This window comes from Crassostrea angulata, chromosome 7 (assembly GCF_025612915.1).
Source record: "Crassostrea angulata isolate pt1a10 chromosome 7, ASM2561291v2, whole genome shotgun sequence".
NCBI lineage: Eukaryota > Metazoa > Mollusca > Bivalvia > Ostreida > Ostreidae > Magallana > Magallana angulata.
The window spans coordinates 47746773-47860871 of record NC_069117.1 but is presented as its reverse complement, the minus strand read 5'-3'; the positions used below and the strand labels follow the sequence as shown (position 1 = coordinate 47860871).

At 33.1% G+C, this 114099-nt stretch overlaps 10 protein-coding genes across 12 annotated transcripts; 6 read left to right on the top strand and 4 right to left on the bottom strand.

Moving 5' to 3' along the window:
- The first annotated feature begins 6088 nt into the window (after positions 1–6088).
- On the top strand, positions 6089–7788 carry LOC128156728 (uncharacterized). The gene is made up of 3 exons (XM_052818992.1): positions 6089–6146; positions 6710–6739; positions 7361–7788. Exons 1-3 carry the CDS (start codon positions 6089–6091, stop codon positions 7618–7620), a joined length of 348 nt encoding a protein of 115 aa, XP_052674952.1. The 3' UTR covers positions 7621–7788.
- Positions 7789–10004: 2216 nt separating this feature from the next.
- Positions 10005–11786, top strand: LOC128157122 (uncharacterized). Its single transcript, XM_052819507.1, has 4 exons — positions 10005–10175; positions 10547–10601; positions 10711–10728; positions 11380–11786. Exons 1-4 carry the CDS (start codon positions 10005–10007, stop codon positions 11637–11639), a joined length of 504 nt encoding a protein of 167 aa, XP_052675467.1. The 3' UTR covers positions 11640–11786.
- Positions 11787–14333: 2547 nt separating this feature from the next.
- On the bottom strand, positions 14334–21841 carry LOC128156832 (caspase-8-like). Of its 2 annotated transcripts, XM_052819139.1 has the most exons (13): positions 21728–21796; positions 21581–21641; positions 20566–21063; positions 19367–19611; positions 18609–18746; positions 17810–18115; positions 17219–17431; positions 16851–16931; positions 16627–16725; positions 16329–16427; positions 15561–15860; positions 15048–15234; positions 14334–14636 (listed from the first exon to the last, which is right to left on the bottom strand). In XM_052819139.1, the coding sequence occupies exons 3-13, from the start codon at positions 20967–20969 to the stop codon at positions 14504–14506; spliced, it is 2205 nt and encodes a 734-aa protein (XP_052675099.1). In that variant the 5' UTR covers positions 20970–21063; positions 21581–21641; positions 21728–21796; the 3' UTR covers positions 14334–14503. The 2 variants fall into 2 exon arrangements, with proteins under 2 accessions (XP_052675099.1, XP_052675100.1); XM_052819140.1 differs by lacking the exon at positions 21581–21641 and having other exon boundaries at positions 21728–21841.
- A 4879-nt stretch (positions 21842–26720) lies between these two features.
- Positions 26721–44082, top strand: LOC128155869 (neuropeptide S receptor-like). The gene is made up of 9 exons (XM_052817744.1): positions 26721–27068; positions 37758–37896; positions 38889–38992; positions 39522–39615; positions 39714–39874; positions 40228–40390; positions 40655–40759; positions 42523–42706; positions 43048–44082. The coding sequence occupies exons 1-9, from the start codon at positions 26982–26984 to the stop codon at positions 43475–43477; spliced, it is 1467 nt and encodes a 488-aa protein (XP_052673704.1). The 5' UTR covers positions 26721–26981; the 3' UTR covers positions 43478–44082.
- A 617-nt stretch (positions 44083–44699) lies between these two features.
- On the top strand, positions 44700–46372 carry LOC128155162 (uncharacterized). Its single transcript, XM_052816742.1, has 4 exons — positions 44700–44848; positions 45042–45122; positions 45231–45318; positions 46149–46372. Exons 1-4 carry the CDS (start codon positions 44810–44812, stop codon positions 46310–46312), a joined length of 372 nt encoding a protein of 123 aa, XP_052672702.1. The 5' UTR covers positions 44700–44809; the 3' UTR covers positions 46313–46372.
- Positions 46373–46381: 9 nt separating this feature from the next.
- LOC128155161 (putative ankyrin repeat protein RF_0381) lies at positions 46382–48146 on the bottom strand. 2 transcript variants are annotated; one of them, XM_052816740.1, is made up of 2 exons: positions 48024–48146; positions 46382–47826 (listed from the first exon to the last, which is right to left on the bottom strand). In XM_052816740.1, exons 1-2 carry the CDS (start codon positions 48102–48104, stop codon positions 46384–46386), a joined length of 1524 nt encoding a protein of 507 aa, XP_052672700.1. In that variant the 5' UTR covers positions 48105–48146; the 3' UTR covers positions 46382–46383. The 2 variants fall into 2 exon arrangements, with proteins under 2 accessions (XP_052672700.1, XP_052672701.1); XM_052816741.1 differs by having other exon boundaries at positions 46382–47859; positions 48024–48069.
- Positions 48147–59653: 11507 nt separating this feature from the next.
- On the top strand, positions 59654–66855 carry LOC128157476 (alpha-1,3-mannosyl-glycoprotein 4-beta-N-acetylglucosaminyltransferase C-like). The gene is made up of 7 exons (XM_052820036.1): positions 59654–60373; positions 61788–61954; positions 62165–62193; positions 62323–62356; positions 63077–64572; positions 64674–64757; positions 66328–66855. The coding sequence occupies exons 2-5, from the start codon at positions 61828–61830 to the stop codon at positions 64231–64233; spliced, it is 1347 nt and encodes a 448-aa protein (XP_052675996.1). The 5' UTR covers positions 59654–60373; positions 61788–61827; the 3' UTR covers positions 64234–64572; positions 64674–64757; positions 66328–66855.
- Positions 66856–69130: 2275 nt separating this feature from the next.
- On the top strand, positions 69131–75268 carry LOC128157060 (kelch domain-containing protein 1-like). The gene is made up of 10 exons (XM_052819417.1): positions 69131–69304; positions 70545–70621; positions 71153–71380; positions 71486–71585; positions 72170–72238; positions 72893–73032; positions 73139–73251; positions 73552–73721; positions 74600–74652; positions 74765–75268. The coding sequence occupies exons 1-10, from the start codon at positions 69131–69133 to the stop codon at positions 74970–74972; spliced, it is 1332 nt and encodes a 443-aa protein (XP_052675377.1). The 3' UTR covers positions 74973–75268.
- A 6054-nt stretch (positions 75269–81322) lies between these two features.
- LOC128156114 (uncharacterized) lies at positions 81323–84326 on the bottom strand. The gene is made up of 4 exons (XM_052818129.1): positions 84206–84326; positions 83038–83084; positions 82664–82819; positions 81323–82530 (listed from the first exon to the last, which is right to left on the bottom strand). Exons 1-4 carry the CDS (start codon positions 84301–84303, stop codon positions 82076–82078), a joined length of 756 nt encoding a protein of 251 aa, XP_052674089.1. The 5' UTR covers positions 84304–84326; the 3' UTR covers positions 81323–82075.
- A 24952-nt stretch (positions 84327–109278) lies between these two features.
- Positions 109279–112083, bottom strand: LOC128156631 (uncharacterized). The gene is made up of 4 exons (XM_052818850.1): positions 111968–112083; positions 110804–110850; positions 110430–110585; positions 109279–110260 (listed from the first exon to the last, which is right to left on the bottom strand). Exons 1-4 carry the CDS (start codon positions 112063–112065, stop codon positions 109842–109844), a joined length of 720 nt encoding a protein of 239 aa, XP_052674810.1. The 5' UTR covers positions 112066–112083; the 3' UTR covers positions 109279–109841.
- Between the last annotated feature and the right edge of the window lie 2016 nt (positions 112084–114099).

The following is a 114099-nucleotide window of genomic DNA, read 5'->3' as shown; positions in this document are numbered from 1 at the left end:
TGCTGCTGCATCCCTAATTAGGCGGAAATTAAGAAGGTGTAAACTATAAGAAAAATCAATAAATGAAAGGCCTGGGAGTGACCTTGCGCCTAAAAGAAACAAATAGAGGTCGTTATTACTAAGTCCACATAGGTCAGCAGATAAGTTAATGTCGAAATTTTCTATAACAGTTTGCCACCAGGCTTCTCTAAATAAATAGGTTCCATCACAAGAAGTAGTAACATGTTCAAAAATATTTGTGAACAATTTTTGACATAAACTGCAGATGTGCGGGGGAAGGTCTTGGAGAGTCCAAAGCTTACCAATAAATTTACAAAGAGTAACTTCCTGAACGTCGTTAGGAAGTTTCCATATCCAGTCTGGTCTGCTGTTTCCAGTTATATGTCTGAATTGAGTAAAGTCGTTGTCTCGGAGCATGCGGTTTGATCTAAAAGTTGTAAAGTGGTAGAACACAGCTGAGTTTACAGTCTTTTTCCATTCAAGTTTATTTAGAAACAATCCATTTTGTAGATACGAGTTCAGATGTTCTAACAGATTATATTTATCCAGAAGGTGAATTATGTCGGGAATAAAGCCGTAGTGTTTGCAGTTTGGAGAATCGAGGTATGAAAATAGGCGATGAAGAAAGATCTTTTTCGTGAGGCATTTTGTGTCCATTAAACAGAGACGGCCAAACAACTGTAATTTACGTTTGTCAATTTCGGAGGCTATTGGTAAAAGTCCAAAGATTGACTCACACATATCTGATCTTGTATGTTTTGGAAGATTCATGGCGTGTTTACATATGGAGTGCTGAAATACATCCAAAGCGCGGTTGTCCTTCTGTTTAAGGTCACACCATAGCTCACTACCGTACAGAACACTAGGAAGAACAATCCGTTTATAAAGCTTGGAAAGAGTTGCGGGATTGAGGTGTTCACTTATTTTGAGAGCAAAATACGTTTGTTGACCTTTTCTACATGCTTTTGCTGTTCTTTCTGTTGGGTCAAGCTTAGCATCTAGAAGAATACCAAGATGGTTATATGATTTTGAAATTTTAATGGTGTCGTGGCCAAGTTTCCAGGAAAGAGAATTGTTGTTGATGCCTGTTGGAGAGAAATATAGAACATTAGATTTGCTTGCGTTAAATTTGAATCGCCATCGAATAGAGAAGTCGTAAGCTGTGTTGAGAAGGGTTTGAAGACCTCGTGGTGATAAGGCTATACAAGAAATATCATCTGCAAGTGCTGGATTTGAAGATCTAATGCTGTGGATTCCAGTATTTGGGTTTTGGTTTTGTAGTTCTTGTAGGAGATCGTTTATAAAGACTAAGTAGAGGAATGTTGAAAGGACTCCTCCTTGCCTTACTCCTTGGGATATAGGAAACCAGTTGGAGTTTTTCTGATTCACGGCAACGGAACAAGATGTGTCTGTATGACAATCGTCGATAAGGGTCCAAAGCGATCCTTTCACACCGAGTTGATGTAATTTACACATCAGACCATGTCTCCACACAGTATCGAAGGCCTTCTGTGTGTCGAGAAAAGCAACATATACTGGACTACCTTGCTCAAGGTTATGAAAGACGGTTTCTTGTAAGTTGAATGAAGCTGTTATGCATCCAAGTTTTGGCTGGAATCCTTGCTGCTGTGGATTTGGAAAGGAAACGGAAGGGAGAACATGGTCACGAATCCTAAGCGTAAGAATTTTTTCGAAAAGTTTCATTAAACAAGGAAGAAGAGCTATCGGTCTATAGCTGTCAGGTGAGCTCTTTGTTTTGTTGTTGCCTTTATAAATAGGAATAATGAGATCTGTTTTCCAGATAGATGGGATTCTGCCTATGTTGATAACTGCATTAAAGAGGTGTGAGATGCAGGCGAAGAGTCGGGGTCCTCCAAATATGAGATGTTCGTTCTGGATACAGTCGAGCCCAGGTGCTTTTCTGCGTTTAAGATCTTTGATAGCCTTGGATATTTCGGTAGCGGTAACTTCACCCCCCGGTAATTTCGAAAGTGTTTGAAGTCGTGAGTTTTCCTGAATAAACAAATATGAGTTTTCTATGGTTTTGTAAAATTCTGAATCAAACATTTTGCTTTTTGTTGGGTTATAAATTTGTTCAAAATACTCAGCAAAACAGCTTGCAATTTCATCCGGGTTGTCAACAAGTCTGCCATCGATTTCGATTTCCTGATAGAATCTTGTGTTCCTGGGTCGCTGACGTTTAACAAGTTTCCAAAAGAGCCGCACATCACACTCGGAAGCTTGATCAATATCGTGGAATACCGATGTCATGTATCTGTCGTGTTCAGCATTAAGTTTATTACGGAATTCGCGTTTAGCTTTTTTATAGTTCTTGTAGGAGTCGTGTACCATGCCTCTGGGACGACCCTCGATTAACCAGATATTTCGCATTTGGCGCTCTCGGTCGTGAAGGTGTTTGACTTCAGGTGTCCACTCGGGTCTTAAGTGAGGTTTAAATTTTGCTACAGGAATAAAAAGGGATGCAGCAGTGTATAAAATATGGTACAGTTGTTTGCAGAAATTATCAAGATCTACAACAGAACTCAACCTTTGTTCAAGTAAAACGTCTAAAGCATTGTTAATATACAGTTCATAATGTTGCAGTTGGTTTACATCTGCCTTATGCCAAGCTGGTAATGAGCTGCTATTCTTACAAGAATAATTGTATTTTACATGTAAATCAATGGACATTAAAACTGGAAGATGGTCAGATGTAGAACTGAACGTGCCTTCTTCCAGAATACGGTATTTATTTACGTAGTTGAAAAATGACCTATTGCACAGGATAAAATCTAATGTTGTCTTAGTTTGCAGAAAAGTGTAACTAGACCCTAAAACAGGAAAGTCATTCGAAGGAATACATATGTTATTGCGATGGGTAAAATCTTTAAGAGCTTTAGCTTTATATTGGTTTACATTAGGTAATTCTTTGTCATATAAACTGGCATTGAGATCCCCTCCGATTATTACATCCCCAAGAGTGCAAAGGTGATTAAACAATGCATCTAGTAGATTTAACTCTGATTGATATGTTTGAATGTTGCTGTCTGATGGAAGATATGCGCCTAAAACATACAATGAGCGTTGGTGTTTACGTTTAACTTCAATTCTTATAATACGAGAAGAAGTTATATCGGGTATTTCTGACACTGTGTGTAGCAGATCCTTCCTATACATAATCCCTACCCCTCCCTTTCCCACAAAGGGAGAATAAGGTTTATCTGTATTGTTACAGCTCTGTTCTGAATCTATATGTGCGAAGCTTGAGTATTTTGAGTTGATAGTGTCTAGGTAATTAACGCTTGTTGGTTTGAGTTTATGTTCACAAATTATTGCTATGTCACAACTGACAGTGTCTAAAACATTTGATAAACTGAGAGATGATGACATTACACCACGCACATTCCATGCTAAAATATTGAAACATGTAGACATAGTAACAAACAGGTGAGCAAATAAGGTCACTAGCAAAAACAAGCTAAACATAAGATTAGTCAGCATTGTAATTGTCAAGTTCGTCATGGTCGTTGTTTTCCGAGGACCCGTCGTCCTCCGGTTGATCCTGCGCGATTTTTGCCTCCCACTGTCTATTGCTCAGCCATGGACGGCACGATATACCATAGGGCCAAAATGACGGGCTCTCGATAGTTTGTGCATCTCGTAACGCTACGTTAATTTTTGCATTGCGACGCGATCCTGGGCGTTTTTGCTTAAAGAATACACAGTGCGAAACAGTGACACCTCTGTTTCTGAGGAAATTCATCAACCCATTCTGTGAGGAACGAGGTCCGATTCCAGCTATGTAGTATCTGGCATTCCGTTTGTAAGTAACGCCCTCGAATATGTCGTCATCACTGTCTGTGGTCCCGCGATCTTTGGATGTGTTCGACGCTTGACGGGTGTCCTTCGACTTATGATCGCTTGACATTTGATTGTCGTGGCGTTCGCGAACAGAGTCCGCGTGTTTAACTGTTACACTGGATGAAGTAAAGGATAACTTGGAGCGTGTTTTGTGTTCACTAGTGTGATTTGTTTTTCCCGATGAGTAAGGGGAACTCGTTGCACTTTCCCGTGTTGGAATATGGTTTGTAATGCCCTGGACGTCAATGGCAGCGATTTGAGTAGAAACATCCTGATCGGAGCCAATTCTATTGTTACCGGGATGGTCGTGGAATGCCTCAGTGCCGTTAGCTTTACAGGTAGAATTCTTGTGTGTTTGGTTGTCCATGTGTGACGCCTCTCTGCGCTCTTGAGAGGATACCGACGGGGAAGCTATTATGGCTTGCGTAATTTTCTCCAACTCAGATTGATTGGGGGAATTGGAGTTATTTTTATTGACAGCTTTGTCTTGTTGCTTTAAATGAGACGTTACAGTAACTGACTTTGTGTTATGGTCATGTTTTTCAGATGAGTTACGCGATTTTGTTTCGATTGCTGGGCCATCGCTTGTGACTATCGCGTACGATTTAGCAGGGCTAAGTGTATTCGATTGAATCTGCTTCTGTATGTTTTGTGTAACTTTGGAGAGTCTTTTTGTTTCATCGTTTACTTTTTGATTTTGACAACGGGTTTGATGAATGTCTGTTTCAACTTGCTTAAATTTGTCACCGATGAGTTTGTGTGACGAGTCGTATCTGGAGAACCTAGAGGTGGCCTCAGCATTGAGACGATTGTAGTCTGTTTTTAACTTGTTGTGCTCTACATGAAGGGATTTCAATTCCTTATTACATTCGGTTAAGGAATGTTCTAATTTTGAGACACGTTCGAGCGTTATCAACACACATAGCAACGGGTAACACTATATAAATAGTGCCGGTTTGGGAGGGTAACAGTTGAAATTGACACCCCGAGGAAACCATTGTCAACCGACGCGAAGCGGAGGTTGAAATGGTTTTCGAGGGGTGTCAATTTTAACTGTTATCCTCCCAAACAGGCACTATTCATTTTATTATACTGAATGTCTTAATTTTTAAGAAAATTTTACTGCTTTTATATAGGAATAACGTGAATTCTACTGCGAACCTTACGCGCATAATTTTCGCGCATGTAACAATTTTAAATGTTACCCGTTGCTAAGAGCGTTGCTAACGCTGAGGGTTATGAACTGATTATGAACTGCGTCTTAACCAATCAGATTTCAGTATTTAACATGAAAGTATAATAAAACGAATTGTTACATGCGCGTAAATTATGCGCGCACGGTTCGCCGTGGAATTCACGTTATTTCTATATAAAAGCAGTTAAAAATCTCTAAAATTGAGACATTCAGTATAATAAGATAAATAGTGCCTGTTTGGGAGGATAACGTTGACAGTTGAAATTGACACCCCTCGAAAACCATTGTCAACCTCCACTTCGCGTCGGTTGACAGTAGTTTCCCCGGGGTGTCAATTTCAACTGTTACTCTCCCAAACAGGCGCTATTTATATAATGTTAACTCCCATTAACTTGGATCCGCCAAATTAAAGCATTTCCACCACCATTAATTACTTATCAATTGTTTTTTCTAATTCAGTCTTTTATCTGAAATTCTCATTTGGGGCAGTGATAAAAATTATAGTAAATTTTGACCTAAAGAACAAAATCTAGAGAAATGACGTCCTAAATACCCACTCACTGGTTAAAAAAGATCATTGTTATCATTTTCCACCCAGCTGCAACAAAAAAGAATTAAAGTCATGTCCATGTATGCATGCATATCAACCAATTCAGTGTAGATTTTTAATCCCTCAGCTAAATATCCAGCTACTCCGCTTGTTACTTTTTTATTTCAATGTTAAAGAATAGATTAAGAAATCAATGCAGAAAAAAACACAGTATATACGAAAATGGAATAAATAAGATTCAACATTTTAGAATTGTGTTATCAATGTGTAAAGTGTTAATCCCCGCGCTTGCGCGGGATATTATCAAGTTCTATTTAAAAAAACCCCAAAAAAAATTCACCAAAATTCTTAGAATTTTTATAACTATCTTTATGAAATGAATGAGCAATAAATGGGTAAAAAAAATCAACCTAAATGTTAAGATACTGATATACAAATTAATACACGTAATATCAGTAATGTTTACAATTCTTTGTTTAGAAATGGCGAAAGCACGGATTCACGCAAGCCTTCTTTGTACTGTCCTGGTTCTTTCCATACGTAAGTCTAAAATTTAACTTTTAACGCAACATTTATTAATTTTATAAATCTCTTTGTCTTTTTTCAAGTTATTTTAATTCTAAGTGAAATGCGTGGTTAAAAAAACTCAGTTTCTGTCTCATTTATATCGCATCTTTAGTTCTGAGAGTATTCAAACTTCAAAAGTGAAAATCATATCCATTTACATGTAGCAACGTTAACAGAAAAAAAGAACACACAACCAGTATTCATATTTCATTACATAGATAAAGGAACTTGGTGGTCAACGAATTACAAATTTGAAATTTCTCTATACATAACTCTTTCTTCTCAAAGAGAAAAAAAAAGTCTAAAAATGATCACGACCATTCAAACCTCCGGATACCTTATATTGGGTGTAAATCTTATCTTTATTGCCAAACGCCAATTAACGCCTTAATTCTTTTCACGGTATCAAACTTGTCGTAATGGTAAGGTGTAGAAAGTTAATTGGGTTAAGAGATTATGTTAGAATCCAAACCAAATAATTTAACTACAGTATATTAGAATTGCAAAGTATAAGTTAGTTACTGTCTTTATTTCAGTTCATCTCCCTGGACCCGCAACAGCAAGATGTGAGTAGTGTTAAATTTCCATTACACATACTAGTAAATAGACCCGTTTAACAAACATGATATATATCGCGCGGTTATTACAAGCAGAGATCATGTGAATTCATAGAGAGAGATTACTAATATACCGGGGTATTCTTTGGGGTTCCCTTTAATGTGTATATTTAGCAGTTCTGAGTTAAATGTTTGTCTATAAATCAGCTCTAGACATAAATAACAGAGATTGGCAACTGATCGAAATCTCGCGATATCTCGCGGTCCCTATTGTAAAGTATTCCCAGTTTAAATCAGTATATCTCTTTAATAACAAATTATATCGAAATATAAACAGTTAAACTCTATTACCAAAAGATTTAGAATATTATATTTTCATGAGTTTCGCGGATGTTTTATAGCTGGCCTATATATTTTCATTATATTAATCTTGTTTCAAAAACGCCTAAATCCTATGCACATTTTTCATAAAAACAATATACTTTTGGTTTAAGATCAATATATCAATTTACCAATATGTAAATGTAGTTCTCAAAGTAAGGTTGATACCATAACATTTTTCAACAACAAAACACGCTAATGGCGGAGTTGCCAATATGTCTGTTATTTATGTCTCTGCTATAAATGTAGGCGAGTCTGGCGACGAAGATGAGCAGGGTTTCCCCGTTTCTCCATTCCCCATTACCAGGACGATACAGTTCCAAACGCCGTTCGTCGCGAAGCCTTCCATCGTGTACGGAATCACGATGCTGGATATCAACTACGCGGAGAACAACAGAGCTAAGATACAACTCCTGGGGGTGGAGAAGAGCAACTTCACGGTGTGGATGGGGACCATGTATGACACGAAGATGTACGGTCTGGGCATTAGATGGATGGCCTGTGATTAGAGTCGAACATGCGACCTTCATTGTTCCAATATGGCCAGATTTCATTGTGGTCTCCGAGAGATTTTAAGACATAAAAATTTTGTGTACACACACTATGTGCATTGCAAAGAATATTTTTTTCTTTTTTCAAAGAATTTACTCTCTTTTTTTTTTTACGATAAACGCTTAATTCAGTCGGCTTTTTATTTTTTTTTTAATTTGTAAAGGATAGCTCAATCGGTTTATAAATTGGAGATACAGTTTGGTAAAAAAAAATTATGTGCATTGTACCAACTCTCAGCCCAGTTCATTTGGGACAAGGTCAATTTCGACCACATACGTTTGATATACCCAAACTAGTCAGCTAGTAAAATTTAATAATATGAAGAAAAGTTTTGATAAATTTATCTATTAATTAATTGATTTTTTACTTATTCTAAAAAAAAAATAAGTAAGCATTATTACGCATGCAACTGAACAAATTAAAGGCTTTCTTTGAAAACATACCAAGTGACACTTTTAAGGAAAAAAAACGTAGTTTATTCATAACATATCTATAAATATATAATAAATAGATATAAATATACATGAATAATGTTTTAAAGCGTAAATACTAATTACGAAATTAATCAAGAATAATATACAATGACGAAAAAAAAGCATCGTTAAAGTAATGCTAGTCATTGCATGGTTATTAATCGTGTACAAAATGAAATATTCTTGGATAGAATTGAGTACTAGTATTTTAAAAAAATATGAAAAAATGAGCAGAATTGTATGTGGTATACGAAATTAATGCCAAAAAGGTATGACGCGTGATGCCCTAATGTCAAATTTCACATTCAGAAGAAGAGAACGATTTCTTGGATGTAACAGCTAAAGTTGAGCTACTGTGCTATAGAAAGAATTAACAGAGTGGAGATCGTTTGCTGCACAGTGGTCAGTCAAGGTAATCGAATTTACGCTTACATTAAAATTAATAAAATATACTTCAGAAAGAAACCTCGAACAAGAATCCCAATTAAGACAATAAAACAAGTGTTTTTTTTTCATCTTGACCAAGTATTATTTGTCTGAAATATGAATATTATACAAAACAAAAACAATTCATATCGGTTAATGATTAATCAGTTGCACTGCATTTTCATTTTTATTGAAAAATTAATTATGCATACATGCATATTTTTTCCGCTAAAATGTACAGATTTTATCACCAAATATACTGATTTTACTCAATACTGGAGTCAATTTAAGGGCTCAAAAATTCTTAAAACTTTCATGATATGGGAGCTCAATTACAGAAGCTTCGTCTCCGTGACCGCTTCAGTCTGTGGGGTTCAAGGTGACTCCCAGACTGCGTGTCCCTGAAGAAATTTTTTCGCCTCCCTTATGATAGGATCAATCCTTGTTAGAAGTTTGTAAAATCGGAATAAATCTTGTCTTCTGCACTGCATATGCCAAGTTAAATTGAAGAAATGATTAATTAAAAAGAATGACACATTTTTTCATGCACTTCAAGTTGATACGAAATATGAGAGGTCGTGAAAGTGGGTGTTGTGTCATGTTGTAAATTATTTTTTTTTACTGGGTGAGTGTAAATACAAAATTTACAACAAGATTTTTTGTTGTATTAACACCAGCCTAGTATTTTAAAAATGTACAACATGACATTTGGATAAAAATATCCTTACGCTAACGGTGAGGGGGAGGGAAAGAGTATCCCATGCGGTCACCGGGAGTGATATTTATTGACAGACTTTAGGGTGTACCGAGATGATAAATTTCAATTGATCTGGCTTTTTTTAAAAACATATTTATGACGGAAAACGGGAAACAGTAAATAAATTGGTGGAAATTAGCCGCCCAAAGTCAATTTTGAATAATTCACAATTTTTAAAAAATTTCAGGAGACACAAACATATATTATACTTACTCGGTATTTCACAGTATTCTTATATTAAAATATTAATTAACTTTGGTTATCTTCTTGAATAGATTTACACTTATGATTGATCTTTGCTTCATTATTATGAAAATTTTTGCTTAACACGTACAAATAAGCATAATGTGTATGTTTAATATAATTGGAACATTTTTCAACGACAATGCACGATGATTTGTTCTCTATACACATTCATATAATTTTCGAAATGAAAATAAACACATAGACAGTTAGAGTTTACAATGGTCTTAATAAAATAATTTACACATTTGTACTTTAGTAGACAGTTATGCATGAATAAATCATAAAAATAAAATTTAAATGGTTGAAAAAACTAAACGCACGAAGCTACACTGAATAGTCACCAAACAGGTTGTGTGACATCGGAGTTTTGTAAACAAACTGGCTGACACGTGGTCAAGGATGCACCGCCAAAAAAGGGAGACTACACAGTACAATGTAAATGAGTGCAAGGGTTGTTGCTAAACTAGTTTTGAAATTAATCTTATGTCAGAGGCGCCTAACTCAGCCAATAAAAGTGGAAGATTCGTACATTAAAAAAATAAAAGTCACCTGTCTTCAAAATCCATTTAGAAAAAATTCTTGCAGTTTGGAAAACCTTTCTCTGCTCAAGGTAATGGTCATGCGAACATGTCGTTTTATAGAGTTCAATTACTTCAGATCTTTTTTTTTATTCCAATACATATTTTGTTCTTATTCTGTTAAAATCGAACGAACAAACTTTTGAAATAAATTTCTTCCTAATAAACGTTTTAACATTTTTTATTTACTTAAAATATTTGAGGGAATGCCTTATATGTCTTTAGTCCGAGGCTGAAGTTTTTAGCTTACAAAAAGATTAATTGCCAAGGCAGTTAAAATACGAATTAAAATGGTTGAAACCATATGCCATTTTAATTAAAAGAAGGACAAGAACACATTGTCTCTATATTGTACGGATTTATCTGATTGTAACTTTATATATATAACTTTCCTTTTCTGCAGATGGATGTGTTTTATATGGATCTAAAATTTCTTGTTGTCCTATTTACCTGCATCGGTAAATATCTTTTTTTATACATTTTTTCCGTGAATCATAAAATGCTTCGTTTAAAAACAGAAGTTCGCTTTATAAAACCTTAATCACTTATTCCCTTAATTTTTTTCAGGTCTTGTTTCCTGCCGCTGTAAGTTTCTAACATATTTCATAATTAATCGGTTGCACGTAACTTTTAATTGAAGGTTATTTTAGCTGTCAGACACGTTATTTTGTTGTTTTTGTTTGTTTTTCTTTCTTTGTTTCCATCGTCTGAAGCTTATTAAGAGGACTTTTATTCATCTACATACCAAATCATTCCCATAGTATTTGTAACTTTCTAATGGATATTTGCGGTACGATACTTGCATGAACAAAAAGTTACTGTAGTAACGTAATTAAGGTGGTTTGGGACATATGTCGACATTAATGTTGATTAAGGTATATTATGATTAAAATACTTTCACCGGTTTAGAATTCTTAAATTTTACCATATTTAACATAAGAATCGTTTTAAAAAATTTTGGAACAGTAAAAATTTGAAAATTCCAATTGGGACTCGAACTCGTGATTTATAAATTCGTAGTGAATCCTCCAACCCAGTACACAGAATCTATTTATAAAATTAAACTTGGTTTATTGTTTATTTCTAAATATAATTGTACGTCACAATATGGAGGTGTCGATCCCATACCACCTTAAGAAGAAGTAAGACTTATCTTTCTTATCAGACGGATCTTGCCTATTTAATATTTCTTTAAGTAATTGTTGTTTTTTTCTTTCCTGAATAATGGTATTTAAGGTGAGTCGGGAGAAGTGACAGTTTCCAGATACCCCAAGCCACCATTTCCCAAACGGGAGATCATCAAATTCAAACAGCCCTTTATGGATCGACCCGCGGTGATGTACGGGATAAAGATGATCGACTCGGCCTACAACAAGAACACCAGGGCCGATGTTAAACTGTTGTGGGTGCGGCCGGAGGCGTTCTCCATCCTCATGAGGTCTGCCTACGATTCACACCTATATGGCCTGGGGGTCTCTTGGATGGCCTGTCTATAATTTGAATTCATGAACTGTGCACCTCATACGTTTTGATTTTTATTGATGCATCATGCATATTGTATAATGCATTATACTAAGATGAGTACTTTGTCATTTTTAACGCCCTCATATTCTGTATAGTGTATAATAAAAATTATTTTAACCAGAAAATTAATTTTGTCGATTCATATTATTAATACCGGTTTTGACATAATTACGGAGTGTTTCCACTGTCCGATGCAGAATAACTTACTTTGGTACATGTATAGTCATTTGAAATCGAGCCTGATAATATTCAAATGTAACATTGAACATTAATTAAGGTCTAGTTCTAAGTCTCCTGATGTATGAAATAGACCTAAACAAGACCTAGAACTTAAAACATCATGGAGGTAAAGTCAACAGTGTTTACACTGGCATTTACATGTTTTCGTAGGAGTTGTTGATAATGTTGTAATTGACACAATTTTTTCAACTTCCGGGCTAGCGCCTTCTATATGACGCATTCCAATCGCAAGTTAATATCATAAAGTTTGATAAACCTCAATTCTGGTATTCTGCATCAATGGAGGAAGGAATTGGTCGAGATTTTCCCAATGAAAACCTTCGCTCCCAGACAATTTTGGAGCTATTAACAGCTACTTATACTATTTGTCCACGTCGCATTTGCTAAATTAACTCGTGTGTATTTAAAAAGTTCGTACAGGAATTTGAACTAAGTTCGACATGTTAAACTCCCCTTATGTTAAAGATGGTGGAATTGGATTGCACTAATGCCTATTGGTTTAATCGTAAAAAACAATTTCAATTTTTCTCCATTTAAATCTGTTTAATAATTTTATAACAAAAGTTTGAAAAAGCACAATTTCTAACTAAGTTTTGAATATTTTAACAAACGATACGAAAAAAAATACTGCTTCAAATGGTGGTATCGAACCCACAACGTAAAAAGCCTATATCTCTAAGTTCATAAAAGTTTGACATTTCCATAGCAATTAGATATTTTTAGCTTTCCTCCTCTTTCAACTGACAAAACTACGTTTGAACGCTTTGATTTGAGAGGAGCGTGCAGATGATCATGACTTAGGACTCGCACCGACTTAAATCTAAAAAAATGGTCAAATGCATGTATACCAACTCCTCGTTCAATTAGTGTGCCTTAAAACTTGCTGCAATTGTGAGATAGGAAAATCATTCTATTACACAGATACTTTAAGGGGACAAGGTACCTCTCCCCAAACTACCTTTATTTAGATGAAAGTAAACTCTCCCGAGGATCCAAAAAGCAGGGAGGGAGAGATGGTGTTCTGTTCCTAAGCATTAATGTACTATTAAAGTATTTAAGCCTTTGTCGGAAACACATAAAGAATTCCGATATTTCAAACTGAATGTTTCTAACATGTTTATCTCAAACATATACATTCCTCCTCTGTTATCAGATGTCATCCAAAATAACGTGTTAGGTGTGGCAACCTCTGAAACATTTAATCTTTTTCACACAAAACGGTTGAAATTAAATAACAGAATAAAAAATCTGCGTGATTTATTAAGAAAATCACGCGTTGAAAATCGGGTTTTCTTATGGGAGGTCCTGCTATTTTCTCCAAGAAGGCCATTTTTCACTTATTTTTATAAAATATATTGTTTTATACTGCTCGCCCCACAAGGACAGCATTATGAAACAAATAGTTTAATTTTTACACAACATTTCAAGTCATGACAAAACAAGACTCTTGATGAAAATGGAATTTTGAGCAAACGTTCCAATAAGTATTTATGATACGCAAATGGTGTTCATGATTAAAGAGGTTTGTTCCTCTGTTTTTGGTTAGCCATTTGGGTCACTTCCAGTCTGAAAATTCTACATTATATATAAATTGTACTCGTATACACGTACTTATAATATTTCATGATGCCAAATAAACTATATTGAATAAATTACATGTTTACATAGTTTAGTAATAAAGGAACTATATTTTGTGGCGGGGTTTTTCAAGAAGAAAATGAACATTTTTCATATTTTCAATAATTTTACAGTACTGCAACTTAAACTTCTTAATTTTCAGTGCAGACTAGACTTCCAGATAGTTTGTGTATTGGAATATCTTCATTTTGTTCCGAAAAACATATTTGAATAATTTTTTGATATTTCTATCGACATACATGTATATTGACATTTTTAGCGTATAAATCATATAAGTAAAAAAAAAATGACTCAAATTTTGCCTGAAATTAGCTTATTTCATGCCATATCTAAAATTTTACATTATTGACCCATACTTTTGGTTTCATTTCTTAAATATATAAAGATTTTTCTGACAAGTCTCAAGACCAATATGTGTATAAGAAAGGCTGTTGATATAGCACACGACTTCCTTCTTCGGGGTGATGTACACCTTATGGTTACATTAAACACATTCCTGTGGTTTGTCAACACTTGTGTCACCAAAAGGTAATAAAAATCGTGAATAAAAAATTAACCCACTGCGGAATTAGGTCGCCAGAGACACATCAATAACCTCAATTGGCGAAATGTGACTATGGTGGAACAAAAACAGCGTAAATTTCTTGAGCTGCGACACGGAATAAACGTATTTTTTTAAGCAAAAATTGCAATGCATATGATTTATATAAACACATTTTCAAGTTCTTTTTTTTTAAACAACGCCACTTCTCTATCTTTATTGATCAATAAAATACTGAACAAGTTACGAAAGTTATTTCAATTATTTATTGCAAAATCAACAAATAGTTTTTACATACTTTTAATAAATGATCATGTTCTATGCAAAAATAACAATGATTAATGTGAAAGTCAGTTTTTCTTTAAATTTCATTTACATTGATTTCATTTAACAATTCCTTCCAACACAGAGGTCCTCTCACCGAAAGAACAGTTTTTTCCTAAGGGTGACGAGAGGGGCGGGGATTTGTTTGAAGACCCCTCCCTCCAGCCGGGCGTTAGCTCGACCAACTTCCTCGTTGACCTTGACCAGGATACTCAAGAGGTCATACCTGTAAAAGGTGAACAATCAGTCAGCCCACAAAATAATTTCGATCAATATATTTTGGTTCTATTCTTTACTGTAGCATGATTCATGCTTATTTTTTCTATATTAAAAGTGCATGGATCATTGTTGTATCATTACTCCAGTCTCTGCAGCTTCCAAAATAACATCTGCATATTTGTATTACTACAGATTATATAAATGTCATGTATTTTGTATACATTTTCGCAAAAAAATTATGCCCTCTAAATTAGTTAAAGGTGTTACCACAAAGAATTATACTGTAGATGGATATCATAGTGTTATCGCTGCCACTGTCTGCATTGTGGCTACCGGTAATTTCTTCTATACCAATAAGAAGGCTTATTTATGCAGAAAAAAAAATTCCCGTTAATTGTACGTCTAACTATCTACCTACCTGTAGGCAAATTTATCCAGCATTTCGACCAGTTTATTGACGAACCAGCTTCCCTGTGACCTACTTCTGTAGGACACGTACCCGGGGACAGTGGCACACCCAAGCACAAAGTCGGCCTCGTCCGGGATCATCTCAGAGTTCCTGCCATTATCCGCCTCAATGTCACTGTCCATTTCGATGTCAATTCCTGTCAAAATGGTATCAAATGTTCATTAAAGTTAGGGTTCACAGATGCATTCATTTTATAAAGGAAAATCGCTGCATTTTTTCGTTGTGGGTATTGGTTAAGTGATAAATTATAAAACTATGATTTATCATTAATATTTTTTGTTTAACACTAATTTTGTTGATCTTGTTGGTAATAAGATATACAAAATCAATTATTAAACAAAGTAAACTTTTAACAAGTAATGATATGATCATAAGTCCAAAAATTCATGTATTCTTTAATTGATTAATGAAATTTACTAGATTACAAAAATCAATGCTCTAAAAAATGTCTTGTAAAATTACCCATTTGCTTTTCTCTTCCTTGACAAGCTTGAATGAAGAACAATTTTGGTTTTCCCGCCAGTCCTGTACATTTCCTTGATCGGAATATTCCTGTTAATTCTGAAATTCTGACAAGTCTGCCATTGGTGCCATAGATGTTCTGGAGCACACCATGTGACAAAATGCAGCACACGAAACAGTCATAATTACTGTGGTCTTCCAGAGAAACATCGACCAATCGCCTGTACATGGCAACATCCTCTAAGTTATCATATCTTCTCACAAGGAAACCTAGCTTCTGGAATATGTATGTTAATTTATCTGAAAAAAAAACCAAAATAAAAACAAAATTGCAGATAATCAAAAAAGTATGTATTTTGACATGTGTCATATTTCTCTTGTTCAAAAAAAAATCCATACTTTCTAGAAATTCAGTAAAAACAAAAAATGAGTTTGTTTGGTTTCAATATTTCTATCTTTTCTATAATTTGATAAATGAACATGTACTGAATATTTCAGATTATGAAATTTTAGGATAAATGCTGCAAATGCTCCACTAAAACTAACATATCAAATGTTGGCTTTATATTTTGTTCAACTTCACACAGAAATACAGAATAAGTATTAACTGACTCAAACAAAGACCTTTCAACCGCCTAGGAACTAGGATAAGTTATTTTGAATTGAACTCCTCTTTGCACATCATTATTTATCAATCTTGATTCTAAGTACATGTACATGTAAATTCATTCAGATAAAAGCACCAATGTGAATGCGACAATGACTAACCAGCGTCGAGGTCTGTGCCTGTGCGATCTGGCATCTCTTTGCTTTCATGGTCATTAGCAACTTTGAAAAATTTCATGTTGTTGATTATCACAGCTATGCCTAAAAACAAAGATATAAAAATTTTCAATATTGGAAATACTAACACCTTTTATATACTGTTAAAATAAGGACTTTGACCCAAGAGATTTTTTTTGGATTGTCCTAAGCATATTTAGTTGTATTGATTTTTTTGGTCAACATTTTCTATAGTTAAAATACATTAATAAAGAGAGTAAGACTATTGAGTATCCTGACTAACCTCTTGGCTTCCTGTCCATTCTGTATGATGGCAGGTCCATCTCATCATCTAGGTGCGTTCTCCTCATGGCTACGGCCAAGGTCTCATCCACTCTATCATCTATAATACACAATGTCCTCAATTAAAAAGTCCAACCATTATGTTAAAATTCACAGAATACCTATGAAATGTCACAGGATTTATATCTCAATCCGGAACAATGTGGTGATGTTAACTCTTCTCACCTCTCGTGCTTCTCTCAGACTGGACATAGTTATTTTCTGAGGGTTGGGGTTCTCTTTCCACTGGCTGAACTCGGGCTTCAGCTGATGTTTATTGAAAATTTGAAAGAACATGACAATTATATCAAAATTAATAAACATTTATTGAATAAAGAATTAAAGTACATCTTCTTAAGCTTTTGTTTCATACACTGTGCATTATCTTCTTTGATTGTTTCACAGTTTTTTATGTTACAATGTATGTATAGTAAAACAAAAGGAATATTTATGGCCAAAGATGTGAGAGCAGAGTGTTGATCAAATTTATATATGATATACCGGTAAGTTGGTTAATGATTATGGTTAAGTACTGGCTGGTCAAAATTACTCACTGTTAGATACAGAGAGGTTCTCCTCATTCTCATCTCTGACTGGCTGACTGCTGTTGGGAAGAATCATCATGGAGGTTTGTGTTTCTATCTCTGATGTGGATGTGATTGGCCTCAGGGACTGGATGGCAGGGAGAGGCTCTGGGGCGGGGTGTCTTATTGGCTCAGGAATGTCTCCAACAGGGGGCCGATACATGGATTGCAGGTTGGTTGGTGCTGTAAATAAATGTCAAACTTTGTTACAAGCTCATACCTGGTACATGTAGTAAAAATGTTATTGTAGAGGCTTTGTACATGTACCTTACATTTTTTTAAAAAAAAAATTCAAGATTATGTTGAACATCTTGTAACATTTCCGCAATTTTTCAAACATTTTATTGCGCAAGGTCCCAAATTAATTATTTTGTAAGTGTCTTAACCATAATAAGAATATATTTAAACGTTTAAACAAACGCCAAGAAAAATTATTTACTACCATCGTTTCAAAGAACTGAATTCTTAACCAAATTATTGACTGTAGGCTAAAAATGATATCTATTTCAGGGAAAAAATTGAATTCGTAAAGAACGATACAATTATAAATACAAAACTAACTGGGATCAGGAATATGATCATCTTCTTCAACAGTCTCTCCCAGTATCTGAAGCCCCTCAGTAATTCTAAACTTTTGGAGGACCCCAATCATGGTCACTCTGCAAGTCTCATCATTCTGCATAACGTTCATTTGCCAATACTCTAGCATTTTCAATATTCTCAGAGAAACAATGAGATGATCATCATTGATAATAGCTGTAATTGAGCTGTCCTCCAAACCAAGGAACGGCGAAATATCCTTCCAATTTGGACACTTTGCTATCACATCAGCTAACCTTATAAGAATGCCCTGTGGCAATGGGGCATCTGCAAAGGAAAACAATGTTATGAGTTCTAACCATTATTACCATTTCTATTGCCATGTATTTATTTTTTTAAATGTAAAAGTATTTTGTTTACCCATGTATTCACAATGCATTAAAATGCAACATATCTCTCTACATTCAAATGAAATTTACTTCTTCTATGATATACTTTTAAAAGAAATTGAATAAAAGGCGTAAGTATTTAAAGCATACAACATTGTTTAAGCATAATAGATGTAAGTTGGGCAACACCCTCCCACCCCCAATGCAAAAAGAGATCATTTGGAAAATGTTCTTAAAATCAGTACTAACTGATTGATGATGCACTTGCATTCAAATAAGATATACAAGAATAAGAATGCATTTTAGAAAATAAATAGTACAAAAAACAAACATACAGAGTTATTATCTTGACCAAAATTCTCAGTAAGATCAAGTTCTCTCTTTTGTGATATAAAACATCTTTAAAAATAAAGTCAAATACAAAATCTTACGGGATGTTGGTCTGATGCCCCCTCCTGCCCCCAAAGCTTGAGGAGGAGGGTGGTTCTGTGCTCCTGTTGGGGGTACTTGGGGTGGCTCCACCTCCATTAGAGTTGGTTGAGAATTCTGAGAGTAGTTATTCTCTTTGGCTAGCAAAAGGGTTAAAGGAAAGCAACTTATACATGTTAAGTAAATCTTTTAACTGGATATCATATAAAATAAATTTCTGGAAATTGTTTTTCTCTTAATAAATACAATTTCAGTGCCAACTGGTATGAATGATTAATATGTGCACATCATTTTCATCATGATTTAAATAGTAGATGTAAAACATTATCAAGTTAAAGAAAAGAAAGACAAGATATTTACAGTAATATTATTCTAGATTCTGGATTTGAACACTATACACCAAATATGATGTCATTTATCGAGTTAAGGTAGTATGGGACACTTCCATGTTGTGATGTATAGTTTATCGAAATAAACAATAAAACCAAGAGTAGTTTTTCCCCATTTTTATCACCTAACAGCGTAGCACAGTGGGTTAAAGGGTTTACTACAAACCTGTACATCATGTGTTTGAATCCCGCTAGGAGTTTTACAATTTTTACCTCTCCAAATATATTTAAGAGCTATCTTTTTGTTAAATTTTGTGAATGTAGAATATAAAATCACACAATTATACTTTAATCCACATAAATATCGACAGATGTCCTATACCACCTTAACCTGTTACAATATAATTTCCATGATAATAGCCGAATCGTACCTTGCAGGGAAATATATTTGTTGACCTTTGGAATAAGGTCAGCTCTGTCAATGACCTTCAACACTTTCAGTAACACATCAACTTTTGTATGAGACATCTCATCTTTCTTCTCCAAGAACAAAAACAGATCAAAGATGGACTTCATTTTGGAGAGTTGTCCTTTAGGCACCACAGACGTCAGAGTAAACATGACGGACTTGAACTCTTCGTCATCAATGTCCTCACCAATCTCAAATAGTAACACCCTGAAATAAACGACTTTCCATCATTCCGTCATCTTTAAAGGTCTAACCAGAAAACTATATAGTGGACGTACACAGGCATTTGACATTAAAAATATCTTGTATTGTAAAATAAACAAAAAGTACCAAAAATTAATTATCTTACTGTAAAAAATAATACTTTTAACATCAGATGCCTAGTTATTGGTATAGCCATGCACTGGTAATAACATTTATTAAATGTGAGCTCAGAAATTAGTGTTTAAATTTTAAACACTAATTTCTGAGCTCACTGTCTTGAAACTCCCAAAACAACATGTTTTATGAAAACAAAAGTTTAAAATGTACATGTATGAATAACATACTGATAAAAAATATAAGGAAATGAAAAACTAAAAGAACTATTTGCAATAAGGTCTAATTTCTGCCCCATGTTTTATAAATTTTGAAAAAACATCATACCATAAAGGTACTTTGATAAAACAAAAACTGAATATGCTAGTTACAGAAATCTTAAAGTTTTTCAACATCGATCATTCTTCGTGCTCTTATGACATCACATAAATGGACCATTTCCCGCATTTTCTCAAAAACATAAAAATATAATTAGTTTTTCTTCATATTCAAGAGTAGGGAGTATAGAGCGCAATATTGCTCCAAAACCATTTTTACATATATTATTGTTCATTTTATTTTGCATATCATGTTAAAAAATGGTGTTAGAGCAAGCATGGCCCAATGTTTTTTTTTCAATAAATTAATAGGAAATCCCTCATTTTTGGCTAAAATACATACTTTTAGTGAAATTTGCTAATTATTAACATCAAATTTCTATAACGATTTCAATAAGGCAATTTATCTTTATAAACCTGAACTAGATATACCTATCTTATAGCAAATTTTTAAAGCTCTATTCATAATTTAATTTTGGGGCATAAAAACACTTTATCACGCACATAGTTCTTTTTAAAAGTCTACCTGAAGGGTGACAAAAACTTGGCTGAATTCATGTATGAGATCTTCTTTTTCTGTAAATCTGCCTGCAGCCTTTTTAATCTCTGTTCCACAAGATTAGTGTCCCTAGCCATCTTCTTTAACAAGTCTTTCCTGTGAATTCTGTACAGGCATTCTTCGAGAAGTTCTAAGTCTGCATTATCAATATCAATGACTCCTGTGTTCTGAAGCTCATTGAACAGATCCAGACCTCTCTCTGCCCTCTGTATCTTGGAATCTGGTAAAAATCCACGTAAGAGAAACTTCAGGTTGTCCACATCACTAGTGTCCAACCCACTGTCAACACTCACTAGAAATTCTCCATAATCGTACCCTTTTTCTGAAACTGCATCTGTCCAAATGGTATTGTCTGTCTCTATATCATTCATTGTATAGTGCTAGATTGTGCAGCTGAATCTCATACAAAGCTCAAATATCAGATCTTTTCCTTTCTTGAATGAATATCCTGTACCTAAATTAAAGCTGAATAAAGATAGATACTGTCATTTAATTAAATGATAAAAATAGTTCCTGGTGGAGATATATATCTGTTTTATCAGTTATTCTTGATTAATTCAATTTTCATAGCATTAGGAATGTTTATATTAAGTATATACATCCCTGATATCAAGAAGCATGAAAAAGTAAAAATTGGAAATTGAAAGTAGTCATATGCTGTTTTAACTAAATTTACATTGACAAATTTAGTGAATCTAAATGAGGGTATTGTTTTTTTAAATCTCCAATCTGGCAGTTTCATATCACTTGTAGATAAAGTGTTTATGCCTGTATGTAAGAATTATATTTTTCACATGACAGCAATTCTTTTTTTGTGTATAAAAATATGATGACATTTTCTCTTTCAATAATATCATATACAGTCACATGAAGGGATCGAGTCTCTCTCTCTCTCTCTCTCTCTCTCTCTCTCTGATATTGTGCGTTAATATTACTTTAGTTAAATACATGTATAGTCAAGAAAAAATAATGATATACATACTGTTGATCGACGGTTCTTTCGTAAGGAAATAAAATATGTAGAACGTACGTACGTAGGAAGACTGAAGAGCAACATTGTCTGTCCAATAAATGACTTTTCATTTATTCATTTCAACGTAAAAGATTATCATAATTTACAATTACATACCTTCAACTTCAAGTTTTCTGTCATAAATATTCAGATCTATTTTTACGTAAAATTTTCAGTGACACGGGCATGGGGATTCCCAGTTAAAGATTATTTATAGCAACGACATTTTATAGACAGATCGTTCACTTATTGCAACGTACAATCAGCTCGACCAACAATAATTCGATTAACTTTTACCTTTTACTTTTTAAGACATTTTTTGAAAGAATTGTTAGCAGTATCTGTCACTCATATCACAATATTATGCGTTGAATAAAATTTCTGTCGTTCGAGACCAAATTCAATGTTAAAAGCAATTTATGAAGATATAATTCAGTGTATTAATGGATGTTCCCTTCCATGTTTTGATGCTTGTGTAGCACCGCCTTTGGCGAGAGAATGCTTCACTTTGCTGATTCAAAACTGTATAGAAAGATCTATCACTTAGGTACTCTTGTGTATGTTTGAAAAAACAGAACTTCTAAGGGGATTTAACTAAAATAAACAGCGTAGTTAAATGAAAACGAGACATTCTCTGTTTGAATTCATGCTAATAAAATCCGTTTGCAATAACTTTTTGCGATTGCTATACTGTTTTGGCCTCTCCGTTACAAAATAAACAAAATGAATGAAGTTTTATCTATTTTTAATGAAATTACTCGTATGATGATTACAACATAAATAACTTAAATTATCTGTGTATTGATAATCAATAGCGAGGCGTTCATTTATTGAAAAAAAAATAATTAAAAACCGTGTGTTGTGAAGTGTAGATTTGATTTCAGGACCTATCATTGTTGGTTTTCACGGGATGCTTAATTTGTGTTTGTTATGGTAATGTGCTTCATATGGGTATATATAAGCTTGTGCGATATTTCAGTTATATGTAATTTTAAACAATATAAAAGGAATGTGTTCAACTGTATCCATTGCATGCAGCAATTCTACCAAGTAATTCAGCATCACAATGTATCACTCTTTATACTATCATAATTATTGTAATTAAGGACATTTTTTTCATTTAAAATTAACATCCAGTATCATGTGTCACTATTTATGTTAAAAAGAATCACGAATCTTATATTATCATTGTAAACATTTTGATTGCAATTGTTATCAGAATTTCATATATACATACATGTATTTTGGCTTGTCGAACCCCCCCCCCCCCTTTCCCCCGCCCCCAACTCTAAAAACAAAACCAGCGAGACACAATCACAAAGTTTCTGTTATCGACGTCTGTTTATCGTTTGGAGTAGGTAATTAAGTAATCTATTTATTTATAGTTACAGTGTATACAATTGTATACAATTTCATATGGAATATCAACAATAATAAGTATAAATCTATCACCCGACCCGTCGGGCCTCTATGCCACTTAAAACACATTATAAATGAAGAAAGGACAATTTTACAGCGCCAAGAGGTAAACAGATGATAATTCTTACATAATTTATAGTGCTGGGTATCAAATGCATCAAACATAATACGCAATACTTGTGAACTAAACGAAGAAAAGATAGCCGTCACGGCAACACATATTAGCTTTCAAAAAATTACTCAGCAAACATAATTTAACCTTCAAAAACATATATATATATATTTATGTACCAGCCCCTGTTTTTGAAGGCTAATTTACATCAACTATTTGTTGTTATTCTCAAGGCATGGAGATCAACCTTTGATCGAATTTAATGATAATTGCTGGGTAAATATTCATTTGTATAATAAAATAAATAATGCCTATTTGGGAGGGTAACAGTTGAAATTGACATCCCGAGGAAACAATTGTCAACCGACGCGAAGCGGAGGTTGACAATGGTTTTCGAGGGGTGTCAATTTCAACTGTTATCCTCCCAAACAGGCACTATTTATTTTATTTTACTGAATGTCTTTATATTAGAGAATTTTTTACTGCTTTTATATAGAAATGACATGAATTCTACGGCGAACCGTACGCGCATAATTTACGCGCATGTAACAATTCGTTTTGTTAAACTTTCATGTTAAATACTAAAATCTGATTGGTTTAGACGCAGTTCATAATCTGTTCTATTAACATCAGCGTTAGCAACGCACTTAGCAACGGGTAACATTACGAATTGTTACATATAACAAAATAAATAGTGCCTGTTTGGGAGGATAACAGTTGAAATTGACACCCCGAGAAAACCATTGTCAACCTCCGCTTCGCGTCGGTTGACAATGGTTTTCTCGGGGTGTCAATTTCAACTGTTACCCTCCCTAACAGGCACAATTTATATAGTGTTACCCGTTGCTAAGTGTGTTGCTAACGCTGAGGGTAATAGAACGGATTGTCAACTGTGGCTTAACCAATCAGATTTTATTATTTAACTTGAAAGTATAAAAATGTAAACTATACACCGGTAAGTTTCTGACATGTGATAGTGCAACATGCACGCGGTACGGAAGGTCAACCCTCTGCAGGGAATTAGCTGGGGGAGGTCTAAAAAGCTGAAAAATCATGAAAAATTAGCAAAATATGAAAGGGTCAAAATCTCATAAAAACCAGTATGTAGAGAATTTTACAGGTTTTGACTAGTAATTTTCTTCTGATATTGGTGATTGGCCTTATAAAGAATGAATTAAAGGTATTTGTGCTGAATGGGACCTGAGGAAATTCTAGTTACAGAGTTCGGAAGACATGCATTCCTTGGCTACAATGAATTGTATAAAAAAAACTGTCCCCTGCCACCTAAACGATGAGAGGACAATCTTAATTTAGATATACATTGTTGAAATTTTACAGGAACTGACTTTCTAAGGTAATATTGAAGATAAAATCCATCGACTAAATATTTATAAAAATGACATTTCTGCGAATTTTCTATTCTACCAAAAATATCTTCTTTAGCCAGGTATGCGATTCGTTGTTTTATGACTTTTAGAGTAAGTGAACCAATTGTTTGTTTATTCCAAACTTTATTGAACCCAATTTCATTTAAAATTTTCTTTACATCAGACGCTCAGTGTCTTGTTCCATGTAATTCGCAGTTACATTTCTTCGTAACACTTTTGGATAATACAATTATTACTACATAACGCATCCTTCCAAAGTTTAAAAAATTGAAAAAAAAACCTGTTTGTAATAAGAGGTAATCGACCGAACTCTGCATACACAGCACCATTACATGAAGACCTTTTCACACCCAGGGTTTGCTTACAGAAATCAATTTAAGGTGCAGTTTTTCAACATTGGGACCTTTATGAAAGCCCCAAATTTCTGAAGCATAATTAATAATACCACCAACATAACAATCAAAAAGCGATAATAATATGTCATGATTAAGTATCATGAGTCTAATATTTTTCCGCGCAAACATACATGTGGTCTTTCTACCCTGTACAGATAATTGTTTTTCAGCTTTTGTAGATTTAGTATTAAATTGGAATATTATTCCCAAATAAGTAAATTCTAATACGACATTGCCAATAAACCATTTTCCGTTACATTTGATTTTGACATTATTTCTAAAAAATACAATTTTTAATTTTTCAACATTTATTACAAGTTTTGCAATAGTGTGACAATTCATTTAAAAGTAGTTGTAGACCTTCAACAGATTCAGAGAAAAGTACCATGTCATCTGCATACATTAGTAGATAGTAATTCGTGCGGTATGCATCCAGATTTAAAAAAAAATCATTCCAAAATTAATTTCCAAATCATTTACATAAAGATTAAACAAAATTGGAGATAACACTTCACCTTGCATAAGACCGACATTGTTACAAAAATAATTGGGTCTTTTTGCCTTATTTATTTTGAATAAATCTGAATAATTCCGATATTCCAACTGCCTCCTTATTCACACTTTCCAGGAGGAAACTGCACATACACTAATCATATATATGTAAAGGTGACATGTTTTTATAACACAATCACCGCCTTCAATCCATAAACAATACAGAGTTTGTTTTCTATCTGTTTGATTGAAAATAATGAATATTTATGAAACATAAAAAAGGTAAATTGAGTTTTTCAGACTGGCAGCTGGTTTCCGACAATTGGATAAATCTCTTGGACTTCATGTGCCTTTTGTATAATTCGAGTCCTGTACAAATTTAAACTGATACAGTCAGTCAATTTTTTTATGCATGCTGGGCAAGACAGTTCTTTTATAATTGGTTTTATTTTCTTTTGGTCATCGTGATATTTATAAAATTAAAGTTTATATCTTTATTATCCTAAATATATTCTCTGCCTACATCAGTGCTTTTTGTGTCATCTAGAAAGAATGACCTTACCGTGAGCGGGTTAAGTTGGACCCGGAGGACATTATCATTTTAACGATTGAACAGTGTTTAGCATGCCGTCTTCTGGCTTTAAGCGTTTTGGCTGCAAAAAAGGTCCAGGCTTCCATCGTGTTTCCAAAGCATGTACACGTTTTGACAAGGCGTTTCATGTTGTCCATTCAATTCAAAAGTACGAGAAATTAATATCCTTACCTTATTATAAGTTGAAAAAAATCCGAAACTGGAAAATATAGAATTTGGACTAAGGAAGAGATATTTCTTGAAATGTGTTGAACCAGTTTAATTTTTATGGGACAATTATCGGTGTTGATCCATAATTTATGATTTTAGTCATCATAATATTTGTCAATGTGCTTGATCAATACTTTAAAAAACCCAACCAAAATATACTGTAAACTGTTTTAAAGTTTTTTAAATCCAATCATAATTAATAAAAACAGATCAAAGATCCTAACAAATTATTTTTTCAACCCAGACAAATTTCCGAGGTAATTTCCGAGGTAAGATTTTAAGACATGCCTTCCAAAGGGTAGCCATACAGATGGATATCAAGACAGTCTGTTCTCTGCCCATCCATCTATCGACTCTCCCCATAGATCGGAAATCCGATATCTCTTATTTGCGGTCGAGATATTACGGCTATTTCTTAATAACTAAACAATGAAATGAAGTAATACTAATGGCCATCAGTAATAAACTGAAGCTCTTACACTGCCATGGCGGAAGTTGACAGAATAGTGTCAACGACGCCGAGAAGAGTTGTCTCCTAATGCTGGGTTCATTTTAACTGAAAATGAATTTTCTCGCAGTGCTCAATTCTCGAGCTGCAGGGCGTTTGTGTTTATACCGGTACCAATCAATGAAACCTAGCTAGAAAAACAGATCTTTGAAGCACCAAGCCTATGTAGATTTGCATTTCATTGGGGAGGATGTTATAACAATTGCTGTTGGAGAGTTTTGCCTGTATAGCTTGATTAGTGCAAAGGACTTGAATATGGACAAGAGCAATGCAACAAAATTGCTGGATCCGCGAAACCTTTCCGACTCTTTTGGCGATCATAGAGAAGTTTCTTTTTGGCAGGTAAGACATAATTCGACATGTATATGATATAAGTATACATGTAGATATGCATGATAAGAATAACAATGTCCTAGATTAAATTTAGAGGTTAAACTAATTATATTTGGGACTAATATAAATATCATCGATGCAAAAATATTAAAACAATCGTTGGAAAATAACATATAAAAGTACACTCGGATTCTTATCAAATTGGTTATTCAGTGGAAGAAAATGCAGTATCAGCAGCACTTGATTTGTTCCTTGTAAATTACGTGAGAAGAAAGTCAAGAAGATACATGTTTGTTTTCACATAGGCTAAACATTAAAATGATTACATACTCGGAGAGAAAATATTGTCTTCTCTTCAAAGAAAAGTTTTTATAACACTTGAGATTTAATCCTTTCCCGCATCAAGAAACCAGCATGTAACGATATGTTTTTGACATTAATGCACGTTTATAATCAATGCCTCATGCAGTAAAAAGTATTGAAAACCGGAGTTTGACTTGCATTGATATTAAAAGATGTTTGGTTTGATTGTATACATGTATGATTGCATCAAAATTGATATTTAAAAAACAAAACAAAACGCAGTATCTTTCCAATTGCACGATGACTAGTTTTGAAATGTAATTTACCAGCGAATGAGCAGCAGACCAAAACACCGATACCCCAAAGGTCAAAATAAAATTCCGCTAAAACTATTAACCAAAACTTGTTTCAAAGTGTGTTTGCCTGTGTACTCTTTATAGTTGATTCAAATACCTATGATTAGACAATACGAGGGTTGTTCGGAAATAATTGAGAATTTTACTCTTATTTCATTGGGGAAAAAGATAAACCCTTGAAATTTTAGAATAACGTACATCAGGATAGAGTTAATCAATGTAAAAAATGTATTGTTCATAGCATGATTAGATCATTCCTGGTAATCTGACCAAATTGCCATCGCCTAGTGACCCGGCGCAACCGAAAACTTACCGCAACGTCATTTTAATTAATGCTTCTTATTGACCCTATGTTTTAAACACCTAACAAACAAAGGGAAATTAGAAATAATTCTTCATTTCTCATCTTTTGTTTACATTTTAAAATGTCAACATTCGCATATTCCCTCCATTCTTGATTTTTGTGGAAAAAAATCGGGTCATTTCTAACCAAAAGTCAAATTACTGTGAAATGTCTCCTGCAGTGATTCTGTGTACATGTTTTAGAACTGTTGACATCAGTTAGTGTGTAAAAAGTACTTGATATTTAGTCACTTTGCCTGAATTCTAGCTAAACAATAAGTGTAAAAAGACGATAAACTGAAGTTCTTTATCCCTTGCCATCGTATAGTTTTTGTTAAAGCAATTGGGTGGTATTAAAAGGTCTTTTCCAGAATATTTCCATCAATTTGATGTATATTCACTGCGCCGCCTTGACGTCAACTCTCTACTTACTGTCGCTTGGTAACGATATCTGTACCATATCTGTATTTCAACTCAAACACTCGTGAAACTTGATCAAAAGTTAGTCACAATAAATAGCAAAATGAACATTTATAATCTGATTTCTTTTAGTGTAAGCTGTAAGTTTGCGGACACTTAGATAGACGATGTATTAGTTCTCTTATTCTCCGAGTTTATGCTTGCGCCGGGTACCCCGACCACCGATTTGTTTATCTACCGTTGTAAACAAATATTAAACATTTTTTAAATATTACTTTCTTTAACTACATGTATTTGTTAAGGTTTCTTCAATGTTCATGCCAATTATCACCCTAATTCGTCACTTAGAAAGGGAAATATCCTTGTTGTCTCAATAATTTCCGAACAACCCTCGTAATGTTAGTAATGTATTACATTAAAGTTTTAAAATTTAAAGAATTTTGAAAAAAAAAATTGTTATAGATAGTTTTAAATTATCAGAATTTTAAATTTTTAATGTGACACATGTATTGTTAAATTAAATCTTACTCGATGCTTCGTGAGAGATTAAAACTATTTGTGATATTTGGTTAAAATGAAAAAAAATTTATATTTTGATGGCTAAACATCAGACCTAGCGTTAAAGTCAACTCTGTACCATAGTATCATTTTTGAGCAGCTAGAAACCCCACGGAGAATACAAACGTTTATATTGATATGATCGTTATTGATAATATTTTCGAAATATCGTTCGTCGCTCTTTTAATATCATGGGAAATACCAAAATAACGGAGCTTTGGACTTATCCTCGTGATGAACTTTTAAACCGAAGTCTGCAACGGTAAATTTTTTGACAAGCACACTACAGATGCTACATGGCATCGGTATACATTGACCTATACATGCATATGTATACGTTATCTATTCAACCATCAAAACCTGCATGCATGTAAACATTATAATATCAAGCAATTATATCATCAAAAGTGTTGCTCTCAATAATCGAAGGCGGGACATATACCGTAGTCTTTCATAGTTGCCAATTAATAATTCGGATTAGTTCTTTTTCATTAATAAACCAATGTCTACAAAATGCAGAACAATTGCACGAAGTGGGAATTTATTCGGCATATTTCGTTGCCGAGTATTGGCTGCTTTTTTTCATCAAATTTCCATATATAAGAACAAAGTCATTAACAACATGAATAAAGATGAATCATTCGATCTCCATATAAATGACATATCAGTAAGTTAGACTATAAAACATGTACCAATGTATGGTTCTAGGTTTGTAACGCATATTAGTACACGGATATCAGTCTCTCTTTTGTGGGACAGTATTGATAAAGTATATTACTTAAAAATAAGTATTAAATAACTTACTTCAATATGCTGATATAACCTTTATTAGAAATAAAAAAGAGATTTGCGTGCAACAGTCTCCTCGTGTGTATTGCGATACACTTTTTAAAAAGTACAGTGTTAATTTCTATGCATATAGCATGCAAAAGAGTGCATGCATGTATGTGTCATGCACAGGTCCAGAAAAAAATTTCCAGGGGAAGGGGGCGGGGCCCGAGGAATAATTTTGTTTTCGGAGGCCTAGTTATAGAAATTTCATTACAGTGTATGTGAATTAAATTTATATGAATTTTCTAGACCCAATCGAACCCCTCTAAATCAGCACATGTTTCATTTTGAGTTTTGTTGAAAGTAGGATTGAGTGATTGCATGAACGATTGCATGTATGTAGTATTTATATCATCATGTATACAATTCATCACATAATACTAGTTTTGTCTATTTTGTACACAGAACATTAATTTTGTTATATTGCTGCAAGTATAAACCAAATGAAAAATTATTTAACAATTGCACGGAAGAAGAAAAAGTAAATTTCATATACGTGTAAGATTTGATAGTTATCATTGCATGGGGCTCATGATAATTTTGCGCAACATTGTTGGTGTAGCATGACAAATTCTCATTTTTTTCCCAACCGGATTTTTATATAATTCTTTACGTGATTTGAATACAAGTATTTGATGATGCGAGCCATTTTGCTAAAGTAAAACTATATTTTTATTGTTGACGTTTTTTGTGCAACTCAATACTGTAAGGATAAGGCTTTTGCACAGTGTCAACAATTGCAACTCCTCAGTGCACGTCGTTGTAATTGGGCTTTTACACTATTTTAAACATCGTCGCGCTTTGAGCAGCATTGCATGCGACAACACGCCATCACTGCACCCCTAATTATAAGCAACTCGCTGTATCTGAGACTATCTGAAACTATTTGACTCCGTCTCCATCATTCATTTCGATGCGCCAAGGTAAGTTATTCGCCGAATACGCTGACAACAACCTCACACCACATGGTGTTTTGCGTTCATACAACACGCGGTCATGCAAATGCAACTTCACAAAGCACGTCATTGAGCTAACACAGTCTTACTCACTCGCCGTCGCGATAACACGAATTCAATGCGCCGTCACATTACACGTTATCGCGCGAAATCGTGACAGTGGGTCGGTAGATCTGATGGGTAATGTGTGACACCCCCCCCCCCCCCCCCGCCTCCTTAAATATGAGCCAAGTTCTAGGTTGTTGTGTTTCCATTACAAACACAAAATATTTAGCATAATATTTTTATCCCAATTACAATTTGAAATGTACAGGACGGCAATATATATGCATACACCAGTAAGTGCCACAACAATAACTGCAGCCCAGAGTATTGCAACTAAGTGGGTCGTATTTAACAGAGCATGCATTGGCACGGCGGATATTTAAAATCTCATTGCACAGTGACAGGTTCTACTGTTTCCTGTTTGTTGACGTAATAAGGACGATAGAAAATCAATTTGGTTAAATTTATATCCATTATGCATGCCACTCTGTAGAGTTCTGATTTAACAATATTGCTTACCTTCGATAGTCGAAATCACAGCAACTGGAGGAAGTTATGCATATAAAACTTATGATCAACATCACCCGCCTGTGACAAATGTAACTTTCCCTTAATTAACTGAATTAATTAACTTAATTTTTTGTTCAATTGATGGTTCGATATTTCTTTATTTTCGAATCCTTTAGTATAAACTGTACACATTATAAGCATTGCGTTTGGCCCGAGAATGAATAAAAAATTAGATACTATATAAACAACATGTTTTTATAACAACAACACACAGATTGTCAATTTTGATAAGCTTATACTGACATACAAGGTAAGTCACACTCTTCTCTTTGTTAAAAATCACAAATGGCATTTCATGATCAAAATAAATACGTTACATGCTAACACATGAATAAGTTGCAGATCAATAGAAATAACACATACCGCATTTGTTGCTCTGTTGTTGTTTTTTTAAATTACAATTATTTAGCCTTTCCATCTGTGGCTTCAATCTCTTATTTGATATTAAGTAAATACTTCTCTTTTTAAACATTTTTCTACAAATCTTGCTTAGTTCTTTATCACGTATACAACACCGTTCTTTCACTTTTATGGCATCCTTCCCTCTCTTCATATCCTTTACCTATTTGATTTCTCTTCTTTTCAATGAATTTTGTGCAAAATGTTCATGATAAAGAAGATTTACCTGCATTTTATTGTTCTTATTTATCAAAACTACAATCATGTATTTCATGATCATCAAAATGTTTGTGTGTGTATATAGATACATATAGTGTGTGTATTACTTTGTTAATAAAAAAAGGGAAATATATGTACCTGTATGTTCACAGATACCGTATATAATGCTTATTTAGAGCTACTTAGTAACCTTATGTTTCAATATTAATACATGTATAAGTAGCCTTAGTCGATTAATATATACATTATCTATTGGTTTGTTACAATTGTCTCAATACTCAATTCCAGCTATTCTTTTCTCGCCTTTCATTTTCTATTTCTTTTCCCTACATTTTTCCTAATCAATGTTTATGTGTAATGTTATTGTAGTTGAAAATTTTACCCACCTCTCATTTGTAAAATGACGAGAGCGAGATTAACATAAGCCTTTTGGCTTGTTTCTCAATCTTCTATGTACTGTCATTATATAATGTATGATGCAATTCACTAAATAAATATTGTTTAAACTAAAAAGGGAAAAAACTGCATATTGCATGTTTGATTGCTGTCATATATTGGAAATACATGCAATCGATTATATTTGATAGGTTCAAGTGCATGTCAACATCATTATGGTAGATGGTGGTGTAATGAGTGCATGAAAATATAATTTATTTTTTCATGTTGATATAGTTTATGTCAACTTAATTATCCTGCATGTTAAAAAATCTGATTTTGTTTTTTGTTATTTAGAATGAAAATGAACCAAGTCCTCTCTATAAAAACAAGATTTTACACAAAATAAAAGTTATTATTAGGAATACAAGTTTAAATCAACTCAAGAAGAATGGAGATCCCACTTGATGATCAACACAGTTAAACAGCCAACAAAGGAAAACCTGTCAATGTGACAGCAAACCGGCTTTTCCTTTAAAAATAATCCATTTGTCAACCCTGAATTGATAAACACTACCTATTCAGAGAAATGTGGCCCTCTATATGCAGTATTTTGTCAAAAAAAATAAGTTCAACAGGTGGTATTTTTTCATAAATTATTAGATATCAATACCCAAGTGATATGCATATCAAATATGTACAATTGATCTGAAAAACTTTATCTTTATATCTTGAAAACTGTTTGATGAGTTACCTGTACAACAGGGGAATAAGTACCACGTAAGTAATATTATACGAAAAAATGACTAAGTTCAACATGTGTTCATTCTTTAAAAATAAATTACAAAAAAATCAAAATCCAAGTACACAACATGCAATGTAATATGCACAATTTGATACATGTAAATTTACAACTGATCTGCCAAAAAACAAGAAGAAAAAAACCCAACTTCCTACAACTGTAAGAGGAGGTATCCATGCAGTAGAGCAACCGCCCGCCCGCCATTTTCACCACTTCAATAACCGGATTTTCCTTTGGAAAACCTGGATAAAACTGCTAAGCACTACCCTAGTGCGTTGCTATGTAATGACAGAAGCCATTTTCGGTTTATTAATGTCTTTTGGTAAAATCTCTTTTCTTTACCAATTACGCGGAAACCTTCTTTTATGTTACAAACCCTAACATTCGCGAGACGTGATATCGCCTATATATACATATTAATTTAGTAAAATCGCAAATTCCTGCAAACACAAAAAATATAAAAGATCAATTGAAATTGTATATAAAGTTTCTTCAATTAAAAATGATAATGATCGAGGTTGCACTCAAAAATAAGTATTTACAATTTATCGATCAGAATTTAATAATTATAGTAGGAAAACATCAAGTTTTTGGCATGCTAATATGTTTTTTTTAACAATCTCTTCTATGTTTTCAATTTTCCTCCTAGCAATGTTTTATTGATTAAATGTGTTTTGACCGTCTCAATTTTATAATTGATTTCTGTTATTAATGTTTCATTCTAGTAGTTTTTATTTTGATAGCTACATGCATCATATATTGTTTAGTACTAGTGAATCTACGGAAAAAAAAAACAATATAATAATTTTTTTTTAAAAATTTGCTTTATTATTCAGAGCAAGTTATTTTCATTATTCTTATCTGTTTTTCTTATAGAAGTAGGAAAACCATCACAATGAAAATTGTATTTAATAAACAGAAAGATCCGTCTGATTTAATGTTCATAAATAATATGCCAATCAAAATAAGACAGAAACACTTGACACAACAATCGAAAACTGTCCCGAGCAATTTTGAAAGAAGCCCATAAAAATGAATGGAAGTCGTGGAAGAAAGAAATAAGTGTCTTGATTGGACTGGAGGCTCCAAGATGTAAACGGAAGTGGTAAGGGAGTCCTGACGGATGTTTATGCAAACGAGTTTACACACGTGTTCTCGCGAGAGTTTCTGTCCTCATTAGCATCGTCGTCATTCTTGCTATATACCCCGGTACGTGTGTGGTGTGTTTGTGTGGAAGGGTAAATTTGACAACAATTAATTTTGCTATTTTAACAAAAGAAGAACCTCAAATTGTTAATCTAGATCGAAGCAATTGTAGTTGAACAACCAAAAATACAACAGTGATTGTGAAGAGAAATCTCAATAAAAACCATTCTTTGAACATTATTTAGATCAATGAACATTGTTCGCTGAACGCAATTTTCAAGGATTTTGTTGCTTAGTTGATCTGGAAAGACAAATGATGTAAAAACACATTTGATTGATAGTTGAACATATTTATACGTACCTTCAAAGAACTTAATTTAATTACAAAATCCACGAAAATACATATGAATGTAAATGATACCACATTTGTTTTGTTTTTTGTTTTGGTCATTTTTAAAAAGAATTTATGCACTTTTAAAAAAATGAAATACAAATACGCCGCATTTTAAACACTCAGAGGTTTCACAGAGTATTGTGCAACTATGGCGGCCAACTGGGTTCCCCCACACAAGCTAATCTTCACGTTCATTGCACGCTGGAGAATAATTATTTGCGATACCTGGGTCAAAAAACATGATATGTTTTTTTATGGAGAAAAATATCAAAGATATTGGTTTTTCATTCTTCTTTTTTTGGAATTCAAATGCAAAATACCTCTGATTTCTGGAATTGCCGAAATTATGAAGTAGAATTACTGATAGAATGATATTATTTTGATATGATTCTTTAAAAGAGGAAAACTATACATGCATGAAAATGTTACGACATTCAGTGTTATTTTTAGTGAATGTTGCAATATGCTGATGACAATCGATGCATTTTTATGGGGCGAAAATTCCTATCATTGGATTATATCATAGAGCACGGACAGAGACTGACACAGAATTCAAATTGATATCAGTATTGGTTTTCCATACCTGTTAGCGGTAAATCAAATTTCCATTGATTTTGAATTAAACGATATTTTTCACTGAAGTACCGAAAAATGAAATATTGAGTATTTGAAGTATAAACTTTGTTAAAAAGGAAGGACTTGATAAAATGTATTAGTATTATGGCGTCTCGTTTAATTATGCCGACACCTATGATATCGTCTTTGCTGGCCGAGGATTACTGATAAACTAAGCTTTTCATAAAGAGAAATATGAAGATATATGAGACGTGTGGTGTATCGGAAACCCTTGGCTAGCGAAGACATTATGGCACGAAATCAATGATTCTAAATGAAAAATGACATCAACTTAACTGAATTTTACAATAAAAATCAAGAAAATTATAAAAAAATATATATATATAATGATAAACGTCCCATCAAGAGCCTTTTGCACACGCTCTGACGTCATCAGATGCGGCCTGTCGGCCAAGAGCCCCTATTCACGAATATGTTTCTATCATTGTGAAATACAGGTAATCCTGAATCACAAGGGAATGAAGATGTACAGAAAACCAGATAAAACCAGATACTTCTGAGGAAGTATTACCGGGGACAAACCTTATATTTAGACAATCAGTTCTTTTAAAAAGTCCTTGTATTGAATTTCATTGGAACTATTAAAAATCATCAATTTTTTTATATCCATAGTGTTCGTAAAGTACCCTATGGGTTTTGAAGAAGGCTTTTGAAGTTGCAGTTGGATTTTGCTGTCGACTCTTAATTAGTTATTAGATAAAATTGACAGCTTGTGTCTCTACCATATGTGCTCCCCTCGCGGCATTAAATATAAACAACTCATTGCCTTATTCACTACTGCAGATTAAAACAATCAGTAAGCTTACTTCATTGATTTTTTTGAAACTTTTAAAAGATTTAAGAAAATCAATGCAAGTCTCGAAAACAAGATGGTAAATGTGCAAGTGAATAAAATAGAACCGAAATAAAGAATTATTTTTATTCATATACAGTGTCCGTTATTGGTCTCTGATTATAATCAATACAAAATGGAAATGAGTGCATGTTATAAAAAATTGAAACCGAGAGGGATTATTCATTGAAACCTACTGTGGCTAGGAGTTAAGTTATTAATGAGTCTATACGTCAATTGTCGATATCATCGCGAATTTGACAAATTTATGCTCAATATTATGTATACTATGAATCACATTGGAATTGCAGATACTGTTATTTTTTGTGATTCATGGGGATATGAAGGCAGCGACATTGCCGAAAAAATACACTACCAGCGTTATTGGGTTATTTTTTTCTGCAATGATCGCCACCTTCATAACTCGCATGAACCATCAAGTAAAGTATTTTATTGTTTATATTTACATCTTTTTGTAATAAATTATTAATTCAATCATAAATAGTATAGGTAAAAATAACTATATAGTCTTCATATATGAGAGTTTGAGTCTGATATCATCATGATTATTTCGTGTAGTCTGTTATTTTTTGTTAGGTTGCTGAAGGTTTCGACCAATCGATAAATTGGTTAGAATTGGATCAAGTAGCTTAAAATTGCATCCCTGTTAGTTTCCATATCACTGTGAATTACAATGTATTACAGAGAAAACCCAGAATTTATTGTAAATCTAAACTATATTTCAATTTACTAATAATATTATCTTATTTATCTTATTTAGTATGTGTATTATGTAAAGTTGCAATAAAACTCATTAGTTTAATGTGATGAGATTTAAATGAAGCGACTTTGGAGGATCGATTTAGTTTTTTCTCACTATATCACCTCAATGACGCGTCAGATATTGGTTGAATTTCACAGAATGACAATGAAAATCACTTTTAGATTGTACAGTGAAATAGCTATCAACTTGTTTTCAAAACCTATATACAAATAAAATAACCTTTATGAGAGCCATGATCAATCAGATAGTATTGTCTGCATGGGCCTCAAATGGTTGCGGTTCAATAAGGTTTCGATACATTAATCGGGAAAATCCCACGGCTTTTAAGATTAAGTGTATAAGAATTACAATCTAAGTAATGAAGACGGGAATACACACATTAAAACCTTCATTTATCTGCAAATTCTACGACACAATATCTTTTGCATCAGCTGCTTCTGGTAATATGTGACTGCTGTTGTGCAATTTGTTTATCAAATTATAAAGGGCATTTCGGGCATATTGATGCATATAGACTGAGTAATGTCGCCATATTGCATTTTAGTACGTATTTATGACATATATATTGAGGAATATAAATCAGAATTGGTACCTTATAAACTTAAATGCAACTAAAAAAGTAATGACCGGTAGAATGATATTTAATCATTCTTTGAATGTATCACTACAAATTTCCTCTGATGCACATATTTGTTAATTTGGTTTTGTGTTTTTTGTTCACTTCTTGTAGGTCCCTCAGTTAGTTATGCTGACGTCACTGTTTCTGCTGATCGTCGTAGGCAATGGATGTGTCCTGCTGTCGCTGATATATTCCGAAAATGGCATAAAGACCCGGATGAACTTCTTCATACTGCATTTAGCGATAGCAGGTGACGTAGGAAAAAATTCATACACAGTAATAAGTCGCTGTCTCATTCACTCACTGTTCTCTCTCTCTCTCTCTCTCTCTCTCTCTCTCTCTCTCTCTCTCTCTCTCTCTCTCAGCAAACATTGATTTCAGCAATAGTTTGCATTCTGTTATGAAATATTGATATCCCTTGTATACTAGTATTTTTCTCTCTCCATTTTTTTTTTATTTTCTTAACAAATATGATTGCATTCATAGAGCCACTGTCAGAACCATATCATGATTTAACCAGTTTCAATTCATTTGCCAACATATAAATTATCTAATGTAAATGTTTACGCAATCCTTGAAATTAAAAATAAAATTGCCTTTAAACGCATTATTAGGTATTGATCAGTTTATTAAAGCAAAATATTTGCTAAAAAAAAATAAATGTTTACAATGTTGAAATGAATGGTGTGGTAAAACCTTTGATGTTGACTTTGCACTGAATATTTCGAATCGATCAAAACCTAACTACATTAAAATTAAAAAAAATCCTTTCTTTGATAGTTTATACTAGTCTTTCAGAAAAAAATAACATGCGGTTTAGCTCCTCCATTTTAAAAAAATTAAGGATCAATTAATTGTTATGTTGTGCATGCACATTCTCTTGATTTATTTGAAAATCGAAGAAAACTGTAAAGATAAACGATAAATTGCTTCCCTTGACGTTAGATAGACTGAAAGCATATAAAAGGGTAGCTGCAGAACCCAGCACCGTCGGGTAAATTAGGGTTGAATTGAACTAATTTGATAACAGATTTCAGCATACATGGAACACAGTGAAAGGGTATATATGTCAACATGAATTAATATTTAAACATTTTATTCACATTTTAATTAAAAAAATATAACAATATTGTAAGCACGGCACTTTTTGATGTTTTTATTTAGAATTGAATACATGTAAAATTACAGTTCAAAGCCTTCAACTGTATGTTTTTTTCATTATGCACTAATTAATCCTTGCAGATCTTCTGGTTGGTTTGGTTATAGTCGGACACGATATTGTGGAAAAGGTGCAGATAGATTTTAATGGAGGTTCATTTCTCTGCAAATTACTGCAATACATTAAGGTACTGTAAATCTGCAAACTTCATGAATCAATCAGCTCGTAAAATCAACGAAATTCAAAGCTCGCTTGATAATTGGAACCAAATATTTTGTCACTTTATAAAAGAAATGTGAATATTAAGCAGATATGCACAATTTAAGCATACTTTAACGGTAACATAAATCACTCTTGTAAGATACAATGGACTTGCGTCGCAGTCTGAGTTATCCCTCTTTTAACAAACCGATTAGAGCCAAGACCAAGACCATGGACGTTTGGTACTTTTGTCAAACAGCAATATGACGTAGGCCTTTTAATTTCAATGTCGTTCAATTGGTTCTGTTTGAAATCTGCATTTGTTTGGCTATATTATTATGCTGTTCATTTAATCTTTGCAAATTTTGTTTGAAACCTGCGTCATTTTCAACTTGTTTTGATGCAAAGGGTATTTCATTACATTACACCGCGAGTCAAAGGTTTTGTTAAAATGGATTTTGTTAAAATGTCTCTATATAATAAATGAATAATAGCATATGAACACTATTTTGAAGGTAGTGGTGATATACTCCTCCACGTACGTGTTGGTGTCTATGAGTATTGACAGGCTTGATGCCGTGGCCAGACCAATGAGATTCTCTCGCAGAGGTCAGTAAGAGACCAACGACTTTTTTTTATTATATCAAATCCAACTTTACAATTTTCTGGTTATATCGGACGACATGATTTGCAGTGTGTTTTTGTAGAGTTCAGAGCAAAGGTCCTGATCGCAGCGGCGTGGATTCTCTCATTTGTTTTTGCACTACCAATCCTTGTCCTGTTTGATGTCACAGACGATAATGTCACCTATCTCGACAAAACCGTCACCTTGTGTGATCCGGATTTCAATCATATACACGGACCAAAGGTGAAAGTCATATTTACAAGACTTCGGACTTTCTTGCATCAACACAAGTTGCAAATATTTGACGCTAGTCTAAAGCGATATGGGCACAAATTACGAAGACACAGCAAGCGCTGCACAGATCTTGTTGATTTTACTGAGCCATGATTGATTAACAATGACGTAGACAGGTCTACGTCACGACAATCTAGGTCTAGTTAAAATGACTTATGTATCTGCCTTCATCGGTCTTAAAAACATGTACTCGGCATGCCATGAACTAAATTATGGTATGCCAATTTGACATCAATATTTCATAACTAATGATCGCCCGATTTTTAATGGTGCTTTGTATAACTGATCTATATTCATTACAGATTTATATGACCCTTATAGCACTGGCGGCCTTTATCATCCCCACTCTAATAATTATGGTATGTTATTGCTTCATCATCGCCGTTATCAGCCGCAATGACGATGACGCACAGAGAGAACGATCCAACTGGACGTTTGAAAGACAAGAAAGTTTGCTTAGTAACGGTATGTCTAGAAAGTTTTCTCACTCTAAAGTACATGTGCAGATTTGTAAAATTTTTCAAATGGAGTGATGGGGGTCGGGGAGGAATAATAATTTTGTTTGTCCAGGGGAGGGGGAGAGGCTTAGTTTTTGGTTATCATAATGTGAATTTGATGAGTTTGAAGTTAGACCCCCCCCCTCGCTAAATCCGCACATGATCTAGGTATGTAAAGGAGTTAGAGATACTGCTTATCATTTATCAATAACGTTGCTTCATTTCTTGACAGTGACCGTAGATTCGTCTCGTGGTTATTCGTTGGGAAGACACAGAAACCCTATCATTGAACGAGCCAAAGTCAGGACCGTAAAGATGACGGTCTTCATTGTTTTAGGTAAATTGAGTCGTTAAAATGACAGGTGGCCATAATTCGACTATATTGATTTCCATTACACAAAGAGCTTTGTGTACAGATATAGGAAGTTATTAGAATATTGAACCCAATTTTAATTTCGAATTTTCGTTTAAATTTTTAAGCTAGATCTACATACAAATGTGTGCGTGTGGTCTGCTAAAGGTTCAAGGACAAAGCGATTTTAAAGTACGCTTTCCTACTCATATTGTAATATCTTTAACTTCATCTCCCTGATGAAATCTTTTGCCTTCAGGGAAGAACAACGATTAAAACAATTGACCTGGCTTTTGTAATATCATTATAGTACCAGTATTTAAGTACTTTTGAAATTCGGATTTACTTTACCCCTGCGTTACTACATTTTATATCCTCTCTCTCTCTCTCCTTCTCTCTCTCTCTCTCTCTCTCTCCCCCTCTCTCTCTCTCTCTCTCTCTCTCTCTCTCTCTCTCTCAATTTAGTAATTTAGACACACACAAAGATATCGTTTTTGCGCCTCATTTTACATAATTTTGATATGTTTTGAGTGTAATAAAAACACTTTAACTTGTGAAAATCAGTCGTAATCAATAAATAACCAGAGTTAAAGGAAATGTTTCATAGAATTTTCCCACTTTGATTAAGACACATCCAAAGTAAAACACAATTATCATAATTAAAGGACCAGTAAGAAAAGAAGTTCCATTACTGTTATTAGCAGCCGATGCTGTCTTTTGATAAAGTAAGATTTCTCCATTGATGTTTTTCAACATACCATCTGATCAGTGCAAAAATATACATAAAACAATTATATGTAGGAGCAAAATGAACACCTATACATTATGAACAAAATATGTTACTATTATAAGCTTGAAGAAAATGAAGAGAATTAGTTTTTGATATATTATAATATCTATTGTAATAAAATAGTTATAGACTATTGATATCAGTCAGTACCTGCATGATGAAAGAGTATCAACCTCGGACTTCGTCCTCGGCCGATATACTCCCATCAGGTCTATAAAACCATGTATTGACCGATTTCAAAAGGCTATGATTGTATAATATACACTCTTATGCAGTAGCTTTGGTAAATGAACCTTGAATACCGGCCTGGATAGCTTATGAATAGATCACCTGACTAGGAATAAAGGGGTCCTGAATTCGATTCAAGTTTCAGCTACACACTCTGTATGTTACAAAAAGTGCCATCGATCGTTTGACCAGCCTTTCGAATTGTCAGAAATCCGAGCCAGGGTTAAATTTTTGCCGGGTCCAAATACATTATATGTTTTTGAAAAATGAAATAGAAAAACAAATCTTCAAAAATGTTGGTTCCCTCAAATATAATTATTTTTAAATTTTGATTTATTAATATTATAATACTTCAATCATATCTGAAAGTATTTTTTGGAATGACTATGTGAAAGTATACATGTATGATAGGCGTACAGAAATAGGAAAATTTTATAGTATAAATATAATGCAACATTTGTATTTTTTATATTTGCATGTATCAATATGCAATCTAATTGTATTTTTTATATTTACATGTATTAATATGCAATCTAATTAAAATCAGCTGCTCTGATACGCTACGGCTCTCGTATCATAACATTTGATTTTAATCAGATTGATCAAAATGTTGACCCCCCCCCCAAAAAAAAAAAAAACCAACCCAAAAAACCCTAAAGAGACAGCCCAAAATATCCAAAAATTTAAATCATGTTTATTTCTGATTGGTTTCTATTTGTGTATATTTTAGCATTTATTATCTGCTGGTGCCCCTACTTTGGGTTCATGCTTTACCAGGTGTACGTTTCGGGGACACCCCACACCAGCACAATGAGGGCTGTCACATCCCTGGTCAGCAGCCTCTCCCCGCTCAACTCGGCAGTCAACCCGATCATCTACGGAATCTTCAGTACCAGGATCTGTCGAAATCTAAGGTCACTACTGCTTACAATCACATTTTCTAATGTATCCATCGAGAAAAGTGAACGTTTTTAATACAATGTTTAATGTCAAAATATAAGGGCTCAAAAATTAAAAATTTAGAATTTACTGGATGGGTGTGAATACAAAACTTACACGACATGAAAACCATCAAGAATACCATTATGAATTTTAAGTTTTTCTTTTATTTTTATAGTTTGATAATATTTCGAATAATCCAACATATAATATTTAAGAAAAAGTAATAACATGTAATTAACAATTAAGAAAAACATTCATCAAGGCCGGTGATTCAGAACAGCCTGTTCAGTATATAATTTCTTTTCTCTCGCAGACGTGTGCCATTTTTGAAACATTTCGTGTGTTGTGGGCGACACAAGCGCCGCTTCGGGAGCAGAATGTCGCATACCTCACAAGTCGAAGGTGTTTTTCTGAATGACGTTTCTTCTCTGAGGCGTCGCCAAATGTCGGGATCGAGGTGGAACTCCGATCCCGACCAACGGAATTCCAGGAGAACAAATAGACCTCTGTTACACAGGTGCTCCTCTCTTTCGATTGAGCAGCCAAAACAGGAAGTTCCGTCAAATAATCACTCCCAAACGTGTAGGTTGACGTGTAAGGCGAGGAATGTGAAAGTTAGTTTGAATAGAACAGACGAAAAAAATAGAAGGTGCATTCCTTTGCTGCACCGCGAACTCTCCGTAGAAGACGGCGAAATACTACGATCTCACACTGTAGTAAAACAGATGTCAGACGAAGTGTAAAGACGTTTATCTTATATTCCATTTGAATTTTGTGTGTTTTAATTATGTGAGATAGAGTAGATTGGATGTGCATTGAAATCAATCATAAATGCAATGGTACGTTGAGAGGAACCGCAGACTGCTTCGTTTTGCATTTTAAATGGGATTTCGTGTTGTGTTTGCATTGAATTTTTTATAACAAAACAAATTTATGCCTGCGAAAGGAAAATCTAAGAAAAAAAGTTGATATTTTTAAAGGGTTCTTTATTTAGAGCTAAAAAATGAGTGTTAAATGTCTCTGTCATTTTAATATAACATAAAAAAGAAACCCGACCTTGAGAGAAAACATTATCAAACTCGTTCGTATTTATAAACAATAAAATGTTTTTTGTTGGCTTATGTGCGCAAACTGTTGTAAAAACACGGGTTATTCAACGTTTTATTCTGTAAAGGTTGTAACCAATTAACGTCATATGAACCAAGAAAGAAAACATGTTTACATGAAAATCTTCTTATGTGACGTTATTTCAAGAAGAAAAAGTGTGTAAACTATCGTTATAGATGATACTGTTACATACGGTAGATAAAAGGAATTGATCTGTGCGCTGCGTTGAAGATAGAAGAAGCTAGTCAAAGGTCTAGAAATTTGGTCTTGATAAACCAGAAAATACAAATTTATTAAATTCAAATTGTTAATGATAAAGAAGCGCGCATAATACCAGCAAAAGTTTACCAGTAAAAATTCATGCAAATTCTTATAGCTACCGTATTATATGCGGACATATAAGTCTGGTGGTGCCCCTTCCAAAGTTTAGAAAATGCTCAAAATTTTTGCTTGATAGAACTAGCTGTAATGAACCTCACTGAACAGGTATTTACCGAACAAGAAAAGTACAAAAAAAGTATGCAAAAGAAAAAAAACGCGTGTTGTCATCAGTTGGACATACAATCGAAATCTGTTGAGGTTTGACAGAGCCATAAGCATGCAATGACTGTAAGCTCTTCGTATATACATGTATACCCATAATTAAAAAGTTCTTTCGGTAAACATGAAAAGAGCTTGCAGTCAAAGTGACTTAGTTCCTGTGGACACATTTAGATCATTTGATTAGCAATATTACGTATGCATGTTTATGTTTACATTTATAAAGAATCGTATCTTTATGGACGATAAACACTGTATTTAAATTAGCTTATCAGAATGGTGAATCGAAATTTTGATTTGTCCACGGAGTAAATAACATGGCTGGTTTTATGACAACGCTGAAGGAAATTCACAACTAGCTTTGATGTGCTCGTATATAATGGACAACATATTATCGACTTTCCCTTACTTTACTACGCCTGTACAAAATGAAGCTTTTCAAGACCTTGGTGGGACTCATTTTGGTGGTAAATACTGTTATCTTTGTATTTTTTTAAACGACGAAGTATTATTAATAAGCAAATGAAAAAAAAATAATATGTTAAAAAAACGAAAAACAAAACACCAAAAAATCCTGGTAATATTGACTTATGCAAAATTATTTTTAAAATTATCAAAATAATTATTCTAAATGTATCAATGTCTTCTTTTTTCAATAAGAGTTATCTTTTAATATTGGAAACTGATGCGATGTCCTTGGCTGATAGAGGGCGAAAGCTAATGGATTTCCCTGGAATATGTGTAAGTCCTGTATAGTTCAAATTACTGCAATATAAGACTTGCCAAAATCCTAAATCATTTATTGGGTTTTCTGCAATAAGATATATGCATGTATTTCTGATATGACAGATGGACTGTGGGTATTTTGTTCCCAACATGCACTGCGATCTGACAGTTCCCTGCACCAAAGACACCTGCAGGAAAGAGTGTATTGATGGTATGTTTGATAAAAAAAACCATTTTATTTAATCTTTGCGCACATTTTCGTGCACGTAGTCATGGTCATTTATTTTAAACAATGCAATAAATAACATTTATTTAAATTAAAAATGCAAATATACTAAACATATTAAAACATAGAAAGTCAAGAGAGCTCACGATCAGTATGCTTTGTACTACTGCTTGCATCTGGTCTACTTTAATTCTTCTGAGTAACGAGACTTGCATGACGAGTTTGCATGGGATGGTTGACTATGAATTGCCATTTTGAAAAAAAAGATAAGTTTGGCACCTTACAAATTGAATCGTAACCATCCCTGACAAAGTAGGAAACACCCTATGATGAATTTGTCCTTTAAATGTTAATTACTTAACCTTATCTTGCTTCCTTAAATTAAAAAGTTTTTTGAGTGATTTTTAACTTTGCGAAACAGAAGGAGTACAGGAGAATACAATTAACTAGTGAATAATATACTAACGAAGCTATACTAGTGTCCTTTCTGACATAAATTATTTTTCAAATACTAGTAATATCTGCAGTTGCAGATGAACATAATTCTGTACATTGCTTTAATACGTGTTGTGATAATTTCTTATGCGTTGATAATTTGAACATATCTTATGTTTTTATCGTACGTACGTTTATGGCTACCAATCAGTGCATGCAAAAAGTCATTAAATTTTAATTGATTTAATTTCACGTCTACAGTGTGCTACCTTTATTTTAATTTCACAAACTATTACGCAATTAAGATTTCAGTAAATTTAAACAATAATATAAATGTAGATACTATTATCAACCAATTACATTTCTTGTCTCTTCCAAAGATGGTCCGCAAGTAACTGGAAGCCGGCCCACTGAGTGCGATTCACAACAAAACACGGATCCAGACACTTACAAATGTTGGTGGGACAGCGCATGCGCTGCAAACGAGAGATGCTGCATCACGGATACCGGAAGTTACTGTAGCTCCTTAGCGGTTTTGTTTTAACATTTCTCAACAAACGATGTTGTTTACATGTAATGAATCCAAATAAAAATAATTCGATGATTTTTTTGTCTTTACAAATGAAACAAAAGATATGATTTTAGAAGTGGAGGCAGAGGTAACCTCTGAACCTTGCTGGGAAGACACGTACCAAGCAATGTCTGAATTGACACCCTGATGAGATGCTTGAGATCTCGTGGTCTATTACCAAATGTTAATAGGTGTTCTTTGACTTCTGGTGCTAACAAATCATGGTTTTTGATGGCGTCCACATCGAAATAAAACGCCGCGTCTACCATCAAACGAAATATATCATCTTTCGTTGAAAACTTCTTCACTAAGGACAATATTCCATGTGGGTCTCTCACATGCATCATGCCCCTCGTTCCTCTAAAACTAACCTTTGCACCATATCCAATAAGAAGGGAAACAATTTCAAAGTCCGCCTCTTCCTCGTTGAGTTTGAGATATTCTGTGAGAGGCGGTAAGTACGGGTGTGTGTAGCTGACACGGTCCGATAGGGCATTTACATCGGCACCATTTTTAAGAAGTACCTCTAGCAATTGTCTCCTATTTTTCAGACCTTCTGTACCGCATACTAACATGACCGGCGTGGCGTAGCTTTCTGTTCTTTCGTTGACGTCACTTCCGTAATCTAGCATCAATTTGCATATATCCACGTGATCTTTCAAAATTGCCTCATGTAAAGGACTGTATCTGTAATTCTCTGACCTAAATCGCGACGCTCCATTTTGAAGTAAGATTTCTGTTATTTCTAAATTACCTACTTGAACTGCAAAGTGAATAGCTCTTTTTTGTTCAAAGCGAGGTGGACATTCTACGTCCAAGTCGGCTCCATGTTTTATAAGAAATTTCAGCGCCTCTATATTTTGTTCCCTGCAAGCTTTCATGAGAGGAGTGATACCACATCTATTACACGTATTTGGGTCCGCGCCATGGTCTATCAAAAGTTTCAAACATTGGAGATGATCTAATGGAACCAAGTTAATCTCATATCCCATGAAATATTTATTGCCCGAACGAGCCCCGTTTTCCAGAAGAAGTTGAACACATTCAATGTGATTGTGGTCTATTGCAATGTTCAGTGGCTCAAGAGTCAGGTACCCCAACGCTCGGGTAGATTCTTGAACGTTCTGGTCATCATCAGAGCAGAAATTAATTGTGGCTCCATTTTCTATCAACGTTTTTATGACGTCATGGTAGCCTTTTCTTGCGCAAATATGTAGAGGTGTGTAACCGATATCGTCTGTCAAGTTAACATCGGCGCCATTTTGTATAAGAAAACTGACAAATTCCTTTGAATTGACAAATGCTGCATAATGCAATGGCCGGAGACCTTTCGACACTTTCCCATTAACTTCTGCCCCACCTTTCAAGATCAATTCGAGGTCGTTTAATGGAAGTTGGTATGTTATGGCATCCGCTAACAGGCGCTGAAGACTCTCCGTTGTCCATTTCTCCGAGTCGGATTCTTTCGAATCTGCGGCGTTGGCTTCCTGTATTACAATAGACGGCATCAATAATACCTACTGCAAAAAATTATCATAGTTCGCTAAGCTGTAGCTACATATCAAACAAACTCTAATCCGACTTATACCTTTCTTTTGGTGATAACCATAGAGAGGATTAGACAATTAGTTTAAAAAATTAAAAATTACAGTCATGAAACAAACAAGCAAAACAAAAGATGTACCTTTTTGCCTTCCATGTTATCGTCTGCGGCAGAAAAATCCTGAAATACCCCTTCGTCGGCCTCCCCAGGATCTCTTTGCATACAGCATCCACAGAGAACACAAGCTAAATCTTATCATTATAATTTCTTGTAGTACACAGGAATGTGACGTACATATACTTGGCAGCTCACAACGTGCATGCACGTGTGTGTATATCAGTGTAATTAATACCCATTGTAACGCGTATGAAATATGTATATATTTACCGATAAAATTGTAAGAAACAGTCGAACAGAAAAATACTAGGTTCAGAGTTCCATGGAGTATCAATCCTCGATACTTTTGTCTTTGATGAATAAAGTCAAGCTTCCGTTGAAAATACATTTCTGGGTACACCAGGATATGTAATGAGTAACCATGTTTAACTCATTTACAGTGGAACATGACCACCCTAACCCAAACCCTCTTAACCCCCCCCCCCCCCAAGTTTGTCGCATTTACATGATGAAAGACCATAATTAAAATTTTAATGAAATAAACAGAAAGACAGGGCAAATAAAGATAGTTGATACTTGATTTATACCGAGCGCAGCGAGAGGCGGGCGAAGCCCGCCTCGCGAAGCGAGGATTAATGGTAACACGTATATATAAGAAAATCAGTGAAAAATGAATGTTGAATCAGGGGTACTAAGGCCAAAAAAAAATTTCTTCCAGCCCTGGGCGCCGCCATATTGGCAGCCATTTTGTTTTTAAAAAGTTAGTTCGATCATTGATTGACTGGTACTTATCGATGTTTATTGCCCCTAAACTCGATTAAATAAGTTCCTGTGTTTCAATAGAAGTTAATTTGAATTAAAAGAAATTAAAAAGGAAACCAGATAAGTTTTAGTAGTGCTTCAATAAAGAAACACGACTTGTTCTATGTATGTCTTATCAAATTATCAGATGGAAAATAAAAACATTAACGTCAAGGAACTGTTCTTTTAGATACTGAACAAAGTATGCAATTTTATTACAGCGGCATTTATATGAATTAAATTGATGAACAATAAAAGAAAAAATAAAAAAATTCGGAATCACGTAACTCTCTTCGGCTATTTCCGAAGACAAAACTTGAACGTTTTACGTCTGAAATATGACGTCATAATGTAGACTTAGCACGCGACGTTAAGTTTAACTTTGACGAATGGTATGAGTATGCAGGCGGATCATACTGTGTGCGTTTTATCATACAAAAATCAAACTACATTATGTTAAATCTGCGCTCGGTCCAACGGTCACACCGTTTATATATTATAATCAGTATCTTTAAATAAGAATATTGGTTCAATACCAGTAAACTTCCGGGGAAAACTAAACATATTCCACTCAGTTCTAAACCCCGTTGTTGTCCACATAGTGTTAAAGTGACAATGAAAATGTCTTGGAGGGAATTGTATGTGTTATACGTAACTATTAGTGTATATACCATTTTTGAATAAGTTTTCTCGTTATGTCACAAATGAGATAATTTTATTACTATGCCCTGAAAATTGCTGAATCACACCGGAAACAGTTATATTGCCCTCCCGGAAACAGTTATATTTCACAGGAAATAGTTATATTGCCCTCCCAAAACTGTAATATCACCATCGCGTGCAAGAGTTCTGCATATTAATTACGTCGGGTTCGAAATTCAACGAGCCAGTTGCTAAGCAAACGTAAACAGATCCGCGAATTTTAAACATGTCAGGCCAACGTCTGCGGTTTGTTAATCTAAATTCAAATGAACTCGATAGTTTAATTGATGAAAAATTCGGCAAATACGACGAAAGTGATAAACTCAAGCGTGAGTTTTTTAAAAACATTTGCCTCTGCCTTGTGAATTAAATAAATATGTTGATAACCCGAGTTTGATTTGTTTTGAAAATGTTATATAACATATATTACATGTCTTCTCGGGCGACAATACCAGAATATTTGTCCCTTGGTGACAGGAAAGCCCTGGAGTGTTATGTCGCCCTCTGCCTTCGGCATCGGGCGACATAACACTCCAGGGCTTTCCTGTCACCTCGGGGCAAATATTCTAGTATGTCGCCCTCGAAGCCATGTAATATATGTATAATGTCCTAGTGTGTATATACGTCGCAAATCACCAAATATTATGCTGAAACTGTGATTCTGTGACCGTAGTAAAAAAAAATGTTAAATTATAAATTATAATGTAATAAAAAGTGTATGTTCCAAGGTTATCATGGTTGCATTGATAATCTGTGACGTCCAATGCAATGTTTACTTGCATCACACGTCAAACCTGATCACGATGCATGAGCTCAAGTAAACGTCATCACGCGGTCTTGAATTGATACAGGCCTATACATGTATTATTGTTTGATTTAAAGAAACTTTCAAACTTACCTTATCAATTTAATATGTACTCTTGAAAAATAATCGTTTTAAAATTCAAATATATCTTATCTAAAAAAAAGAGTTTTCTCGGCATAGTTTCTAGTCGCAAAGCACACAAAATGGCATGTTCTATGAATGTTTCATCTTTTATTCAAATCAATGACAAAGAGTGTAAATAATGGCTATAAAGCGACGATACAAAAATATTCGATACAGACTCATAAACGTCAATTAAGTATTGAATCCTTATTTTTTGAAAGATATAGTCCCATAACTGCAACGGTGTGTGCATACAAATTGAATAACGCGCGTTAGCGCGTTATGAAAAGAAATGAGCGCACAAGATTGTAAGTTTGCAGGAATCCTCGACACGAATCAATTGGGATTTAAATGTCTATAACCTCGAAAGGCTATGTACAGGTTTCAACAAAAATATATTATGTTGAGAGTCGAAGTACATGACTATTCCGGTTATTAAAAAACTCACAAAGCTTTCAAAAAATGGCAATGAGAGGTAAACCGATAACTTGTTGGAAATGTTAATGCAAACATATTTTAATGAAGTTATATTGTGTATATCCTAAAGAACTAGTAATAAGAAAAGAATGTTTTTATAGTGTTCATACAGCAGATCTAGAAATCAATAACAACAAATTAAAATATACCGGTATATTATAATTCAACATCATGTTATAATAACAAACATTTAAAACAAAAAAGTTTAATTTTTTTTTAAAAGACCACCAGTTGGATTTGAACCCAAAACATTGAATGTATGTATTCACTAATCCAGAACGAAACCACTGAGCCATGCGAGACTTGTCATTATATGCTCTATAAAGTACTGTTTGAAACAACACTGTCATATCAATGGACTTAGTTTTTTATCCTTTAAAATAATTTGAAAAAGTACATAATTAGTCATCTCTGGGTCATCTCTCCATCTTTTTTTAAAAAGCAACATTTTTAATGTTGAAATATGTTATCTTTACACGTTTCAAATTTGTGGAGAGAAGACCCAGAGACAACAAAATCATTTAAAAACAGTTGTAAATAAGTAGGATTTTGCATGAATTGCATCGTGTTGCTATATTTAGACCCATATTATGATAAAACCTTTTGCATTTCAAATATTTTTCCACTCATTCCACATCCAACAGAAACCAAATAACGGTTATAATTCGAAAAATATTCAAAATTAATTGATTAATTAATTTCACTCTCCTTGTGCGCCCAGATTCCTGCCGAATCTACATCTTAAGCGCCCACATTCTTTGTTTGCACACACCGTTGCAGTTATGAGACTATATCTTTCAAAAAATAAGGATTTAATGCTTATATTTACATTTTTTTTTACATTCTTGCCTTGTACGCAAATGCGAATTATAGCGAGCGCAGCTCGCCGGCGCGCAGCGCCGGCGCGAAGCGAGCTCTACCGGCAAGGCGTGTGTGAATAGAAAATTCGGACTAGTTGCACATTCATTCAACGGATTTTTTTGGCGTCAGTAAATCGGACCAGTAATGCATCGTTTTAATCGTCCCAGTAGTTCCCTGTAATCATGGCAATTTTTATCACTTCACACTCTCACGAGAATCAGCAAGACAAATTTAGACAGTAAAAACAATAACGATGTACAAGCGACATACAGTCAATGTTACCTCTAAAGTTCACCTCAGTACACTTTCAATCAAAAATAATCGTGTGACGTCACAAACGTTTACACATTGATCCGATAGGCTATATGTTTTCGGAGTCAGTAAATTTTGACCCACAATTCATAGTACCAATGGTTTCCAACCTCACGTTCCAACATCACGTTCTCCCGAGAATCAAAGTAAAACCTTTGAAAAGCTTATAAGATGTGTAATTTTAAGAACATCATGCTTTTTAAGTAAATAAAACAGTATACTTCGCATACTTTTATTTCTCAGGGGAGTTTTAAAGAGTAAGACGACACTTAACCAACGTCAGCTTTGACGTCACAATAAGCACTAATAAAGGGGAAATTACTCTAATTGAAGTTATTGTAAATCTGCTGAAATGACCAAAATCCTCTCAAAATCTTGCAAAGGCTAAGATAAAGAACAGCTGACGAATAAGGACATTTCTTCAGATACAGGAAACAGTTGTAAATTGCACTAATTTGGATGAATGCTCACAAATATTTTATTCACTATAATATCGGTAATTTCCTGAAACGTAACGTTATACGTAGCAGCGCCTTTTTTTAAAGGGGGTGGGTGGGTGGATGGCAGCCTCATCCAAAAAATCTTTGCAAGCAAAAAGAAAAATAAATCATGAAAATTCTAATCCTCCAGCTCTTTAGCAGTTCAATGGTTTCTTTATTTTCACTTCCATTTATTACATGCGGGGGGGGGGGGGGGGGGGGGGGCAACACCATGTTCTTTTAACATGATAAGCAAATATTTTTAGCGTAAATTAAATATAAAATTACACATTAATTTATTTTTTTTAAGTGGAGGGGCAAATCCATGGTAATTCGATTTTCTATGTATAAATTGACAAAAATGAAAAAAAATTTAGCATGGGGGGAGCTCTATGATGAGTCAAGTTTTGTATGTAAGTTTAAGAAAAAATGTCTACTGCAAAAAACAAGGGGGAAATCAATCAATCAATCATAATCACAATCACTTTAAAAGAGGAGATGCAGTGCAATGAATATTTATATATTAAAATCTTTATTATTTAACAACATTGTATCTGAGATTAAACTATTGTTCTACATATAAATAAATTATAACAAATCTTATAAACTAGGAATAATGAAAATTTACTGAAAAATAGGTATGTTTTATTTTTTGGCATTCAAATTTCACGTTGTTAATTTTATTTTATTAATTTATTATAATTCATTGTTTGATCACATGCTGTGCTCGCCCCAACGGTCGCACCGTAAAACATATTACATCAAAATTACTGTACTATCCTATGGGTAAGTTTAAATTAATGGAAGAGCCACTGTAACAGCCACAAGCGTGATCTTTGATTTTCGCTTGTGACGTTGTATTTATCAGCGTTCAACGTTTGTGACGTCACAATTAAAACTCGTCAATTAACCTTTTAGTACCCTTTCTGTGTTATGGTGCTATATCTGCAGTAGCTTTACATGCAAAATATACGTTGAATGTAAATATTTAAGCATTGAATCATTATTTTTTGAAAGATATAGTCTCATAACTGCAGCGGTGTGTGCATACAAATTAAGTAACGCGCGCTAGCGCGTTATGAAAATTTGTATGCAAACACCGCTGCAGTTAAGTTATGAGACTATATCTTTCAAAAAATAATGATTTAATGCTTATATTTACATTTTTTTAACTTCTTGCCTTGTTTGCAAATGTGATTTATACGTCAAAATTTCCGTTATATCCTAAGGGTAAGTTCAAATTAATGGAAGAGCCACTGTAACAGCCACAAGCGTGAACTTTGAATCTCGCTTGTGACGTTGCATTTTACAGCGTTCAACGTTTGTGACGTCATAATAAAACTAGTCATTCTAACCTTTGAGTACCCTGTGTGTGTTACGGTCTTATAACTGCATTGTCTTTTCACACACTTTACATACAAAAAATATTTAGAATGTAAATATATAAATATAACGCTAGCCTAACACGCGCGGTATTCAATTTGTCCGCACGGCCTGATGTGTCAGTGTAGTACCGACGTTATCCAAAGCTCAAAGGGACCTGGGCACGATTTGGTCAAATTTTAGTGTTGCATTTGCATTTTTGACAATGCTTTAGTAATGCATTTCTAACGACCAACAAAAATTTAAGTCGTAAAGTTACATGTATAAGCAAGATACAAAGCTAACAATTATAAACAAGGGTGGTGTCATATTTTCAAGTTGTTTACATTGGTTTCGATATATCACAATAAGTTCTTTTTAAGAAGATTTTTCTTTTTGCTAATTCGTTTTGAACAGTTTCTAGTGTCTGTTACATTCAATTATTTCAGGTGTAACACTCAGTCGAATTTCTTTTCAACATTCAAAATTTATTTTAAAAACATTACCTGATGAAAAAAAATCATCATCTCATCATCTTTTTTTATTATAAGTGATTTATGAATATTGCAAATTTTGAATTCCTTCGCTGATTTATATCGTAAAATAGGTATTAGTTGAATCCGGATATTTGTAAAGTAACCGGATATGGTTTTCTTGTTTACAGATGTCACTATTGTTCCTGTGATAGGTGTTGTCTTTCTTGTTTCAAATTGAAATTGTGTTCACCACTTCACCTATTATATGGTTTGCATTCACATTACTCTTCTAGGAAATGAGATATGATTTAGGATTTATAATACCCTTATCTTAGTATGTTTTACGGTGCTACCGTTCTGGCGAGCGCAGCAAGAATTACACATACCTTGCATCATTGTCAACTTATAGTTTTATTTAGGTATCAACGAACATCAAAGAATTTTTGAGAGAGTATTGCTGTACAATAAGTATGCCAAAGGTACTAATTTTAATGGTTATGATACATACAGCGCTATCCCTTTCCCAGAGAGAGAGAGAGAGAGAGAGAGAGAGAGAGAGAGAGAGAGAGAGAGAGACCGTTACCTGTTTATAGGTGTGTAATTTCCCACTTTTAAATTTAATGGTCTGACAATATGCAATATCTACATAATTTTTTTAACTGTTTATTTTTTCATTTTATTCCTTTTTATTTATTTCAAAATGTCCTATTGTTTATTTCCTCCCTACTCCCTAGCTTAAAAATGGATCGATATGACAATAAAGTATGGCTCTTGCTAATATATATACATAAAATCTCTATATTAAAAAAAATTAAAAACAAATCATACGTCAATGAGGCAGGTATCGCAGTCTATACTGAAATAGCTAATACACGCATTACAGATGTTTGATCCACCTCTAAATTTATCGCGGGAAATATAGCGCGAGTACACTGTGACGTCATCCATGACTTTGTTCGTCTTTGTTTACGTTTCTCGACTCAATACGGAGGTATGGAAGCATGTAACAAATCTTTTGAGTCAAAGCATATGCGGTATTACGAGTTAAAAGTCGGCCATTTTTGGCATAGCACCACGGGTGAAAACATTAGAGAGCATTATGGGACGTAGACAAAAAATTTTGTTTGATGAACTGTAGGTTTAGCTCGTTCTTTTTCCCGCGCACACTGGTTCTTAGAGCTCGCTTCGCTCGCTATAATGATTTCAATTCGTGTCTAACAATGTTGCAGTCGAAAATGAGCCAAGTTTTTAAAAGCCTTCAAGCCATCAGTGCCAAAGATATTCTTTACGGGTGGCTAACTTCTTCCCTATTTTTAGCAGTCAGATTTCACATTGAATATTCTACTAACAAGTCCTTTTTCTATTCTATTCAAATCGGTTCAGTTTAAACATGGGTATGTTGCTGATATTGTTTTTACTGCTCAAATACCTAATGCCATACCGTTTATTAACATTGACGTTCTGTTCTGTTGACCAGTCACACCTCACTTTACAACGCCAAACAGACGTCCTGTGGATTATAAAAATGCAAGGTCGTAGCTCTACGTACACAGTCAACGCAACCCCCCCCCCCCCCAAAAAAAAAAAAAAAAACAAAGAAAAAAACCCCCAAAAAAACAAAAACGCACAAGTATTTCATTTTAAATTGAAATCTGAGTTTAGTAAGATTTTTTAATATTGGCAAAGATAGATCTATTTGCCTAACAATAACTTGTCTGCATCCATTGATGTTTGCTGTACTCGAGTTGCAACATGGCAACTACCGGTCATGAAAAAATGTGCTGTATTAATATCTAGGACAAAGTATATTTAAACGTTGATTATATGCAACATGTCTGCATAGTAACGATTTGCATTCTAAACGAACGCGAACATTTTTTAAATAGCAGCAGATTTTCATTCGTTGGACGTCCGCGAGCGTCCATGAACGTAGCTTTATAATTATATAGCCATTGACGTAAGAACCCAGCTTCAACTTTCCTTCAGAGCGTATGTCTTCTATCTATCTTATTTATTATACCCCCCGCAAACAAAGTTTGGGGGGGTATATAGGAATCACCTTGTCCGTCCGTCCGTCTGTCCGTCTGTCTGTCTGTCTGTCTGTCTGTCTGTCTGTCTGTCTGTCCGTCTGTCTGTGCAATCGTGTCCGGTCCATATCTTTCTTATGGAGAAACATTGGAAGTTCTTACTTCACACAAAGATTGCTTATGACCTAAGGGTGTGTCATGACCTTGACCCAAGGTCATTTGGGCAAGGTCAAGGTCACTGGCAGAAAAAGTGCAAAATTCGTGTCCGGTCCATATCTTTCTTGTGGAGAAACATTGGAAGTTCTTACTTCACACAAAGATTGCTTATGACCTAAGGGTGTGTCATGACCTTGATCCAAGGTCATTCGGGCAAGGTCAAGGTCACTGGCAGAAAAAGTGCAAAATTCGTGTCCGGTCCATATCTTTCTTATGGAGAAACATTTGAAGTTTTTACTTCACACAAAGATTGCTTATGACCTAAGGGTGTGTCATGACCTTGACCCAAGGTCATTCGGACAAGGTTAAGGTCACTGGCAGAAAAAGTGCAAAATTTGTGTCTGGTCCATATCTTTCTTATGGGGAAACATTGGAAGTTCTTACTTCACACAAAGATTGCTTATGATTAAAGGGTGTGTCATGACCTTGGCCCAAGGTCAATTGCGAAAGTTCAAGGTCATTGTTTCAAAAAAGTTAAATTCTGTCTGTGTCATCGTCTTGTATTAATGGAAATATTAGAAGCTAAAAATGAACAGTTTTCAAAAATAAAGCAGTTGTTATTTATAGAAAATGGACAGTGAAATAGATTCATCCAATATTTTCTATAATAGCAAAAATACACGCGTTATGATTTTTTTCTTAGCGGGGGGTATCAATTGTGAGCTTGCTCACAGTACCTCTAGTTTATTTATTTATTTAATTGACATTATTACTTATTATGTTAGTTACTGACTCACTACGGAAATATATTGGGTTGATCAGTAGTGAGTCAGTAACTCACCTAATAAGTGTTCTGTTTTCCCGAGGACTATCAAGCGACATATTGACCCACGTTCACTTACAATGTTTTGTTGCTATTCAATTTTAAATGTTTTCTCCCTTTCCTCTGCAGAGATTTGATCAAATTTCGACGCTGCCATTTAGTTATGCTCCAGACAAAACAATGTGACGTCAATATTCTAATGGTAACTACTCTAATTTTAAATAAAATCAAAGGGCAACTACTCCAAATACTTTAAGAAGTAAAATTCTCTGAGGAAAATTGAAAAACCGAACTGATTTCGACTTAATAGACTTAAATGTCATCAATTGTTAGAAAAAATATACATGTCATCACACTTTTTGAGATGCCAGGTAAACATAAACTAAAACATATTTTAGCATTAGAAAAATGTATTTTTTCTGTTAAAAGTAAAATCTTGTAGGCAGAAATTTATTTTTCTTGTTTAATTTTAATGTCAACTTTATCAGAAAACTAAAATTACAGAAATATTTTAAAATTAATCGATGGAATAAGAAAAACTATAGCATTTAGACATACAACCGAGAGAAAAGTCAGAAAAAGAGTTATTTCCCCTTTGCATAGATAAAATATATAAAAATTTGGAAATTTAGTATAAAATTATGTGCGAAAATATCTTTAACCTACCAATAATTCTAATTACATCCATGTGATTATATTCACATAAAATAAATAAAACTTTCTTGCACAATTTTTAAAGAATTCAAAGTTTTACAAAAAAGTGTGACGTCACAGAACACTGGATCTACTTTAAATACTATGAAATGTCGAAATGAGTAAGCGAAGCGTCGGCCAATGACGGCGAAATTGCCTAATATTATTTCTCATCGAACAAATATAGAGGTATATGAGGCAATCACGTGCTATGTTTAAAACCAATGGGCGCGCTTGATTTGTCTACACCTTACAACCGGTGTACACTTTTCTCTAATCAAGTGCAAAAGTGTACACTTTATGTGTACACCGTCTACACTTTGTGCAGGGCATGTGTTGGAAATTACACTCTGATTTTCAATATGGCGGCAAAACGGTAAGCTGAGAAATCTGCAGAACTTCTTTTTTCAGCACATGAAATATGTTAGAGTTGATAGCGTAATTGTAGCACATATTGCGCGTGTAAATATGACAGTGTTCAAAGCATAAGAAAAATAAATTCAAAAGCTTTGTGTATATATATATATATATATATATATATATATATATATATATATATATATATATATATATATAAAGAAATGGTGTTTTGTCAGCAAAAGTCGACAGATACATGTATAGTGTATTAAGAAGTGCAAATAGATAGTTTTGTACGCATTTATTTTTCAATGCATATTAATGCACTAGCGCTCTAGTAATTTTTTTAGTTGTAAAGTAAGTAAATTCACTTTATTTATTTATTTCTTTATTTTTTGTGCTCTACAATAAGTTTACTCTTTTGCTGAGCATTGTGTCTCCTATAAAAAAAAAATATGAACAATTTTTTAATAGCCTATTTAAAAGAAACAAACACATACTATACTTTGCATGTACCTGAAAATTGGCAAGGGTAGCAATGGATTACAAAAATTATTTATTTTCAAAAGCTATTTAAAAAATTGTCTTATAAACGGAATTCCTCGGCAGCTGTCACTATACTTTGGCGTCCATATTGAAAATATACACTACACCAAATTTCGCTTGATTATAAGGTGTAAATCATCTACACAAGGTGTACCACAGTGTAGACAAATCAAGCGCGCCCAATGAAAGTGTGACATTTCAGTCCAAGGGAAAACAAATGCTTTTATTAGGTATTGGAACCACATTAAAGGTACGATGTTCACTTACTATCAATTTTAGGTTGATTTATCAATTCCAGTACATTTTCTAGTGATTTTTATCCATCGAAGCAAAAAATGCCTCGTATCACATTATGCTTGTCCAGCCTTTTTATCCCTTGATCTAGAGACAAAAGGCATTGGGTAGATATCCGAAATAGACAGACACGGGCCCTAATTTTTCAAAACAGAAAATATTTATAATATATCTGTTTTAATAAATAGTGTTGTTTGGGGCTTTTTCAATTTCTGAAGCATGTAATTTATTCATATGCCATGCTATAAACATCAATATGTTGTTAGGTGTTCAACGAAATTAAATAAAAATTTTAACTCGAATTTGAATTTAGATTAGGAAAATTTTGATTTATCATTTTATACAGTACAGCGCCTGTGAGAAGCGCGGTGCATAGTGTGGCATTACTTTTGGATCAATCCTTGTACGATGAGGTGTGACTTGAACATTAAAATATAAGGACATTAAAATGTAAGGAAGAAATAAAAAAGCACTCCGTTTTTGCTTCATACGGGATGTAATGGTTCACAGATCGTTGAACATTATGACAGGTTTGTAAGCGACACATAACCATATTTAATATGTAGTTATAAATATCAATACCACTAATCAAAAAACCTTCAGTTGATACCTGGGTGCATGATATTGATCCGTGTGAATACATATACTTTTATTAAAATCTCTCTCTCTCTCTCTATTTGTCATAGTCATGCTCGTTCGTGGGTATCTTGCGTTGATAGATGGTCGTCATATTTTTTTTAATGAATATAATTATACATGCATAAATACATTTCCATACACAGGATGCTATTTGTGTGCATTGTTTGGAAAATAAGAATGTTCATCTTGATAGTCATCAGTCAAATTTTTCTCTTAAACGTAGCACCAAGCCATCTATAAAGTTTATGTAAAGAGTGTATAGGTAAGGAGACACATTCCTTTTACAACGGAATGGCAGAACCAATGTGACAATGCAATGGGCAGTGATATAGTGCTATCTCTGGTCACTACTGTCCAGTTTATGGCTCTTACGATGCCGAGAAGAACATTAATGTAAAACATAGCCATTCCTTATCATCATTATAGATTTGCATTTGCGTGGTAAGTAATTGCTTTATTTGATTAGAACTCGGTCTGCTTTTTATTTATTCATTTGGTTTTATTTATTTAGATACTTTACCATCTTTTTATAAGAATGGTGGGCCTGTATCTTTTTTTTCCTTTTAATTGATGCAGTAGCAGCAGTACCAACTTTGTACTACTGAGCATAATTTACATAATATACTGCATTGTATTGCCATACAATCAATCCGTTGATTTCACTGAAAAGGAATTAATTTATATTTGGTGAATATATAATCATGACGTCAGATAAATTTTACCAAAATGCAAATTGTGACGATTTAAAAAAAATGATTCACAAAAATGCTTACAAACACTTCACAGTGTATTAGTGGGAAGTTAAACGGTTTCATGCAAAATTCATTTTTAATGCTTTTGTGAAAATGAGCCGAGGAGAATTGTCGTCTTAAGGTCAGACGACACGTTCGTCAATTTTAGATAACTTTTTCCAGGAATTTGTTTATGGTTTACTACTACTTTGACAAGCTTTCTTGCAAAAAATTAGGGTACCTTACCAGGCATTTCTGCAAAATACTAGAATATGCAATGTCCTATATAAACTTCTTGAAAATACACTTGAATTGCTGATTTAAAAATAAATACATCTACAGCACAGCAAAATTCACTGAATTATAAGTTTATCTCCGTCGGGGCGGGGATTTGAACTCACGACCTCTAGAACCTATACGCTTCTGGCAGTGAGTGGCCACGGTTCTAACCACTCGACCATGTACACATATAACCAGGTTCAAGTAAATTTTGATCATTTTTAAAGTAATCATAAAATTAATGTTTTTTTATTGGAACTCTTTATTACGAGGAGATACAAAAAAGATTCTCGAGGAACGTGTCGTCTGACCTTAAACTGTTTTGATGAATTTGTGCATGCTGTTTCATTTACTGTCGTTTTAATGCATAGTTTCCCGTTCTTAGAATGATTACCTAATCATTATTGTGAAACAATATTCTTGACAGATTTATCTCAACTTTATGGAAACTTCATTCAGTAAAATGTATAACTATTCAACTTTTTTTTTTATTTCAAGATTATCATGAATAATTTTTACTTTGTACAATAAGTTGAGGAAGAAAAGAAGATATTTTATCATCATCAGAAGATAAAGAGATGAAAAAGTTTAAAAGAAATATACATGCACTGAATGAAGCAACAAAAGGAAACGCGAAGCTTAAATATAGATAATGAATTCTTGATTTTTGCTCTATACTATCCAGTGCTGTTAATTACTTCAAATCAATTAAACGAATACATTTACATAAACAAAAAGAAACAGTTTGTTTATAAAAATTAGCATATTACATATGATACAGCGATGTATTTAATGAATAGATACATGTAAGTAAAAGTATCTAGTGTAAAAATTGTACGTTCTAGAGGAGACCCGTCATCTGAAAGACTGTGACAGTCGGGCAGTATGCTGAGGGTGTCACTGCGGATTTTCTCACGGTGGGGACACAGGGTTGCCCTCACCCTTCTGGCTTTGTCTGTGTGTCTGTATCTTAACACGCTCTGGCACTACTTACAAGTATACCGCAATGAAGGTACGAGTTATCTCCCCTTGTGAATAGTTTACCACTATATCGCAATGCATATATTATGTGATCAGCATGTTATATATTTTTTGAGATGACAACGTTATTTCTATACATAGAAAACATTAATCGTAACTTCTGAAAAGTTTCCCGATATTGAGCCATAATGTAGGATTAAGATTTTTTTTTAAAAAACAATTTATATTACTCTATTTGAAGATGGAATACGACAAAAGCAAAGATTTGAGGTAATAATACGTATTTTATTTATGAGTCCATTTTTTTTGTTGTTTAATGTTTCAAAAATGGAATAAAAGGCACTATTTTTTTTTATATATGTCAATATCCGTTTGACTGCTTTTTTATATTTTTTGTAGGAAGTTACTACTGGGGAAATGACTAACCAGAAAAGTATGTTAATGTTTGCTGGAATACATGTACATGTAGCAGCTGGTGTTATCAGTGTTCATTCCTCAATTTATCTTGTTGCTTGGTTTATCTGCATGATTTTGTTTTGCGTCAATATTAAATATAATCTATAACATAAATTCGTTTATGTACTTTCAATATTTGGTCCTTATAAAATTCTGTTGAGGAACTTTTATCCAACAACTCGTTTTTGCCCCTTTTTTCGTTGATTCTTGAGATATCTATCTCCACTCAAAAGGAGTATTTTGTCTAAATATTTTACTATAAACATTTACAGTTTTTAACTATCAATCTTCTGAACAGACCTTGATATCAGTATGTCAGAGAAATATTTTTTTCCACATTTTTTCTTATATTTACTTCATAAGAAAAAAAAACTCCGGTACACATATGGAGGGCGTCAGACACAAATTATATGTCGTTTAATTTGTTAAACCGACAAATTCGACATTGTCAACTATATTAGACCAGTATAGTTTGGCAGTTTTATATATAGTACATGTAGTATGAAGGTTTCCATCATATAGTATTTTTCAACTTCTACTGAGTATATTTTTTAGTAAATATCTTAACTTTATACTCTTTCACCTTAAAAAAATTAAGAAAATAGTTACTAGTAGTTTTTCCTCTAAAGCGAAATTATTCAAGAAATAACCCTAAAGCTGCATGTGGATTGATTATTACTTACACTATTTTTTACAGCATGGCTGATGATTGGCATTCCCACTGTTTGCCGCAAGAACGAGAATTACCTGAGTTCAACCTTGTCGTCTGTTGTCAATCACTTATGCGGGGTCAAAGGCGTCTCCGTTGTCGTCTGTGTATGTGATACTCGGCGGGAATGTAGGGAAAACATCAAAACCAACTTAACGCGAACGTTTCTCCCACATATAAAAAGTGGACTGATTCACGTCATAGAAACTCCGGGGAATTTGTACACATCCTTGTCCAGTCTGAAACGCACCTTTAATGATTCAGAGGAAAGGGTGCACTGGCGCTCCAAGCAGAATTTGGATTATTCTTATCTGATGCAGTACTGCGCCAATAGATCTGACTATTACCTACATTTGGAAGATGACGTTATCACCGTTCCTAATTTTATAGATAAGATACAAAATTACATGGAAAGCGTCAACAAACCATGGGCCATGCTAGAATTTTCTACGCTGGGCTTCATAGGAAAATTCTTTAAGTCAAATGATGTAGAAAAATTGGCCAGTCTTCTACGAGCCTTTTACAATGAGCAGCCCTGTGACTACTTAATCTTTTTTTACTTAAAAATCATGCTTCAACACGACAGGTTTTTTAGAATCCCGTCTCTCTTTCAACACAAGGGTCACTTTTCATCTATGCCAAACTTGACAAGAAATATAACCGAATCATTTTCCCACTTCCCAGCATTCAAAAAACGTTTCAATGGTGATAACCCGGATGCAAAAATGTTTACGTCACTGTCGCCATGGATGTCTTTTAAGCCCAAATTTGCATATTCTACATCTGACAATGAAATGTTCTGGTCCACTACACCTCAAGTCGGAGACCATTATACTATAATTTTCAAAACCCCTCAAAGGCTATCCCGAATTGTGGTTCTTACTGGGAAAGCCCATAGGAATTTTGTTGATTTCCTTCACGGAGGAGTTCTAGAAATTGGAACAGACGTGAAGAAGATTTCACAAACAGACCACGCTTGTTCAAATCTTACTGTAGTCGGACATTTCGATAGAGGCACAGTTGATGTTAACGTGCCCCGTTCACCAAAGCCAACTAAGTGCTTGAAAATAAAAGTGACTAAAAAGCAAGAATCATGGCTAATCATTAGAGAAATTGCTGTATTTATACGTGTGGATGGTCAATAGAACGTATTATATTAGAGTTTTACTCGTTACTCATTTGTCAGAAACAATTAACTCAACACCAATTTTACTAAAAAAAACCCCACTGACATTATAAAGTAGAAACCGTCACCAATGCTTGTATTAAGGATAGGAAAAGGAATTAGGATGGAAGTTTCAAAAGTAAATCGGCATTGTTTATAAAATACGTCATCAAGCCAATGGAATGATTACAAAGGACTTGTGTGGCCCCGGAGGTATAAAGTGAATATTAAACATTAACACTGACATTCGTGGAAGTATAGGTCGACTGAGGCGGCAGGTGTGCAGACATGCAGACGAAAAACTCACTATCTGTAACATGTAAGTCTGTTTCAGTTAAGTACTCACCTTAAACAGTCTGTGTTATTCACACACTACATTTTACGTCAATGATTATATTCTATAGATGGTATTTTTTTCAGCCATACGTATTGCAAGTCTTTTCCTTGTGTTGAGCACGAGTGTTGTCTTTGCGGAAAAATGCTACAGTAGCTGGTTTGATAATGGTAAGTCTTCCCTATAATGTCTTGCCGAAAAAGATATGTTACTCTGTAGATAAAATATTGAAAACTCTCTCTCTCTCTCTCTCTCTCTCTCTCTCTCTCTCTCTGATTACAGAATACTAAGGCTTTACAATTCCCACTGATCCAGGAAGGATCACTTGTATGTAACAAAAAGAATTGACCTTTAGGACTGGTAGTGGTTTCTGCATAGGTGCTTGAGGACAGGACCGACCCTCCCCCTTCCGCTCCTCTCCCACCCAATTATAAAGACCCCCGGGACTCTACTTTATTTAAAAATTAAATTATCCTTTTATGACATATTTCTAATCTAATTTATTCATTCATTGCCCCAAATAACCTAAAACAAACATTTTCAAAAAATTAGACCCTCTGTGTATTATATATGTAGAGGGTCTGATTTTTTCAAAAATGTTTGTTTTAGGTAATTTTGTGCAATGAATGTATAAATTAGAAATATGTCCTAAAAGGATAATTTATTGAAAAAAAATGAATAAAGTCCCGGGGGTCTATATACTGGGGGGGGGGGGGGGGGTTGATCCTGTCCTCAAGCACCTGTAGGTTTCTGGGTTTTTTTAAAAAGCATATCGATTTCCGTTACACTTCTTGAATTTAGAACATACACAGTAAACTTTTCGTTTCTTGTTCTCATAATTTATGGTGATTGAAGAAAAAGTTTTTCATTCGTTGTGACGGTGTCTAAGCAATATGAGTTATGGACGCTTATTTTTTTTACTTTATTATCTTTGATTTACAAGCAAGTCCTTATATAAATGTGTATCGTTTGTAGGAATGTTTTTACGCGATGTGATCCTTTATGTCGAAGGATAACTCAAAATTAGGATTTTCTTTCAAAACGTGCATTATATTTTCGGTAGTAAATGTAAACATGACAGTAAAGAAGTTGCTAATCCAGTTAGTGGATATACGTCCTTTTACAACTTATTCTTTGGCATTTTAAGCATTACGACAAATCTAGGTGTTTTTTTTTATAATTTGCATATCTTGCACCAATGACATTTATACGTGAATAATATTTTTTTTTGGGGGGGGGAGGCAGACCTGCCCTGATGGATTTCTAGGTCAAAGGTCATGCAGAAACAGACTGTTTAACATCAAAAATGCTGTTTTAGCCAAATTTGAGGGTTAAGTTAACAATTACAAGCGCAATATGCTAGGTTCTAACTAAATATTCGAAAAAAATAGAAATATGTTCAGAAGAAAATATCAAATGAACTTTGATTTTTAAAAGTGATTTTCGTTCTGGAAATCAATCGCCCCTATAGGTCAACTCTTTTTTATAATTATACGAGTGATCCTTTTTAAAAGTTAGTCAGTAGACTCAATACCTACCAACCACTACCACCCCCGCCGCCCCCGGCCCTGAATAAATTAGCCCGACATTAATAAAGTTTTTAATTGGTGATAGAAATAGATGAACATTCTATATAAGTTGAATTTTGGAAATCTTAGACAAAATGATAATTTTATTCAAGTTGTGTTTGATATGTTTTATTCTCAATATCCATATATTAGATGCCTTTTATCAATTCAGTTCTCGTGTACCAGTATTGTTCACCACCAGGGAGCAGCTGCAATACAGCTAAGGACTCATTGGTCAAATTCTGTCAAACAGAGCTAGCCGCAAAAATCAATGAAACTGTGAACAACTATTACTTCTTAAAAAAACGCGCCCTGTCGTTTGATCTAGTGGAATGTCTCCGAGCGACAACCAAGGCAGACTGCGCAGCCAAGAACTGCTTCTGGTTCTCCGGAAAAGACTGTATTCCTAAAGAACTGGTTCCATAAGAAAAGAGGGATACCGGGGGGAAAAGCTTGGAGTAGACATGTTTATATAACAATGTTGTGCAGCTTCTTATACATCGTTTTTTTAATTAATTGCATCAGACATTCGATTACGATTAACTTTGATCGTGTGTTGTGAAGTAGTAATTTTTTTTGGTTTTATTTATGCTATTGTATTTGTGTTAATGGAAAATAAACTAAGCAATTTTCTGCAATAAGATGGAAAAACTTTGAAATTTAAATTATGCATTTTCATCGATAAAAATCGATACGATTGTCTTTATGTTATACATGTATACATATTACTGAATCGATTTTCTGTTTACAATACGCACATGTTGCACTTGAGTTTAAAAATCAACTAGCACTATATACATGCACATACATACATCTCTCTCTCTCTCTCTCTCTCTCTCTCTCTCTCTCTCTCTCTCTCTGTATGTATATATGTATGGCTATTAACATACATCTTCATTTCATTCATTTCATTTCATTCTTCAACTCAGTATGGCAATTCGATGACGTGATGGCAATTAGAACAATTTTAACAAGAGCTTGGACTTGGGTATATAAAATAGTTGTGAGAAACACAAATGTGACGTAGGCCTGTCTGTCTTATTGTAGCCATTCGGTCATGGCTCTCTGAAATCAACAAGATTTGTCGGCTTTTAAGCACTACGCAATCGGTGCATACCAGTGTCATTTTTAACTTGTTTTGACGCAAGAAATAATGTGTTACGTCCTACTGAAGTAAGAGGCCTTGTTAAAATGGTTCCAATAATACTTTTTATGATAATAAAATACTGACATATCGCACGGCGGTATGCAATGATAATTATCACCGACACGTAGCATCGTTTTAGAAGGGAGGTTGGAGGGGGGGGGGGGGGGGGGGGACTCATCCAAAAATTCTTGACAAGCAAAAAAAAAGAAGGAAAAAGTTACTTTCCAAAAACCTGAATATCCTAATTCATTAAGGGGGGGGGGGGGGGCAGCAAGTATACATATTAGACTTCAATTTCACTTGTTTATTTCCTTATTTTCAATACAATTTTTTACATGGTCCTATTAAAGTGGGGGGGGGGGGGCAACTCCATGTTAATTCAATTTTTTGTATGTAGATTTAAGAAAAATCTTTGCTGCCCCCCCCCCCCCCCCCCCCCCCCCCCCCCCCCCCCCCCCCCCCCCCCCCCCCCCCCCCCCGATGCTACATGTACGTGCCTGTACATAACTTATGCACTGAAACCAGACATTTTAGTAGAAACATAGCACTGTATAAAACAGCACACAACAATCGGTGTTTGGAGTTTGTTTTAACGAACCTTCACATGTATATGCAAATATTTGAAGAAATGTTAACTAAATTGAACTCTGTATAAAAGCATTTTTAAGTCGGAAAGTTTACACTAATATACATGTAATGTAAAAAAGAAATCTGAAACAATCAAAACAAGTTTTGTGTATCAGCTGTTTACTTTTCAGTTCTGATGAAGGTACATGCATTGTAGAAGAGAAATCGACCGTGTAAAGTGCAGCAAAATATATTTTAAAATTCTTTTTTTTTTAGGTAAACCGGCTGTGTCTTCAGCATATTGGCATATATGGGTGATCCATATTTTTTTTTAGTTCAAAATTCCCCACTTCGTCACCTCTAACCACAAGCAAGGGGATACTGATTCTAAACTGGGGAAACATTGGGAAATCCCGCAACGGTTTGTCTCTTTAACAAACAATTAAATTCAAAGAAGTGAAGCACTTCTGAAAGCGTAACCAATTACATATTGGTATATTACATGTAACCTGTATTCCAAAAAATGTAATACCAAAACCTTTTTCAAAATCTGACCAATAATTAAGCCTTATACATAGTTATTTACAAAATTGCTTCGGCATGACTTTTGCATTGTTTGATAATTATCTCATTATTATATATAACAAAACCGGCTTTATCTCTCGTTTTTTTTTTTGGTTTTTTTTTTAAATATTTAAAGATATTTTCTGGCAATAACGAATTGAATTGAACATTTCAAAAGGATGAGACACACGTTTTTGGGTGCAACCATTATTCGGACTATAATAAACATTTTTGAAAACAGATTTATGTTTAATTAAAATGAATGTTAATAATGATTACTGATATATCATCGTTTATATAAAAAAAATATACTGCATTCGAAACAATATTTATGAAAACAGTTTTACTGTAATGAAAATTACCTATAACATTTATAATTTTGGAAAGAAATACTCTTATAATTTTTTATGGTTTCCGCTGCTGAAACTTGTATTCTAGTTCAATAAGAATATATCCGCGAGGGTGGAGCAGTGGTATTATCAAGATTAGTATCATGACTTCATGATAATTAATTATAATAGATTAACAGCAGCAAATGTTAATTTAGCAAAAATGCACAAAGCTTCTTAAAATGTTATAAATGTTGAATTCATTCTTGAATAATTATTTTATTCTAATTAAATGTCGGTACCTTCACAATAATTCCACCTTGGCAGAAACAATAACATCGGGATCGGAATGTTGTATTGTTTACATCATGGGTGATCACGACCGAGGAAAGTCCCTATCAATTTCATCAATGTCAGAATGTACAAGTTCAAATAAAATGAAGCCAGCTCTGACTCCCAGGAAAAGTAGCACAGTTCCAGAGCGTACTGGACACGTTTCAGTTTTAGTAGAAAAGTTTATGATAGTATGGGGAGGATACAATGTAAGTCGAAATTTTAAATGGGGAAACGGAATAACAACAAACAGATAACAAATATATCTTTAATCTTTTCCACCAAGAGCAAATTCTCGTGATTTTAATAATAAATGTTACATTTTCAACAACAAAAAAAATGATTTAAAGTTCTGTCCAGTTTGATGCAGTAGTGTGTCAATTAAGACAAAGGCACCTGAAATTTTATTGATCATGCAGTCGCTCAGTAAACCACATTTCGAAAAATTCTACCCCTCCATATTGCTCAGAGAGCCAAATATCGAAAAACTTTGAGTTTGTCACGTACTGCCCAAAGTCCAAGCTCTTGTTAAAATGGTTCTACTTCTTGGGACAAAGTATTGTCATCACCAGCCTGGTTTATAGAGTGAGAAGTTGAGTTATCTTTCTTGTCAGCAATCTGAAGCATACCTAATTAGACGGTCATTGAATGCATATTTGCATCATTTAAAAAAAATTAATTTTGATCCATTGTTTATAGTAGATGAGCAGATTATGATATCTATAGAATTTACATATACTAGGGTATAAAAAGAGAATGCGGGACGGTTCGCCCCTAAAGACGTTTCGCGCTGAGACGTTTCGCCCCGAGATGTTTCGCGCCTATTAATTATGTGGTAACAGTAAATTGATATCAGCATGGAGAGCCTCCAAATGAGTTATAACACCTTAGGGTAATTACAAATTTGATGAGACACTTAATTATGATTGCTTGATCTAGATGTTTTATGGCTTTTAATTATGTGGTAACAGTAAATTGATATTAACATGGAGAGCCTCCAAATAAGTTTTAACACCTTTGGCTAATTAAATTATTCTAATATATAATTAGGAGCGAAACGTCTCAGCGCAAAACGTCCATAGGAGCGAAACGTCCCTTTACCTCAAAAAATATACTGCAGATCTCATGATCTAGAGAGCATAAGTTGACATTGATGCAATATTTCATGCTATATCATATGTTACATGTATTTTGCACAGAGCATAAGTTGACATTGATGCAATATTTTTTGCTATATGTCACATGTACAGAGTGTATACTGCAGAGAGCATAAGTTGACATTGATACAATATTTTATACTATATGTTATGCATATGATATGACTATGATAGTACAAGGAGGACATACTTTTATTGATTTTAAAAAATGACATTTCCTAAGAAGGTTTTGCCATCATATTTGCAGTTTATACTGTACGTGTGATACTTATGATATTGTTTTTATTTTTAGGATGATTATGATCCATATCATCTAGCTTATCTTCCCCCACATGAAGTCTGGCTTTATGATACAGAATTTAAAGTTTGGTAAGAATTTTGAATCAGCATTGTTTGGCATTGTTGTACAAAGCTATATAAGGATGAGATATGAAACATTATGACATATTCATGATATTTATGTACTCAGGAAATAATTTTACAAGTACTAATAAATTAGATTTTGCAGATGTAAATAGATGAAATGGTCTCAAACACTTCAGTTCATTTGAACTTTGTCGTTTAATGATGATTTAATAATGATTAAAAGTAATTGATTTGTATTAAATGGTTGGAAGAATTCAGACTGTTAAGATGCATGATCATTTAAAAAGGCATATATATATATATATATATATATATAACCATTTAAGTTGTATAATATGCCATTTAAGAATGAAACACTAGACAACATGTCATATTCATTCAGAATTAATCAGAATTGCAAAGATTCACAATAAAAATAATAATGGTAAGCAGTTTTATTATTCATCTGATTCTTTTTAAAAGTAATATACAATTTTTCATGTTCAATAAGGGTATGATTCCTGAAAAAATGTGTAATTATTCCGTTCTCAATAGGTTTGTAAGCAAGAATAGGGACATTATCCCCGTACCAGCCTCGGGATGCTCTGCCTGTGCCCAGGGGGACTACATGTACGTGTTTGGAGGACATTCTGGACTTGGGTATCTGAATACTCTATACAAGCTTCATCTGAGCACTCTACAGTGGGAATTAGTGACCCCCGAGTCCTCTAGTCCATCACCCAGCCCCAGAGACAAAACTGTGTCTTGGTTCTATGATAAAAAGTATGGAAATCAAGGTTTAACAAGTCAATTTTTTTACTGTTATGTCATGTTACTTATTTGGATAGACTGTGGGTAGATGTTAGTTTTTCTTTTTATTGCTTACAGGTTTTATACATTTGGTGGATATGGAATGATAGATTACTCTAAAGACAACCTGTTTTTGGAAGAAGTCAGGTCATTTTGTCAGGATGAAACATCTGATCTTGTATGTATATACATTTTTAAAAAGCATGAACAAGATTTTTGATAAAAGATACATAAAAATTTTATGTACAGGGTTACAGGATATCTTTAATCCTTCTATTCTACTGTGTGGTTTTTAAGACCATATCATTTGAGAGAGAGAGAGAGAGAGAGAGAGAGAGAGAGAGAGAGAGAGAGAGAGAGAGAGAGAGAGAGAGAGAGAGAGCAAGTATACATGTTTAGCGGAGTCAGTTGAAGTGAATGTTGTACATGTATTTTAATAAATTTCAGCAATGCAAATAAATGTTAAATGCTAAATGATATGGATATTTGCCATTATTAATTTTATTTTACTGTTATGAATTAATAAAAGGGTTTTAGAATTCCTTAAATGATATTTAAGTACCTGACTTTCTTACATTTAAAAAAAACATATTACAATTTGAAATTACAATCAAAGTGGCGATTCAATGAGAAGTCCAAATGTTTTATTCTAGAATTAAAGGTAAATAGAGGGGTAAATTTAAATGTAGTTATCTAATACTTTTAAATTATGTCTGTAAGTTTTGAGAAGTGTTTAAAACTGCTTTACTTGATATTTCATAGAGAGGTTGGAACAACCAATTATGTGTTTTTGACTTCATCACTATGAAGTGGAGTATAGCTGAGACAAAGGTAATTGTTATTATTCAAACTTACTATTTCTTTGGATGGACATAACCTGTATTTTGAACATACTGTATGGGGACCTCATACTTGGTATCTAAAGAATTGTTGCCTTCATTTGTATGATGTTACATGACCATTTATCATGTCAGTATTAAAAGGTCATTTGCATGTAAATAAAATCAATTGAAAAATTTTCTAGTTTATACTGTAAACCACTTTAATTTACCATTTACAGGAGATAAATTGAATCGCAATGACTATTTTTCATGAACCTGCTTTATCCACACTCGTTTTGATATAACACAAATACGGCAAAGACTAATTCCTGACAAGATATATTGGCGATGAATTGGCTTTAGCAAATCTTGCACATATTTTTTGAATGCAAATAAAAATTGGTTTACAGTAATTTCATTGATTGCTTTTAATTATTCATAAATAATCTCTAGGCCAGGAAAATGTAATATTATCCTTAAAGCTCTTGCTCTTGTTACACAGTTTATTTTTTTACAAAAAAAAAACCGGCCAACTAAGAACAGGGTATGCTAACCTTGGCCTATTCTTCAAAACAATAAAATACAACATGTTTTCAAAACATCAATAAACAACAGGCTAAATATTTGTAATTCATGTACATATGGATATTGATGAATACAACAGGGACAAAAGCCGTCAGCTAGAGCTGCACACTCGGCTGTACGTTTTGGCTGTAAGGTGTTTATTTTTGGAGGAAGACACATGAATCTCCGACTGAACGACCTTCACTGTTTGGATCTAAGTACAATGACCTGGAGTGGGAGGTTAGAAAAGTTCACTTTTTATTCTGTTTTTTTTGGTTGGTTTTTACATATTTTTTTCATTCAGAAATGAGTCTGCGTGCAGATAATATTCACTACAAATTTTCAGTCTGTGTGTGAGCAGTGAACAGCCAGAGGGAAGATCTTGGCACACTGCCAGTGCTGTTTCAACCAATCAAATGTTTGTGTATGGTGGCTTCAACAACAACTGCGTACCATTAAGTATGTATATGGGTACCACATCCTTACTTCAGTTCAGTGTTATTGTGTCATTTAGTATGGAACAAATATGAAGTTGTGATTAAATCAAAGACATAAGGTCTTCATTTAACCTTTGCTCCCTGTCTGATGAATATATATTTTAAGGTTCTGTCTAATGTTAAACCTATTACTTGCCTAAAACAATTACTTGCTCAGATACAAGCAATACACATGCACGATGTTTGAGTAATCTGTAAAAGCTTCAATTGCAGAGAATGAAGTTTGCACTGTGTTACATGTGTCTGATTAAAATGTTTTTAGGTGATGCTTGGATCCTTGATGTGGCCTCCCTGAGTTGGACTCAGTTAACCCATTTTCCGACCAATAAACCACGCCTTTGGCACACAGCATGTGTCACCCATAACCAGGAAGTTCTTGTGTTTGGGGGATGTGGAAACAATATCCTCGCAAACGAGGAAGAGAGTCAAGTGGTATGTATTTATTACTTGGCCTGTTAATTCTATGTACAAGTGGTATGTATTTATTACTTGGCCTGTTAATTCTATGTACAAGTGCTTCTACGTGCAAGGAGTTCCAAGCTTGTCACGCATCATAGAGGAATTAAAGTTTCAAAATAGAATGTTTATTTTAGTCAATCATCAAATTTCTAATCTAGGACATTATTTGTTACAAAAGATCTCATATTTAAATCAGTCATATATAAGCTTTAATTGCACAAGTAAGACATGTGTATTTCTTTAAAATATGAACATGCAGCATGGTGAATCAGAGACAGCAACAATCTTCTCTGCAGACTTTAAGCAAAATGAGCTGCAAGATGATAAGATTCTTCAGAATATATGCTGCAAAATATTTTAATGTGTTTTAAAATTCTGCATGTAACTAGACCTTGATTTTTTTGTAAAATGGGGTGAATTTTATTTTTTAAAAAGGGACTTCTTTATTCAAACCAATTTTTAAACAAGATGGCAGTTTCCATAACATTATCTTATTTCAACTAGAGCGGAGCTTTCTCACAACAATACTGAATAACGGAAATTCATTATGAATTCTTAAACCATACCTTTTTCAACTAAAGTAGTTATTTAAAATTTTACAATAAAAAGCTATGATTAAGAGTACTAGTATATCAATTTGAAAGTGCACTGTGTAACTAATATATTGGAAGAAAATCGCATTATCTTGTTGAAATAGTTGGACAAAGAAGAGGTTGAGAGAAGTTTGAAAAATATATGACTCAAGTGTTAGTCGTAACCAAGATATGGAGAACATGGGATGCATTCTGCAAGCAAGACTATGTTTAAAAAGATCTTTTTTTCATGTAAAATTTTTGTTTTGTCTTTTTTAGGACCACAGGAATGATATACTTTTGTTTCAGTTGCAACCTTACACATTAAGTAGGTAAGTGAGCAAGGAATTTTTTTAGATAAATATACTTATTTCAGTCTTATGCAGATGTATTTTTAACAATAGAAAACAATATCACTATGATGTTTTATACATTCTTTTGCAGACTTTGTTTAGAATGTGCGTACAGACATCGTGTCAGGTTAGGGGCTCAATGGGACTCATTACCACGGCAGTTCTCTGATTGGTTAAACCGTAAAGAAGACCTTGACATTCAGTTATTGATGTCCACTGACACAGGTTCAGAATCACACTCGGACTCAGACAGTGAGGGGGGTACCACTCGCACAGGACAGACTTGTGTCATATCATAGTGTATATAGACCAGTGGTAACCAAAGTGGAAATGTTCAAGCTGGTTACTGGAACAAGTGAATCAAAAGATTTTGCATTACAAACAGCATTCCGAATTTTTGTCTGTGATGACTTCATTACAGGATATTAATGCTTTTTTTCCAAGTATTGGTATATCTTACCTTTCCAAGATCATGGGATTTTTCTATTTTTTTTTAATTAATTTTTTTATGTATGTAAAAACCTTTATTTTCGGGAATCAAAGGTTGCAATATTACTCTTAAGTTTAAGACAAAAAGTAAACTGCCTGCTTTGTTTCACAAGCTTTGGACTTATTATACCCCCCCCCCCCCCGCAAACAAAGTTTGGGGGGGTATAAAGGAATCACCTTATCCGTCTGTCCATCTGTCAGTCAGTCTGTCCGTCTGTCTGTGCAATCGTGTCCGGTCCATATCTTTCTTATGGAGAAACATTGGAAGTTCTTTCTTCACACAAAGATTGCTTATGACCTAAGGGTGTGTCATGACCTTGATCCAAGGTCATTCGGACAAGGTCAAGGTCACTGGAAGAAAAAATGCAAAATTCATGTCCGGTCCATATCTTCCTTATGGAGAAACATTAGAAGTTCTTACTTTACACAAAGATTGCTAATGACCTAAGGGTGTGTCATGACCTTGACCCAAGGCCATTCGTGCAAGGTCAAGGTCACTGACAGAAAAAATGCAAAATTTGTGTCCGGTCCATATCTTTCTTATGGAGAAATATTGGAAGTTTTTACCTCACACAAAGATTGCTTATGACCTAAGGGTGTGTCATGACCTTGACCCAATGTCATGCGGGCAAGGTCAAGGTCACTGGCAGAAAAATGCAAAATTTGTGTCGGGTCCATATCTTCCTTATGGAGAAGTATTGAATATTCTTACTTCACACAAAGATTGCTTATGACCTAAGGGTGTGTCATGACCTTGACCCAAGGTCAATTGAGGAAGTTCAAGGTCATTGTTTCAAAAATGCTATATCTGTCTGTGTTATGTCTTGTATTAATAGAAATATTAGAAGCTAAAATTTGACACAAAGCTTGCTCTTCTCAGGCCACATAAAATTAGAAAATGGCCTGCCTCGATGAAATTTTTATTTGGGAAAAAAATGTGTGGAAAAAAAATTTCGGAAAAAATCGGGCTCAGTATACCAATAATTCAAAATGTTTAAATATTAAATGGCTGCTTGACATGTGGATTTCGTTTGATTCGAGTTTAAGGTCAGACGACACGTTCCTCGAGAATCTTTTTTGTATTTCCTCGTAATAAAGAGTTCCAATAAAAATTATTTATTTCATAATTACTTTAAAAATGATCAAAATTTACTTGAATTTGGTTCTATGAGTATATGGTCGAGTGGTTAGAACCGTGGCCGCTCATTGCCAGAAGCGTATAGGTTCTAGATGTTGTGAGTTCAAATCCCCGCCCCGGCGGAGATGAAGTTCTAATTTAGTGAATTTCGATGTGTTGTAGATGTAGTTTTTATATCAGCAATACAAGTGTATTTTCAAGAAGATTATAAAGGAAATTGCATACTCTGTTATTTTACAGAAATGCCTGGTAAGGTACCCTAATTTTTTGCAAGAAAGCTTGTCAAGGTGGTAGTAAACCATTAACAAATTCCTGGAAAAAGTTATCTAAAATTGAGGAACGTGTCGTCTGACCTTAATTCGAGTCATGGTTGTTAACGGAAGGATGCAAATTTCCTCATGCATTAACAGTTAACTTAAATTAAAATGGAATTAAAGGATAGAAATTGGTTTGTTTACTCCTATTAGCATTAACAGTTTTAAAAAATAGATCAGTTGTTATTTATAGAAAGTGGTCAGTGAAATAGATTCATCCAATATTTTCTATAATAGCAAAAATACACGCGGTATGATTTTTTTTCTTAGCGGGGGGTATCAATTGTGAGCTTGCTCACAGTACCTCTAGTTACTTATGTGATGGTTTGCGTAGTTACCATGCTACTATAAATTTGTCAATATTCGTTGAATACCAATTTTCGTGGATTTCATTGTTAAGTTGATCCGTGTAATTTAATGTTTATTGAAGTGCAATTTCTATTAGCATTTTTGGGTTAATAGGGTAATTGGCCACGAATTTACGTATCCTTGATTCTGCGATTTTCACTTTATCCACATTGATACACGTGAATATAAATGAAACCACAATATACGGATATCGTAGGTCAGCCCAGTCAACTCCGTTGAGTTGCTTCTCTCATTGTAGCTAAGTTTCGATGACCAAGGATGAATCCAAGCCAAGTCAGCATTTAAAGGACGAAAAGGTTTTTCAACTATTTATAATAGTTGTTTATTAGATTAGCGAAGAATAATTTATTGCACTTAAAGGTGTTTTAAGAATTAAAGAAATGTGTATATTCATACACAGGCAGGTCGTTTTCGAAATAAGAGGATAAATACTTAGTAGCTGTAAATATATGACAATATTTGAACAAAGATATAAAATATATCCTACTGTTAATAAATTATAAAACTTCAATGAATAACTGTTCATTAACTTTAACGATAAATACATCTACATGTATGATGTTTTATAAATTGTAGGTTCTTGTTGAATTGATCCTAGAAATAAAATCTGCATATCATTTTTGTTGTGAACACGGGTATGTTTTTTTTTTTACGTTTCATTAGCGTGTTGTTCGTGGACAAATTTCATTTTATCAGTTTATTCCATGCTGGAAGTTCCAGCCTCGTTTCCATTTCATTAGGAGAGGTGTATGATCTTATATTTACATGTTTTAGTGTCTTTGCCTGTGACAATACTAAAGTAACGATTTTGTACAATTATGATACTGTCCATTGTCCAATAACTTCAAATGAGGTATAATTGGGGCGCCAGCGGGGTTTGCTTTTTTATATTCAAATATTTGATCGTACAATGGCTGAACATTATATACAAATAAGGAATCACATAATATCGGACATTTACGAAATAGATACATCGACACACCATATTGCTGATATTTACATAACCAAGCTTTAAGCCTAAAATAATATGTTATTAATTTCACACTCTTCGGGCTTTATTGGATTTAATCACGCCCCGACCGAAATTATTACCTTATCATACTCAAAAAATGATTCATTATTCCTTAACAAAATGACAGTTCCACTCATTGTGTCGAGCCCAAACTCTTGTTCTACTTGCATGCCGTTTTTTGACTGATAATTCAAAACAAGTCTACAAAAAATCCTCTGACGTTTTACATGACTGTAAATTAGATCAGCATTCACGATTTTCCAAAGACCGAGTGTTTAATAGAAAGTCTAATTGAAAAATAGTGACGATATCAGTAGTAAAATGTCTGAAGAATTTTTTATTAAGTATGTCCACAGTATGTTTATAGGAAGTTAGGTTAATTAAGTCCAAATCTGGCTGAAATTTTTGTGCTTAAGTAAATTGCAATTTTTTTGTATGTGAAAACTGTACATTTTCAACCGACATGTAAACCAAATTTGTACAGTATACATGTACATGTAGCTTCATTCATAGTTCTGCAGCTAGCTTGTTACATGTAGTTTGCTTTTAATTGTCGAGTTATCAACAATGATGATTGGTCATAGATATGCATGTAATAAGGACTGTACAGTACAAAATCGTGTTATAGTGTAATCACAAAGACAAAGACACTAGAAAATGTAAATAGTATAATATAAAAGAATTAAGAGAGCTCATGCTGAAGTTTTATGACATTCACTTGATATTTTATGTATTTATTAAACCAGTCTGTAGATTTCATCGAGAGAGCAAAAATTTTTGATAACATGAACCATTAATTTAATCTATATAAAAAGCTGATTTGAATAAAACATCTTTAAAATACAAAGTTTTTTTTCACTATATATCAAACAAAACACCAATGTGCCCGTTTTGTCTGATGTATTAATCTGACCTGGCTGGTAGACTTTATTTACTATCTGATTGATCCTGTCGCTCAAATCTATGAAATGTCTCTTGGATAAAGTGGATAGTTTCCTCTCTTTCTTTGTTGCAGGTGCCCATTGATAGCAATATCTAAGTTACTACTGGTCCTAACTTCACCAAACTTGTATGGATGATGCGTCTTATGATACTGATGCACCTGACAAGCTTGAATGCTGAATCTGAGCAATAGGTTTCGGATGCTGGAAGAGGTTAAGGTTTTAAGAGCTGGTTAAAGTTTTTGTTGCAGGTGCCCTCTGATGATTATATCTTAGTTACTACTGGTCCTAACTTCACCAAACTTGATTAGATGGTGCGTCTTATGATACTGATGCACCTGACAAGCTTGAATGCTGAATCTGAGCAATAGGTTTCGGATGCTGGAGGAGGTTAAGGTTTTAAGAGCTGGTTAAATAAAGTTTTTGAAACAGGTGCCCTCTGATGATGATATCTTAGTTATTACTTGTCCTAACTTCACCAGACTTCCATGGATGGTGTGTCTTATGATACTGATGCACCTGGCAGGCTTGAATGCTGAGTCTGGTTTCGGATGCTGGATAAAGGTAAGTTTTTTGGAAGAGGTCACATGTTTAATAGATGATAGTACTATTTCAAATTTGCATAGTTGATTGAACTGTAATATGAATGAATCGCAGAGGTAGCTTCAGATGCAGAGCTTGATCTCCATTATCAAGGATGCTAAAAAATAAATCTTAGTTATTACAGGTCCTAACTTCACCAAACGAATGGATGGTGTGTCTTATGATACAGATGCACCTGACAGGCATGGATGCTGAATCTGAGCCATAGGTTGCGGATGCTGGAGGAAGTTAAGGTTTTAATTGCTAGTGCCCTCTGATGATGATATATTATTTATTACTGGTCCAAACTTGCATGGATGATGCGTCTTATGATACCAATGCACCTGATGGGCTTGAATGCTGAATCTGAGCCATAGGTTTCGGATGCTGGATGAGGTTTAGTTTTTTGGAACAGGTCAAATGTTTTATAGATGATAGCTTGCATAGTTGATTTAACTTTATTATAAATTAAACTCAGAGGTTGCTTCAGATGCAGAGCCTGATCTCCATTATCAAGGATGCTAAAGAAATCTCCTACCTCACTCAAACCAGCTCGATAGATATATATGTTTGTTGATAAATGATATAACATGATTCCTATGATATAGTATTGTATGATATGAAACAATATTGTTTGATATGATACAATATGATATCATATGTTATAGTATAAAAAGTTATACGATACGATATAATATTGTATCAATTTTTTTTTGATATTTTATGATATGATAATGTATCATGATATTGTTATGTATAGTATTGTATATTATGATACAATATATCATAATATTATATTGTATTTTTTATTTTTTATTTTTTCACATGATACAATTACATAAGATATTGCAAAATATTATATTGTATCCTATGTTACAATATTGTATATTCTATAATATTGTATCATACAATATTGTATAATATGATATTGGTTTCAGTAATATAGAATTATATCACATGAAATTGTATTATATGGTATTGTAATATTATATAATATTGTATCATACGATATTGTATGATATGATATTGGTTTATATGATATATTATCATATCACATGAAATTGTATGATATGATATTGTACTATATATTATTGTGTCATATGATACAATATACATGTATAATATAATAATGTATTTTATAATATGTTACTTTATCACATAATATTGTATTATTTGATAAGATACAATGTTGGAATCAAATTATTTTGTATTATATGATACAACATGTATAATATCATATAATGTATCAAATATGTTTCAGTGTCATTCAATACAATATCATACTATATTATACAATATACAGTAATATCATGTTTCAATGTTATGATGTATTAATTTATGTAATATGATATTGTAATATAATACTATATTGTATTATATTTTATGATATTGTATTATATGATCAAATACAATAAGGTATGACACAATACAATGTCATATCATACGTTACAATATCATATCTCATTATTGTTTATTACTGTATTTTATTGTATTATATAATATATATTATAAATATGACATGATGCAATATTTAATTTTATATCATTGTATTGATTAACATATGAACATATGATTATCATAAAAAAATTTATCAGATGATATACGATATTTTGTCAAAACAGAATCCATGAATATCAAAGATCATAAAGTATGATTTTCATATAAAAAGATAAAGGTGGTGTTATGAAGGTGAAGTCTCATAAGGGTGATGCCTCGTCTCGGTGAGCTTAGTAATCTATGATTACCTATGTTTCTATATGTCACTACGTCCTGCAATGATTTGTTTGTTGTTTGCTTTTGAGAAAAGTTAATAAAAATAGGCTTCGTGGTGTACAAAACGTCACATTTGTAAATTTTTAATGGTTTAGTTATTCGTTTGACATATCATCATATTAAAAAACCCATATTACAATGCTTTTAAAGATAATCCTTTTTAGCTTGAAACAATGAGAGCGGAATAGAATTAAAGGCGCAAAAACTCCATTTAAGTCGCCAGTTTTATTGTAAAATGATTTTAATAAACAGGAAATCGATGTAATTTTATTTGAACTTGCATCACTCAACAGCTTTGATCTAATCTCAAATATGTTCATTAGTGTTCATTGGAAAAACTGGGTTATAGTATTTATTCCAGAAATATAATTCATTAAATGTAAAATATATTCTGAGATCAAAATTACAGTGTTTAATTTGAATTACTTAAAACAATTAATTTTCATGGAAAAAAGTCAATTGATCTACTCACCCATGTATCCTTGTTTTATAACTGTGTTTATCAACCATTGTTTGTAGTTTTAAATTTTCATTAGCAATATTAAGCTGATCATAATCAATTTGATAAGTGAGATGAGAAATTTTTATTAGACTAAATTAAACATCCATGAGAAGGATGGGACAAAAAGGGCACCCTAGTGTCTACTCAGTACTGTTGCTAAAAATCAGTCATCAAAAAGTCTTGTAGCTTGAGATCACATTTTTATTCTATAATCACATAAACTTTAGTTTGCAGATGATTAACCAATGAAAGACACAAATATAAGTATTTAAAAAAACCACTTTAGTTTTGAACGTTATCTGTTTCATCGTCTTTACTGGTGTGTGTTGTGTTTGTCTTTTGATGTTGATTATTTCTTGCCGGAAGTTCCGGTCTAGTTTCCTCTCTATCCAGTGACGTACATGATCTTGTTAAGACGGTTGCTCCTATTGTGTTGTCCTGAGACTCCTGTTGTTCATTAATTTCCACATAAACAGTTTCTAGTCTATATGTATCATTGTCTTCTGCATTCAGAAGTTCTGTACAGTTTCTACGAATGGACTTAAAGATCCATGGTACTCCAGTCAATACGAAAAAACACAGAAGAACACAGCCCACTAGTATAATCGCTAATGTTAAATTATCATTACCGGGTTTCTTTTCATCTGTGTTAAGTTTATTTGTTTTGTCTCTCGTTGATGATATCGTCGACATCGTGATCACTGAAAACAATGGCGTAACATCTGGTAAACCTACAGCTAAAAATGATAGTGAAGTGAATAAAGTATACATGTATTCATACCGAGTAATGATGTAATATCAAAATCTTTAATAGAAAAGGACATGTATACAACAGTTTTAACTTAATTAACGTCTGAACTATGTACCGACCTGTAGAGGTCCCATTCTGTGAATAATTTCCTTGACATCCGTGTACATGGTTACAATCTGTGACGTTACAGTCACACTTATATTGACATCTTTTACCATAGTTAGGGTACATACACCGTATAGAACAGTTCGTTCCAAAATATCCTGGCAGACACTCTAAGGGTACATGCATAAACCAACAATATTATTATTAACATGGTAGTTAACACATTTTTAAAGATTCATATGCTAAATTAATCACTTGCTTTTGGACACATTTAACTGATTCTGGTTTTTAAAAACTATATTTTTGCAATTTTATAACATGACTTTTGGTGTTAGTTAGAATGATTTCTATACTAAAAACAGTTAAGTCAATTCACTTCTATATTTACCTTTACATTCTTCATTTTCCCAAAAATAGTTAGTACAACATGGACGTCTATAAAAGAAATATAATTATACTTTAATTTTGTAAATGCATATTTATGTACTAGGGGTTTTTTTTGTAAATGATGCTAGACAATGGCATGAGATATAAATGAAAGAAAGACGGGCGCAGATCGAAAGATAATGCTCGTCTATAAATAAATGATTACCGGTATGTACTGTACAAACAAAACTCGATCAATCAACATTACGTTTGTTGGCATTAAACTTTTATGTACAACAGAATTCTTAATCTTTGAAACTATATTCAATGGCTGATAGGAGTTTTCACCTCTGTCAAATATACTTGTAGATAAAAAAAAGGACAATTCATAAAACCACAATAAAAATAAATAAATTGATAACAACCTGTTAAAGGTACACTTACGTTTTATTTTTTCCAATGTTACAATCACCCGTGTGACATATCATAACATTGACAATCCAAAAAATATAATGCATTGAAAGATAAACCATTTTGTTTTAATACATAAAAAAAATTGAAGAGCTGCAAAAAGAATAAACCAGGAAAATCGTTTTCCAGACATTTCTTCATCTACAAACACCAGACTTTAATTCACCAATTGTGATTGGAATATACACAACGAACAGGAAATATAATTTTTATACTAATACATCAATCATTTTTACACTTGCGTATCCGAGAAAGGCACAGATATACTCGACGGTGAAAAGCGTTTTACAACAAGTTGTTCAAAAAGGTTGTACAAATATAATTACATAAATAATGCATTGAAAATTCCATAATTTCGTTTAATTATGTCCATCAGGTATATTTTGCTCAGAATTCATTAAAAAAAATCTACCTATCTCTTTTGTTTCTCTATTATTTGCAGTGGTTGTGTCATGTTGTAAATTTTGTATTTACTGCCTCCTGGTAAATTCATTGTTTACAACAAGACAGTTGGATTAAGTACATAGTATTTTTAATTCCCTCTGGAAAAGGCCAATGAAATTAACGACCATCGCTTCCCAGAGATGTAAGGCAAGAGAAAGGAATTTGGTAAATAACAGGACCTATATACTGGATTCACCACATCAACAACTCAGCCCCCGAAAAATAAATTAATAACGATTTTGAGATATATGTGACTAAAAGTAAGTTATACTTACTGGTTGTTTTCAACTTTTCCAGTTATACATTCTTTAGTCTGACAAAGTACCATATTATTGAAAACAAGAATGAACCAATGCATCGAAATGCCATGCATTTTCTATAGAACATTAAATGAATAAGATTAAAGAAAACAAAAAACCCAGGAACTTCCTGTTTCCTTTAATGCCTACTTCTGTCATAAATGATTTTGTAATATTTTCATAAATTTGATCGTGATAAACAAGGAAATAACCAAATTAAAGGTTCATCAATTTGAACATCCTGCTATAATGTAGATGTTAAGATCAGTACTATATACTCTTTATCGACTTAAATATTCACAGACTGCAAAATATAGCATTCAAAGAATTCTAAAAACTTGGGTAAAATAAGAAAAATATTAGATTTATTAAACACGTATGTGAGAAAATGGAGTTGACGATGACAGTCGTAAACAATGGTTTTCAGATCTTGTCAGCTTACATAGACATATCTGTAAGCAGTTTAAAGCGCCTTCGATGCAAAATTGAAACGCATAGTTACTGATTTTAAATAATCTGTTGGAAATGAAACATGCACCTGTCATGTTTAATATATTCTTACATGTAACTTTTGATGCACTCAAATTTTACTAAAAGAATGTGTTTTGTTGACTAGAAAATATTATTGAAACAGGTGTTATATAGTGCCTTTTCCCCCTAGCCATCTTTCCCCCCGGAAAAATGGCTATATAGCAGTTCTTCCCCCCGGAAAAATGGCTATATAGCAGTTTTTCCCCCACGGAAAGCTGACTATATAGTGGACTTTCCCCCTTTTTATAGCCAGATTACCCCCACGGAAAACCTACTATATAGTGGATTTTCCCCCATTTTTACTTTCCGGCCATGTTTATTGCGGACCATTCGTGACAATAATTTGCAATAATTGATATGATATTAATTTCTCACAAAAAAGGATAATTATGGCATTTATTAATACATAGAATAAAATACATGGTTTTTAAACCCCAAATATGAACTAAGGCATGCGCCTTCATAACATTCATGTGTCATCATCGTTTATTTCACCTGTTCTCACACCTTTTTGGAACGCCTTTTACACGGATTTCGGAATACCTCGAATCTTTTTCTTCTAATCGATGCTTATCTACAGTTTTGACTTCGACGTTATGAACACGCGAGAACACATTTGAGTGAAATTACGCCGGTTTGGAACTTTAATTTCCCAATGTATTACCATCAATGTATAAGCTTCTCCCAGGGAACTAACTGACCAATCTTGACTTAATTTTGTAGCGGAAGGAATTAAAAAGTGGAAATGTATTACTCCCTTAGTCCAAAAGGCTATCAATTTTAAATGAATACCGTTAGAATTGACGATCTTAAAAACAATTAAATATTTCTTCTTCTAAATATCAAACGGGAGACAGGATGCAATGATATGATGAGAAACTAAAATGTTTTAGTATTACTTTGATTGATGGGGTTCTAAATCATGGGTAAGGGGTGTTTTAATTATGTATTAAAAGCGTGTGTAAAGTTAGTGTTTACCATTTCGTTTTCAAGTTAACCATGTTTAATTTTTTAGCACATTTCTACGAAACGCGAGATATTATAATGTAAACATTTTAAAAAACAATGAAATGTCTTCACAACCAGAACAATGTCGGTATCTTTGCTTGTTACTTTGGAAATTGTGAAATGGAACCTGAACTAACTTTATGTTTATATTGTCACTCACTATTTGCTAATTTTTCCACTTTTAAGTTTGCAACATGATTTATAAATATACAATTTTGAAAACGATGCCATATAAATCAAGATATACGATTCAATTACCTAAATATTTTATATTGTTTGTTTCATAATTTTGCAATAAAGATCTACTTGTGTACCATATTATTTCTTCGAACAATTAAGCAGGGGTAATTAAAAAAAAAACAAAAAAAACCCAACCCAATAAACAAACAACACATTTATTGTGATGAGCTGACTTTTTAAAAATATAAGCTTGTTTTTCTAATCATCTAACAAGTAAAAAAGTCGTATATGCGCTTAGGTTGGTTATTTATTTTTGATTTTCGGTTTCTCCTTTTATGAATAAAAGTTAATTGATTTATTTATCTAATCATATATTATATCATTAGTCATCTTATGAATTGACTTAATGTTTTGAAGAATAAGGAATTTTACCCGCGTACCTTTTCTTACCTTTTGTTCGTAAATTAAAAAAAAAGAAGTAGCAGAATAAAACATAATTTTCAATCATTTTGATAAAGAAATATATGAGTGATTGTGTATTTTTAAATGATGTTTTTACTTTTAAATGACCGTAAAAATATGTTCATGTGGTCATCTATAGTTTTTGAGATATAAGGCCCTAAAAATACATATTCTTTATAATTGGATATCAAACATCAGGCTCGAAAACAACAAAGGCTCCTACCCTGCATGGGGGCTTAAAGGAAGTGAACATGAAAAAATGATCAAGGGCTCAAATTTGTCTGTTTGATGTGTATAATGATATCTGAAAACCGTTTAGACAGAACTTTCCTCAGTAAGAAGATATGCCACTTAGAATAACTAAATCTTGCAATCCATGAGCGCTGCCATATTGTTAAAATCATTACCTCCCTGCTGGGTTATCTCTAAGCATCTAAGAGAGGGCAGCACTGATGCTGACGCCAGTGAGACACATTGCATTTTTACACACGTTTAGTAACAGAGATAAAATGCCATCATCAAAATGTGAATTGAAACTTGCAATGGATGTAAAGAGTTGTCATTTTCAAACAGTGTCTATGGAGGAAGATTTTGGATCTCAGAATGATGCATTCCCACCAGCAGTTAATGTGACATGTAACTAGAATGGAATGTCCGTGGATCAGTGTTATTGTGACCTATTTTTTCATGCACTCAGGAATTTCTTGTTTATGAGTTTGAACATTATTTGTGCTACATAAATGAGCACAAAAGGTGCATTGCTCAGCATCCTGACTTTTAAAAAGTGTCTTAGTCCTGTTATTCTACAGAACCGGCGTACATATATCATCAAGATCTAAGATAAAAACAAATCAGAAAAATTTCCAGGGCATTTAAATTAAAAGTAGCGGTAAGAAACCATGGCCACAAAGAAAATGAAATTACATTTTTATATAAATTTAAATTGAAATCTACAAACAGCATGTAATTATGTAAACACTGACTGCCACATCTCCGTACAAACATCTGGAATGCGATGGTCTCATATTTCACAAATTAGTTTATCTATTCATTTTTTTGCACAAATGATATATAGTTACCTGAGGTTCATTTATAGAAATGTATTAAATCCTTGTCTTCTCATGACAGTACACAAAATTTGTCTTTACATCAAGGCATATTTTTTCTTGTAACTTTTATCAACTCTGTACATAAACACTGGCCTAGTTCCAACATTGACCCAGTCACCAGCAGCAATGTGGCTTATCTACGTCAGAGATCAGATGCATGCTGGGGAATAATGGATTACCTCCATAAACCTTTCACTGAGAGTGTTAAATTGATAAAATCTCTTGATAGAAATAAACAAAAAGGTAACAGACCTCATTTTTAAGTTTCAAAAGGCTTTTAAAATTAATTAAGCAACAATTAATTTTTTCATGTTCACTTCCTTTAAATTTTTCGGTGTCATCTGCTAGTGGTATACCACTATCACTGTGAAAATATGGTTAATTGGTCATCTCTAGAATTTGAGATTCGGGTCCCCACTTAAAGAACACTATTCAATCATTATAATGGGGTTTTAAACATCGGGCCCTGAAACATCAAGGGCCCCCACCCTGAGGACTGAAATTTTCAGAGTCATTTTCAAGTGGTAAACCACTGCCACTATAAAAATATGGTGATACGGTCATCTCTAGTTAATGAGACATTGGACCCTAAAGAATATGCACTATAATTATTATAATAGGATTTTAAAAATCGGGCTCTGAAACATTGGAAACAAATTTCTCTAAAACAGAGGTTTAGCCTGGATGAAATTTTCACAAACAAACAAACAGTCTGATAGATTTATCAAAAAATTCCTAAAACATTCTCGCTTAATACAATTTCAGAACACAGAATTATGCATATAAGTGAATAACTTGTAAAACTTTTTTCAATAAATTACCTAAATTAAGTTCTATGTGTAATTCCATTATACACATGTTCAACTTTCAGCATTGTCTTTAAAAATAATAAATCATCAAAACGAAACTTAACCTGTATAGATGAATGCAGATAAACATGTATGCAACCTGGGAGTGTAGAGACATTGATTTTAGACCTTACTGGATTTCCATAAATATTTTTCATAAAATCTGAACCAAAAACGTGAGGGAGAAACCCTACTATGGGGGAAAAGCTACTATATAGTAGCTTTTCCCCCCGGGGGGAAAGGCTACTATATAGTAGGTTTTCCGGGGGGAAAAGCTACTATGGGGGAAAAACTGCTATACAACACAGGTCAAATAATATGTAATCTGAAAAACAAATAAGAATATAATGTCATTCTTCAGGAAATTCGTTTTTCCCGATGTCATGTTGTAAATTTTAAATTTACTGGATGTGTATTAATACAATTTACAGCATGCAGTTGTCATGCTATATTTTTATTTACGTTATATGCCCACCCAGTAAATTCCAAATTTACAACATGAACCAAAACGTAGATATTTTATATCGCATGGGTGTTTCTGGTCCCAGGCATCAACATATATTGTACGTGTATATAGGAAGGTGCATTTATGGTTATGAACATTTCTCATTACTATAACTTTAGTCAGTTAAAAAATAACCAGTTACTGTATGTTATATCAAATTAATACAAAAGATGACATAAAACTTTTTAACTCGAGCGCAGAACTAGAGGGGGATATGAGGGTCTGACAGAGCTATTGAATCGATTTCGTGGAGAATACTAGAAGTAATACCACTTCCCCATCGGGGAAATACGAACTGATTTGATTATTTGGTAGAAAAAATATAAGAAAGTTAGCGTTAGTCAAAAAGAGTTAAGGTCAAGATCTAGTAAATGATTCCAGAGTGTCTTTTTGGTGCTGGAACCATTATGACGTCATAATTGATTTGATGAATCTTTTCCCGTATTTTGCGACTTTAAAGGAATTATGTAGAAAATAAACAATATTTTGACCTTCGATATTTAATCACGGGAAAAGTAATCCCAGTACCTATATTAAATTTGACATCATCTTAAAGAGGAGGTCAAGAGCTTGTTTTTTGCCGTTTTTGGAGAGACTGTAGGCATTCTAGATATATTTTATTAGTCAAAAATGGACAAAACTCCGAGATTTGTTACTTTTATTCTTTATACTTCATAGAAAATGGTTGTTTATAACATGATTTTTTTTATTGCGTTTACCAAAACATTAAGCCCCGGTACATCCTATGAAACAAAGATATTGTTATGAAGCATCATTAAAGGAATTTATATCTTGAATTTCATAAACCTGTAGGCACCTTTTATTTACTAGATCTTCACCTTAACAAAGTTAATTGGAGATTGATTGGGGGGGGGGTGATAGGTGTTAGGGTAAGGATTAACCCCTCCCCCTTCCTTCCTTTATTGTTTATCTGCGCCTAAAATGAAACGTTTGAGATTGTGAAAAAAAATTCTCCCCGACTTAGATTTTTTAATTCAAATTATATAGATTCTTCAGAGTATGTTTAAAGAATCGTTTCCTTTTCCGACAATGTTTAGAAATTTGATTTCAAAATCTAACATTTTCCTTTTCCGATATTCTTTATGATTTCAAAATTTAAAAATTTCCTTTTGAGAAATCTTCCTTGGTATTCATAATTATCAAAAATGAATATTTCCGCGCTTGGGACATGTTTGTTGGCTTTTATTTTAAGAATTTGAAGGCTCCACATGCGCGGATCCAGAAAAATTTTCCGGGGGGGGGGGGGGGTACACTTATCAGAAATCTTGACAAGCATAACAACCCCCCCCCCCCCCATCTGCGCATGACTCCAATGCGGCTATATATTAAGAATCTTAATGTAATAAATGTAATATTATATAAATAGTGCCTGTTTGGGAGGGTAACAGTTGAAATTGACACCCCGAGAAAACCATTGTCAACCGACGCGAAGCGGAGGTTGACAATGGTTTTCGAGGGGTGTCAATTTCAACTGTTATCCTCCCAAACAGGCACTATTTATTTTGTTATACTGAATGTCTTAATTTTTAAAAAAAATTTTACTGCTTTTATATAGGAATAACGTGAATTCTACAGCGAACCGTACGCGCATAATTTTCGCGCATGTAACATTTTTTAATGTTACCCGTTGCTAAGTGCGTTGCTTAATCTGAGGGTAATAGAAAATATTATTAACTGCGTCTTAACCAATCAGATTTCAGTATTTAACATGAAAGTATAACAATAACAAATGCATGTAAAGCACGGTTTAAAAAAAAGTGCAAACGATATACAATGTATGTATTTTAGTTAATAATTTTTGCATCAAATCAAAAATTATATTTCATTTTGCTTTAAAACGCATGAATTTTTATTATAATGAGTTAAACATGTATTTCTGCTTTCCACAAATATAACAACTACTTTTAACCAAATGCTATGTATCTCTGTATTATAATGATTTAAGCATTTTTAGGATATTCCTAATATAGCTTTGGTTTTTACCACTAAGTTTGACTCAGGATGGACCTAGATTTTTCTTAAGTTTTATCTTAGGAATTTTCTTAAATAAATTGGATATTTTCGTAAATGTGCGTACAGGTATCCTGAGACCTTGAATGTGACCCGGCGGTTGTAAATTGTCGATGGTACGCTTGACTGGATCTGATTGTCGGGGAGGGGGTTTCTCTTTAACTATAAGTTACCTTGTCCTGTCCTAGCTGATGGTCCGATTTCTTTTCAGACATTACCATTGCTATTGATATACAAGCAAATAAATCTACTTACATTGAAAAACTTCGAAAAGAAAACATTTGCTTTAAAGGGGCATGGTCACGATTTTAGTCAAATTTTATTTTTCTGTTTTTATTATTTACAATGCTTTAGGAATGTATTTTTAATGATCAAATGAAATTTGGGTGCCAGTCGATGTTTTTCAAGCAAGATACAGGGCTCGCAATTCTTCGTCATGTAAACAAGGCTCGTGCCCTGTTTTTGTTTACGTAGGTTCAATATACCGGGTACCAGTAAAAATCTTTTTCAAGCTGATTTGTCTACCTTCTTATTCATTTTAAGCACAAATAAACAGTTCCTAACGATTAACGCATGCATTTGAAATCTAAAACTGGAATTTTCACTTCAACATTCAAAATGTAAACAAAAGCTTTGTTTACATAGCGAAGAATTTTAAGCTCTGTAACTCGCTTATAACTCGACAAATGACACTCAAATTTTGGTTGCACATTAAACCTTACTGAAGCATTGTAAACATTAAAATTGAAAAAATAATTTTTTACAAAAATCGTGACCATGCCCCTTTAAATCATTGTGTGCATTAATCGAAAATAATATATGAAAACAGCTTATAATATAAATGTTATAATACCTTTACTGTTTTAAAGAACATTTGGAAAAATTAAAATACTTTATCAACGACTCAAAGAAATATGCATATCTTACCTTTTCAATTTTTACGAGGCGGTTGCTGAAATGATCTGAAGATAGGCCTTAACTGGTTATTAAACCAGAACTGGCCAGAACGCGAAAAAATATCGATGGTATTGTCATTTATGAGAAATAATATCTCTCTTTAATAAACCGAGTTCACTAAGAGTTGACATAAAAAATAAAATTAAAAAATGTTGTTTGCAGCTTTTTGCAACTCTTTATACTGTAAAATAGCAATAATTTATTTTGTACCAAATTTTGAGACTACTGCAGTTGATTGTAGGATGGTGCCCGTTTTAATTGCGGATTAATAAAATATTTCCGCATCAATCTTACTTTTGTATATAAATAGGATACATATCTACACAGGTAAAATAAAACGCACGTGATTATATATGTAGGTTTTAATTTTTAAATATTTCTATACTTACAATTAAAACATTTTTTCTCTTCGTATTGTTGAGTTATTGTTCATTTTCTAAACAAATGATCGTAATAAAGTACCAACCTGCGGTTGATTCTTTCTCTGATCTATCTCCTTGACATCCATGTACATGGTTACAATCAGTGACGTTACAGTCACACGTATTCTGACATCTTTTACCATAGTTAGGGTATACACACCGTTTAGAACAGTTCGTTCCAAAATATCCTGACAGACATTCAAAAACAATGAACATATTAATCATGTTACATGTAGTTTATTCATAGTTTTGTTACATACCATAGTACTTGTTAAGAACAAAAAATGTACCAATTGTTATCCTGATTCATTCCAGTTTTTGTTACAATACATTTTAATATAAAACAACAGACAATTAATATGGTGGTGACTATTAATCCAAATAATCTGAATGTGGTTTTAAACGATTTATATCGATACTTCGGAAAAAATAACTGAAAATACTAACATAAATTCAATTGAATCAAACAACTTATATCTGTGATGAGTGGAACTCATTATCACTTACCTTTACATTCACCATTTTCGTAAAAATAGCTAGAACAACATAGAAGCCTACAAAGGAAAAATTCCATGCAATGAGATGAGAAACGCCATATCTTTAATAGAAAACCAGTTTGTCTTTTCACATATTTAGAAATATCATATCTTATTTATATTATATTAATACACGTATAATTAAAACAGTGGCAAATCGAAAAGGGGGGGGGGGGTATGTGGTATTATTTTCCATTAAAGTTTGACTTCCCCGATACTACCGGTAGTAGATATTGTTGTTTTCAATACTAGTATATCAGTTTAAATTTTTTTTAAAATAAATCGTTTATTTTCTCTCACGAACCCTTCCGGCCCCTTTTGAAAAAAAAAATCAAGATAAGATTTGCGCCTATAAAATATAAGACACGTTAGATATGAAGCGACATGGCTGATGTTGTACGAATTATGTTTTTTTTCATCCGTGAGAAATTTTTTAAACATTGTTTATGGCAGAACCGATATTACGAACAGCAACCACAAAAGCAATGTTTCTAGAGTTATATAATCCCATTGATAAAGGATCTTAATTTTATCTGTACTTGCCAGCTTATCGTGTCACTAAAGTTTTCTTGCAAATTTTGTTTTGTACACGATACATTCACTCCTTTACATTTTTTATGATAAATAAAACCAGTTTATATATTTTTAGATTGTTTTTAAATTGCGGTGCCTAGAGTAAAGCAGATATGACAAGTACCCTTTACTACTGCATGTATATCATAAAGCAATGGATTTATCTCAAAAATCTTTTTGAAGACTTAATCAAAATTCATCAACAAATTAAAACAATTTAAATGGTGATCATCTACATGTAGTTTAAGGTATACTTACCCATTATTTTCAACTTTTCCAGTGATGCAACTCTTCGATTGACATATCTTAAGATTCAGAATCCCCAAAATACAATACATTGTAGGGTGAACCATTTTGTTATACTATGTCGAAAAGCAAATTGCAAGGGAAGTATGCCAAAACCAGGAGTTCTTTTTTTCCTGGCTTGTCTTTCATTTGCAAATCGCAGTTTTTAATTAAGTCGTGAATCGAAGTTATTATGTATAACGGACAGGAAATGACAATGATTTTTAAACTTGTTCCAATCATTTGTACACTTGTTAACGTGTATTTCCGACAAAGGCTCTAAAAGGAATAAGGAATCACTCTTTGAGGATTATGAAGTGATAATTTTGGTCGAGTCGGAATAAAATCCGATTAGCAATTTCCATTTTCCCAAAATAATTAGTACAATATGGAAGTCTATCAAAAGAAACATAGATCTGTGTCATGAACATTAATAACGTTGTTCCCTGCCTTAAAAATGAAATGTGTTTATAACGACAAAGAGACGAAAGTGGATTGATATAAGCCGTATGGTGTGTTCTTCTCGAAATACATTGATATATATATACATTGTGGCAAAATCTGCATGGTTCACTGAACAAGACAATAGCCAAGATATTAATGCAGCACATTTGGGGGGAGGGATACATACCTGTGATAGAAATACAATTCAATTCAATCAAAAGGGAAATATACAAGATCTTCATTTTTCAGTCGGAAAAATTTATAGAAACAAAAACAGATTTCTTAAGGAGATTTATAATGGGAAATGTTCACATTTTTTCTCCTTCGAAGTAAGTCGGCAGACTTCTAACAATTTTTTAACCTTTTTAATCAAGGTACTTTCATGTCTTTTGTAATGCAACATCCCTGTGGACTTTTTATTTTTTAGACAATTTTAACAAACAGAAGGAATGTGAACAGCTTTGTTCAGATGAGTAAGCGTTTTTAAGTGAATTTAAAAAAAAAATTCTTCTATAAACCACTAAACTTCTATTTCAGCTGCACACTGAATTAACGTTTTCAGGATTATAAGCTTTGTTTTTTGGTGTTTTTTTTTTTTTTACAAATTTGAAAGTATGAAATCATGAACTGAAGTAACAATTCCTTTGTGTTAATTAGTTACATAAAAAATATTTTTTTCTACTGTATCCCGAATAAAACTTTCACACGTCATGTCGGCCACCGTTGGTCTAAATAAACAAAAGCTCTTTAAAAACTCATATGCATAAACAATAATTTGTGCTTATAGTTGATGATTAAAGAAGCAATCCAAAGAAAACATATTTTCTTATAAGCGTACAGAGCAAAAGATTTTCTTTATAAATCAAAACGAACCGTAACTGTTCTAATAATATTGTGCTGTATCGAAACAAATAGTCACACATCTAAAATACCAGACTTTTTGTGCAATTTTTCATATAACAACAATTATGTTAATAATTGTATTTATGTGTTGAATGCTATAATTTTATTTGCTTGTTTATTGTATTTTTCATGTTTATGTTTGATTAGATAAGTTGCATTTCTTTCCCAGGCCTTGTAGAGGTCGTTGGCCATATTATGTAATTTCCCTGCAGTGGTCACTGTCCATGTCTATTTTAAGCCCAAATTCCTAGTCTAAAAACCTCCCAGTGACCTATTATGTAATTGTTAAAAGTTCCATGATGTAATTCTCCCAAAATTTAATTTAATAGCCAATCAAATTAAGCGATACGGTCACGTGGTTTGATGCGGTCAGTATCTGACCAGTGAGAGTAGGGTCATTCTGTCTTCATCTCTGAGAGTGTTAGCACGAGTAATGTTTTGATACACCCACCACCATCCCCGTTTCACCACTCCAATATTCGAAAGTTGCATACATGTACAAAATATTGTTATTTTGCATATGGCATATTTTATTTTTGAGGTGCCATCTTTTTGCTGGTTTTGTATATATTGTATATAATTTTGAACACAATATTGTTTTTCTGTATTTTAAGGGGATCAGCATATTGATAAGTCATTCAACATTTTGTGTGAACAGTTTTGGGTCTGATCCCCTACTATGTTGTTTATATTTTTCTTTACTTTCATCATTTTTAATAAATGACAAATTTCATCATGCACAAGTGTTGAGTTCATTTATCAGACAGCAAAAACGGAGCTGCGGTGAGGTTGTGCAGCATGAGAAACCATAAAGGAGGATTGGTTCTTAATCCCCTTGACCTTTTGTAAATCAGCAGGACACGCTCTCTCATCTTCAACAGCACCACATTCCAACTCCTGGAATAATGCAATGAATATAATCGGATACTGATAAATAAGTTTCGCAAATGGCATAGTTCAAAACAACAAAATAAAGAGAGACACTTAGACCCCCTGTATATATGCATGAAAACATTAAATTATTAAACTGTTTACGAATTGTTAATATCTACCTATTATTAAACTGTTTACGAATTGTTAATATCTACCTATTCTGTTCATATAGCAGCAGTATATTGCAACGCTATCAATACCCCTACAGTATTCTGAAACCACAGTGCCGGATGAGGATGTTAGTTCTAAGGGGGATTTTTGCATCCGTCTAAATTGTAAATTCAAAAAAACTTAAAAACATCTGATACATAATTGCCTAAAGAATATAATATACTTTTGTAATTCAATAATCTTGCCTAACAGCGTATATATTTACCTGTTTAAAATATCACGAAGTAATTTCACAAACTGTAGTTCTTGAGTGGAATGTATTGAAAACAAAACATTGTTTAAACGAATTTAGATTTTGATTCTTAACAGTGATATGGATGCAAGATAAATGAAACTTGTTAAATATCCAAGTTATATATCCAAGAAAGCCACCTTATGCGGACCGTTGTTGCATTATAGATTGTATTTAATATAGTAAAACTACTATGCAAAATGGATCTAAGGTGAACATAGCCCATAAAAGCAATAAGGAGAATGGAGCTTATTACTTTAATTTCAAATTCAGTCATCAGTCATTCAGACTTATCAATCATCGAAGAGATCTACACATGCATGATTTTACCTTTCAATGGGGATGACCAACAGTTAATAGGATTTAAAAAGTTTTGTTTGCTTGATTGAGTTTGAGTGTGATATTCTATGTTTTGTTGCATGCAGTACAGAAATTTAACGATTACTCTTTATAAAAACATATTTATCCTAATTCTAAAATTCTCGATTTTTCTAGAGTCTTTGCTTAATCTGTATTTCAATAATATGCTATACAAATCACGTTGATATCAAGCCACTTATTTCGTATTAAGCATTTAAAATAAATACTGACAGAGTATATCAAAACTGGAATTTACTATGAAAAATCAACTGTCAAGATGATTTTAAAGTAAAACAAGTTGTTAAAAACTCTTCAAAAATTATAGGGATAATGATATCTGTAATCATGTTGAAAATTTATAAAAAAAAATCACCATGTTGCATTTGGAACTCTCGGGATTTTTCATATTAAATGCACTGAGTTAGAGTTACCTTCCGTATCTCCTTTGATGAAAATATATGAACATTTGAAAATTATACGTATTTGTATTATCGTTTCTGAGTTTATCCATGCAAATGTGATATTGTGGAAACATATACTAAAGGGTCTCCCGCTATTTAGCATGAATGTAATGCACATGCACAAGATAGAAAAATTCAAAAAATCAAGATGATTTCCGGATTTTTTAAAGGAATTTTCTTGATTATTTATAATAATTAGCAAAGCTTGATTGAGAAAAAATAAAAACAAATTGGTAATCTTCAAGTACCAATGATGTTTAAACTATATATAACAAGAGACAGTACTCTTCCGATTTCTCGGTATTAAAGCCCAAAAATTCGAGTCTAATATTCTAATATAGTAGTATAGATAGATATTTGGAAACACATATTTATTGATTTTTACTCCGTTTAAAATGAAACCTCTATCTTGCCGTATGTAACGTTCACGCTTAAAATTGAATTTACAAATAAAAAATGTTTTGTAAATTTACTAGAAAATTTTGGTGAAACAGATGAAAAGCATTCTGAGTTTATATTTACAATTCGCATTTCCCCTTAACACACCTCCATGAAAGGCGCAATGTTTAAATAAGATCAGTACTTCAATTAACTAACTTGCTTATACAAACATTTCACACATTACAGCTTTCATTCTTTTTAGAAAATAATTCATCTCATTGCTAGTTATTTTTTCTTTCTATTGTTGCATTTTTAAAAGAATTCATTTAACTGCTCGTCTACAGGGTTCTTTTATACCATTTAAAAAAATAATAAAATATAGACTGTTTTCTACTGGCTTTAAAAAAATGCATTAAGGAGGATGGGTGGTCCGCAAAGTACCCATCTGATCTGTCTTACGTTTTAAATAGGATTATTTAGCTATAAACTAATATCGAGTAAAGAAATTTTTTTGTGTACATGTATTATCATTTCAAAATTTGATTATTTTTCCTTAGAAAGTTTTCTTCTAAAACATTTTAAGCTTCATCATATATGTGGATTTCTATGAGATGATCACCATTTCTGGTGTGACTTTTGTTTTCTTACTGAGGTCAAACAGGACTTGGGTAAGCAATGCATCATCAATTGAAATAAAAACATGAAGAGAAAACAGTGTTGAATATCCTTTTCATTACTGAATAACTATCATGCACAAAACAAAATTTTTCTCTTTATTTGAACGCAGTTAAGAAATTGTTCAGATTTAGTTATAAGGAACGGGAAACGATTAATAAAACATCAAGGAAATTTTATTCAACGGAATCAATGTTGCTACAAAGACCAGTATGCACAGAAATGGAAAGGTCGCTTTCAATCGGCGAAAATAAGAGTTCACTGTCTTTTTCAAGCCCTGGTACCTATTTTATTTGATCATCGCTGTTCAAAGTCCATGGGAATTGGCCTGCCGTCGGTGACTGTCAAATAAGCCCCGCTGTCTTGCCGCTGTGCACACTACCGTAGAATTGTTTGGTTATAATAAATTTTTTCTCCTTGACTGTCGCTTTGTCGTCAGCTTGTGAACCGATTTCCTAAAAGACGAATTATGTATCGCACTATAAAATGTGCAAAGTGTAACAATCAACGTGTACAGTCATATCAAACACGAAACGATATCTAAACAGCAGAAAATAACGATAGAACAAATTTTTACCTTAAACATCATCTGAAAAAAAACCATGCTAGAATATTATAACGACATTAATTCTGATAATAAAGCTGCACATCTTACCCTTTTAATTTCCAGGTGGCGACTGCTGAAGTGTCCATCAAGGAAGAATTGACGTATAGTTAGGACAATCTTTACAATTTTTTAATATAATAGTCTTCACTAGAACGCGAACAATTTCCGATGGTACCATTATATATGATTAAAAAAAATCCAAATATTTCGATTTTTTGAACTGATTCAACTATGATGAGTTTAATCTTGCTAGTATGTAAACAACATTCTGCTACTCAGTGAACTGAAAACTGACATTACCGATGGCTCCATTACCCAATTTAGAGAATGTGTATGTTGAGGGACGGTGGAATGATGTCGGTTTTAGCGGCGGACTGTTTTTAATATTCGCTGTATTAATCTTTGTTTCTAAAAAATGGAATACAAATATACACAATAAGAAATCATTTATGATGTCCTTGGTTATATCATATCTAGGTTTCTAAAAATTTGGGAGATATGGAACATTATCCCACTTTGTTACCTAACAGCGGTAGAGCGTTAAATACAATGTCGTAAGTCATGAGTTCAAATCCCGCTTGGACTTTTATAATTTTTACCTTGTCAAAAGGTTTCAAAACATTTTTAAATGAAAGATGTAAACTTTTAAAATTCTAAACCGGTAAAGTATTTTAATTATAATGTACTTTTATTCACATTAATATCGACAGTTCCCCCACACATGTATCACTTTAAACATTTAAATTTTATTGGTACAATTCTCACAATTAAATCATTTACGTTCTTAGTATTTTTGAGAGTTATTGGATGTTTTCTGAACATATGATCGAATTAAAGTACCAACCTGCGGTTACCGGTAATTCTTTCTCTGACCGATCTCCTTGACATCCATGTACATGGTTACAATCAGTGACGTTACAGTCACACGTATTCTTACATATTTTACCATAGTGAGGGTATATACACCGTATAGAACAGTTTGTTACAAAATATCCTGGCGGACATTCTAAGGATAGACGTATAAACCATCAAGAATTACCATTAACATGCTAAGTAATACATTTTTGAAGGTTCAAATGCTTAATAAATCAGTTGCTTTTGGAGACATTTAACAGGTTTTGTTTTTTGTTATTTTTATGCAATTTTATACCATGATTTTGTTGATAGTTAAGAATAATTTATATACAACAAACAGTTAAGTCAATTCACTACTATATTTACCTTTACATTCTCCATTTTCCCAAAAATAGTTAGAACAACATGGAAGTCTATTATAATAAACTAAATTTTATAATTATCTATAATTTTGTAAATGCATATCGATGAAGTTGTCTGTATTTTTGTAAATAATGCTTGACAATGACATGTGTTGTAAATGAACCAAAGACGAACGTGGATTGAGATCTAGCAAGTCACAAAGTAATATCCGTCTATAAATAAATTATCATGTCCTGTGCGGGACGCTAATCAGAACTCGATCAATCACATTACGTTTGCTGGCAATAACTTTTATGTACAACAGGATTTTTAATCTTTGAAAGCATATTTAATGGCTGATACGACTTTTCATCTCTGCGGTCAATTTATAAAACCACAATAAAAATTGATTTAAAAACCCAGTAAAGATGATAAATTGATAACAACCTATTAAAGGTATACTTACAGTTTATTTTTTCCAACATTACACTCATCCGTGTGACATATAATAACATTCAAAATCCAAAAAATATAATGAATTGAAAGATGAACCATTTTGTTTTAATACATGAGAAAATTGAAGAGCTGCGAAAGGAATAAACCAGGAAAATCGTTTTCCAGACATTTCTTCATTTACAAACCCCAGACTTTAATTCATCAATTGTGATTGGAATATATACAACGAACAGGAAATATGATTTTTACACTAACAATCATTTGTACTCTTGTAAAAGTGCATATCCGAGAAAGGTACGATATACTCGACCGTGAAAAGTGTTTTACAACAAGTTGTTCAAAAATAAGTTGTACAAATATAATTATATATAAATTATGCATTGAAAATTCCATCATATTGTTTAATTATGTCCATGTATATTTTGCACAGAATTCATTTTAAATAAATCTACCTATCTCTTTTGTTTCTCTATTATTTGCAGTGGTTGTGTCATGTTGTAAATTTTGTTTTACTGCCTCCTGGTAAATGCATTGTTTACAACAAGACAGTTGGATTAAGTACATAGTGTTTTTATTTTCCTCAGGAAAATGCCAATGAAATAACGACCATCGCTTCCCATAGATGTAAGGCAAGAGAAAGGAATTTGGTAAATAACAGGACCTATATACTGGATTCACTACATCAACAACTCAGCCCCTGAAAAATAAATTAATAACGATTTTGAGATCTATGTGACTAAAAGTAAGTTATACTTACTGGTTGTTTTCAACTTTTCCAGTTATACATTCTTTAGTCTGACAAAGTACCATATTATTGAAAACAAGTATGAACCAATGCATCGAAATGCCATGCATTTTCTATAGAACATTAAATGAATAAGATTAAAGAAAACAAAAAACCCAGGAACTTCCTGTTTCCTTTAATGCCTACTTCTGTTATATATGATTTTGTAATATTTTCATAAATTTGATCGTGATAAACAAGGAAATAACCAAATTAAAGGTTCATCAGTTTGAACATCCTGCTATAATGTAGATGTTAAGATCAGTACTATATACTCTTTATCGACTTAAATATTCACAGACTGTAAAATATAGCATTCAAAGAATTCTAAAAACTTATATTTAAATTAAATTTATTAAACACGTAAGTGAGAAAATTGAGTTGACGATGACAGTCATCAACAATGGTTTTCAGATCTTGTCAGCTTACATAGACATATCTGTAAGCTGTTTAAAGCACCTTCGATGCAAAATTGAAACGCATAGTTACTGATTTTAAATAATCTGCTGGAGATGAAACATGCATATGTCATGTTTAATATATTCTTGCATGTAACTTTTGATGCACTCAAATTTTACTAAAAGAAAATGTTTTGTAGACTAAAAATTATTATTGAAACAGATCAAATAATATGTAATCTGAAAAACGATTTATAATATTATTTCATTCTTCGGGATGTCATGTTGTAAATTTCAAATTTACTGGATTTGTCTTAATACAAAATTTTTTATTTACATTGTATGCCTACCCAGTAAATTCCAAATTTACGACATGACACCAAAACGTAGATATTTTTTATCGCATGGGTGTTTCTGGTCCTAGGCATCCACATACATTGTACGTATATATATAGTAGGGTACATTTATGGACATTTATGGTTATGAACATGCCTCATGTATCTTTACTATAACTTTAGTCAGTTAAAAAAAATAGCCAGTTATTGTATGTTTTATCAAAATAATTCAACAGAAGACATAAAACTTTTTTACTCGAGCGCAGATCTAGAGGGGGATATGAGGGTCTTACAGAGCTATTGAATCGATTTCGTGGAGAATGTATTTATATAGAAGTAACACCACTTCCCCATAATTTGGTAGAAAAATAAATGAAAGTTAGCGTTTGTCAAAAAGAGTTAACAAAATTAATTGGAGGTTGATGGGGGGGGGGGGGGGGGGTGATAGGTGTAACGGTAAGGATACACCCCCCCCCCCCCTCTCCTTCCTTTATTGTTTATCAGCGCCTAAAACGATACGTTTCGGAATGTGAAAAAAATTATTTCTCCCCAACTTAGATTTTTAATTCAAATGATATGGATACTTCGGGGAATTTTTAAAAAGAATCGTTTCCTTTTCCGATAATGTTTAGAATTTTTGTAAGTAAGTACGCTCTATGGACCTGATATATCAAAATAGAATGCAAAAAATGCAATGCTAGTATCGCGTTTGGTAATTTTTTTTACTATTTTATGGACTCAAACTTAAATTCATGGTGTTTATTCTATAGATTGACATCTTAGAAAAAAGATTTGGTAAAATAAATCATATGTTGACGGATTACTTTTCACGCTATAAGCTCTAAACCAAGTACATGTAGACCCTGACGAAAAAATCCGTAAAAATCCCATTTTGCTACAGTTTTCTGCCTAGATCTGTCAACAATGTTAGATATAATTTAAACATTAATTAATTGACGATTGATTAAATTCGAAATAGCTTCTGTCTCTAAATTTAAACCGGTTTTAGTAAAAGAAAAAGAAAAATTCGGGGGGGGGGGGTCAAAACAAAGAAGATATAAGCATACCTGAGATCCTGGTTAATCAGAAACTTCGTTTTTCATTTTACTTTAACAGAATCGAGTTTCTCAACAGTATTGATTAATCATTTCTATCTCTCATAGAACACATATATTACCGTTCTAATTGCTTATTATTGCCATTGTTTACAACAGCGATGTAGAGCAAAATCAGTACCGGGTATCTAAAAGGCTTTGTAAAAGTCGAACCAATATTGTAAAATCCGTATTATGACGTAGTGCGATACTCGGACTACTTTTAAAAAAATAATTTTATTTGCAGCTTTCTGCAACTCTTTATACTGTATAATGGTGTAATAGAATAAAATCGCTTTTTCTGTTCAAGTTCTTAATTTCAATTAAATATTAAATTTATTGGCAATGAGCTACTATATAAACAAAATAACTCATATTACAAATAGACACACACAGAAACACTAAAAAATTCATAATACACAATTTGCATTTAATTCAAAATATGACATCAACGAACCTTCAATATATGGCGGCGCTACCACCATACACCAATTAGTAGACAAGCGCACTCACTTGCAACATGTATGACTGTATGTAATAAAAAAACCCACCATATATATTTATGCTTAAATCTAGAAATACTACAGACAAAGTTATCTCAAAATTGCTATACATTTCTCTAAACAGTCTGTATATAAAACAATTTTATTATTCTCACATAAAGGATATTTAAATTACTGTGTATGGAATAAAATACAAATGAATAGTTATTCCAAACATGAAAATAACTCTCTTACCGTAAATAATGCAAGGTACTAGTATCACTCACACGTTTCACCCGTTTCACACCTGAACACGCTCAAGGGCGTCAGCGAAGTGAGACTCCGTATAAACTTGTTAAAGCTGACATGAATTCATAAATACGCATTATTTCCCTTTTATCTCCGACTACCGCCATATTAGTCGTCGATTTCTATTGTTCTTCTCATCGCTACACACCCCCTATATAAGGCCGAAAGCACTATTCATGCTTCACCGCATTCAGGTATTTCATTCACCCGAACACGTTACCTTGGTCGGAAAGACGTGTAGTAACGCGTTTTGAACAAAAATAATATGACAACCACTGCACTGGCAAGGAATATCCAATGAACGACGAAACAAGACAAACTGAAATCCAGACACAGATACTTCAAAAATCCTCGATAATTGTAGACCGTTTTCCTGTGTATGTTATAACATTGCACATGCGCAATCACACACTGTGGCAGATCGAGCATTGTCAATGATCGCATGGATTTTTTTTTTGTAGAAACCGATGGAAACGATTTTACGTTGTTACTTTCTTGGATTTACTATCATTCATTTACTGTGTTGGATGGAGTGCCGCCGGGGTTTTCAAAAAGATGCAGACGTTATGCATTCTGTATGAACGACATACGTGTTCGATGTGCATGTGAAGTAAGGCAGCACTATTTGTGCAAAATAGTACGGATACCTTGGAAATTCTTTCAAAGAATAAATATACATGTTTTTTGTATTTTATTGACTGCTATTTCCTTTATTATTTACTACAACGATTTTACTACAATATGTAGTTCATGCATTTAGAAGTCCGTGTAACCTGAATGCCTCGATCGGAAAGCAACCGACCGTAACTTTCTCGACCGGTATATATACCCCAGTGGCAGTGGCGGAGCGATCAAAACTAATATGGCGACCAGACACTTTTATGAGTTCATGTCAGCTTTAAACTAGACTAGTTTAAATCTCAAATATTATAAAAAGTAAATAAATAATTTCACAAATTAGTCTCACTTTGCTGATTATCGTAATAGAATAGAAAACAACTAGATAATGTTCAAAAGATATTTTTAAACAGTAACATTTTTAACTTAATCTCTAAAAAAAGAATTTGCGCTGAACAGAAACTCTATAAATAGAATAAACACAGGTAAAATATACGGTCCGCGATTCGCGCAAATACCACGTATAATTATAACCATTACATAGGCAATAACAATTTATTTTGTACCAAATTTTGAGACTTCTGCAGTTGATGGTGGGATGATGCCTGTTTTAATGGCGGATTGAATAAAATATTTCCGCATGAATCTTACTGTTGTTTATAAAGTGGATACAAATTTACACAGGTAACATAAAACGCATGTGATTATATACGAATGTTTTGATTTTAAATATTTCAATACTAACAATTTAAACATTTTTTCTCTTAGTATTGTTGAGAGTTATTGGTAATTTTCTGAACAAATGATCGAATTCAAGTACCAACCTGTGGTTGATTCTTTCTCTGATCTTTCTCCTTGACATCCATGTACATGGTTACAATCTGTGATGATACAAGCACACGTATTCTGACATCCCTTACCATAGTAAGGGTATGCACATCTTGAAGAACAGTTTGTTCCGAAATATCCTGGCAGACAATCTAATCAATGAACGATTCAAACAACTGGAATCTGTGATGAGTGGAACTAATTACTACTTACCTTTACATTCACCATTTTCGAAAAAATAGTTAGAACAACATGGAATCCTACAAAGGAAAAATTCCATGCAACATTGAGGTGTTAAACGCCATATCTTTAAGGGTAATGTGCGGCCATCTGGTACATTTAAGGATAAGAATGTAAACATTTTTTGAACTGGCTTGTTTCTGTCCGAAACTAGCCAAAACTGTTGCTAAAAGATATAAATGCAAAATGATGAAGTCCTACATGTGATTTTGTTTGAAAAATAGGCATACAACGACTTGACAATGCCTTTTTAATCACTTAGAACAGCTGTCAAACTACGCAGCTACAGACTTATTTTGAAGATTTAAAATATATGTTCATTTGTGTCCTCTTTACAACCATTTGTTGAGAAAAAGTTTGGATTTTGCTCAATTAAGTGGTAACTTTGCATCAAAATAGGCAGCTATCAAATGTACAAGATGGCTGCACATCTTAATAGAAAAAAGTTTGTCTTTTCACATGTTTAAAAATATATTATGTCACATTTATATTAATACACGTACAATTAAACCAGTTGCGAATTGGGGGTGGGGTACTTTTTCCCATCAAAATACGACTTTCCCGATACTACCGGTAGTACATTTTGTTGTTTGACATACTCATGTTTGCAGTTAGATTTCAAAATGTCCAACCGTTTATTTTCTCTTACAGTACCTCCCAGCATCTTTAGACAAAAATTCAAGACAGGATCTGCGCCTATCAAGTATAAGACACATTAGATACGAAGCTTCATGGTTGATATTGTACGAATTATGCTTTTTTTTATTCATGAGAGATTTTTTTTAACATTGTTTGTGGCAAAACCGAAATTATGAACAGCAACATCAAAAGCAATGTGTCTAGAGTTCCTGGTGGAACCCCGAATATTTGCGCATGCGTCACTGGATACTTTGTTTTTTGAGATGAACCACATCACATAAGACTTAGTACTATGATAAAAAGCAACATGTATGCCCATAGATTTTATGCTTATTCCGTTAATGTTATGTTGTTGCAGTACTTAGATTTTGTCAAATCGGGGCTGCCACAGGTAAAACAAGAACTCAACAAAAGAATCTCAAATATCATCACAGCCACTTCTGTGTAAAAAAAAATTCAGAGAGTTTTGTCCTAATTAGACTCAAACTGTCTGATACATTTTGATGAGATTGTATCCGGCATATATATAACACATGTCATTATTTTAAACATCAGTGCTAGTACTGCAGGCTATACGTTACTGATCTGGGAAAATCCAGGACCGCTTCCGAAACAAAATCAAAACAAAAAACAAAACAGGAAAGTCGGTCAAATTGTGGAAGTCTAGATGTCAACCAGCCCTGTCAATAATGATAACTGCTCTGTATAAAAAGTGTTCTCTTCAAATATATATGCATGTAGTCAATTTTGTACACTCCAATTCCTTTTGAAGACTACATGCTTTTTTAACGATAAATTAGTCTGTCCTGGAGTACCTAATGAATGTATCAGCAAAAGATGGTTTTAAAATTATGGGTTTGTTTATGAATGTTATCAATTGCAATCCCTTTTGAAATAGGTTCTTAATTTTATCTGTACTTGATGTCATCAGATTCGCCAGCTTACTATGTAACTAGAGTCATATTGTCGCCAAAAAACATCGAATTTATTTAAACAAAAAGATTACGGGTTTAATCCCAATACGTAAACAAACAAAACAATTTAAGTGATGATCATCTAGTTTATAGTATACTTACTCTTTATTTTCAACTTTTCCAGTGAAACAGTCCTGCGTGTGACATGTCATTACATTCAGAACCCCCAAAATACAATGCATTGCAGGGTGAACCATTTTGTTATGATCTACTGGAAATCAAATAGTCGGAGAAGTACATGTAGCACAAACCAGGAATTCCTTTATTTAATTACTGGCTTGCCCTTTTTTAATTTTTTTTTTACTTGCAAATCACAGATTTTAAGTTGTCAATCGATGTTGCTATAGACAATGAACAGCAAATGACGATTTTTAAACGTATCATTCATTTGTACACGTGCATATCCGACAAAGCATGCAAGGGCTCGGATATACTAAATGACGATAAAGTACGCCATTTTCATTTCGAATACTATAATAGCATTTTATATATTCTGAGGGAAATACGACGGTGTTTTATTTGAATAACTTTAGTATTTTACATGAAAAATGTCTATCGATCTACACATGAATCACTGTTTATAATTGTGTTTTAATCAATCATTGTACTGAGTATGTTGTTTTAAATTTTATTATCATGCAATATTAATCTAACCATATTAAATTAAGAAATGAGAAGAGATATATATTTCAATATCAGAGTAACAAATTCTCATAATTTGAAATGGTACTTAATTGTATGATCATTTAAAAATGTGTCGAGCCCAAGCTCTTGTTCTACTTACATGCCATTTTTAGACTGATAATTCAAAACAAGTCTACAAGAAATCCTCTGATGTTTTACATGTAAATAAGATCAGCATGCGCGATTTTCCAAAGTCTGTGTGTTTTAAAGAAAGTCTAATTGAAAAATAGTGACGGTATTAGTAGTAAAATGTCTGAAGAATTTTTTATTAAGAATGTCCACAATATGTTTATAGGAAGTTAGGTTATTTAAGTCCAAATCTGGCTGAATTTTTTGTGCTAAAGTAAATTGCAATTTTTTGTATGTGATAACTACATTTTCAACCGACATGTAAACCAAATTTGTACAGTATACATGTACATGTAGCTTCATTCACAGCTCTGCAGCTAGCTTTTACATGTAGTTTGCTTTTGATTGTCGAGTTATCAACAATGATGATTGGTCACAGATATGCATGTTATAAGGACTGTACAGTACAAAATCGTGTTATAGTGTAATTACAGACAAAGACACTAGATTAGAAAATGTAAATAGTATAATATAAAAGAATTAAAAGAGCTCATGCTGAATTTTTATGATCTTCACTTGATATTTTATGTATTTATTAAACCAGTCTATAGATTGATAAAATGAACCATTCATTTAATCTATATAAAAAGCTGATTTGAATAAAACATCTTTAAAATACGAAGTTTTTTTACCATCAAACAACACACCAATGTGCCCGTTTTGTTTGATGTATTAATTTACTATCTGATTTATCCTGTCGCTCAAATCTATGAAATGTCTCTTGGATAGAGAAGATGGATTCCTCTCTTTCTTTTTTCCCGTTTCTTTGGAGGAATACCGATTGACTTTTTCTCTTCTTCATGAGTCTCAATCTCTTGTGCAACTGCTGGTCTTGAGAAACGACCTGTTTGTTTTTCACTGTTTGGGGTACAAGATTAGGAGGTTAAAGGAGGATGTCAATCTGATAGCTTTACCTTTTGACCTCTGCTGTGGAGGGATGGGACAATGATCTGAAAGGGCAGGTGCTTGTTCAAGATTTAGAAAGAGATATTCCTGTTCTGGTGGTGATTTTTCTGTCTGTCACTACGTCCTGCAATGATTTGTTTGCTGTTTGCTTTTAAGAAAAGTTGCTAAAAATAGGCTTCGTGATGTACAAAACGTCACATTTATAAATGTTTAATGGTTTAGTTATTTGGTTGATATATCATCATATTTAAAAACTCATATTACAATGCTTTAAATGATAATCCTTTTTAGCTTGAAACTATGAGACCGGAATAGAAATAAAGGCGCAAAAACTTCATTTAAGTCGCCGGTTTTATTCTAAAGTGATTTTAATTAACAGGAAATCGATGTAATTTTATTTGAACTTGCATCACATAACAGCTTTGATCTAATCTCAAATATATGTTCATTAGTGTTCATTGGAAAAACTGGGTTATAGTAATTATTCCAGAAATATAATTCATTTTGATACATTAAATGTAAAATATATCCCGAGATCAAAATTATAGTGTTTAATTTGAATAACTTAGAACAATTAATTTTCATGGAAAAAAAGTCCATCGATCTACTCACCCATGTATCCTTGTTTATAACTGTGTTTTTATCAGCCATTGTTTGTAGTTTTAGATTTTCGTTAGCAATATTTAGCTGATCATAATCAATTTGATAAGTGAGAGGAAAATTTTTATTAGACTAAATTAAACATCTATGAAAAGGATGGGGCAAAAGGGGCACCCTAGTTTTTACTCAGTACTGTTGCTAAAAAACAGTTATCAAAAAGTCTTGTAGCTTGAGATCACATTTTTATTCTATAATCACCTAAACTTTAGTTTGCAGATGATTAACCATTGAAAGACACAAATATAAGTATTTAAAAAAAACACTTTAGTTTTGAACGATATCTGTTTCATCGTCTTTATTGGTGTGTGTTGTGTTTGTCTTTTGATGTTGATTATTTCTTGCCGGAAGTTCCGGTCGAGTTTCCTCTCCATCCAGTGACGTACATGATCTTGTTAAGACGGTTGCTCCTATTGTGTTGTCCTGAGACTCCTGTTGTTCATTAATTTCCACATAAACAGTTTCTAGTCTATATGTATCATTGTCTTCTGCATTCAGAAGTTCTGTACAGTTTCTACGAATGGACTTAAAGATCCATGGTACTCCAGTCAATACGAATAAACACAGAAGAACACAGCCCACTAGTATAATCGCTAATGTTAAATTATCATTACCGGGATTCTTTTTATCTGTGTTATTTTTTTTTGTTTTGTCTCTCATTGATGATATCGTCGACATCGTGATCACTGAAAACAATGGCGTAACATCTGGTAAACACTCAGCTTGAAATGATAGTGAAGTGGAAAAAGTATCCATGTATTCATACTGAGTAATGATGTAATATCAAAACCTTTAATAGAAAAGGACATGTATACAACAGTTTTAATTTAATTAACGCCTGAACTCTGTACCAACCTGTAGAGGTCCCATTCTGTGAATAATTTCCTTGACATCCATGTACAGGGTTACAATCTGTGACGGTACAGTCACACGTATATTGACATCTTTTACCATAGTTAGGGTATATACACCGTATAGAACAGTTCGTTCCAAAATATCCTGGCAGACACTCTAAGGGTACATGTATAAACCAACAATATTATTATTAACATTATAGTTAACACATTTTTAAAGATTCAAATGCTAAATAAATCACTTGCATTTGGACACATTTAACTGATTCTGGTTTTTAAAAATTATATTTATGCAATTTTATAACATGACTTTTGGTGTTGGTTAGAATGATTTCTATACTTAAAACAGTTAAGTCAATTCACTTTTATTTTTACCTTTACATTCTTCATTTTCCCAAAAATAGTTAGTACAACATGGAAGTCTATAAAAGAAATATTATAATTATACTTTAATTTTGTAAATTCATATTTATGTAGTCTTTTTTTTTGTAAATGATGCTAGACAATGGCATGAGATATAAATGAAAGAAAGACGGGCGCAGATCGAAAGATAATGCTCGTCTATAAATAAATGATTATGTACTGTACTAACAAAACTCGATCAATCAACATTACGTTTGTTGGCATTAAACTTTTATGTACAACAGAATTCTTAATCTTTGAAACCATATTCAACGGCTGATAGGAGTTTTTACCTCTGTCAAATATACTTGTAGATAAAAAAAAGGACAATTCATAAAACCACAATAAAAATAAATAAATTGATAACAACCTGTTAAAGGTACACTTACGTTTTATTTTTTCCAATGTTACAATCACCAGTGTGACATATCATAACATTGAAAATCCAAAAAATATAATGCATTGAAAGATAAACCATTTTGTTTTAATACATAAAAAAAATTGAAGAGCTGCAAAAAGAATAAACCAGGAAAATCGTTTTCCAGACATTTCTTCATCTACAAACACCAGACTTTAATTCACCAATTGTGATTGGAATATACACAACGAACAGGAAATATAATTTTTATACTAATACATCAATCATTTTTACACTTGCGTATCCGAGAAAGGCACAGATATAATCGACGGTGAAAAGCGTTTTACAACAAGTTGTTCCAAAAAGGTTGTACAAATATAATTACATAAATTATGCATTGAAAATTCCATAATTTCGTTTAATTATGTCCATCATGTATATTTTGCTCAGAATTCATTAAAAAAAAATCTACCTATCTCTTTTGTTTCTCTATTATTTGCAGTGGTTGTGTCATGTTGTAAATTTTGTATTTAATGCCTCCTGGTAAATTCATTGTTTACAACAAGACAGTTGGATTAAGTACATAGCATTTTCAATTCTATCAGGAAAATGCCAATGAAATTAACGACCATCACTTCCCAGAGATGTAAGGCAAGAGAAAGGAAATTGGTAAATAACAGGACCTATATACTGGATTCACTACATCAACAACTCAGCCCCCGAAAAATAAATTAATAACGATTTTGAGATATATGTGACTAAAAGTAAGTTATACTTACTGGTTGTTTTCAACATTTCCAATTATACAATCTGTAGTGTGACAAAAAACCATATTATTGAAAACAAGAATAAACCAATGCATCGAAATGCCATGCATTTTCTATAGAACATTAAATGAATAAGATTAAAGAAAACAAAAAACCCAAAACTTCCTGTTTCCTGTAATGCATTCTTCTGTTATATATGATTTTGTAATATTTTCATCAATTTGATCGTGATAAACAAGGAAATAACCAAATTAATGGTTCATCAATTTAAACATCCTGCTATAATGTAGATGTTAAGATCAATACTATATAACTCTTTATCTACTTAAATATGCACAGACTGTAAAATATAGCATTCAAAGAATTCTGAAAACTTGGGTAAATCAAGAAAAATATTTTATTTAATAAACACGTGAGAAAATTGAGTTGACGATGACAGTCGTAAACAATGGTTTTCAGATTTTGTCAGCTTACATAGACATATCTGTAAGCAGTTTTAAGCGACTTCGATGCAAAATTGAAACGCATAGTTACTGATTTTAAATAATCTGTTGGAAATGAAACATGCACCTGTCATGTTTAATATATTCTTACATGTAACTTTTGATGCACTCAAATTTTACTAAAAGAAAATGTTTTGTAGACAAAAATTATTATTGAAACAGATCAAATAATATGTAATCTGAAAAACAATTTATGATGTTATTTCATTCTTCGGGGAATTCTTTTTTCCCGATGTCATCTTGTAAATTTCAAATTTACTGGATTTGTCTGAATACAAAATTTACAACATGAAGTTGTCGTGCTGTAATTTTTTTTATTTACATTGTATGCCCACCCAGTAAATTCCAAATTTACGACATGACACCAAAACGTAGATATTTTATATCGCATGGGTGTCCTAGGCATCCACATACATTGTGCGTATATATATAGGAGGGTGCATTTATGGACATTTATGGTTATGAACATGCCTCATGTCTCTTTACTATAACTTTAGTCAGTTAAAAAAAATAACCAGTTACTGTATGTTATATCAAAATAATACAACAGAAGACATAAAACTTTTTAACTCGATTGCAGATTTAGAGGGGGATATGTGGGTCTTACAGAGCTATTGAATCGATTTCGTGGAGAATATATTAGAAGTAATACCACTTCCCCATAATTTGGTAGAAAAATAAATGAAAGTTAGCGTTTGTCAAAAAAGAGTTAACAAAGTTAATTGGAGGTTGATGGGGGATGATAGGTGTAACGGTAAGGATACGTATACCCCCCCCCCCCCTTCCTTCCGTTATTGTTTATCAGCGCCTAAAACGATACGTTTCGGAAAGTGAAAAAAATTCTTTCTCCCCAACTTAGATTTTTAAATCATTTAATATTTATTTGTTTGATGAGATATCGGCGCTTCTGATTGGTTGAAAAATTTCTTTGATACCTGCATCAATAAAATTTTCGCCGGATCTACTTTTCTCAACTGCTCTGATCTAACACTATTTATAGAACGGGAATTTCCAAGATAAACACTGTCAACAAAATGTAAAGTTGTGTCTGTTTTATTGTCAGCAAACAAAATACAAATTTGTGAATATAAAAACTTGAAAGTTTAACCTTCAAAAATAAACAAAACACTTTGTTTGATTCACGAAATAGAAAATTAAGCGTCTTCTCACGATTTCGTCTGCTTGAGATCAATCAATATTTACAGCGAGACTGGCTGTTCCTTTTATGGATTTCAATAATATAACGAAAAGATACTCATATAGGCACATAAACTTTCACGGTAACACTGCTGTTCAAATTTGGTAACGATGATTTTTAAATTTACACACGTACATGATCAGTCATCAGAATAAGCATCGTAAAGCAAAGCTATGAGTAATGCATCAACTCCTTCGGTGAATTCCAAGCGGCAGATACACCCCTGCGAATGTTATTGTCATTCAAATTTTAGACCACGTGGTTTTATTTGACCCGTTCAGTTTCGCAGTAAAAATCGTACCTCGTGTATAAAGTCTATTTCACAGTATCTAGGTTCTTACAGTCAAATATAAAATCTAGAGGTTTATTGATTTTAAACTTTATTTTCATTAATTGGTGAATAAAATGTGTTCTAGAAATAAATGTGACTATACAAAAATTAG

Bases quoted from the DNA above. Each gene is read 5' to 3' on its own strand.
- LOC128156631 (XM_052818850.1), bottom strand. From the start codon at position 112,065: ATGCATGGCATTTCGATGCATTGGTTTATTCTTGTTTTCAATAATATG. The intron at 110,586-110,803 runs GTAAAAATAAAA...ATGTACCCTTAG, and splicing joins GGAAAATGAAGAATGTAAAG to AGTGTCTGCCAGGATATTTT. The intron at 110,261-110,429 runs GTTGGTACAGAG...CATTGTTTTCAG, and splicing joins ACAGAATGGGACCTCTACAG to TGATCACGATGTCGACGATA.
- LOC128155162 (XM_052816742.1), top strand. From the start codon at position 44,810: ATGAAGCTTTTCAAGACCTTGGTGGGACTCATTTTGGTG. The intron at 44,849-45,041 runs GTAAATACTGTT...TTTTTCAATAAG, and splicing joins TGGTGGGACTCATTTTGGTG to AGTTATCTTTTAATATTGGA. The intron at 45,123-45,230 runs GTAAGTCCTGTA...CTGATATGACAG, and splicing joins TGGATTTCCCTGGAATATGT to ATGGACTGTGGGTATTTTGT.
- LOC128157476 (XM_052820036.1), top strand. From the start codon at position 61,828: ATGCTGAGGGTGTCACTGCGGATTTTCTCACGGTGGGGACACAGGGTT. The intron at 61,955-62,164 runs GTACGAGTTATC...CTCTATTTGAAG, and splicing joins ACAAGTATACCGCAATGAAG to ATGGAATACGACAAAAGCAA. The intron at 62,194-62,322 runs GTAATAATACGT...TATTTTTTGTAG, and splicing joins GACAAAAGCAAAGATTTGAG to GAAGTTACTACTGGGGAAAT.
- LOC128157060 (XM_052819417.1), top strand. From the start codon at position 69,131: ATGGGTGATCACGACCGAGGAAAGTCCCTATCAATTTCATCAATGTCA. The intron at 71,586-72,169 runs GTATGTATATAC...GATATTTCATAG, and splicing joins AGGATGAAACATCTGATCTT to AGAGGTTGGAACAACCAATT. The intron at 73,033-73,138 runs GTTAGAAAAGTT...ACAAATTTTCAG, and splicing joins ACAATGACCTGGAGTGGGAG to TCTGTGTGTGAGCAGTGAAC.
- LOC128156728 (XM_052818992.1), top strand. From the start codon at position 6,089: ATGGCGAAAGCACGGATTCACGCAAGCCTTCTTTGTACTGTCCTGGTT. The intron at 6,147-6,709 runs GTAAGTCTAAAA...TCTTTATTTCAG, and splicing joins TGTCCTGGTTCTTTCCATAC to TTCATCTCCCTGGACCCGCA. The intron at 6,740-7,360 runs GTGAGTAGTGTT...CTATAAATGTAG, and splicing joins TGGACCCGCAACAGCAAGAT to GCGAGTCTGGCGACGAAGAT.
- LOC128157122 (XM_052819507.1), top strand. From the start codon at position 10,005: ATGAGTGCAAGGGTTGTTGCTAAACTAGTTTTGAAATTAATCTTATGT. The intron at 10,176-10,546 runs GTAATGGTCATG...CCTTTTCTGCAG, and splicing joins AAAACCTTTCTCTGCTCAAG to ATGGATGTGTTTTATATGGA.
- LOC128156114 (XM_052818129.1), bottom strand. From the start codon at position 84,303: ATGCATGGCATTTCGATGCATTGGTTCATTCTTGTTTTCAATAATATG. The intron at 82,820-83,037 runs GTAAATATAGAA...ATGTACCCTTAG, and splicing joins GGAAAATGAAGAATGTAAAG to AGTGTCTGCCAGGATATTTT. The intron at 82,531-82,663 runs GTCGGTACATAG...TATCATTTTTAG, and splicing joins ACAGAATGGGACCTCTACAG to CTGTAGGTTTACCAGATGTT.
- LOC128156832 (XM_052819140.1), bottom strand. From the start codon at position 20,969: ATGAATGATATAGAGACAGACAATACCATTTGGACAGATGCAGTTTCA. The intron at 17,432-17,809 runs GTTAGTTTTGTA...ATTTATTTACAG, and splicing joins TGATCATATTCCTGATCCCA to CACCAACCAACCTGCAATCC. The intron at 14,637-15,047 runs GTAGGTAGATAG...CACCTTTTACAG, and splicing joins CTGGATAAATTTGCCTACAG to GTATGACCTCTTGAGTATCC.
- LOC128155161 (XM_052816740.1), bottom strand. From the start codon at position 48,104: ATGCAAAGAGATCCTGGGGAGGCCGACGAAGGGGTATTTCAGGATTTT. The intron at 47,827-48,023 runs GTACATCTTTTG...ATTGTAATACAG, and splicing joins ATAACATGGAAGGCAAAAAG to GAAGCCAACGCCGCAGATTC.
- LOC128155869 (XM_052817744.1), top strand. From the start codon at position 26,982: ATGGACAAGAGCAATGCAACAAAATTGCTGGATCCGCGAAACCTTTCC. The intron at 39,616-39,713 runs GTCAGTAAGAGA...GTGTTTTTGTAG, and splicing joins AATGAGATTCTCTCGCAGAG to AGTTCAGAGCAAAGGTCCTG. The intron at 42,707-43,047 runs GTCACTACTGCT...TTTCTCTCGCAG, and splicing joins AGGATCTGTCGAAATCTAAG to ACGTGTGCCATTTTTGAAAC.